Source organism: Balaenoptera ricei, chromosome 14 (genome assembly GCF_028023285.1).
Source record: "Balaenoptera ricei isolate mBalRic1 chromosome 14, mBalRic1.hap2, whole genome shotgun sequence".
Taxonomy (NCBI): domain Eukaryota; kingdom Metazoa; phylum Chordata; class Mammalia; order Artiodactyla; family Balaenopteridae; genus Balaenoptera; species Balaenoptera ricei.
The window spans coordinates 20,921,721-21,044,346 of NC_082652.1; the positions used below are offsets into that span (position 1 = coordinate 20,921,721).

General features: G+C 44.6%; 2 protein-coding genes, 1 long non-coding RNA gene and 1 pseudogene across 9 annotated transcripts; 1 reads left to right on the forward strand and 3 right to left on the reverse strand.

Moving 5' to 3' along the window:
* Positions 1-46,834: 46,834 nt before the first annotated feature.
* Positions 46,835-74,126, reverse strand: LOC132347306 (uncharacterized). 3 transcript variants are annotated; one of them, XR_009497166.1, is made up of 3 exons: positions 73,997-74,126; positions 72,123-72,836; positions 46,835-47,155 (listed from the first exon to the last, which is right to left on the reverse strand). It is a non-coding gene; the product is annotated as an uncharacterized LOC132347306 (long non-coding RNA). The 3 variants fall into 3 exon arrangements; XR_009497165.1 differs by lacking the exon at positions 46,835-47,155 and adding an exon at positions 66,703-70,450; XR_009497164.1 differs by lacking the exon at positions 46,835-47,155 and having other exon boundaries at positions 66,703-72,836.
* Positions 74,127-74,212: 86 nt separating this feature from the next.
* Positions 74,213-77,349, reverse strand: TUG1 (taurine up-regulated 1). Its single transcript, XM_059895233.1, has 4 exons — positions 77,328-77,349; positions 76,829-77,111; positions 76,601-76,728; positions 74,213-76,392 (listed from the first exon to the last, which is right to left on the reverse strand). Exons 1-4 carry the CDS (start codon positions 77,347-77,349, stop codon positions 75,932-75,934), a joined length of 894 nt encoding a protein of 297 aa, XP_059751216.1. The 3' UTR covers positions 74,213-75,931.
* MORC2 (MORC family CW-type zinc finger 2) lies at positions 76,694-119,951 on the forward strand. Of its 5 annotated transcripts, XR_009497333.1 has the most exons (28): positions 76,694-77,958; positions 86,356-86,409; positions 88,628-88,662; positions 94,343-94,411; positions 94,926-95,016; positions 98,197-98,305; positions 101,661-101,820; positions 101,925-102,036; positions 102,486-102,611; positions 103,153-103,232; positions 103,845-103,927; positions 104,474-104,559; positions 105,715-105,855; positions 105,950-106,104; positions 106,198-106,326; positions 106,828-106,933; positions 107,228-107,360; positions 108,512-108,586; positions 108,672-109,052; positions 109,605-109,736; positions 110,163-110,217; positions 110,615-110,756; positions 110,861-111,088; positions 111,180-111,273; positions 114,592-114,780; positions 114,874-114,966; positions 116,062-116,431; positions 119,364-119,951. XR_009497333.1 is itself a non-coding variant. In XM_059895134.1 (27 exons), exons 1-27 carry the CDS (start codon positions 77,891-77,893, stop codon positions 116,128-116,130), a joined length of 3,195 nt encoding a protein of 1,064 aa, XP_059751117.1. In that variant the 5' UTR covers positions 76,694-77,890; the 3' UTR covers positions 116,131-119,951. The 5 variants fall into 5 exon arrangements, 4 of the variants coding, with proteins under 4 accessions (XP_059751117.1, XP_059751119.1, XP_059751120.1 ...); XM_059895134.1 differs by having other exon boundaries at positions 116,062-119,951; XM_059895136.1 differs by having other exon boundaries at positions 114,904-114,966; positions 116,062-119,951.
* On the reverse strand, positions 78,969-79,215 carry LOC132347450 (small ribosomal subunit protein eS27-like; annotated as a pseudogene).
* Positions 119,952-122,626: the final 2,675 nt, after the last annotated feature.

Here is a 122,626-nt window from a genome sequence, read left to right on the forward strand (position 1 = left end):
GCTCTGTGAAGGCAAGGACCAAGTCTGTCTTGCTCATCACCAAGTCCCTAGGGCTGCGAATGTGACATGGCACCACAGAAGAGGTTCAGCCCATGTTTGTGGAAAAGTGAACCACTGGACTCACAAAAGACCTTTCCCTGGAGGATGCCCATGACTCCTTGATACAAGTGTGGGTGGGAGCTGGTTGGCAATTAGGAAGCAATTAGTCACCAGCTAATTAATGCACAAGACAGCTTAGGGGCTGGGAGGCAATCAAGGGACTGAAGCCCACAAAGGAACCTCAGGTCTCTGGGAAAATATTGAGAGAGGGCAATGAGGAATCCCCGGGGTAATGTTTGAAAACCTCTTCTGTGTTGTTGAAGGAGATTTAAATGATCAGAAGCCCCCCAAAAGTGGACTTGGTCCCTTTAAGAAGCAGGTGGGTCTAGCAGGGCTCTGGTGATGGGGCTGGAAGAACTGGCCTGTAAAATAAGCCATGGGATGAGGAAGAGTCACCCTTTCCTACTTGGGGGATTTACCTTTGGATATTAGGAAAGGTTCTTTTGTTTGCAAATACCAGAAACCTCCTAGACTAACCTGAGTTAAAAGGGGACTTTATTGGGAGCCCATCAGAAGGGGTATCAAGATTATAAAAATTTCAAGGTAGAAAGAGGGGGCCCAACAACTCATGTTGTTTCCGTTTAGTCAACATTGTTTTCTGGTTTCCAGAACCTTCTGATCAGCCTGTGGTCTGGAGCTTTGCATTCAAAGTGTGGTCTGTGGAGCAGCAGCTTTGGCATCTTCTAGGAGCTTGTTGGAAATGCAGAGTCTCAGACCTTGCCCCAGACCTACTGCATCAGGATCTGTATTTTAACAAGATTCTCAGGGGATTCATGTGCACATTATAGTTTGGGTGCATGGCCACAGGAATCAACTGGGTAATGGTGGGGACGGTGTCTCTTAAACCTGAAGGTTCCTAGGAGAGCTGCTGCCTTGGTGGTCTCCATGGGATGGTTGTTCCCCAGGGTCCACTGGAGAGAGGGCAGTAAAATCGGCAATCTTGAGCTGCTGTTAGCGATTCTTGCTCGGGTGCTAGCTGGGCGGGAGTCCAGCCCACAGCAGCCTGCTCCTCAGGTAGGAGATGGTCCTGGGGAACCCAGGCCTGTGACTTGCCAAGGAGGAAACTACTCGGGACCCTGGAGGGAATGCCCTGTATGCTGCTGGATTCCTACTTAGGGGACTCTATTTTGAAGGGCTCATCTGCTTGGCTGAAGGAAGGCAGAGGATGGCCTGGGCTGATGTTGGAGCTGGGACTTTTAATCTGCCTGCTCTGATCCTGGCAAGCAGTTCCTAAAAAGCTGCCCTCAGGGCATGGAATGGAAATAGCCTTATTGACTCTGCCCAGTAGGAGTTCCAAAGCACCTTCACCTCTTATCCTATTTGATCTTCCTAATGATCTTGTACAAAGGATGTAAACAAACAGAAAAACAAAACCACCAGTGAAGCATAAGAGTTTCCTGCCTTTAAAAAGGGTTAAGTGCAACCCAAGGAGTGTTGCTACTTAACTTGTACCTCCCTCTTGGTTTGTTAAAATCCTGTTCTCAAATTAAGGTGCTGTTGGGTTAGGAGGTTGGATCGTGGGTGAGCTCATCCTCTCACATTATGAAGTTGTTCATTTAAAGTGTGCCTATATTGGGATTCCCTGGTGGTCCAGTGGTTAAGACTCGGTGCTCCCAATGCAGGGGGCCTGGGTTCGATCCCTGGTCAGGGAATAAGATCCCGCATGTCCCAACTAAAGACCCCTTTGCGGCAACTGAGACCCAGTGCAGCCAAATAAATAAATTAATAATAATAAAAAAAATAAAGTGTGCCTATGTAGATCTCTCAGCAAGACACAAGTATCCATGCAGGCTTATTCAGTACTCTCTGGAGCTCAAGAGTTTCCCTTTTAGGGCCAAAGCGTTATTGAAAGAAGGCAATTCCTACTTCTCTCACTATTTCTCCCATTGGAGAAAGGATCTCCCGCCTGCCACCCACAGGTCCCAGGCATCACACGGCATCTCGAGGCAGCTCCCAAAATTGCATTCAGATGCTCCAGAAGGAAACTGTCAGCCTCTACAAGGCTCACCTTGTGTCTCCAAAACTTATTAAGTGACATCATAAGTAAGGCTTGGCAAACAGGATGAGGGAGTCTGGCCAGTGAGGACAGACAGAAGCCTGTGGGTATGGATGCAGGCAGAACAGAAATGGAGACTGGTAATAGGTGGAGGTGAGGACAGAGCTGAGTGCCTTGGACAGAGAATGAACAATCCCAGTTAGCTTTACAGAACACTTTCATAAACATGGTCCTCCACTATCCTCAGAAGCCCTGAGTGGTAAAATTTAATTATACCCAGTTCATAGATGAGGATCCTAAGGTCCTGAAAGGTCATCAAGCTACACAAAACTGAGCCATGCATCTTAGACCAGTGCTTGGTTCATAGTAGGTGAATAGTTGATGTTTGTTGAATAAAAGTAGAAAGTGTGCATTGCGTAGCACCTTTAAAAAGAACTGTAAATGATGAGAAGTTTACATTTTTTGCATAGTCTTAAGTATCTCCCCACAAGATACTTACTAATTACAAAGGAACCCTTTATAAGAGAAACTTGGCAGGCACCTCCTTAAACCAGGTGATCAATGTTAACTTCACTAGTAATAAATCACGTTGACAAGATGAAGCCCTTGTATGCTGTACTAAGAAGGGCACAACATTACTCTGTGCTATTCTTGCCAAAAATGCATAATCTCCATCTGATCAAGCGAAAACCACGAGACATCCAAATTGAGGGATATTCTGTAAAATGACTGACCAGTACTCTTCAGTGTCAAGGTCATAAGAGATAAGAGAGACTGAGGAACTGTCACAGATTGGAGGAGGCTAAGAAGACATAACAACTAAATACAAAGTGGGATGCTGGATTTGATTACAAGGAAAACTGGCAAAATTCAAATAGGTCTGTAGGTTAGTTAATAGCATTGTATTAGTGTTGATTTCCTGGCTTTGATAACTGTACCAAGATTAGGTAAGATGTTAATATTAGGGGAAGCTAGGTGAGGGATATAGGAGGTGAAGAGTTTAGGAGAGCTCTCTGAACTATTTTTCCAACTTTTCTGTAAGTCAAATTATTTCAAAATAAAAAAAAATTTAACTATAAGGTAAATTTTATATGTGAATTCTAAATTTAAAAAACTATATATGCACCCCAATGTTCATAGTAGCATTATTATTTTTTTTATAGCAGCATTATTTACAATTGCCAAAATATGGAAGCAACCTGTGTCCATCAACAGATGAATGGATAAACATGTGGTATATATATATATAATGGAATACTATTCAGTCATAAAAAAGAACAAAGGACTTGGAAGACAATACACTAAGTGAAATAAGTCGGGCAGAGAAAGATAAATACTGTATGATATCACTTATATGTGGAATCTAAAAATACAACAACTAGTGAATATTACAAAAAAGAAGCCGATTCACTCACTGACATAGAGAACAAACTAGTGGTTACCAGTTGTGGGGGGCATTATAAGGTTGGGGGAGTGGGAAGTACAAACTATTGGGTGTGAGATAGGCTCAAGGATATACTGTACAACAGGGAGAATATAGCCAATGTTTTGTAATAACTGTAAATATAACCTTTAAAATTGTATAAAAATTTTTAAAAAATTAGATAAACTCTAAAAATCTTGACAAAGTAAGGCATTAATATATAGCTCCTTTGGATGACACCTTTACCAGTGCTCACTTTTCTCTTCTAATTTGAGATAACATTTTGAATCTCTGTATATTCCAGATTATTCTTAGCTCAAATGCCACCTCTTCCAAGAAGCTCTACTTGATCTCTACAGCTAGAAGTTGTGCCTTCCTCCCCTGAACTCCCACAACACCTTATTTGCACCTCTGTTAGGGCATTTATCACCTCCATGGTGGACATCTATGGTATCATCCACCCAGCCTACCTGCCCAGCTCTTTTTCCTCCTGCTCCTGACTCCAACCATGATGTTCTCACAGGAGCTGCCATGTTGTTACAGACCCCACCCCAAGCCACAGTTGATTGGTCCAGGGGTACACATCTGACTCTGTTGGGCCAATCAGACACCTTCCAGGTTCCCCCCACTGGAACTGAGAAGTTAACTGGTCTGTCTCTGGTTGCTGGAGCCATGAGATATGAAGTTGGAGCCATGAGATATGAATGTGGAAGCTGTTAGCCATTGTGTTCTCTGACACATGGAGGAACCCTGTCTGCAGCTAGAGAGAAGATAGCAAACACAGCAAGGAGGAGAGAAAGAGAGAGAGAGCTGATTCCATCTGTTTTGTTCTTTTGTTTGTTTTTATTTTTGGGGTTTCTTTTGGTGTAAACAACAGATTTATTTCTCACAATTTTGGAGACTGGGAAATTTGAGATCAGGGTGCCAGCCTTGTCGAGTTTTGGTGAGGGCCTACTTCCTGGGTTGTAGACAGCTGCTTTCTCACTGTCCTCACTTGGTGAAGAGCAGAGAGAGGACTCTGATTCTATCTGTTCTTGAAGTTTTCTGTCCTTGCCAGGAGTGGTTGGTTGGTTGGCCCTGCTGTCTACTACGTAACCCCCAGAATCCAATCTTCCAATAAAATCCCCTTCCAATAAATCTTTCTTTATTAAGGTAGCCAGAATAGTTTTCTGCGGCTTTCAACCAAAAGATACTCAATGAATATAACTATTCTGAGTTATATGCATAAATGTTTTCTCTCTCCCATTCATCTGGAGATTGCCAAATGCCCATCTTAGATACAGTTCTCCCTGGCCTGCAACTAGTGAGAAAACTAGGACCATTACTTATAAAGATAATTTTCAAAAATTGCTAAATTCTGAGATTAGTCCTTATTAAATTTTATGGTGACAGAAAGTAATGCTTTATTTTTCCTTTTCTTAAATGCTCTTTGACAAATAACAAAATGTTGGCAACTGTGTGCCTCATTTGGGGAGAACACTATACTGGAATGTGAAATCGCAGAGTCTGGGGAGCGCTGTCCAGGTATTGATTCCTCTGGCAGGGCCCTTGTCTGGCTCCCAGTACAGCTCCTGGAATGGGGTAAGGCAGGAGATGCCTCCAAAAATGAGTGAGATGAGGTAACGGGTTTAGAGAGTCGTTCTGGTCTCCTGCCTGTCACGAGGAGATGATCTGATTTAAAACTATTGCAGCTTGTTCATTCATTCTTTTATGATTTTTCAAAGGAAACCTAATTTCTTTATATATCTGCATAATGTCCCACTAGCCCTGCCTGACTTTCCCTTTCATGCGGACCTCAGATTAATTTTCCCTTTTATCCTAATTGTCTAGGAATGGCTTGGCTGGGAGGAAAGGTGAGGGCACCTGTCTCAGAAAGTGGTCAGCTCACTGTGGTGGGGAGAGAGCACTGGAATGGGGGTCATACAGCACTGCAGTCCAACTCTGGCTTCCCCTTGGGCTGGTTGCAAGGTCTCAGGCAACTTGCTTCATTTCTCTGAGCCTTGGTGTCCCCATCTGTGAAATGGGAATGATATCTAGCCTACCTTCTGCACAGGACTATTATGAGGGGCTGAATAAGGCTTTGGCAGCAGTTTGGAAATTGGACGTGGAGGGAACAGGTGCCAGGTATTGTTTTACAGGAGCTGTTGGGGGGCCTTGGGTGGGGAAATGATTAAGAAATAGAAATGGGAACGTAAGAAAGTGCAGGGGAGTGGCAAGGTGCTTCTAGCTAGTCCTGGCTCTGTCTATTACTTGCATGTGACCTCACCTCTCTGTGCCTCAGTTTCTTTATCCGGAAACCCAGGTCCCACAGTCAGGAAGTAACTCTTCCTGTTACCTCACGCTGGGCGTCAAAGTATACCTAGAGCTGGGAGAGAGAGAGAGGCACTCCAGGTGGAGGGGTGTGCATGAGCAAAGGCTTGGAGTTAGGAATTACTGCAGCATGGATGAGAAACACTGGTCTCACGTGTTTTGTTTCATGGGGACAATAATAATATTTCTCTATCGTGATGAGAATTAAACAAGAAATGCAGGTAGAGCACTTAGCACAGACTGGCACATAGCAAACTCAGTAATGGTGCTTGTCCTTACTGCTCTTGTTTTATTTTACAGATAAAGAAAACAGAGCCTCCAAGAGGTGATGCAGCCGGCCCAGTCACACAGCCATCAGTAGTCGAGCAGGATTTGAACCCACATCTTCTGACTCTAGAGGCCAGGCTCTGAACCACTGTGTTACAGTCACCCCATTCTGGGGCCTCTGCTCTCGACCCCAGCTGCCATCCTGACTCAGCAACTGTGGGTGGCCTTGCTCCGGTGCATGGGCAGCAGAGCCAGTGAGAAGCCTCCCAGTTCCTTGAAAACCAAATATGGCCAGACCAGGCCCTCAAAGGCCCGACTCCAAGGCTGGTCTTGCTCTTGCCTGCTCCTCTGTGCTGTGGGGCCCTACTCCCTGTGCAACCCCCTGGCTCTGCCCCAGGGGACTCTGGGAGAGCCTCCATCCAGAGGCCCCTCCTCATAGGATCTTGTTGAGCAAGTTACTGAAGAAGAACACGTGAGACCAGTATCTCTTCCGTGCTGCAGTAATTCCCAACTCCAAGCCTTTGCTCATGCAGTCCCCTCCACCTGGACTTCCTCTCCCTCTCTAAGCCGCTCTTATGCATTCTTTGGGGCCCAATGTGAGCTATCAGGAAGGGTTACCTCCTGACTGTATGACCTGGGGTAAATCTCTCATCCTATCCGTCTGTCTGTCGGTCCGTCCATCTATCCATCCATCCATCCTTCCATCCAGTGGGCACCTACCTGTGCCAGGCATTTTACATATAGTCTCTCCTTTCAGACTAGAAGCTCCTTAAGGATCGCAGACCAAGTGTAGAAGATAATTGTTCAACTAATATCCATGGGCCAAGTCCTGTCCTTACTACAGTCCTGCCGAGGCTCTTATCATTATCACCCCCTTTTCACAGTTGGGAAGACTGTACTCAGACAGGGGAAGTACAAGGGACTCAGCAGAGATGAGTGGAGCTGAGACTTGAACCCTGATCTGTTGGACTCTGGAGGCCAACTTCCTAACCACTAGGCAGTACTGCCCAACTCCTAATGGAGGGAGTTGGTGGTGAGAGTCAGGTCCTGGGAGACCACTTCTCCTTCAGTTCTTGGCTCCCCGAGTAGTCCCCTTAACACAGCCTGAGGAAGCTGTACCTCGCCTACCTTCCTATTCCGCACCTCTGTGACCAGAGCTGGTCTGACACTTGCCAGGGTGGCTGGGAGAGCATTAATTTTTTCCCTTGCCTTCCCCTGACTGAGACTTTGAGAATGCCTGTCCCGTCTCAGGGCCTACAAAGTCCTTTTCAAGGTCACCAGCTTCCTCACCTCAGCCCTGCAGGGGAGGCAGCGCAGGGAGGCTCTTCCTCATAGTTCTGATGGGGGACCTACAGCCCCAGCACTGGTCATATGCCACATCAGGGGGTGGCCCAGCTGGGCCTGGAATCTCTTGTTTCAAGGAACGGAGCCATGGTATGAGGTACTTATGAGTCTGACAGATTCCAGCTCTGCTACCCACCAGCTGTGCAGCCTTGTGGGAGTCCCTTCACCTCTCTGAACCTCAGTCTCCTCCTCTGAAATATGGGGACAGTGCTAGTACCCATCTGAGTGATGTTGGGAGGATGAAATGAACTAATGCTTGTGAAGCACTTAGCCTGGAACATAGTGGGTGCTCAAACAATGAGGTTATTATTGTTCTAAGTGCCTAACACAGAACATCAGATCAGGAGGCTCATCCAGGCCAAGGGTAATAGCCCCTAACATTCCTTTATCACTGCTGTGTACCAGGCTCGTTCATCAGAACAACGTCTCTATAATTGTGCCATTTTACAGCTGGGGTAACTGAGGCTCAGAGAGGGAAAATGACTTGCCCTAACTCCCTGCCCAGCAAGGGGAAGAGCCCAGGCTTGGACTCAAGTCTATGTCTATAATTCAGCTCTGATCCACTGTGCTGGATTCTCCATCTCCATCATGCTAAGGCCCAGAGAGGGAAAAGGAGTTACTCGGGGCCTCACAGCAGTTGGGGGTGGGTCAGACCGCGCTGGGGAGGACATTTGCATCCTGGCAGCTCCACACGGGTCTGGATAATTCTCCAGCCCTAGGATTAAGAGTGATACATTCACAGTCTTCAGAAGGGTCTGGGGATCTAGTCCACAGTCTCAGGCTGACCCCAGATCCTGTCTTCCCCAGACACCCCACGACCACCCCTTCCCCACCCCCAGCTTTCTGCATGGGCCCCCCCTTTTTAAAAAAAATCAGCTGAAACCTTTGGCCAAAGAAAACTCGTTGATGCCCACAACCAGCCAGCCAGGGAGAAGGCTGCCCTGGAATGTTGGAGGGGGTCACCAAGCTGTTTATGAGCAGGCCAGCAGAGAAATAAGGGCAGCTACCTTTTTTGGGGAAAGCCATGACTCCCTCTGTGGGAAAGGATCCAGGGCAGGCCAGCTCAGAGGCTTCGGCCTCAGTTTCCCCATAATCACCACCACGGCATTTATGCGGTATAAATAACTTCAGCTATTGATTCAACAAATATTGGTTGGATGCCTGCTGTGTGCCAGGCACTGCCTGCTTAGGGCATAGCAGGGACAGAGCTAAGCCCTGTCCTCCGGGGTTGACTTTCCAGCAGAAAGCAGTGTCTCAGTAAGTCTCCCAAAGAGCCAGAGGCCGGTGGCCCAGGCCCACAACCCTAGATCAATACTCTTGGGGCTGGATGGTTTTCAGAATTCAGAATTTTGGGGGATCTTAAAAAGTTATTGGGTGGAGTCTGGGCCCACCCGTCTCCAATCAAACTTATAGATATTGATATAGTGAGAAGTGTGAGTGTTGACTCTAAGTGGGATGAATAAAAGTTTGGCACAGCTTCAGTCCATTTGGGTCAGATTTTGCCTCCAAATGAGTTTTCTTTGAGTATACAGAAAAGCCCTTGGTTGTCTAGGTGTTCTGGACTATGGTGTTGAAGGTGGGTATTGGGGACCTGATTCCTCTCCCCATTATACAGATGAGAAAACTGAGACTCTGGGTAGAGGAATCACATACCCAAGTCCCTGGAGCAAGCAAGTGGTGGGTGAGAATGCAGGTCTCAGTGACTCTAATTTAGGGCTTGCCACCACCAGGAACCCTGCCTGCGAGAGAAGCTGAGTAGAGAAGGCTCCTTGGTCAAGCCTCAGAGGCCCAGCAGCCAGTTCTGCCAGGAAGGAGTTAAGCACCACCTGGGCCTCCGCCAGGCCTCTGCACCGAGTCTCCTTGCAGGGCCTGCCTGTCTGGGGCCTGTTTACCAGGCCACGCTTGCATCACCGGCTTTGACGTGCTGTGCAAACACACTCACATTCTTGGGTCATGAGAAATGCACAGTTGTGGTGACATCATGCCCAGAGAGGAGGGTTTTGCCAGCCTCCTCCTGCCCACAGTCAAAGCTGTTTAATTAGCACTCTTAACTGGAACTCTTGTCTTCTTATAAAAACCAACTGGAGACACTCTCATGGGTGGAGGTGATGGGGGTTGGAGTGTGTGTGTGTGTTTTAAGGGATAAAAATAGCCCATCTGGGACTCCTTTTGGGGTATTTGTGAGTATTAATGCACCATTGTTTATATTAAATCTCTGTCACACTGGACATTTTCATCTGAATTTGGCTTGAAGACGGGACCAGAGAAACAACCCATGTCTTTTTGTTCCCTCTAGTTTTTCCTTTGGGAGGGAGACACGTAGGCCAAGTGAAAGGGCACTTGGAAACCATTTAGACTAATCTTTCATTATATAGCCAAGGAAAGGGAGGCCCAGAGAGGACAGGGCCTTCTCTGAGGTCACACAGCAAGGCTCCGTGTTCCCACACCCCTTACATACATTTTACAGCACTGCCCTCAGCCCCCACTTTGGTTTTGTGAGTTGGTTTTTCAGGGTATTGAAAAGAGAGATGCTTCTGGCTAGAGCTTCCTGGCTGTGTTTGAGATCAGAGTGGAGGTGATGGTGGGGTGGTGATGGTGGTGATGGGAACAGAGAAGAGTGATTGAGCCCACAGGAGACCTCAACCTCATCCACCTACCTCCCCAACAAAACCTCGCCTAGGCTTTGAAACATCTGTTCCTCCCCCAGACAACCCCAGCCTCCTTTTGCTGCCTCTTCTCAAGAAATACTACCCCCTCACTGGCCTCCTTCCATGACTATTGAAGACTTACTTCCCACCGAGGGGTGCTAGATTTTTAGCAAATGAAAATAGAAGGCACCCAGTTAAGTCTGACTTTCAGATAAAAACCAAATAGCGTTTTCATATAAATATGTCCCATGTAATTTTTTTTTTTTTTTTGGCCACACTGCATGGCTGGTGGGATCTTAGTTCCCCAACCAGGGATTGAACCTGTACCCTCAGCAGTGAAAGCGTGGAGTCCTAACCACTGGACCACCAGGGAATTCCCTGTCCCATGCAACGTTGAGACATAGAGTTATCTGGCAGCCCTATTCCCCTTCATCTGTGTCATCATTACTGTGGCAGACACTCTCGTCTGTCTTCCCATCAGCCTTCCTTCTCCTTCCTCAAGAAATGAACCCTGATTTTGTCTGGGGTGGCATTGTGTCCCAGGCAATGAATCATGATTAGTATAAGCTAGTCCTGACAACTCTGTTCTCCTTTGCTTTCCCAAACTCCCCTGCAGTCAGGGATGATCTGGTGGCTGCAAATTTTTTGACACCCTCCTTTTCAAAAAGTAGAAGCTCACCACCACCCCCCACCTTGAATGTAGGCTGGACTTACTGACTCATTTCAAAGAGTGACTTCCAAGGCTAGGTCATAAAAAACATTGTTGCTTCTGCCCTGCTCTCTTCAATTACTCATTCTGGGGGAAGTTAGCTGCCATGTTGTGAGAACACTCAACAGCCCTGTGGAGAGGCCCACGTGGGAGGAACTAACAGCCAGCACCAACATGCCAGGCTTGTAGGTGAGCCCCCTTGGAAGTGGCTCCACCCCCAGTCAAGCCTATGGATGACTACAGTGTGGTCCAACATTTTGACTGTAGCATGAGCCAGGGACATACTCGTATTAATCATATTTTTTATTTTCTATATTTTATGATGTTTCAACGTCTTTGGGACCCTTGGTGTCTGGGAAGACACTGCCCCTCCCAGGGCTAGCTAGTTCCTAGAGACAGTAAACAACTTGTCAGTGAGCCCGCCTTTCATGTACAAACCAACCAACCCTGTGTCTATACCCCCAACCACCTCCTTATCTAACTCTCACACAACAAGCCAACATTTCCTCTGCCATAAATCAACCCAGGGCCAGGCACTGGACAACTAGGGACAGCCCCTGTGCCCCAAAGCTCACTGGAATTATTCAAACTAGCCAGCTCTAAGCTGTTTACCCTGCCCTGCCTTGCCCCTTCTGCAGAAACCCCAATAAAGGCTATGCTCTTGGACTTCTGTCTTTCCTTTCTGCCTCCTGACTGACACTGGTGCTTTCCCCTGTGGCCCTGCATGGCACAGTATGCCTCCTGTTTCTAGGGGAACTGTAAGTAACATTAAACTTTTCTTTCAATGGCATTGACTTCCCCATGTTGTCACACAGTCACCTTTATAAGTTGAGTCAGGCACAGATCACTCCTGAGAGATCCTGATCTAGAACCACCTAACTAAGCCATTCCTGGATACTTGACTCACAGAAAATTCTAGAGATAGTAGATGTTTATTGCAGCAGCTAGGTTTTGGGTAATTTGTTTTACAGCAATGGATAACTGATACAGATGGTCATGTGACCTAGTTCTGGCTAATGAAGCTTTCTTGATAAAAGGATCAGAAAGGAGAGAAGAGCTCATGGGAATTGTTACAAGGATGATGTAAGTTACAGAAGTGATAGCCATCCTGGAACCATGAGGTGCTGAAATATAAGGATGAAGGAGTGAAAAAGTAGGAGGAAACTGGGTCTTTTATGACATCGTTAAGCTGGTGGAACAACTCTGTGGTCTCCTGCATCCAGGTTTGTAGACAAGCAAACAATAAATATCTTTGTGGTTTGAGCCACTGTGTCATGCAACTTGCAGCTTAATGCATCCCTAACTGATAGAATCAGCATACACAATAGCGTCTCACTTAACTGGAGTAACTCTATGCAATGACTTCACTTATCTAGAATCTGAAATGAAGCTAAAAGGACAACTGAGCTAAAAGGACAAAAGCAGCACCACAACATCCATACCAAGCACCTTATTCTTAGGTAAGCTTTCCTGGCCTTAACTCATAGCCTTTTTACTCTTACTTTACATACAATTCTAACAAGCTTTTCTTTTTTCTTTTTTTTCTTTTTTTGGCTGCACCATGTGGCATGTGGGATGTTATCTTAGTTCCCTGACCAGGGATCAAATCTGCACCCCCTGCAGTGGAAAAGCGCAGAGTCTTAACCACTGGACCACCAGGGAATTCCTCCTAACAAGCTTTTCTAGGGCATCTTCCCAGGCCATAGCTTGGAAATCAAATTCAATTCCATAATCAATCATCTGCTATGTGCAAAGCACCGTGGGAGGCCCTGCTAGGCACCAGGTATGCACAGATGAGTTTCAAGCGGAAGAGCAACATGATCCAATTGGCCAGGTAACTTGGGCTACAATGTAGAGATTGGAGCAAGCCTGGAAAAAGGAAAAGAGAAAATTTTCTAGTGGAGTGTCAATTTATTAAGAAAATATATATTTAAAATTATTTCCCATGGAAAATTCCATCTACAGGACAAGTCACTCTAACTCTTCTTCATTGTTGCTAATACTGGTTTCCAAAATACTTGTCTGCTTTGACCTCCTGAACCCCTTAAAAGTTTTCAGAAGTGAAATAATGTGCCAGGCCTGGATCTGAGTTCTGAGGAGATGCAGAATGCAGCAGCTCTAAGATATCCCGAAGCATGATTATTCTACCTCTAGACTTCATAGAATCTAAGGCCCAGGGGAGGGGAAGGAACAGCTCAGAGTGACCCAACTAGTGGCAGAGTGAGGACTAGAACCCAGGACTCTGTACTTTCCCTTTCTCCAGGCAGTGAGGAAGGCAACGCCGATTCCATCAAACCACTCAAACATTTCCTCCCATGGGGAGCAGAGCCTTGACCCAGTGCCGCGAGCTCCCCCAGGGTCAGGAAGCTCTGCCTGCTCAGGATTTCCTGTGTGTGGGAAAGAAACAGGATGAGCAGATAAATCCTCCAAGGCTTATTTTCAAGTGTGTGAAGGCTTCCCCTTCGTGAGTCTGCAGCAGCCCTGGCCAAGAAGACCAACACACTGACGTGTTTTGCATGTTTCTAAAAGTAATAAAAAAAAAAGGATGACCCTGCACCCATGAAGCACAAGGCTGGACATCGCAGGGAGAAGAGCATGGGTCATTGTCCCTGCCCTTGGGAGCAATCTTGGTTTGAGTCCTCCCAGAAGCAGACTCTAAGACAAGTATTTAAGTGCAAATAATCTAATTTGGAGGTGATCCCAGGGCATTCCTGTAAGGGAGGGAAGGGAAGGCCTCCAGTAAAGGAAGCATTATCAAGGCAGTTACCATGGTGGGAAACCAGAGCTCAACCCTGCTAAGGAACTCTGAGAGACAGGGTAGAGTAAGCCTCACTCATCCCAACCAAGGGGCAAGGGAGCTGGGATACTCATCCTCTGTTGGTTGAGGACTGGGGTGGGGCAGGGGGTGGGGCAGGGGGTGGCGCGGAGGTGGGGGGCGGGCGCCAACTCTCCGCACTTCCGGCTTCCTGCGTGCAGACCCAAGAGTGCTCCTGAGGCCAGAACAACGTAAGCAGCCTTTGGGGAGTCGTGGCAATTGTCAGGGGGATATGGGCAGTGTCTGCTCCAGGGGCTGACCACTAATTGGTTTTACATTTACAGGAAAAGGCAGTCACAGGCCCAGGAGACCTGCCTCCTCCTCCCTGTGTGAGGATGTGGAGGGTTTATACAAGGCAATAGTGGGGGCTTTTGCCTCTCCAGGCCCCCGTCACCACTATCTTCTCATGCTGGGGAACCACGTTGCCCACTGTGATACAGTTATCTGGCCTGCACGAACATCCACGTCTTCCTCTTGGACACTCAGCTAGACCACATCTCCCAGCCTCCCTTGCAGTTAGAAGGGGTCATGTGACTGATTCCAGCCAATGAAATGTGAGTAGAAGGGACGTGCATTTCTTATAGGCTTAGGCCGCAGAAACCTAGGTACTCTTTTCACTTTCCTTTTCATGGTGACCTTGGAGACCACGTGACAGAGGTGGTGGGCTGTCTTCAGTGGTCTTGGAAGGAAGATGACATCTCACAAATTACTACACAAATCACTATTGTTAGTTAGCTCTAAGAAGGAAACGGTTAAGGTGCCTTGAGCACTTTGCCTGATCCAGGCAGAGAACACAGCATGGGCAAAGGCCCTGAGGCGGGAAGAAGGAACCCAAAGTGAGCTAGGGTGACTGGAGGTAATGAGCAAGGGAGAGTGGCATGAGAGGAAGGTGCATGATCCTGATACAAGATTCATGGGTTTGTGGGAGGAATTTGGTGGGTATGGCCTGGACACAGCATTGGCAGCCTGCCCACTCTCCCTGGGGGTAGAGCATCAGTTTAAAAAAACAGATTGTCCAGGAGGGGCTGAATCTAGAACCTCAGAATCTGGGTGTATGTGTAGCTTGGATAGTCATGGGGTTCAGAGAGCCCCATGTCTGGAGTCCCCTGTCCCAGAGTCATGGCCCCCTGCTGGGTCTGCGGTGGTGGAAGGGCTTTTCTGTCACCTCAGAGGATCGTTTCTGGGTCACATGGCCTGCCTTTGGTGAGTCTTTTTTTTTTTAATATTTATTTATTTGGCTGCGCCAGGTCTTAGTTGTGGCATGCGGGATCTAGTTCCCTGACCAGGGATTGAACCCAGGCCCCCTGCATTAAGACCCCTGCGGAGTCTTAACCTCTGGACCACCAGGGAAGTCCCATGGTGAGTCTTGAAATCAGGTGGCCCAGGCCCTCTCCTGAGCTGGATTCCTCTTATCCTACCAAAATGACTCCAATATCAATGCTTCAGGCTCCTCTTATGGGCTAGCCTGGGAACCTCACCGCATTGTTTTGTTAAACCTTGAGTAACTGACTTAATAATGAACTGTGGGGCCAGAGCTGCTTGCTTGACCTCAGGGGCTGCCTTTTGCCTGCCCCACCCTCTCCCCTAGAGCAGTGTCCTCTCGGGAAATGCAGCCGACCCAGCTGCATCCGTGGGAAGGCCTGGCCCCCGCACCTTGCCCTCCCGGCCCTGCTGAGGCCGCAGGAAATGACCCTCTTAGCAGCCACAAGCTGTGATCCAGAGGACAATGACAGAGGGACGGAAGCCCGCTTGTCCCAGCTAACTTGTCCCTTTGGGGGCATGCCAGCTGCTGGAAACACAAAACTGAAGATTCAGTGGGAAAATATATTTTTAAGAAAACGAACAAACAATCCTGTGGGCTTTAGCCAACTTCTGAGGCTCTGAGGGGTTTTGTTTTCTTTATTTGCGTATGTGATGTGTGTGTGTGTTTAAAACATAAACAAGACTCAGAATCAGAGAATCTAAGGTTTGGAAGGTCAGCCATCCCACCCAAGCAGCAGGCCCCCTGTGGCATCTGTCTTCACCACCTAGAATCCAGAGAGCTCTTCTCAAACTCAAATCAGCTCAGCACTTCTGGTGCTCTGCAGGCTGGCCCTGTCTCATTCTTCAGGTGTCACCTCTAATGCCACCTCCTCCAAGGGCCTTCCTGGACACTGTCTGTGAAACAGCACCTCTCAATGGTAATCTCTCATAGCGCTGAACCCCATCTGGAATGCTCTGGTTTCTTTACATGTGCCAGGCGCATAGTAGGCACTCAACAAATGTTTATTGACCGACTGAATGTTTTTCAGTGGTTGTTGCATTCAGATCAGAGTTGGCTGAGAGAATCCAGATTTTATTGTATTTCAACCAACATTATTGGCTACAAATTGTGTGCCAGGACGGGAGGCAAATCAATCAGGAATTCTGCTCATTCATTCATTCGTTCATTTGGAGGGGACAGCCCTGAGTGAATAGTGATTCAGTCTGGGGTGTGCAGAGACCCAAGAAATCTTCACAGAAGAGGGGATTTGAGGTGGGCTTTCCATCAAAAGGGAAGCCAGGTGGGGTGGAGGAGGTTGTCCAACTGGAAGGAAGTGCGGAAGTTTGGAAGTTGAAAGTGAATGTGTTTGGAAAAGGAAGAGAACCGTGAACCGTGGAGTGTGGAGTTTAATTTATTCCCACTTCGGCTGCTCAGGGAAGGCAGGGACCTGATTTTTGTCTGGGGCAGCAGGGTGGGGGGACACTCCACCTTGTTTAAGCAATAAAGAGATGGATGTGCCTGGCTGAGGTGAGAGACGAAGCTGTTCTGTGGCCCTGGAGGCCTTGAATGCCATGTTGAGCGGTCTGGCTTTTCATCCATAGGCAACAGAGTCTAATAAAAATAATCATTTTGAAAAGGCTGTTTCGAGAGCCTGGATGTCCTTGGCTCCTGAACTCTAGTTTTCTAGCAATGCAGACCCCCTCCCCCCACAGGATGCTTCTAGAAAATACAGTTGCCAGGGCCCCATCCTGGAAGAGTCTGATTCTCTGTAAGTCAGAGTTGGGGCCTGGTCATTCGCATTTTCCCAAGCTTTTCACATGTTCTCATCATTCACGGGGTTTGGTGACTAGTGAGGCTCAGAGAGGTAAAGGCATTTGCCCAAGGTCACCCAGCCAGACAGTGGCAAAGGGGGCATTTTGAACCAGGTCCTTCTGGCCCTCCACATTTACTCACTTTATCTGCAGCCTCCTCTGGACAAGCTCCTTTCTCCAGTTTTACTTTCCCCTGAATGCGAGAATCTGGGCCGTGGCTGGGTCTACCCGCCCTGTGCTCCCTTCCCCTCCCCGCTCCAAGCCTCAAAGGTCAGGTACCTCCCAGCCTCCCGCGGGCATGTCCATTTATGGCTCTGTTGTTCCAAAATGTGGCCAAATTTATAAACTCCCCCTTCCCAGAGACACGAAACAGTTTGTGCAGAGTGCAGTGCGGGGGCAGAGCTGGGAGCTTCGTCCGAGGCCTGGACTTCAGCCCGGGCCCAGGCCCAGTGAGCTCTGGCGTTGGATGGGTCCCAGACCCTCCCTGGGCCTCAGTTTCTCCACCTACAGAGCAAAGGAACTGGACTAGATCATTCCTTAAACCCTTCCTAAGTCTAGAGACATCCAACTTACTGCTTACAACTGCCAATTCCCTAAATCCATGACCCCAATAATTGTAAAAGGAGGTGCTAGAGGATGGACTGCATGCAGCCTCTAGCCTCTCTACTTTGCATTGCTTTTCTTTCTTTCTTTTTTTTTTTGGCCATGCCACGTGTCATGCAGGATCTTAGTTCCCTGACCAGTGATTGAACCCACGCCCCCTGCAGTGGAAGTGCAGAGCCCTAACGACTGGACCACCAGAAAATTCCCTGCATTGCTTCTTTTCTTTCTTTTTTCTGCTTGATTTTTTTTAATTAAAAAAATTACCCAAGGAATATACTTTCATGGAAAAATAAAAGTAGCCCTCCCCAGCCCCCATTCCTACTCTCCTTCTCAGAAATAACGATTGTCAAAAGTGTGGAGTGGAGCTTTCAAGACATGATTCTCTGCATTTATTTATACATGCATTCATGTTCATATGGGAGGGTTTTTATTCCATTTATTTTTTACATAAATGGGAGTTGTATTTTTTGTTCAGCATCTTTCTTTTTTCACTTAATGTCTTATCCCTTTTTCCATATCAGCCGCTTTCTTAAAAAAGTTTGAATGAGATATGACTTACATACTATAAAATTCACCTGTTGTGAATGTAGAGCTCAAAGATTTTTAGTAAATTTATGGAGCTGTGCATCCATCATCACAATCCAGTTTTAGAGTATTTCCAGCCCCCCAACAAGTGCCCTTATGCTCATTTGTGAGTCAATCCCTGCTCTCACCCCTGGCCACAGGTGCCCACTGATCTTTCTGTAGGTTTGCCTTTTCTGGACATTTCATGTAAATGGAATCAAACAATACATTGTCTTTTGCCTCTGACTACTTTTATTAGCATAACTATTTGGAGGTTCATCCATGCTGTAGAGTGTATCATCTTTTTTTTTTTTTTTTTTTTTTTGCTACTCTTCCATTTTATAGGTACACTACATTTTGCTTATTGTTTACCAGTTGATGGACACTTGGAATGATTCCAGTTTGGAGCTATTAGGAATAATACTGCTCTAAATGTTTGCACCTGTCTTTGTGTGGGCGTGTGTTCTCATTTCTCTTGGATGGACACATTAATCCCAACCTTTTAAACTGCTATGGCATCCTCCATTGGCAGGACACACTCTGATGTCATAACCAGTCCCCCATCCGTGGACACTTAGGTTGTTTCCAAGGTTTCACTCTCACAAACCTTGCTGCTCTGAGCTGTTTCACACATCCATCTTTGGGCACATGTGCAGGGAGAGAGAGAGCTGGGTCACAGAGTATGTACAGTTTACATTTGTTGAACTGTTGTCTTCTCTTCAAATGAACAGGAAGTGATGAAAGAGAGAGAGAATCCACAGTGAAGATATCACCCCCACCCACACCCCACCCATTGAGCTTGAGGGACTGGACAAGGAGGAAAAAGATGGCTTCTGGAGAAAAGTCCCCAGGACAGGGCAGTCACAGGATGGCCAAGTCCAGACAGGAGGAAGCAGAGGCTCATATAGGGACTAGAACCCTTCCTCCCAAGACTCTCTTTTGCAGGGCTGTAGGTAAAGAGCTCTCAATCGCTGGAGTATGCAAATGGCGGCTGGCCAGCCGTGTGGCAGGGGCTATAAAGGAGCTCTCAAAATCTGATGGGAGACTGGGCTGTATGGCTTCTGAGACAGCAGTGTCTCAGGGGTTAAGAATGTGGCTTTTGCTGGTAGGGACCCTTGGTTCAAACCCCAGCTCTGCCATTTCCTAGCTCCATGATGCTGAGAGAGTAAATTCAGTGCCTCCAGCCTCAGTTCTCTTGGCTGTAAAATGGGGATGTAACTCCGTGTCCCATAGTCAGTGGGGTGTCAGTGACATCAAGTGGGTGGGGCTCAATTTTTGGGTTTATGATTATGACTCTCTTGATCCTGTGGTCATGGGCTATTCTGCCTGGGACCCCAGGAACTGGGCATTGGAGGACTGTGATGTGTGCCCAGTAGCCTCCAGAGAAGGAATGCCCTCAACAGCCCTAAAAGCTTGGCTGTCCCTCTTCCAGCCATGTGACCTTGGGCAAGGATGTAATCTGTAACTCAATGTCCTCATCTGCACAACAGTAACAGTACCAACCTCATAGGGCTGTTGGGCAGGGAGAATAGGTTAAACTTCATGTGACAGAAAACCCCAAAATGACAGTGGCTTACCCAAGAATTATTTCTCTCACCTCTAGAGGTTAGCAGGTGAGCAGTCTAGGACTGGTGTGACAGTTCCATGGAGTAGTTAGGGATCTAGTTCTCAGCTCTTCCAATCTTAGTATGTGGCTGTAATCCTCATAATACAACAGGACAGCCAGAGATCCAGCCATTACATCTGTATTCAGAAAGGAGCATGAAGGAAGAGGGGGCAAGAGGGCAAAGAGTATGAACCAGTCCTTAAAGATTTCCCCAGCTGTCACCTGAGAGTTCCACTTATGTCTCACTGGCCAGAACTTTATCAAGTAGCTATACTAGCTGCAAGGGAGAGGGGAACAGATATAGGGGAGACAGGGAACAGCTTTGTTTCCTCCAGCCCCCAGGGAGCCATTATTCCAGCTCCTGTCACCATAGATTTATCTTGCCTGTTCTAGAACTTTATACACATGTCATCATACAGAACATTCTCTTGTATCTGGCTTATTTCATTCAACATTATGTTATGACCTCCTGAGTTTTGTTTTGTTTTTTATCTCCCTCCATCCAGAAGGAGACATTCATCAACATTTGGTATTTCATTAATTTCTTCCATCAATGAGTCACTCATTCAACAAATATTTTTTGACCCCCTACTATATAGGGAGGGCTGGCTAAATACAATCATTCATGGCAAAGACTGATGAACTCTGAGTCTCCCACGATGTTCTCTCACCCAAAACTATTTTGGCACCAAATTACAATGGTGACAGCCCTACTCTGAACTCCTCCAGCATCGGGGAGAATCCCCGGTAGACAGAGGCCACATAGTCCAGTGGTGAGGAGCTCGGGCTCTGGCACCCACAGATGGGCACTTAATAGGTACTTAATAAACAGTAGCTGCAACTACTTCCTTGGCACTGGCATGAGAGCCTTGTAAGGAACAGAGCCCTCCTCTTTTCTCATCCTTTACTGGCCTTGTAAGGTAGGTACCATTCCATTTTACCAATGAGGAAAGGATGCTCGGAGAGGTGATGCAACTCTCCCGAGGTTTTACAGCTGGTGAGTGTCTGAGCTGGGGTTCAAACACAGGCCTGTTGAGTATCAGGTCTGAACTTTCACTTCTCTGTTATGGGCAATCACCTCATAGCTCCTCGCCCTTCCTTTTAGCTTTGACCCACTCAAGGGAGAGCCCACGGTCGTCATGGACAAAGGCGGGACACTTTGCTTTGCCATTTCTTGTTGTCTATCTCCCTCTTGGGGTTCAATCCAGGATGTTTTCCTGGCTCCAAAGCCAGGTTTGTCTGTTTCAGCTTAAAATAATATTGAAGGGGTAGGAAGAGGCATAACTTGCCTGCATCTCCCTCTGCCTGTGTCCAACACCCTGGCCCTGGGTTCTAGATGGTCTCACTGCCATTTGCCCCCTCCTTCTTGCTTCCTGGGGACCGTCCACCTTGGGGCCCTCCTGAGCTCTCACTATCAAGTGGCCCCAAATGGCAGCATTTTCCTAAGTGACATTTTTCTAAGTGATGGGCATGAGATTATACATTTGGGTCGGTTGTTACCAGTGTCCTGACTCACCCAGCCCATTCCTGTGAGTGAATGTGCCTTTCATTTTAACTGCTGCCTTTTAAAGGACCCATGCATCTGTTTTTCCAACCACAGAAAATCTATTAGAAAGGGGAAAAAATGTCAAAGAAATAGTTATCTCCATGGGAGCAAATTTTCCAGGGAAGAAAATATGTCAATCTTATGATATAATTGAGCGGCTTTCAAAAAATAATTTTTCAGCATGAACTCTTTTGCAGAGGGTACTTAAACTGAAGTTCAATGTCCAAATGGTTAAAGTGGAGCTGCTGGGATAGAAGGAGGGGTGGAGTTTGCACAGTGACATGGTTCCCTCTTACTCCCTAGCCTCCCACTTCTCTCTGAAACTTGCCTCTGGGTGTGGAACCCAGTTTGAGAACCTCTGAGAGTGCCCTGACCCAGGAGTTGGAATCTTGGGCCTGAGCCCCAGGGTCATCCTTTACTAGCATGTGATTTCATGGGAGGGAGTGGGCTTCTCTGAACTCAGTTTTCCCATCTGAGAGATGGCACAGTTGTACTAAAGAGTTCCTAAACTTTCCAGTTCAAAGATTCTGTGTGACTGGGGAATATTTAGTCTGAAGTGGTGAACTGTTGGAACATAGACTTTTTGAAAAAAGAAACAGTGTTCTCTTGTTTGAGGAGATCCAGTAACAAACCAACTGCTACAAAAGTGTTTTCGAAGTAGAGGTGCTGTGGGCCTCCTTTCACGAATTGATAGAAAATGACCAATAGCTTCATTTACTTCATTATTAGAAAGTAGGTAAAGTCGAATCATTATGCTGTACACCTTAAAATTATATAGTGCTGTATGTCAACATATCTCAATAAAACTGGGGGGAAAAGGGGAATAATATTAAAATGTAAAAAAAAATACTACTCAAGAAATATCACTCCCATAAATCAATGCCAAAAAGTCACTAATGTATTACTGTATCCAGTGAGAGGAACACTCTAGAAAAAAAAAAAGTAGACTAAAGATGTCCCGTGCTATCCCATCTGTGTAATCAATTCGTCAGTAACCCTTCCCTCATGCTTAGTATATGTAACATACTAAGTAAAAAAGTACTTAGTAATGAAAAGTCAAACTGAACATTAATAGAGACAGTTACTGAACAGTAATGCAGATGGTTTTAAAAAAATCAAACATACACATACAGTTGGGAAAACCAAGTGTTCTGCTTTGCTCAGACTGAGGGGTTTCTTTTTTCTTTTTTAATTTCTTTTTTATTTTTTTGGCCGCGCCACGCGACATGTGGGATCTTATTCCCCTGACCAGGGATCGAACCTGCCCCTGTTGCGGTGGAAGTGCGGAGTCTTAACCACTGGACCGCCAGGGGAGTCCCGAGGGGTTTCTTGAGACACAGGACTTTCAGTACTAAAACTAAGATTGTCTCAGGCAAACCGGGATGAGTTGTCACCTACCCTACAGCACAGTAACAGCAGTTACTCTGTGCCAGACACTATTCTAAACGTTTTTCACATTTTAACTCTTTTAATCTGCATCACAACCCTATAAAGTAGGTAATATTAATGTCTCCATTTTTACAGATCCTCAGGGGAAACTAAAGCTCAGAGAGGTTAAGTGGCTTTTCCAAGACTACACAGCTGACTGGAGGCAGAGGCAGGATGAAACCCCACCCAATACGGCTCTGGTGCTCCTAACTGTTACATCACATTGTCTTGCTCCTAACTTGTGTCTTTCGCAAATCACAGCACTGTGACCAGTTCTGTGACCAAGGCCAGCCGGGCACTCAGGAGACTCAGACCTGGCTCTCTGTGGAATAATATTGAGGGGCCCCCAGCTTCTCTGGGTCCTGGCTTGCAGCTCGGTGAAATGAAGGGGCTGGTTTGGAGCAGTGGTTTCCCCATTTTTTTAAGTGGTAGAACTTGTCAGACAATTGGGACCCCAATATATAAAACAGACCAGGAAATTTACATCTTCAGGGTTGAGCTGAAAACTCTTCATTGCATGCAGAATTCCCGAAACTCTGCCCCGTACCCTGAGGCTTCTAGAAGCAGTGTGAAAACCTGTGGTTTAATGGCTCTCTAGGGAAATTTTAGGCTTTAAAATTAAATCCAACATTTAATTTAAACATTTTATTCGTTCACACTGCAAAAATGCTTGAGCTGCGTAAGATCTGCCAGGCACTGGTCCAGGCACTGGGACATCAGAGATGAGTTAGAAAGGGTGTCTCCTCCGAGGATCTACTGACATTAGGGGCTGCATCATTCTTTGTTTTTTCCTGTGCATTGTCGAATGTTTAGCAGCATTCCTGGCACCTACTCACTAGATGCCAGGAGCACCTGCCCAGTTGTGACAGCCCAAGATGTTTCCAGACGTTGGCATGTGGGATCTTAGTTCCCCGACCAGGGATTGAACCCGAGCCCCCTGCATTGGAAGCGCGGAGTCTTAACCACTGGACCACTGGGGAAGTCCCCAAACGTATTTTTTTTTAAAAAGAAATTATCGGGAATTCCCAGGTGGTCCAGTGGTTAGGACTTGGTGCTTTCACTGTCGCGGCCTGGGTTCAATCCCTGTTTGGGGAACTAAAATTCCACAAGCTGTATGGCGCGGCCAAGAAAAAAAAAAGAAAAGAAAAGAAAAACTATCATAGCATGATCAATGTATGATAAAACTAAAATGAGGTGATGAGACAGGTGTTACTGGGGCACTTCTTCAGGTTGGGTGAGCAGAGACAGTGTGTCTGAGAAGGTGATATTTGATCTGGAACTTGACGTCCAGTGGGAAGGAGCCAGTCACGCAAAGATCTGAAGGAATAGTTAGGGTTGTTCGGTCAGAGGAACAGCAAGAGCAAAGGATGAGAGGTTGGATGGAACTTGGCTTATGGAACAGAACGAAGGCCAGTGTGGCAGGAGCATCGAGGATGAGGGGCAGAGGAGTGAGAGATGAGCTGAATGGGGTGCAGAAGGCAGGTAGAAATGGGGAAGATCAGAGCATTGAGGGCCTCTCAGGCCGAGGAGGGATGTTAGATTTTATTTTTAAATATGAGCATCTGCTATGTGCTCCTGGGCTGGTGCTGGGGACACAAATGTGAATAAGGTAGTTTACTTGTGAGCCCACAGAGGATGAGGAAATTAATTTTAACTGCGGTGAGTCTAGGAAGGCTTCTTGGTGCAGGTGACTTGGGAGCGCACTTGAAGGATGAATAAGAACCTATTATGCGTAGAAAAGGAATGGCGGAAATTGTTTTCTGCACCTTATGCAAGTGATTCTTTCTATGCAAGTTGTTAAATTGCTGACTCCTGGGTCCTATGCCCAGAGGTGCTGGGGCCCAGGAATCTGTATTCAACCAGCATTGTAATGATTCTGATGCAGGTGGGGAGAACCCCACTTTGAGAATGGTGCTACGTGGCTTTTGTGCCACTTTTCTAGTGCTCAGTGGAGTATGAATGTCTTGAGAAGTCTTATTCCAGGTGGAAAGCATTCACTGGTCTATTGTGTACCAGGACCAAGGGAAGAGAAGAGAAAGGCAGAAGGATCCAGTTTCTGCCTTTCTAATGCCCCCAGTTACCCCCTTCTCTCGTATCAGGAAACAGAAACTTAGAGGGGATAAGTGACTCCCCCAAGGTCACACAGCTCAGAAGAGGCCCATCTGGACGCTGAATTCAGGCCTATCCAGCACTCCTAGTCCAGTGCTCTTCCCCTTCCACCAGCCACACTCAGGCTCTTCTTCCCTGGAGGAGATACCTTACATGCCATCTGTGAAGCCAGCGTCCACTGATTTGAAAATCAGCTCTGACTCACACCAGACGGAGCTGCATGAAGCCGAGCAGGCCAGGAGCCAAAAGGCTGAGGAGGAGATTATACACAAGGCGCTACGTGTAAGGCTGGGAACGCGCAAGTGCCCCGAATGCTGCTTGTTTTCCTTCCAACTTGACACACGCAAAAATGTTCAGGCCGCAGGAAATATGCTGGCAGCTGTTGGAGGTGTGGACAGGAGCTCTTGCAAGAACAGGCTGGTGAGGCCGGCGCCGGGGACGAGAGCAGGCCTGACTGCTGCGAGCATGACTAAGAGCCTTTCTTCCTTGAAATCCAACTCCCTTTCCTTGTTAGCTGGGTGTCTTTGCAGCTGGGATCCCACCAGGTCTGGAGCTGGAGCTGTGTAAGTGGGTCATAAGCATGTAATTGTGTCAGAGTGTGTAAATGGTAAGTGTGTAATTGTGTAAAGGGGCTAAGCGGGTAAAAAGGAGCGTAAGCAGATGAGCAAGTAAGCGTGTCACTGTGTTAGCACCTGAGAGTGTAAGCATGTAAAATATACGTGTGCAAGGAGGTACGCATGCAGCATGTAAGGAGGTAAACACGTAAGCAGGTAAGTGTATAAGTGTGTAATTGAGTAACTAGGTCAGGGAGTAAGCATGTAGTTGTATGGGCAGGAAGTCTGTAAATAAGCAAACATGCAAGCAGGCAATCGTGCAGGCGTTCAGCATGTAAGCGGCTACATGTGTGAGCATAGCAGCATTTGCCTGTGCTCCACGTGAGGCGTGCAGCTTCCACATACTGCCCTGACATGTACCAAGGCTGTTTTCAAAATTTCAACCTGATCATGGTTTTGGCCTGTGATAGGGTGAGGTGACAACATCTAAGACCCATTCTAGAGTATTCTGAGCACAAAATAGCCTCCGGCTATTTGGGAGAGTAATTCTACTCACCGCATTTAGGCAGGGCATACAGAGCCTAAGTGTGTCAGTGTGCTGAAGGGATGATTCCCCAAAGTGGCCTCAGGTGTCCATGAAATGATTTCAGGTGGCACAAGGCTAAACATTATTTTCCTGTCAATCATTACATGTGTCCTAGAGGAAAATTGAAAACTGGCCCTCCAAACTCATGATTTCATCATGGCCATTGGTTCTTAGGATGAGTTGTTTATTATTATTATTATTATTTTATTTATTTATTTTTGGCCGCACCATGCGGCTTGCAGGATCTTAGCTCCTGACCAGGGATTGAACCCGAGCCCTTGGCAGTGAAAGTGCAGAGTCCTAACCACTGGACGGCCAGGGAGTTCCTAGGATGAACTTAAATTGATAATAGATGTGTTTGAGTTTTGAAAAAGTGAGTTAAATCCACTCCACAACTGGGGTCTATGGGCAGCCTGATTTGCCAGCAGCGGTAGCAGCAGCAAAGCCCCAGGCTACCATAGCTTTCATTCCACAACCAGGGCACTAATGGGTGGTCCCATCCATCATAGTGACAGCAGCAGCAGCAACAGCAGCAGAATCTTGTGTTTCCCTGCTCTCTACCCTGTGGCATAGGGATACCTAGGCCCAGCAGCTTCTGCCCACCCCACCTCTGCCAGAAGGTCCTCAGTGACAGCAGGTGACCCAGAATAGCACTTCGTCCCCCACATATGGCACCAAAAGGAATTGAGCGGGAGGCTCAGCATCACAAGAAGAACGAAGCAGATAATAATAACATTGCAAGGGCTCAGAAAAATTAAGCTGTCATTGGAACACAAGACTACAGGAATAGTCCAGAACCTACACCTAAAAAGAGTAATTTCCAAAACACAGAATTTGAATAGGCTCAAGAATCTCCTAACATAATAACCAAAATGTCTAGGATGTAATAAAAAAATTATCAATTATACCAAGAACTAGGGAAATTACAATTTGAATAAGGAAAGAAAATCAACAGATGCTAATATCAAGATGGAGTAGATGCTGGAACTATTTGACAAGAATTTTGAAGCAGCCATCATAAAAATGCTTCAACAATAATAACAAATTTTCTGGAGACAAATTTAAAAATAGAAAATCTCAACAAAGAAATAGAAATTATAAAAAGAACCAAATAGCATTTATAGAACTGAAAAATACAGTAATCAAAATAAAAACCTTGCTCGATGGACTCAATGGAGTGGAGATGACAGAGAATAGAATTAGTGAATTAAAGATGTGTCTATAGAATTTACTCAATCTGCACAAAAGAGAGAAAGAAGACTGAAACTGTATGCAAAAGACATATCTGATAAATGACTCTTATCCAATACATAGAAGGAACACTTAAAACTCAACAATAAGAAAACAACCTGATTGGGAATTCTCTGGTGGTCCAGTAGTTAGGACTCTGCTCTTCCACTGCAGGGGGCCCAGGTTCGATTCCTGGTCAGGGAACTAAGATGACACATGCTGCAGCCAAAAACAAAAAAAACAAAAAAAACCAACCAAAAAAAACCTGGTTAAAAAAATGGGCCAAAGATTTTTTTTTTTAAATTAATTTGTTTGTATTTCTTTTTGTTTGTTTGTTTTTAAATTTATTTATTTATGACTGTGTTGGGTCTTCGTTTCTGTGCGAGGGCTTTCTCTAGTTGCGGCAAGCGGGGGCCACTCTTCATCGCGGTGCACGGGCCTCTCACTATCGCGGCCTCTCTTGTTGCGGAGCACAGGCTCCAGATGTGCAGGCTCAGTAATTGTGGCTCACGGGCCTAGTTGCTCCGCGGCATGTGGGATCTTCCCAGACCAGGGCTCGAACCCATGTCCCCTGCATTGGCAGGCAGATTCTCAACCACTGCGCCACCAGGGAAGCCCTGGGCCAAAGATTTTAACAGACACCTCACCAAAGAAGATATAAAGATGGCAAATAAGCATATGAAAAGATGCTCTACAACATATGTCTACATATAATGCATATTAAAACAACAATTAGATATCACTACACACTTATTACAATGTCCAAAATCCAGAACATGGACAGCACCAAATGCTGGATGTGAAGCAACAGGAACCCTCATTCATTGCTGGTGGGAATGCAAAATGGTACAGCCACTTTGGAAGACAGCTTGGCAGTTTCTTACAAAACTAAACATACTCTTGCTATACAATCCAGCAATCACACTACTAGGTATTTACCTAAAGGAAATGAAAAGTTATGTACACACAAAAACCTATACAAAGATTTTTACAGCGATTTATTGATAATTGCCAAAACTTGGAAATGACCAGGATGTCCTTTTATAGAGAATGGATAAATAAATATGGTACATCCAGACAATGGAATATTATGCACTGCTAAAAAGAAATGAGCTATCAAGCCAGGAAAAGACATGGAGGGAACTTAAATGCATAACATTAAGCGAAAGAGGCCAATCTGAAAAGGCTATATACTGTATGATTCCAACTATATGACATTCCGGAAAAGGCAAAACTATGGAGACAGTAAAAATATCAGTGGTTATGAGGAGTTAGAGGATGGGAGGGATGAATAGGCAGAGCACAAAGGATTTTTATCGCAATGAAAATACTCCGTATGATACTATAGTTTGGATATATGTCATTATACACTTGTCCAAACCCACGGAATGTACAAAACAAAGAGTGACTATGTACTTTGGGTGATTGTGATATGTCAATGTAGATTCATTAGTTGTAACAAATGTACCATTCTGTGGGGAATGTTGATGATGGGGGAGGCTATGCACGTGTAGGGGCATGGAGTATATGGGAAATCTCTGTTCCTTCATCTCGGTTTGGCTTTGAAGCTAAAACTGCTCTTAAAAAAAAAAAAGATTGAAAAAAAATGAATAGAACCTGACAGATCTGTGGGACAATAACAAAGGATCTCACCTTCGTATCACTGGAGTTCCAGAAGTAGAGGAGAAAGAGTGTGGGACTAAAAAAGTGTTCAAAGAAATAATATTTGGAAATGTCCCAAATTTGGTAAAAGACATAAAAATATGGATACAAGAAGCCAAGTGAATCCCAACTAGGATAAATTCAAAAAGAGCCACAGCAAGATACATCATATTTAAATTTGTAAAAACCAAAGACAAAGAAAAAATATATTAAAAGCAGCAGAGGGATTTCACTGTTGGCGCAGTGGTTAAGAATCTGCCTGCCAATGCAGGGGACATGAGTTCAAGTCCTGGTCCGGAAAGATCCCACATGCCGCGGAGCAACTAAGCCCGTGCGCCACAACTACCAAGCCTGCGCTCTAGAGACCGCGCCCTGCAACTACTGAGCCCATGCGCCCTAGAGTCCGTGCTCTGCAACAAGAGAAGCCACCGCAATGAGAAGCCCATGCACCAAAACGAAGAGTAGCCCCTGCTCGCCGCAACTAGAGAAAGCCTGTGCGCAGCAACGAAGACCCAATGCAGCCAAAAATAAATTAATTCAAAAAAGAAAACTTGTAAAAAAATAAATAAATAAAAGCAGCAGAGAGAAATGACACATACTTATAAAGGAATACCACCTTGGATCACAGCAGATTTCTCACCTGAAACCATGGAGGCAGGCAGGAAGTGGCACAACATTTTTCCAGTGCTGCAAGAAAATGAACAGTGCCCGGTGAAACTATCTTTCAGGAGTGAAGGGAAAAATAAAGATATTCTCAGATGAATGGAAACTAAGAGAATTTTTTGCTAGTAGACTTGCTACTAAAGAATGTTCTCTCATCAGAAAGAAAATAATCACAGAAGAAGGCTGAAGCCATTAGAAATGAAAGAACAGTGGAATGGGTAAAAATAGAAGTAACCTATCCTTCACCTCATGATTTTAAATCATATTTTATGATTGAAAAAAATTTATAATACCATCTGATGCGGTGGTATTGGGAGGCAGAGATATTGAATAATATCCTCCAAACTGAGAAGGAACTTTGAGACCGAAAAATGAAGCGGGCAACTGCGTAAAGTGCAATTATGAAGTTTATTGTGGGTAACTTGCGTAGAGGCAGGAAGGATTGGGCAAATGGATGATCCAGAGGCATTTGCAGCTGTATTGCATGCCACTGAAGGGGTACAGGGGAATTTGAAGGGGCTAAAGCTAAAAATAGAATATGACTACTAGGGAGAAGCACATCCACACCAATGGGAACCAAGGGGTTTTTCCTACCCTCGGGGGGCTCATGACCATTAACCGTCTGTGTCAACGAAAGGCATTCTTCCAGGTTTCATGTCAGATGAAAGCAAGGGTAAAAGTTGATGGAGAACTCTTCTGGTTTGGGCACATTCCTTGGTGAGTTAGGCTAAAGCTCAGTCACACGGAAAGGTGAGCTGACAAAATGTGGGTCTATGATGGAGCTGACAAAATGGAGTCAGTGTGGTTCTGCCACACAGGTGGACAATGTATGTAGAAGAAATACTTAAGGCAATTATATTGAAAAAGTGGGAAGGTAAAGGGATCTAAATGGAAAGTATGGTTTCTACATTTCACTCAATGTGGTAAATGTTGACATCAGTGGGCTGTGATGAATTACATAATTACACAGTAATACCTAGAACAAGTACTAGAAAAAAACTATCTATTTATACATACATGTGTATATAAATGTAAATATATGTATTTACATGTACATTTACTATACAAAGCAATATACTCAAAAATATTACAAATAAATCAAATTGGAACTCTAAAAATATTACCTAAGTGCTTAGGTAATCCACATGAAGGCAGTAAAAAGCAACAGAGGATGAGAAATAGAAGGAAAAGATAGAAATACATAATAAAATGGCAGACTTAAGCCTTAACATATCAATAGTTACTTTAAATGTAAATGGTGTAAATATACCAAATAAAAGACAGAAGACTGGCAGAATGGTTAAGAAATTATGATCCAACTGTATACTATCTAGGGAATTCCCTGGTGGTCCAGTGGTTAGGACTCTGAGCTTTCACTGCCGAGGGGCGTGTTCGATCCCTGGTCGGGGAACTAAGATCAAAAACAAGCCAAGGCTGTCCACTTTTGCCACTTGTATTCAACATTGTACTATAGGCTCTGGACAGGCAACAAGATAAAAATGAAAATAAAGGCACCTATTTGGGAAGAAAAGAGGTAAAACTCTTTATTTACAGATAACATGATCATGTATGTAGAAAATCCTAAAGACCTCCCCTCCTACCATGAACAAAAGCTGCTAGAACTAATAAATAAGTTCAGTAAAGTCACAGGATGCAAGGTCAATATAATGAAAAACGTCAATTGTACTTCTCCACACTAGCAACAAACAACAACAGCAAAAAGAAATTAGGAAACTAACTCCATTCACTGTAGCATTAAAAAAAATACTCAGGAATAAATCTATCAAAAGGAGTGCAAGACTTGTACATGGAAAATTATAAAACATTGATGAGAGGAATTTAAGAGTATCTAAATATATGGAGAGAGATTCATGTTCATGGACTCAATTAAGATGACAGTTGTTCCCAAATTGGTCTCTAGATTCCATATAATCTCTACAAAATACTAACGGGATTTAGCATGCTAACAGGATCATTTAACATGATCCTAAAATTCATTTGGAAATGCAAGGACATAAAATAGTCAAAAGAATTTGTAAAATGAAGAACAGTTGGAGGACTTGTACTTCCTAAGTTCAAACTTAACTGGCAAAAGGCTGAACATAGATCAATGGAACAGAATCAAGAGTCCAGAAATAGACCCTTACATTTGTGGTCAATTGATTTTCAACAAAGTATCAAGGCAATTTGATAAGGAAAAGGTAGTTTTTTCAACAAATAGTTCTGGGACAATTGGATATCAATATACAAAAGGATGAATTTATATCCTTCCTCACACAATACAGAAAAATAAACTGAAAATGGATCACAGATATAAATTTAAGAACTACAGCTATAAGGGAATTCCCTGGCGGTCCAGTGGTTAGGACTCGGCGCTCTCACTGCCGTAGTCCTGGGTTCATTCCCTGGTCAGGGAACTAAGATCCTTCAAGTTGTGTGGCATGGCCAAAAAAATAAAAAATAAAAAATTCAAATAAAAACAAGTGTTGGTGAGGATGTGAAGAAATCAGAACCCTTATACACTGCTGATAGGAATGTAAAAGAATGTGCCCCTTTGGAAAACAGTAGACACTAAACACAGAATTACCACATACCCAGAAATTACACTCCTAGGTATCTACCCAACAGAAATGAAAACATATGTCCACATAAAAACTTGTACATGAATGTTCATAACAGCATTATACCTAATAGCCCCAAACTGTGAACAATTCAAATGTCCATCAATTGGTGAATGATAAGCAGAATATGGTAACAATAGAATATTATTCAGCAATTTAAAAAGTAATGAAGTACTGATACAACATGGATAAACCTCGAAAACATTATGCTAAGTGAAAGTAGTCAGACATAAATGGTCACATATTGTATGATTCCACTTATACAGAATGCCCTGAAAAGGCATATTTATAGAAACAGAAAGCAGGTCAATGTTTGCCCACGGCTGAGGTTGGGAGTTGAGATGACTGTGGATGATCACAGGTGAACTTGGTAGGGTAATGGCAATATTCTTTTTTTTTTTAAAATAAATTGATTTATTTATTTTTGGCTGTGTTGGGTCTGCATTGCTGCGTGTGGGCTTTCTCTAGTTGCGGCGAGTGGGGGCTACTCTTCGTTGTGGCGTGCGGGCTCAGTAGTTGTGGCACATGGGCCTGGTTGCTCCGCAGTATGTGGGATCTTCCCTGACCAGGGATCAGACCTGAGTCCCCTGCATTGGCAGGCGGATTCTTAACTACTGCGCCACCAGGGAAGTCCCAATGGCAATATTCTGAAATAATTGTGGTGATGGTTGCATAACTCTATAAAGTTACTAAGAATCATTGAATTACTATATGTTTATCATTGATGAATTTTATGGTATAAATACCTCAATAAAGCTGGGGAAAACACTGAGAGAATAAATTTCTGTTTTAAACCTTCCAATCTGTGGTAATTTGTTATGGCAGCCCTAAGAAATGAATACAGGGTTCGTTACACTATCACTTCTACTTTTCTGTATGGTTGAAATTTTTCATAATAAAATGTTAAAAAAAATATTGCAGGTCAACTCAGTGGCCTCCAGGTTAGGGGACACTGGGGAGTGGTGGAGATTGTGGCACATGCCTACAGAAGGCACACGCTCTGTCTAAAGCTCCTGTGATTGTGGCACTGTGGAATATGCACCTGGGGATGCCAGGGCTTCTGATTTGTCAAAAGAAACTGGGAATCCACATTTTTCTGTGCCATCTTATGAATTTGATATTTTTGTAACTAATTCAAAAACCTTAAATACTTGTGTGACTTTTTGAAGCAAGAACATGGCAACAGCGTCTGTGTGTGTGTGTGTGTGTGTGTGTGTGTTGTTTGGATCTGATCCTCAAATAACACTGAGAATACGGGTTTCTTAAGTGCCTAGTATATGTCAAACACTATGAAGGCATTTTATAGGTTGTATTTCACTTAGTCATCTTGAGGTAGCTATTGTTTACGAGGAATTTTTTTTTTTTACACATGAGGAAACTGAGGCAAAGAGTTTGCATGTGTTCTTTCTCTCTTCCTCCATAACCCACGAGTTGTTTTGAAAGGTCTGTATCAACTGCTCAAAAGAGTGGACCCTGGAATTAGACAGACCTGGATTCAAAACTCAGCTCTCAAGTTAAACAGTATTTAACTTTGGGCTAGATACTCAAACTCTCTGAGAGCCTTGGTTTCTTCATGGGTATCAGTTCTTAATTCATGGGGCCATTAAAGGATTAAATGGGACAGAGTATGTCAAATGCTAAGCCTGGTTACTGTAATCCAACTAGGAACTAGTAGATGCAAGCTATCATTATTTTTATTTTAAAATACTGTTGCTAGGTGCAAGAATTTCTTTCTTTCTTCCTTCCTTTCTTTCTCCTTCCTTCCTTCCTTCCTCCCTCCCTCCCTCCCTTCCTCCCTTCCTTCCTTTCTCTCTCTCTCTCGCTTTCTTTATTATTATTTTTTTGTTGCTCCATGCAGCTTGCGGGATTTTACTTCCCTGACCAGGGATTGAACCCAGGCCGTCGGCAGTGAGAACGTGGAGTCCTAACCACTGGATCGCCAGGGAATCCCCGACCTTGATAGTTTTGAGAAGAAGCGGTCAAATATTTTGTAGGCTGCTCCACTATTGGATTTGTCCAATGTTTTTCTCATAAGACCGGGTTATGGGGAAGGAGACCACAGAGCTCTTCATTTCCATTACATCATATCAAGCAGACATGCTATCAACGTGATTGATGACTGTTGATGTTGGCCTTGATCACCTGGCTGACGTAGTGTTTTTTAGGTTTTTCCACTGTCAAGTTACTCTTTGTTCTTCTTTCCATAATGTACGTTTTGGAAGGAAGTTGCTATGTACAGCCTATGCCTAATAAAGGGGAGAGTTATGCTCCCCCTCCTTAAGGGTAGAGTATCTATACATGAATTATTTGGAATTCTTTTGTGTATTAGTTTCCTAAAGCTGTCATAATAAATTACCACGGACTAGATGGCTTAAAACAACAGACATTTATTCTCTCAGAGTTCTGGAGGCTAGAAGCCTGAAGTCAAGGTGTCAGCAGGGCCGTATTCCCTCTGAGGGGTCTGGGGAAGAATTGTTCCTTGCCTCTTCCTGCTTCTGGTGGCCACAAGCATTACTTGGCTTGTGGCAGGATGACTCTAATCTCTGCCTCCACCTTCACCTGGCCTTCTTCTCTGTGTATCTGTATTTCCTTCTTATAAGGACACCAATCATTGGATTAAGGGCTCACTCTGAATCCAGCATGATATCTTTTTTTCTTTTAATTTAATTAATTAATTTATTTTATACAGCAGGTTCTTATTAGTTATCTATTTTATACATATTAGTGTACATATGTCAATCCCAATCTCCCAATTCATCCCACCACCACCACCCCAACCCCAGTATGATATCTTGAGGTCCTTAACTAGTTACATTTGCAAAGACCCTATTTTTGAATAAAGTCACATTCAGAGTTTCCAGTGGACCCGAGTTTTGGGGGCACGCTCTTCAGCCCACTCCATCCAGCGTGAGACATTTGTCTCTTCTCTGCCCTTCACTAATTTATTCAATCATTTTTATCATTATGAACTAATGGATATTTATTTTTTTACTTTGAGTCATAATCCAATGCTACTTTAACTTTTTGCTTAAATTGTTTCAGCTTTGGCTATTAGAAGCTCTTTCGGGCTTCCTTGGTGGCGCAGTGGTTGAGAATCTGCCTGCCAATGCAGGGGACACGGGTTCGAGCCCTGGTCTGGGAAGGTCCCACATGCTGCGGAGCAGCTGGGCCCGTGGGCCACAACTACTGAGCCTGCGCGTCTGGAGCCTGTGCTCCGCAACAAGAGAGGCCGCGATAGTGAGAGGCCCGCACACCGCGATGTAGAGCGGCCCCCGCTCGCCGCAACTAGAGAAAGCCCTCGCACAGAAACGAAGACCCAACACATCCAAATAAAGAAATAAATAAAATAAATTAAAAAAAAAAAAAAGAAGCTCTTTCAGTTGGTTCCTGTGACATAGTCTTATTATTATTGTTGTTGTTGCTATTATTTTTTGAGCACTTCCTTACTCTCTGGCCCTACAAGATGCTCCAGGCTCAGCTTGTATATTTCCTGCTGCAGTCCTAGAACCAGTCATTTCTCTAAGGAGCGCTGGTTCCTTTCCTTGGGGAATAGCATCAGAAACCAAAATCTGGGCATTAGGCATTCTTATGGCTTCTGCGGTGTCATTTCTTTTAGGCTCTCTCAGCAGACAGAGCAAAAAAAAAAGTGTTTTCCATATATACAACTATATGTATATATATATATATTAAACACACACATATATATTTTATATAACACATACATATTAAAATTTGTATATATATATAAATTTGTGTATATGTAACCATCTACATCTATATTAAGCTGAAAATGAGCTCATGCTGATGTATCCAATTCTAATCCATTACCTTGTGGATCATTCTAGCTTCTTTCCCTTGCTTATCTGTAAACTTCTGTTCCAACAGTGAGAAAACTGACTCTTGCTGACATCCATTTACTTAATTGTTCCCTTCCAGTATACATGTGATGACAAATTGAAATTGTAATGGTGTGATCACGGTTCAGGTGTACAAAAATGGAGTGGGGCAGTCACTGAGGATCTGGTCTCAGACACTTCTCTGTACCACTGAGAAAAACTTTCTTTGAATTGTACCAGACCCAAGGATACCACCAGGCTTATTCAGAACACCTGCCAGCTGAAACCTTATGGCCTCAAGTTCTCCCCTTGTAACTATGCAACCAGTTTGGACCCCAACCAATCCTTACTTAAGAAGCACCTTTACTTCTTGCCAGCTTCAATTATAATTCTTGATAAACAACTCATGCAACTAAATGTAACCTTGAGGTTTTTGCCTTTATAAGCCATTTTGTAGTTCAGTGCAACACAGTTCAAGTGCTTCTTGAACCTGTGTCTCTCAGGCTGCAGTCCTAGCAAACCTTTTAATTTCAATCAGGTCTCCATTTCTGAAGTTTTGGTTAATCCACGTATAGCAGTATCAGAGTTGTTAACTTGTAACCACATAGGAAACAACATTATCAACTAGAGTACAGTGTTTGTGTGCAGTTCCTTTTGCCTTTAATCTTATAGACCCCACTTAGTCCAAAGATTTGCTTAGATTAGCACCTCCATCCCCTTCAGTGAAGTTATTTCATATATTCATACATTCATATAGTTAAATTCTCTTATCACAGCCTTCATTCCTTCCTAGGATTTTCCAACCTCCTAAATTATTATTTTTCTCATTTGCGTATGTTAGGTTTCCATCTGTGCTGTACAGTACTTTTTTCCCACCCTCCCCTGTACAGTTCTATGAGTTTTGAGAAATGCAATAATGAATTGTGTCTAGCATTACAGTATCATACAGAATTTTATTGCCTTAAAATCCTCTCTGCTTCATTATTTATCCCTCTCCCTGAACCCCTGGTCTGATGTGTGTGTGCTTTTTCCAACACCGCCAAGCAATTAACTCAATTCTGACACTAACTACCTGGAGATAGCATCAGAGCCCATAGGTTAAGGGCTCAGTCCTACAAGACTGCCCTCCACACCCTTATACACCAATTTCAAATCTAGGTTTTCTCCTGTGCTTCTGATGAACTGGCTATAGATCAGAGGTTCCCATGACCCCATCCTTGATTTCAATTAATTTGCTAGAGCAGCTCACAGAACTCAGAGAAATGTTTTACTTACTAGACTACTGGTTTATTATAAAAGGATATAACTCAGGAACAGGCAGATGGGAGAGATTCATAGGGCAAAGTATGTGGGAAGAGGCCCAGAGCGTCCATGCCCTCTGGGTGTGCCGCTCTCTCCAAATTTCCGTGTGTTCATCAGTAAGGAAGCTCTCCTGTCCTTTTGGGGTTTTATGGAGGCTTCATTACACAGGTATGATAGATTAAATCAGTGGCCATTGGCGATTGAACACAATCTCCAGCTCCTCTTCCCTCAGCAGAGGAGGTGGGGGTGGGAGGGACTAAAAGTTCCAACCCTCTAATCACATGGCTGGCTCATTCCCTTGGCAACCAGCCCCCATCCTAAGGTTATCCAGCGGCTTCTCGAAAGTCACCTCATTAACATAACAAAACACACCTTTATTGCTCTTATCACAGGAAATTCCAAGGGTTTTAGGAGCTTTGTGCCAGAACAGAGATGAAGACCAAATATAAAATTCTTATTATAAATCATGATATCACACCTGGCATCCACTGATTATTTTACTATCTCTATAGTTATGTCTTTTCCATTTTGAACCATATAATACATAGCCTTTTCATACAGGCTTCTTTCACTTTGCATTATGCATTTAAGGTTCTTCCATGTCTTTTCATAGCTTGATAGTTCATTTCTTTATATTGCTGTATAATAGTCCATTGATTGGATGGGTGTTTCATGGTTTGCTTACCATTCATCTATTGAAAGACGTCTTGGTTGCTTTCAGTTTGGGGTAATTATGAATAAAGCTGCTATAAACATTTCCATACAGGTTTTTGTGTATGATGTTGATAATTTAAGGGGGCCTTGGGATCCTGTTTTTGCCTCTAATGATCAACATTCTCAAATGTAGATGAGAAACATCATTCACAGGTCTGCAGCTTTATAGTGGTGGTTCTGAGGTTTGAAGAGAGACTATCCTTCTGGCTTGGAGACTCCTTCTCCATTCCCAGAGCATGGTCTTGACTGCCCAACACGTTGACCACTTGCCCGTTCCTGCTCCAACCTTTCCCCAGAGGGCTCCACTAATGTTCCACTACTCCGTACTCCTCCACCTCCAACTCCTTGAACCTCAAACTGAACACATTACTTTCTCCCTCAAACCTACACTAGGATCTTTATTCACTCCTTTGGAGGGGGCACCCTTCCCCTTGCCGTGCATGTCCTCCTCTGCTTCCCCCCTTTTCTGGTCAGTTATCCAGCCTGTGGATTCACCCTGTGGATTCTCTTCCTCCTTGGTTCCATCACCATTGCTGCTCCTTAGGTGGGGGGATCTTCCTCATCTGCCTCCCACACTTTGAACTTGGTGCTTCAGACAGACCATGCTATTTCATGCCTCTGCACCTTTACATAAACTGTTCTCTCTGCCAGAGTATACCCTTCCTCTCATTAACTTCCTGGGAAATTCATAATTATCTTTCAAAACTCTGCTTGGGCATCTGGAAAGCTTTGCTTATCTTCTCTTTATGCTCTTGCTACTAAAAATGTGGTCTGTGAATGACCACTCTTTGGACATCACCTGGGAACCAGTAGGAATGCAGTATCAAGTTCTATTTCAGACCTTCTGAATCCAGATCTGCATTTTAAAAGACGCACAGGTGATTCATGTGCAAGTTGAAGTTTGAGAAATGTTACATACCACTTCTGACACTGCGCTTCTATTGTGAGTTGCATTTTTTTTTGTAATTATTTGTGTCTGTTTTCCCCTCAAGACTGTGAGTTCCCTGAGGTCAGGCTCAGGGTCAGGGTTCATGCCCCATTCAGGAGCCAGTCCAGGCTGTGGCAAATGATATGTCTTTTGAACCCTCAGGGTTTTTCAGACCTGGGTGTGAGCCCAGTGGCAAAAAGAAGAATTACAGAAGTGAGGTTCTTTTCGAATATTATTTTACTTTATCCTCACAAAAATATTATCAAACAGGGACTTCCCTGGTGGCTCAGTGGATAAGACTCCGTACTCCCAGTGCAGGGGGCTGGGGTTTGATCCCTGGTCTGGGAACAAGATCCCACATGCATGCCACAAATAAGAGTTCGCATGCCACAACTAAGGAGCCCATGAGCCACAACTAGGGAGCCTGCCTGCTGCAAAAAAAGACACAGTGCAACCAAATAAATAAGTAAATTAATTAATTAAAAAAACATATTATTAAACAATGCATACCTCTCCCCCCTCTTTTTTTCCCTTAGGATGAATTCATAGAAGAATCAAATGGAAAAATGAACAAGGGTTAACGTACAAGAATGTTTATAATTATAAAAAATTAGAAAAGACTTAATTGTCCAACTTTATGCAGCCATTAAAGATAGTGTTATGGAGCATCCCTGGACTTGGTATCCGTGGATTCTGGTATGGGCTGGGGCAGGAGTCCTGCAACCAATCCCCTGTGGATACAGAGGGGCGACTGTACTTTGGGCAATGCAGGTCTCTTTAGTTGAGGCAAGTCCTTTAAAGTGTTGAAAAATGAGGGCTTTCTGCCGAGGAGAAGATGCAGCAGTCAGCCACTTAACTATTTCTTATCTCCTACCCCTGTGAGTCTGGCAGCCATTTCCCACTGCTGAGTCATCCTGAGCTGGCACCATTTTATACAATCTATTGTGAATCTCTGCATGCAGCACTGTACAGCTTGTTTTGTTTGAATACATGGGGCGCCTTCAAGATGGTGGAGGAGTAAGACGTGGAGATCAATTTCCTCCCCACAAATACATCAAAACTACATCTACATGTGGAACAACTCCTACAGAACACTTACTGAACGCTGGCAGAAGACCTCAGACTTCCCAAAAGATGCCCTCAGGCGACCTACACACAGAGGCGGGGCCAAATCCAAATCTGAACCCTGGGAGCTGTGTGAACAAAGAAAAGAAAGGGAAATTTCTCCCAGCAGCCCCAGGAGCAGCGGATTAAATCTCCACAATCAACTTGATGTACCCTGCATCTGCGGAATACCTGAATAGACAACAAATCATCCCAAAATTGAGGCGGTGGACTTTGGGAGCAGCTTTAGACTTGGGGTTTGCTTTCTGCATCTAATTTGTTTCTGGTTTTATGTTTATCTTAGTTCAGTATTTAGAGCTTATTATCATTGGTAGACTTGTTTATTGATTTGGTTGCTCTCTTCCTTTTTTTAAAAATATGTATATTTTTTCCTTTTTCTCTTTTTGTGAATGTGTATGTGTATGCTTCTTTGTGTGATTTTGTCTGTATAGCTTTGCTTTTGCCATTTGTCCTAGGGTTCTGACTGTCCGTTTTTTGGGTTTTTTTTGGTATAGTTTTTAGTGCTTGTTGTCATTGGTGGATTTGTTTTTTGGTTTGGTTGCTCTCTTCTTTCTCTTTCTTTTTTTATTACTTTTTAATTTTTAATAATTTTTTTCTATTTTAATAACTTTATTTTATTTATGTATTTTTTTCTTTCTTTCTTTCTTTCTTTTTCTCCCTTTTCTTCTGAGCCGTGTGGCTGACAGGGTCTTGGTGCTCTAGCCAGGTGTCAGGCCTGAGCCTCTGAAGTGGGAGAGCTGAGTTCAGGACACTGGTCCACCAGAGACCTCCCGGCCCCACGTAGTATCAAATGGTGAAAGTGCTCCCAGAGCTCTCCATCTCAATGCTAAGACCCAGCTCCACTCAACGACAAGCAAGCTACAGTGCTGGACACCCTATGCCAAACAACTAGCAAGACAGGAACACAACCCCACCCATTAGCAGACAGGCTGCCTAAAATCACAATAAGTTCGCATACACCCCAAAACACACCACCGGATGTGGTCCTGCCTGCCAGAAAGACAAATTCCAGCCTCATCCACCAGAACACAGGCACCAGTCCCCTCCACCGGGAAGCCTACGCAACCCACTGAACCAACCTTACTCACTGGGAGCAGACACCAAAAACAACGGGAACTACAAACATGCAGCCTGCGAAAGGGAGACCCCAAACACAGTAAGTTAAGCAAAATGAGAAGACAGAGAAATATGCAGCAGATGAAGGAGCAAGGTAAAAACCCACCAGACCAAACAAATGAAGAGGAAATAGGCAGTCTACCTGAAAAAGAATTCAGAGTAATGATAGTAAAGATGATCCAAAATCTTGGAAATAGAATGGAGAAAATACAAGAAACATTTAACAAGGACCTAGAAGAACTAAAGAGTAAACAAACAATGATAACAACACAAGAAATGAAATTAAAAATTCTCTAGAAGGAATCAATAGCAGAATAACTGAGGCAGAAGAACGGATAAGTGACCTGGAAGATAAAATAGTGGAAATAACTACCACAGAGCAGAATAAAGAAAAAAGAATGAAAAGAATTGAGGACAATCTCAGAGACCTTTGGGACAACATTAACCGCAACAACATTCGAATTATAGAGGTCCCAGAAGAAGAAGAGGAAAAAAAAAAGGGACTGAGAAAATACTTGAAGAGATTATAGTTGAAAACTTCCATGGGTAAGGAAATAGTCAAGTCCGGGAAGCGCAGAGAGTCCCATACAGGATAAATCCAAGGAGAAACATGCCAAGACACATATTAATCAAACTATCAAAAATTAAATACAAAGAAAAAATATTAAAAGCAGCAAGGGAGAAGCACAGTTAACATACAAGGGAATCCCCATAAGGTTAACAGCTGATCTTTCAGCAGAAACTCTGCAAGCCAGAAGGGAGTGGCATGACATATTTAAAGTGATGAAAGGGAAAAACCTACAACCAAGATTACTCTACCCAGCAAGGATCTCATTCTGATTCGACAGAGAAATTAAAACCTTTACAGACAAGCAAAAGGTAAGAGAATTCAGCACCACCAAACCAGCTCTACAACAAATGCTGTAGGAACTTCTCTAGGCAAGAAACACAATAACAAACCCAAAACAATTAAGAAAATGGTAATAGGAACATACATATCGATAACTACCTTAAATGTAAATGGATTAAATGCTCCAACCAAAAGACATAGACTGGCTGAATGGATACAAAAACAAGACCTGTACATATACTATCTACAAGAGACCCACTTCAGACCTAGGGGCACATACAGACTGTAAGTGAGGGGATGGAAAAAGATATTCCATGCAAATGGAAATCAAAAGAAAGCTGGAGTAGCAATTCTCATATCAGACAAAATGGACTTTAAAATAAAGACTATTACAAGAGACAGAGAAGGACACTACATAATGATCAAGGGATCAATCCAAGAAGAAGATATAACAATTGTAAATATTTATGCACCCAACTGAGGAGCACCTCAATACATAAGGCAAATGCTAACAGCCATAAAAGGGGAAATCGACAGTAACACAATAATAGTAGGGGACTTTAACACCCCACTTTCACCAGTGGACTGATCATCCAAAATGAAAATAAATAAGGAAACACAAGCTTTAAATGATATGTTAAATAAGATGAACTTAATTGATATTTATAGGATATTCCATCCAAAAACAGCAGATTACACTTTCTTCTCAAGTGCTCATGGAACATTCTCCAGGATAGATCATATCTTGGGTCACAAATCAAGCCTTGGTAAATTTAAGAAAATTGAAATCATATCAAGTATCTTTTCCAACAGCAACACTATAAGAAAAGATATCGATTACAGGAAAAAAATCTGTAAAAAATACAAACACATGGAGGCTAAACAATACACTACTAAATAACCAAGAGATCACTGAAGAAATCAAAGAGGAAATCAAAAAATACCTAGAAACAAATGACAATGAAAACAGAATGACCCCAAACCTATGGGATGCAGCAAAAGCAGTTCTAAGAGGGAAGTTTATAGCAATAAAATCCTACCTCAAGAAACAAGAAACATCTCAAATAAACAACCTAAAGCAATTAGCGAAAGAAGAACAAAAAATCCCCAAAGTTAGCAGAAGGAAAGAAATCATAAAGATCAGATCAGAAATAAATGAAAAAGAAATGAAGGAAACAATAGCAAAGATAAATAAAACTAAAAGCCGGTTCTTTGAGAAGATAAACAAAACTGATAAACCATTAGCTAGACTCATCAAGAAAAAAGGGAGAAGACTCAAATCAATAGAATTAGAAATGAAAAAGGAGAAGTAACAACTGACACTGCAGAAATACAAAGGATCATAAGAGATTACTACAAGCAACTATATGCCAATAAAATGCACAACCTGGAAGAAATGGACAAATTCTTAGAAAAGCACAACATTCCGAGACTGAACCAGGAAGAAATAGAAAATATAAACAGACCAATCACAAGCACTGTAATTGAAACTGTCATTAAAAATCTTCCAACAAACAAAAGCCCAGGGCCAGATAGCTTCACAGGTGAATTCTATCAAACATTTAGAGAAGAGCTAACACCTATCCTCAAACTCTTCCAAAATATAGCAGAGGGAGGAACACTCCCCAACTCATTCTATGAGGCCACCATTGATACCAAAACCAGACAAAGATGCCACAAAAAAAGAAAACTATATTCTAATATCACTGATGAACATAGGTGCAAAAATCCTCAACAAAATACTAGCAAACAGAATCCAACAGCACATTAAAAGGATCATACAACATGATCAAGTGGGGTTTATCCCAGGAATGCAAGGATTCTTCAATATACGCAAATCAATCAATGTGATAAACCATAGTAACAAATTGAAGGAGAAAAACCATATGATCATCTCAATAGATGCAGAAGAACCTTTTGACAAAATTCAACACCCATTTATGATAAGACCCCTCCAGAAAGTAGGCATAGAGGGAACTTACCTCAACATAATAAAGGCCATATATGACAAACCCACAGCCAACATCATTCTCAATGGTGAAAAACTGAAACCATTTCCAGTAAGATCAGGAGCAAGACAGGGTTGCCCACTCTCACCACTACTGTTCAACAGAGTTTTGGAAGTTTTAGCCACAGCAATCAGAGAAGAAAGAGAAATAAAAGGAATCAAAATTGGAAAAGAAGAAGTAAAACTGTCACTGTTTGCAGGTGATATGATACTATATAGAGAGAATCCTAAGGATGCTACCAGAAAACTACTAGAGCTAATCAATGAATTTGGTAAAGCAGCAGGATACAAAATTAATGCACAGAAATCTCTTGCATTCCTATACACTAATGATGAAAAAATCTGAAAGAGAAATTAAGAAAACACTCCCATTTACCATTGCAACAAAAAGAATAAAAAACCAGGAATAAACCTACCTAAGGAGACAAAAGACCTGTATGCAGAAAACTATGAGACACTGATGAAAGAAATTAAAGATGATTCAAACAGATGGAGAGATATACCATGTTTTTGGATTGGAAGAATCAACATTGAAAATGACTATATTACCCAAAGCAATCTACAGATTCAATGCGATCCCTATCAAACTACCAGTGGCATTTTTCACAGAACTAGAACAAAAAATTTCACAATTTGTATGGAAACACAAAAGACCCCAAATAGCCAAAGCAATCTTGAGAAAGAAAAACAGAGCTGGAGGAATCAGGCTCCCTGACTTCAGACTATACTACAAAGCGACAGTAACAAGACAGTATGATACTGGCAGAAAAACAGAAATATAGATCAATGGAACAGGATAGAAAGCCCAGAGGTAAACCCACACACATATGGTCACCTTATCTTTGATAAAGGAGGCAAGAATATACAATGGAGAAAAGACAGCCTTTTCAATAAGTGGTGCTGGAAAACTGGACAGCTACATGTAAAAGAATGAAATTAGAACACTCCCTAACACCATACACAAAAATAAACTCAAAATAGATTAAAGCCCTAAATGTAAGGCCAGACACTATAAAACTCTTAGAGGAAAACATAGGCAGAGCACTCCATGACATAAATCACAGCAAGATCCTTTTTGACCCACCTCCTAGAGAAATGGAAATAAAAACAAAAATAAACAAATGGGACCTAATGAAACTTAAAAGCTTTTGCACAGCAAAGGAAACCATAAACAGACGAAAAGACAACCCTGAGAATGGGAGAAAATATTTGCAAACGAAACAAGTGACAGAGGATTAATCTCCAAAATATACAAGCAGCTTATGCAGCTCAATGTCAAAAAAACAAACAACCCAATGCAAAAATGTGCAGAAGACCTAAATAGACATTTCTCCGGAGGAGATACACGGATTGCCAACAAACACATGAAAGGATGCTCAACATCACTAATCATTAAAGAAATGCAAATCAAAGCTACAATGAGGTATCACCTGACACAGGCCAGAATGGCCATCATCAAAAAATCTACAAACAGGGCTTCCCTGGTGGTGCAGTGGTTAGGGGTCTGCCTGCCAATGCAGGGGACACGGGTTCGATCCCTGCTCCAGGAGGATCCCACATGCCGTGGAGCAACTAAGCCCGTGCAACACAACTACTGAGCCCATGTGCCACAACTGCTGAGGCCCGCACACCTGGAGCCCATGCTCCACAACAAGAGAAGCCACTGCAATGAGAAGCCCGCTGGTAGCAACGAGGACCCAATGCAGCCAAAAAAATTAAATAAATAAAATAAATAAATAAATAAATTTATTTTAAAAAAAATCTACAAACAATAAATGCTGGAGAGGGTGTGGAGAAAAGGGAACCCTCTTGCACTGTTGGTGGGAATGTAAATTGATACAGCCACTATGGAAAACAGTATGGAGGTTCCTTAAAAAACTAAAAATAGAACTACCATACGACCCAGCAATCCCACTAGTGGGCATATACCCTGAGAAAACCATAATTCAGAAAGAGTCATGTACCACAATGTTCATTGCAGCTCTATTTACAATAGCCAGGACATGGAAGCAACCTAAGTGTCCATCGACAGATGAATGGATAAAGAAGATGTGGCACATATATACAATAGAATATTACTCAGCCATAAAAAGAAACGAAATTGAGTTATTTGTAGTGAGGTGGATGGACCTAGAGGCTGTCATACAGAGTGAAGTAAGTCAGAAAGAGAAAAACAAATACTGTATTCGAGCACATATATATGGAATCTAAAAAAAAAACAAAAAATGGTTCTGATGAACCTAGGGGCAGGACAGGAATAAAGACGCAGACATAGAGAATACTTGACATGGGGAGGGGGAAGGGTAAGCTGGGACGAAGTGAGAGAGTAGCATCGATATACATACACTACCAAATGTAAAACAGATAGCTAGTGGGAAGCAGCCGCATAGCACAGGGAGATCAGCTCCGTGCTTTGTGTGCACCTAGAGGGTGGGATAGGGAGGGTGGGAGGGAGGCACAAGAGTGAGGAGATATGGGGATGTATGTATATGTATAGCTGATTCAGTTTGTTATACAGCAGAAACTAACACACCATTGTAAAGCAATTATACGCCAATAAAGATGTTAAAAAAATTACATTAAATGCAAATGGACTAAATAAACCAATTTAAAAAGTAAAAAAAAAAAAAAAATAGTGTTATGTGGGAGTTCCCTGGCGGTCCAGTGGTTAGGCCTCTGCGCTTTCACTGCAGTGGCCCCAGGTTCAATCCCTCGTCAGGGAAGTAAGATCTTACAAGCGGCGTGGCACAGCCAAACAAAAAAAAAGTGTTATGTGAATATATATAGAAAGATAATATGCATCATATAAAGACATAAATCTTTATAATTAAAAATATTATAAATTATTTATAAACTTAACAAATTCAAACAATATAGAACTATGTGGGCAAGCATTAAAAGTAACAGCCTGTCCCCCAGCATCTGTTAACTGATGGACTTTTATTACTGACCCTCCTGAGTCAGTCCCCAGCAAGGTCCTTCTGCCCTTGTGGTTGGAGCCAATAGAATGAGACCGAATTCTGTTCAGAAGCAAAGGAAAGCTTTATTCTTTAATCAGAGAATGGAGAGTTGTGAGCTAGGGCTCTAGAGTACACACTCCCCCTCCTTCTCAGGCTGTGGGTGGGGCTGCTTTATAGGGTTCCTGTGTGTGTGTGTGTGCGTGTGTGCGTGTGTGTGCGCGCGCGCGGGGTGGGGTGGGGGAAGGGCGGAGTTCTTATGGGTCGCGCACAGCTGTGCTGCTCAGGGCTCCAGACCGCAGGGCCGGGTTCAGCATCTCTGCCCGTGGCCCGCTGCCGCCATCTTGAATTGCATGGTGTTTGCAGCGCTTCTGCTGAGCTGAGGTGTTGACGCAGCCATTTCGCACCCGGCGGGAGCTCTGTCCGGAAGCACCGGATGTGGGTCCTCTGCACGCGGCCCTCTAGGAGCGAGTGAAACTAGACTAAGCACAAAGGAAAAAAAAAATAAAAGGTTAGACTTTATTTTATTACCCGGAACCTGTTTTTATTTCCCTGGGAATTTTTAATGGCCTTTGCTGGTGACAGCTTCCATCCTCTTAGAATCTCTGGTCCAAAAATAGTGAAGTAATGTCTTAAGGGGTGTGAGGTGATGGTTTCTAAAGTCAGCTCATAATGTAAAATTTTATTATCGTCAGTATACTTTCTTTAGTAAGTCCACCTAGTTTTCTCACATCAGGTAACAGATCCCTGTTTTTCAGTTGAGAATCAGTTTGCATTTAGGGGTCAAGTTGAAATAGATACACATTCGTATACACACATACACATGTATCTCTGTCTCTATGTCACTCTTTCTCTCTCTTTTTATCTCCAAGCCCTTCGAATTATATTTGGGTAATTTAAACACTTTCCCCCCACCCTCACCCCCACCCGCCCACACAAAAATGAGACCATATTTTTCTTTTCCTTTTTTAAAGATTTGTTATTTATTTAATTTATTTTTGGCTGCGTTGGGTCTTAGTTGTGGCATGCAGGACTTTCACTGAGGCATGCGGGATCTTTTGTTGCCACGCGCGGGCTTCTCTCTAGTTGCAGCATGTGGGTTTTCTCTCTCTAGTTGTGGTGCACAGGCTCCAGCGCACATGGGCTCTAGTTGAGGCAGGCGAGCTCCGTAGTTGTGGCACGTGGCATCTTAGTTCCCTGACCATGAACTGAACCCGCGTCCCCTGCATTGTAAGGTGGATTCTTTACCATTGGACCACCAGGGAAGTCCCCGAGAACATATTTTTCTGCCACTTGCTTTCCTTAATATTTGTCCAAGTCCCTTCACATAACTCTACTTTAATCTTTTCAATAGCTACATCATTGTTTATGGGGGTATTATCATTTACTCCATTCCCTTGTTGACAGACATTTTAGTTGTTTGTCATTGTTTCTTATAATGAACAATGTTGTCATAAATATCCTTTTACATATATATTTGGCTTTCTTTTCTAAAATAACTTTTTATGGTTTAAAAATAATGCAGGGGCTTCCCTGGTGGCACAGTGGTTAAGAATCCGCCTGTCAATGCAGGGGACACGGGTTTGAGCCCTGGTCCGGGAAGATCCCGCATGCCACGGAGCAACTAATCCCGTGCGCCACAACTACTGAGCCTGCGCTCTAGAGCCCATAAGCCACAACTACTGAGCCCGTGAGCCACAACTACTAAGCCTATGTGCCACAACTCCTGAAGTCCGTGTGCCTAGAGCCCGTGCTCCACAACAAGAGAAGCCACTGCAAGGAGAAGCCTGTGCACTGCAATGAACAGTAGCCCCGACTCGTCGCAACTAGAGAAAGCCCGCACGCAGCAAGAAAGACCCAATGCAGCCAAAGATAAATAAATTTATTTTATTTTTATTTTATTTATTTATTTATGGCTGTGTTGGGTCTTCGTTTCTGTGCGAGGGCTTTCTCTAATTGCGGCAAGCGGGGGCCACTCTTCATCGCGGTGTGCGGGCCTCCCACTGTCGCGGCCTCTCTTGTTGCGGAGCACAGGCTGCAGATACGCAGGCTCAGTAATTGTGGCTCACGGGCCTAGTTGCTCTGCGGCATGTGGGATCCTCCCAGACCAGGGCTCGAACCCGTGTCCCCTGCATTGGCAGGCAGACTCTCAACCACTGCGCCACCAGAGAAGCCCCCAATAGATTTATTTTAAAAATGCATATGCGTGGTTAAATTTTTAAAGAAATTTACAGAAAAGCATATGCATAAAGGTGAAAATTTAAAAATCATCCTTAATTCATCACCATGAGATACTGAGTCTCAGTTTCTCAAAATATTTTAATTTATTTTACTAGAATTTAATAGAATAAAAAGAATTGAAGTAAACCAAAGTCTTCCTTCACTCCCTGCCCCCAATTCCTCTATATTTAAAAAGAGATTGTGAAATAGTAAGAGAATGGGAACATTGTGTGTTGGGTTAAACTTTATCTTGGTATGTACAACTTTAAATTTTCATGTAATAAAACTTTGTCACTTGTGGAATAAAAATCAGAAAACAACTATGATGGCTAAATAGATAATAAACACACAATACAATTTAAAAATTTTATTGAAAGGAACAAAATTTAAAACCTGAACCCTCTAGAAGACAGTAATTGAGAAAGCCTGATTGCCAAGAAAATATTCAATAAAAGTGACAAATTGCTTGTTGGAAAAGAAAAAAAGACATCTTAGGAAAACAGTTACACCTGCTATCTATTCTAAGCCCAACAAAATTAATCATGAATTCAGAATATTAATCTTACTCTTCCCTCAATTTTTTTTTTCCAAACTGGGTTCCTAGTGTCAGTGATATAGAACTTAGAGGTGAGCACTTGCAAAAATGACTTTACAGTCTGCTCTGTGAGTCATCTAGAGACCATACTCAGAATCTTGCCTTATTTAGTGCACTTCCTCTCTTGCCCCGCCCCCCCCCCCACCTCATCTATTTACTTTAATTTTTGCTCAGAGAGACCTGTGGAACTTGCGTTTGAGTGACATGACTCTCTTGCCAGGAAGGCAATAAATTCAACTTTGTTTATGACTGTTATTTGGTCGTCTTTGTTTCCTACTGGTTACTGATAACTCACTATCAGTTGTCCCAAATCATGTTCATTTTAGCTTGATTGTGAATTTCTAGCAAGGCTTATACCGCACCCCCCACCCCCCACCCCCCGCCCCCGCCAAGTTTCTAACTGCACTCTTCCCTTTTGGTAGTCAAAGAGTCTCTTGTCTTCACTTCATCTTTAAGAATGTCTAGATTTTCACATGTTCAATTTGCACAATGACATCTATTTTTATTCTTGAAGTTTTTGTCCCAGAGACCTGTAACTTCCAATTCTAGTTTTGACACATTGTATTTTAGGTTGTCTTCATAGCTGTCAGATTGGGATTCTTTCAAAACTTCTCTTTTATTTCCACTCTTTTTTCTTCCCTTCCTCCCTTCCTTCCTCCCTTCCTTCCTCCCTCCCTCCCTCTCTTCCTCCCTCCCTCCCTCCCTCTCTTCCTCCCTCCCTCCCTCCCTCTCTTCCTCCCTCCCTCTCTTCCTCCCTTCCTCCCTCCCTCTCTTCCTCCCTTCCTTCCTCCCTCCCTCTCTTCCTCCCTTCCTCCCTTCCTTGACTTGGGTCTTCATTGCTGCACGTGAGCTTTCTCTAGTTCTGGCAAGCGGGGGCTACTCTTCGTTGCAGTGCGTGGGCTTCTCATTGCGATGGCTTCTCTTGTTGTGGAGCACAGGCTCTGGGTGCGTGGGCCTCAGTAGTTGTGGCCTGTGGGCTCCAGAGTGCAGGATCAGTAGTTGTGGCGCATGGCTTAGTTGCTCTGCGGCATGTGGGATCTTCCAGGACCAGGGCTCGAACCCATGTCCCCTGCATTGGCAGGCGGATTCTTAACCACTGCGCCACCAGGGAAGCCCTCCACTGTTTCTTGTTTCCCAGGTCTTTTTCCTGGACTCCCTTATCAGTTTGTTGGAGTACATCCTCAAGTAATTTTTTGCAGAGAGGGTGCACAAGAGAAAGTTTCAGAGTCCCTGCTTTTCTTCATATGGCTGGATATGGACTTTTCATTTGAAATAATTTTCTCCATACAAAGCTTCATGTAGGGACTTCCCTAGTGGCGCAGTGGTTAAGAATCCGCCTGCCAATGCAGGGGACACGGGTTCGAGCCCTGGTCCTGGAAGATCCCACATGCCACAGGGCAAATAAGCCCGTGAGCCACAACTACTGAGCCTATGCTCTAGAGCCCGGGAACCACAACTACTGAGGCCGCGTGCCACAACTACTGAAGCCCACACACCTAGAGCCTGTGTTCTGAAACAAGAGAAGTCACTGCAATGAGAAGCCCTCATACCACAGCAACCCCACTTGCCACAACTAGAGAAAGCCCGTGTGCAGCAACGAAGACCCAACACAACCATAAATAAATAAATAAATAAATAAATAAATAAATAAATAAATAAATAAAAGCTTCATGTAAAACCCAGAAATTTCATTATTTAACAACTGACACTAGAATTCATTTAAGGAAGGGGACTGTGAGGGGTGGGAAAAATATACTGATAAGCTCTCATGGGTAGAAAAAAGGGATAAGAGTGTGTGGGAGAGACCAGGAGAAAAAGGAAGTCAGCTACACTTCTCATTATGAGACAAGATGGGGAGCTTGTACTGGTTCCAAGAGAGCAGAGCACTGGAAAGGGGGTCTGATGCCCAATGTGAACTGGAATATGTTGCTGTGATGGTGCTTTTGAAAAAAAATGTGTCCACAAATTCTTTGATCCTCCTCTCTTCAAGAGATAGAGTTTAATTCCCCTTCCCCTGAGTGTGGGCTGGACTCAGTGACCTGCTTCTAATGAATAGAATAAAGCAGAAGTAATAGTGTATGACTTTGAAGACTAGGTCATAAAAGGCGCTGTGGCTTCCATCTTGTTTTTTTAATTGAAATATAGATGATTTACAATATTGTGTTAGTTTTAAGTTTAGAGCAAAGTGATTCTTTTATATATATATATATTTTTTTTTTTTTTCAGATTATTTTCCACTATAGGTTATTACAAAATATTGAAAATAGTCCCCTGTGCTATACAGCAAATCCTTGTTGCTTACCTATTTAATGTATAGTAGTTTGTATCTGTTAATGCTATACTCCTAATTTATCCCTCCCACCCACGCTTTCCCTTTTGGTAACCATAAGTTTGTTTTCTATGTCTGTGAGTCTGTTTCTGTTTTGGAAATAAGTTCATTTGCATTGGTTTTTTTTTAGATTCCACATATAAGTGATATCATATGATATTTGTCTTTCTCTGTCTGACTTATAATCTCTAGGTCCATCCATGTTGCTGCAAATGGCATTATTTCGTTCTTTTTTATGGCTGAGTAATATTCCATTGTATATATGTACCACATCTTCTTTATCCATTCCTCTGTGGATGGACATTTAGGTTGCTTCCATGTCTTGGCTATTGTAAATAGTGCTGCAGTGAACATTGGGGTGTATGTATCTTTTCGAATTATGGTTTTCTCGGGATATAAGCCCAGGAGTGAGATTGCTGGATCATATGGTAGCTCTATTTTTAGCTGTTTTTTAAAAAATTTTTATTTATTTATGGTTGTGTTGGGTCTTCGTTTCTGTGTGAGGGCTTTCTCCAGTTGCAGCAAGCAGGGGCCACTCTTCATCGCGGTGCGCGGGCCTCTCACTCTGGCGGCCTCTCTTGTTGTGGAGCAGAGGCTCCAGACGCGCAGGCTCAGCAATTTTGGCTCACGGGCCTAGTCGCTCCGCGGCATGTGGGATCTTCCCAGACCAGGGCTCGAACCTGTGTCCCCTGCATTGGCAGGCAGATTCTCAACCACTGTGCCACCAGGGAAGCCCCTATTTTTAGTTTTTTAAGGAACCTCCATACTGTTTTCCATAGTGGCTGTACCAGTTTACATTCCAACCAACAGTGTAGAAGGGTTCCCTTTTCTCCACATTTGTTGTTGACCAATGGAACAATCACACGGTTTATAAATGTTAAAATAACTCAGGCATTCTTTAAAAAAAATCTTCACTGAACATTATTTTTTTCATTGCAAAAGTAACACCTGTTCATTGTATCACATTCAAATACAGAAGTATTGTTTAGGGTTGAGACCCTGTTGTACTTATCTCCATAGCTCCAGTACCCTACAACGGGGCCTGGACTTCCAGAGGCTTGATAAAGTTTACTGAATGAGTGAATGAATGAATGATTCCTGCTTCCTTTTCCCATCTCCTCACTTACTACCTTCCCACTCACATTTAAAAGAAGGTCAAACCCTAAAAGTTCTAGAATGGTGCTCCAGGAATCGAGTTTCAGCTGCTATGGGGGCCCGGGGAGAATCAGGCTCCATGGGTGGTGGGCTGGCCAGGTTTCAGGCAGAGGGGTACTGGGTTCCCCCTATTCTAAGCCCCTCTCATTAGGGGTGAGGCTGTGGCTTACATGAACTGAACTCTGACAATAATCCCAAAGGTAACTGCTTTGGGGATACCGCAGCTCAACTACAGTGTTATGAGGAGTTTGGAGGGGCAGAAATTTCTGGGTGACAACAGGCTATCTGGCCTCGGGGGTGTCATTCCTTGCCTGGCCTCAGTTTCCTTTATGAGTGTCCTTTGCCAAAGCCCAGCCTGGGAAAAACCTGAGGTCATTAAAATTGGTATCTGGCAACATCCCAAAATGCCAGGAACAAATTCATCCCTCTGATTCTTCAAATTCTTTAGAAAATATGGTCTGACACTGTGGAAAGGGCAAGTTACAGAACAGTCTGTACAGAGCGTACAGAGCTTTCTCTGTTTGTAACTTTATTCAGTTTCTCTGCATAAAACCATGTTGGGGAAGGCTGTTTGCCAATGTGTTATCTGTGGTTATCTGAGGGGGTGGGAGGAAATTATTCCGGTAATTTTTATTTTCTTTTTGGTGTGCCTCCAAAATTTCTACAATGAACATCTATTACTTTCCTTTTTTTTTTTTTAAAGTTATTTATTTATTTTTGGCTGTGTTGGGTCTTCGTTGCTGCACGCGGACTTTCTCTAGTTGCAGGGAGCGGGGGTTACCCTTTGTTGCGGTGTGCAGGCTTCTCATTGTGGTGGCTTCTCTTGTTGCGGAGCATGGGCTCTAGGCGCGCAGACTTCAGTAGTTGTGGCACGCGGGCTCAGTAGTTGTGGCTCGCAGGCTCTAGAGCGCAGGCTCAGTAGTTGTGGTGCACAGGCTTAGTTGATCTGCGGCATGTGGGACCTTCCAGGACCAGGGCTTGAACCCATGTCCCCTGCACTGGCAGGCAGATTCTTAACCACTGCACCACCAGGGAAGCCCTATTACTTTTCATAATCAAGAAATCTTTAAAAAATTGTTGAAAAACCAGGCAGTTTGATACATGCCCTTTGTCCTGCTTGGTAAGTCCACAACTTGCTTCTAGATAGAATAAAAAGAGGAACCATCCATGCAGCCTTGTTAGTGGAGATTGTCAGATTGTCTAATGTATTTGTTTTCCATTGCTGTGTAACAAGTGACCACTGGGTTAGTGGTTTATAGCAGCACACGTTTATGATCTCACGGTTTCTGTGGGTTGGGAGGCCAGGAGTGCCTTAAATGACTCCTCTTCTCTGGGGCCCACAAGGCAACAATCAAGGTGTTAGCCAGGCCACATTCTCATCTGGAGGCACGAATGGGGAAAGCCTGTTTCCAAGGTCACTCAGGATGTTGGCAGACTTTTGTTCCTTGTGGCTATAGGACTGAGGGCCCCAGCTTCTTGCTCTTCCTTTGGTTGGAAGCTGCCCTCAGCTCCTAGAGGCTAACTGTAGTTTCTTTCCCCACGGGCTTTCCCAATATGGCCACTTCCTTCAACAGACCAGCAAGAAGGGCCTCTAGAGCAAGTTTGCTAGTAAGATGATGTCTTATACCATGTAATGTAGTTACAGAATGACATCCTATCACCTTTGCCACATGCCATTGGTTAGCAGCAAATTGCAAGTCCCACCTCAGGGGGATGTCTGACTTGAGGGGAAGGGATTACACAAAGGTGTTGTTATGGACTGAATATTTGCATCCCCCCAGAATTCATGTTGAAGACCTAACCTCCGGTGTGGTTGTATTTGGAGATGGGGCCTCTAAGGTAGTAATTAAAGTTAAACGAGGTTATAAAGGTGGGGGTCCTGATCTGATAGGATCAGTATCCTTGTAAGAAGAGGCACCAGAGACTTCTCTCGCCTCACACACACACTGAGAAAAGGCCACAGAAGGACAGAGGGAGAAGGTAGCCGCCTGTAAGCCAGGAAGAGAGCCTCCCTAGAAACCAAATTGGCTGGTCACCCTGATCTGGGGCTTGCAGCCTCCAGAACTTTTTGGGTTTTTTTTGGCTGCGTTGGGTCTTCATTGCTGTGCACAGGCTTTCTGTAGTTGCAGCGAGCGGGGGCTACTCTTCGTTGCAGTGCGTGGGTTTCTCACTGCGGTGGCTTCTCTTATTGCGAAGCATAGGCTCTAGGCGTGCAGGCTTCAGTAGCTGCAGCACGTGGGCTCAATAGTTGCGGCATGCGGGCCCTAGAGTGCGCGGGCTTCAGTAGTTGTGGCACGTGGGCTCAGTAGTTGCGGTGTGCGGGCTCTAGGGTGCACGGGCTTCAGTGGTTGTGGCGCATGGGCTCAGTAGTTGTGGCTCACGGGCTCTAGAGAGGAGGCTCAGTAGTTGTGGCGCATGGGCTTAGTTGCTCTGTGGCACGTGGGATCTTCCTGGACCAGGGATTGAACCTTTGTCCCCTGCATTGGCAGGCAGATTCTCAACCACTGCACCACCAGGGAAGTCCTAGCCTTCCAAATTTTGAGAGAATACATTTTTGTTGTTTGAGCCATCCAGTCTGTGGCATTCTGTTATGGCAGCCTGAGCTGACTTGGACAAGTGTGAATGCGGGGGGCACTGATCATGGTGGGGGCACCTTAGAGTCTGTCTGCCACACTTAACATTGTGAGGGTGGCTGGAATTCCAAACAGAAATTCCACACAGAAATTCCAGAAGCTTCTAGGTAACATGTGGGATATTTTTTTTAAATACGGATTTTCTCCAGAGATCATCAGTCTGTAGGCCAGTGTGGGGCCTGAGAAGTTCCAATAGTCCTCCCAAGGTGATTCCAGTGTTGGAGCAGGTCATCCGTGTTTGAGGAATAGAGTCCAACAGCTTCAAATTCCAGCCCTGCCACTTCCTAGCTATAGGACCTTAGATCAGGCACTTCTCCTTCCAGCTAACGTTTCTTCATCTGCTGAAACATGACAAGTTATTAAAAGAAAATAAAAAACACCCTCTGGGGAATTCCCTTGTGGTCCAGTGGTTAGGACCCGGCACTTTCACTGCTGTGGGCCTGGGTTCGATCCCTGGTTGGGGAACTAAGATCCTGTAAGCCACACAGCACAGCAAAAACAAAAACAAAGGTGGGATGAATTGGGAGGTTGGGATTGACATACATACACTAATATGTATAAAATAGATAACTAATAAGAACCTGCTGTATAAAAAATAAATAAATTTAATTTAATTTTAAAAAAATAAATTAAAAACAAAAATAAAACCCAAAAACCAAAAACCAAACCAACAAACAAAAACACCCTCTGGTATTAGCAGCTCCTCTTTCCAGTCCAGCCCCAGCAAAGGAGCCTGGAATTGCCTCATGTCCCTCTCCCCATTCCCCTAGGCCATGGAAAAGTTTGAAATCAGTAGGGGGACAGGGTTTGGGGGCTGTTCAACCATGGAGGTGACCTGGGTCTTGCTTCTCCTTATGGCTCCTTCTGGAGGATGCTGAAATATACCATGGGGGCCTGGAGAAGGTGAGGGTCCAGGTGTAGATCTGAGGTCAGCTGGGGGATGCAGATAAGGGCCAGTGTTACTGGACACCAGAAAGAAAAGCAGTCTTCGGCCATGCTGTGCACGAGCGGGTAGAGCAGCCTCTGTGTGCTGACTGCCAGGCAGGGGCCTCAGTTTTCTGGCATCACAAAGAGTGCTTGGCTAGGGGGTAGGGCTGTGTGTGGGCAAGTTGACTCAAGACAGTATTAAGTGACCTATAAAGTATGGGAAACTTCTTGAACTAGGTCTATGAAATAAAATTCACACCAGAAACATGTCAAATGAGAGGATGCATGTAAATTGCAGAGCCCCGTGCCTGGTACATACTAAGCGTTTACTAACCAAAAGTTATTTTTCTATTATGTCAAAATCTCCTAGTTTGAATGCCTATAATGCCTTTGTTCTTATTTATCCACCATCATGGGTCCTATTGTTTTCTAGGCTGAGAGATTTGTGGCTTGGAGGATGAGGCTTTGCTCTCTACAAACGGAGGGACCCTCGTTTTCCTCCTCTGTGGTGACTGGAGTACTCTGAGTATTAACTGATATAATAAAGGCAGAGGGCTTAGCTCCATTCCTAGACCTAGTAAATGTTAGTTATTTCCCTGTATTGTAATAATGATATCAAATGCTGGCAGACTAGGTGGCAGGGACATGTTTTAGTCTGTGAATCAAAGGATATTTGAGTGAAATATACTACCAGGGCCAGATTCCTGGGTATATGGCCTGTGCCGTCACAAGGGCCCCATACTTTGAAGAGCCCCATGCTCAGGAGGGCCTCGCATTTGGTTTAATGCTCTGGTGTCACCATTTTGAAATTCTTCATACTTTTTGAACAAGGCCCCTGTATTTTCATTTTGCACTGGGCCCCGCAATTATGTAGCTGGCCCCATCATACTACATCTTGACTTAAGTTCTTAGGAGCCATCTGCATGTGAAATTTCTAAAGTTCTTATAGCTCTTTATCTTGTACGAGTCTTGATATTATCTTGAGTGCCTTCCTCTATATGAAATTTCAGAAGGCAGGGGTAGGAGAAGGTGGACACTTGAGGATTAGAAAAAGGGGAAGGAGCCAGAGCTGGGGAGAGTGTTGAGGATCCCCTTTGTACAGACCTGGCACCTGCAGCTGTGTAATAGCATGTGGTTTTCTGTAAGGCCCATGTGTGAGGCACAGGGAGGCTTGACTCGAATTTTCTAAGTGGAAGACAGAGCATGGAATAAGAGAAGCAAGATACTGGGGGAGAAGCAAGGAAGGAGGGGAACGAGCAAGTTCTGCTTCTCCTTCTTAGGCTGTTAGGCCCAAGGACAAGTACAGAAAGTGAAGCCAAGGGTATCTAGTTATCATAAAACAGGTCCACACAGTCGAGGCCAGGCTCTGGGGGACAGAATGCTATTAGAGCAGGGCTCTTTGCCTAAAAAGAGGGAACTGGGAGAGGTATCCAGGCAAAGAGCCATAAACACAGCCTGAGCCCTTGTTCCCTTTTTGGGTGCCCCAGGCACAAGGAAAGTGCATTCTATTTGGCAAAGTGCTAAGAACAACTTGGTATCGATTTGCTTTTCGGCTAAAGCCAAGGAGGCCTGTTATTATAGACTTGAGGTTTCCTGAAACTTTTCCACAGTCACTTTTGATTATTGCAAGTTTTCCCATCGTTAGAGATAATGAAACAACCCAAAGTGGCTGAAGGGCTTGTTTTGGGCCAGGAAGTGATGGGAAGAAACTGTGTAACTACGCAGTTCCTCTGTAGGATCCTTGAGGAGGTCTGATCCTCTCCCACCTTCCTTGGAGACCCCAGCTAGACCCCCGCTCTGGGGCTGGCTCCCTGGGCTGTCTCAGCTCAGCGGTGGTGTGTGTGTGTGTGTGGCCCTGGACTACTCTGATTTCATGCTTGCTTTGTCATGTACTCTTCAAAACTTGTGGTATAACGCAAACGATCACGCTGTACATTTGCAGCGTAAATTGTAAAATACACAGAATATACTGCAGTATAATTGTGCTGGTCATGAGAGAAGCAGAGAATTTATCTTAAAATGTTAATTCATAGTGCACTACAAACGATGTGTTCTGAAGATGGGACGCAAGTTGAACGCCATTTTGAGGACTGTTGTCACTGTCTTTTGAGCATGTCAGCAAATCTTTGTGATTGGAGCAAAGTCTGGGCTCACTGGTCATCATGTTCCTCCTTCCCTCCCCCCCATCCTATCCCCACCTCAACTCTGAAGGCTTTGAAGCCCTGATCTGTGTATGTCTCCGAAGACCTAGACCACCTAAAACAGCATCTGGACTTGAATACTTTCTCTGGGCTGTCTTCTCCCCAACTCAAAACAGTCTCCCAGGCATCTTCCAAACTTGAGAAGTCAGAGCTCCTGTCCAAAGAGGCCAGGCATTGAGTCAAGCACACATGACTGGTGTGTTTCTGTTCCGCTGCTGTTGCCTCAGCAAATGACAAGGATGAGCCCAGGGCTCCCCAGGGCCCTCAGCGCTTGCCACTTGATGCAGTTGGCTTTGGCCCATTTCTCAGACCTAACAACTAGGTCTGATGTCAGTTACTTTCCCTAAGACTTGAAGGCAGTTCAGGATGGCAACCTGGGATAAAGCCATAAGGTCTTCTGGGATATTCAGAATTAGACTTGAGCAGAAAAATATCTTTTATTTTTGTTTATGTGAATGACCAGGGTTCTTAACTCTGTATATTAAACCTATTTATATATATATATATATATATATTTTTTTTTTTTTTTTAACACAAGGAACAGTGGGGAGTCCTAGGCCTTGATCTGATCAACCCTCTGGAACGTGCTCAGGCTCCAGACTGGCTGTCTTCTCTGATACAGATGAAGAAGGACATATTTCTATTAACGGGAATTGGACCTCTTTAATTCAGGCTTCCTACCGCATTTGCTAACAGGCCAACTGGCACAGGTGGCATCCAAGGACCTCAGCCCACGAGAGGAATGGAATGTGACATGTTTTGCTGCCACCAGCACTCCCAAGGGTGATGGGACAAATAAGGAATTGATTTTCCTTATAAAAGAGACTGAATAATAGCATGTGTGTGTTTCATGGACACTGACAAGTTGAGGTTAAAAGGATGGCAGGAGAATGGCTGTCTGGCTGAGCCGAGAGGCTTCCAGGGAATTGTTGCCTTAATAACATTAACATTTACTGAGAACTTACTAGGTACCAGGCACTGTGCTCAGCACTGTGTGTGCATCATCTCTCCTAATCCTCACAATCTTTGAGTTAGGGACTGTTGCTACTCCTCTTTTTATGAATAAAGAAGCAGGCTCAGAGAGGTTAAGTAACTTGCCAGAGTCCTCAGCTTTGCCAATGCAGAAACTTCTGTAGCTCAGTCTACTGGAGTTAACAGGTTCTAGCCTGCGTCTTACAAAATGATCTCATATTTCCTAAACACTTACTATGTGGCAGGTGGTGGTAATAAGTTGAATTGGAATGGTTTAGTCAGGACTCTGTCCACTTCGTGAAGAGATGACAACTCAAACTGAATAGGCAGAAAGTGGATTTATTGGCTTGCAAAAAATGTTCAGGGTTAGTTTTGCTTCAGGCACGGCTGGATCCAGCAGACAAAAATGTCTTTGAGATTCTCTTTCTTAGTTCCCTGTGTAGGTTCCATTCTCAGATGGGCAATCCTGTGGTGACAAGATGGTTGCCAACAGTGCCAGCCTTGCAACCTTACAGATCTAAATTCAGAGGATTAAAAACAGAAGGAAATGCCTTTCTCTGTTGTTTAAACACCCTTCGCCCACCAACCTCTCAAAATTAGCTGTTTGTATAAGATTGGTTTGGCTTGGATCATATACTCATTCCTTTCCAAATACCCCGGCCAAGGGGCTACAGGGCTCTGGTAGGTCAATCTGGGTTATGTGCTCACCCTGGAGCCACGGGTAGTTAGCGTATGGACAGGAAGTGGAAGAGGGCTGAAAACCCAGAGGGCAATTGATATGCAGTTATCAAAAAAAGTGGGGATGGATACTGGGGAGACAAAAGCAGCAGTGGGGGGTTCTGGGAACATAAAGAAGGGGCACTTAGCTAATAAAGCAAGTGGCTAACTTATTAATTTATGATGGGAAATATATGCCTGGTTCATGACCCAACTGGACACCCACTTAGGGCACTGCCCTCTTGTCAGTAAGTCCAGCTAGGGGCAGGTTGCTTCAGTAGTATAAAATTAGAACAAATGGAATTACATGTTTCCAAGAAATACTTCCATCAAACTATTTGTGGGCAAACAGGTTCAATTGCAAGGAAGAGAAAGCCTTAAATACCAATTATATAAAGAGGACAGAAGTTTATTTATCCTGTAAAGCAAGCCAAGCGGTAAACAGGTCAGGCTTGGTATGGTGGCTCCATGTTTATCACGCACCCAGGCTCCTTCTCACTTGTAGCTCCATCACCATTCACACATAGCTCCTTCTCCTTCACAGTCCAAGTGATGTGTTCAAGTTCCAGCCATTGAGCCCACATTCTAGCCAGCAGAATGGAAGGAGGAGGAGATGGGCACACACTCTTTCAAGGACAATCCCATAAGTTGCTCATGCCCCATTGGCAAAAATTTAGTCAGCAGGTTATACCTATCTGCAAGGGAGGCTGGGAAATGTGTTTATTCTGGGACGAACAGATACAAGGAGAGCACAGGTCTTTGTCAGAAGGGTACCCTAACAGACAGCCCCTTCTAGGCTACAGACTGGCCTAACCAATGGTTGAAGACCAGTCACCTGGAACCCAAGCATCTTCCAAAGGCAACCCTAAATATCTAAGACGTAAGCAACTGTTAATCTTTGTTGCCCTCTTTTTATTTATTTATTTATTTTTGGCTGTGTTGGGTCTTTGTTTCTGTGCGAGGGCTTCCTCTAGTTGTGGCAAGCGGGGGCCACTCTTCATCGCGGTGCGCAGGCCTCTCACTATCGTGGCCTCTCTTGTTGCGGAGCACAGGCCCCAGACGCGCAGGCTCAGTGGTTGTGGGTCACGGGCCCAGTTGCTCCGCGGCATGTGGGATCTTTCCCAGACCAGGGCTTGAACCCGTGTTCCCGGCACCGGCAGGCAGATTCTCAACCACTGCGCCACCAGGGAAGCCTTCAACCATTCCCTGTGATGGGCTTTCAAGTCATTTCCATTTTTCTGTGACCACAGGCCATGTTGCAGTAAACCTCTTGTACTGATGTCCTTATATCTCAGTGCTCTTAGTTCTTTGAGATGGGGTCTTTGAAGCAGGACTGTTGGGTTAAAAGGTACATTTAAAATTTGTAATCGATATGGCCAGATTACCTTCTATAAAAGATTGGAACAATCCACATTCCCACCCACAATGTATGAAAGTTTTCATTTACCCTAATTCTTGCCAGTACTAAAGGTCATTACTCTTCTGATTGATATGTCATTGCTGTCTGATTGATAGTTGACCAATGGTATCTTGTTGCTTTGATTTACATCTTACTGACCACATGTACACGTGATCTTCTTTCATATGCTTATTGAAAAGCAGAAAACCATAACGGTTTAAAGACTCTGGAGTCATTCCACCTGAGTTTGTGTCCTGGCTCAAGATGTGTGACGACCTATTGTATGACTTGGGCAAGTTACTTCATTCCTCTGAGCCCGTTTCCTTAGCTGAAAAACAGGATATTATCTATTTCATAAGGTAAGTAAGTTGTGAGGATTAAAAGACATAGTACTTGTAAAGTACCTGAAACTCTATCCAGCACATAGCAAGTACTAAATAAATGGTTAGTGACTATTACTGTTGACCTTTTAGATTTCTTACCTATTGGGTGTTCTCTACTGGTGTGATTGTTTTGTAGTGATCAGTTTGTGGGAACTCTTTGTATATTATCCATATTAATCTCAATCTGTCACTTACGTTGGAAATATTTCCCCAGTCTATCATGTGTCTTTTATAGATACAAGATTTGTTTTCCCAAAATTTCTGTTTATGTAGTCAAATATGTCTGTAATTTCCTTTAGAGTTTATAGGTTTCCCGTTTTGCTTATGATCTTCCATCATAAGATTATAAAAAGTCTCCTAAAAATTCTTCCAGTATTTCATTTTAGCATTTAAATTTGTAGTCCTTCTGGTATTTTGTGTGTGTGTGTGTGTGTGTGTGTGTGTGTATGATGTGAGGTAGGGATTTGATTGTTCTCTATGCACCTTACTGGAGCTCTATTTATGTAGTAGTTACACGTCAGATTTAATTTAGAAACTTCATGAAAAGAGAAATTTGGAAGAAAATATAGTATTTATAGCAGTAAGTAACTGGGTAGTTCTGAATATTAATGAGTTTTGATTTTTTTCTCTTAATGGACTCTTCCCCTTCATTTTTCACATGAAATATTACAGGAAACTCCAACATACAAAATTGGCTATTACTGTTTGACATGGTGAAAGATAACAAAGTTGAGGAGTAAGATAATGAAGAGCCTTGTAAACAAGGATAAAGTTTTATAATAAAAGTTTAGGTTTTATTCTGAAATAATGAGGGGAACGATTAAAAGATTTTAGACAGAGGAGTGACACAATCAGCTCTGCAAAGAATGGACTGAAGTATGACAACAGCGGAGGCAGAAACACCACTAGAAGGGCATCACACAAGTCCTAGCAACAGATACTGTTCCCTTGGACAAGGGTGACGGAAATGGAGATGGTTTTGGGGTATATTTACATGACACACTAAGAGAATTTAATGATTAATAGAGATGTCTGGGGTGAGAAAGAAGAGAGGGAAGTGTCAAGAATAACGCCCATGTTCTGGTTTGAGAAACAGGGTGGAGGATAGTGCCATTTATCAAGAAAAGGAAACAGTGGAAGAAGAGCAGATTTTGAGGGGAAAATGGTGGGGTTAGTGTTATCTGTGTGTTAATTAAGTGGGGGAATATCCAGATGACAAGTGGTCATTCAGATCTGGAGCTCAGGATATATGCCTGGGCTTAAGATAGGAATCTGGAAGTTATCAACATACAGTTGGAAACCACAAAGCCATGGAACTGGATGAGATTTTTTAGAGCGTCTATAGGGCAAGAAGGCCTAAGACATAGGAGGGACACTGATTCAGTTGGGGTACTCTGACTGTAAGCAAAAAAAAATCAACTCTGGCTACTGGGCCTCTGCATATGGTTGTACAGGGGATACCTTGTGCAGCCATAAGTAGTTTACTGGAAGGATATGAGGAAGCTCACAAAAATTAGAGAATCTTAACATTCAAGAAAATCAGGAACCTGGGCAACTGAGGAAATCTCAGTAACAGGAACTTACACGCCTCTTACGTATTACCTTCTGGTAGCATGGGAGAGGGCTAGCTTCCCGAAGGAAAGGTGGGGTGCTATTCTCAAAAAAGGGGGAAAACTACAGAGTAGGCAAATACAGCTGTCTGCTGTTCTATCCCTTGGCTGCCCAGTACATGCATTCTTTAGGAACAATTTTATAAATGACTCCATTCAACATACTGTAGAAAATGAATTCTTCTTCTCCCCAGGCGAGATAACCTAAAATAATTTCCAGTTATCACACCCAGTGTCAAGTCTAGATTTCTGGGTGATAGTCATTCTTCTCTAGATCTTAACCCTGTCTTGACAATCTACAACTTATGGATTTACTGTTGGATTTACCAACACACCCATATATATTAGTCTGGGGACACTGCCAGCAGAATAGCTCAGTTCCAATGGAGGGGAAGTCTGACTGGGCTAACTTGGATCATGCTCAAACTTCAGCCAGGAAATATGAGAGGCAAAGTACTGAAATGGAGAGAGAGGAGAGGGATAAAAAGGTAAGCTAGGAAATATGGGTAGAGGCTATATAGATCTTATTTCCACAAGTCATGGGGCTGGAGCTGGTAGTTGTCCCTTGGTATGCATGGGGGACTGGCTCTAGGACCCCAGTGGATACCAAAATCTGCGGATGCTGAAGTCCCTTATATAAAATGGCATACTACAGTTGGCCCCCTGTATCTGTGGGTTCCACATCCCCAGATTCAGCTGTGGATTTTGATCCACGTTGGTTGAATCCAGGTGCAGAACCTGTGGTTATGGAGAGCTGACTGTGCTTATCTCTTCCTCCTTCACTATACACTCTCTGTTTTCTTTAGCCAAAGGTTTCTGACTAATGGGAACACCCAAACTTTTATTCCTAAGGTATTTGGGGGTTGAAATTTTCCAAGTCTTTTGAATCTTCCCAGATACCAGTACTCCATAAGTCAGTCTCTTTTCTGATTGCCTTAATTTTCACAAAAGATCTTACCAACGCAGCAAATTCAATCAGCATCATAATTCTGCAACTTGTGGAATCAATCTCCAAGTTCTATTGCAATAATTTACAATTATACACTCCTAACTCAATGGTTTTGGCCTTCCTTATCCACTTCAAATTGTCCTATTGTCAACAGCTAACTGGTTATCCAAATGTTGCCTCAATAGGTACATGATTCCAAATGACAAGGGGGAGCATCTTCACTAGCTGTTTTGCCACTGCAAATTGCTCATTGTCCTCCTACCCCCACTGCAGCACACACAGAGGAAGTGTTCCTGCTGCCTTTCAGTCTCAGTGCAGTAATCAATTCCAGATCCCCCATGTTCCTGAGGGTTTGAAGCCTACTATTTAACTGTTAAAGCAACAGAAACCAGTCATTTGGTTGCAAGCAAGAGAAATCCACTTTGGCTGACAAATAAAAAGGGAACACAACGAAGATATATGGTGGTCTGAGAAACAAAGGAAAATCTGGATAGCTAGGCCTTGACAACAGAAACCAGGGCACCTTTGGGGATGTCATCGGATGAACTCTTATATGGTTTCCTTGGGACACTACCATCAGAAGGACTCAGCTCCTATAATTTTGTGTCACCTCTCTCAAGACTCAAAGTCCTGATGGGAGGGGAATTTAGACTGTACAAGCTTGGATCACACAATCCAACCTCAGTCAGCCAGGGAGCATGATGCAAGAATACTGTCATTTACGGTATTCCCACAGAATGGGAAGGAGTAGCATTCCAAAGGAAAAGTGAAGATCACTAAAAAATGGGGAAATGATTTTGGGAGGGGAGACAAAAATGAATGGATGTCTGCTACGCCAATATTTAAATGACGAGAAGAACTAAACCTACAATGGAGCAACAGCCAGGAAGGTAGGAAGAAAATGACACTTGAAGAGTATGCCAAGATGCTGGTGGCAGTTGTTTGTGCTGCTGAAAGTTCAGATACGATGTTTATGTAATGGACTTAACAATAAAAGGCCATTATTGACCTTGACTGCAGCGAGATCAGAATACTCAAAGATTTCGAAGAAAATGAGACTTTTTCCTTCTCTCTGCCTAGTGTGAACCTGCAGTAGAGGTCTTAAAGAGATTAATGTTGGTTGAGAACTGGAATAATCTTTCATGAACACTGAAACTATAAAGTTCATAAGCTAAATATGCTCAGACATTAAAAAGTAAGGAAAAATTACTGAGCTCTGAAAGATGCAACAGTCTATCAGTTTGAGTAATGGATGAATATATTTATCTAAATATTCACAAATATAAAGGCAGGTCTTTAAAATTATTTAACAAAACAGGCTCAGTGTTGAGTAACTTGCCAAGGTCAAACAGTAAGCACTAAATTTAATTTTAAAAACTCTTTATTTTAAAAAAAAGTTTAAAGTTTAAAATAAAGTTTAATGTGAGTAGTGTAAAATATTCAAATACAGAAATGTATAAAGTTGAAAGTCTCATGTAATCTACACTGTTCAAAGAAACCCATTAATAGATTTTTCTATGCATTATGAACATAAACACATAAATTTTTAAATGAGTTCATTGTACACATTTTTCTAGCAATGGTTTGTTTCATTTAATAATCATGGCCATTTTTCCATGCCCATACACAATAAATGTATTTTATTCATTTTAACAGACATGTAGATTTTCTTATATGGCTGAACCATGTATTATGTAACCAATTCTTTGCTGATAAATATTTAGGGTTTTTTTGGTATATTTTTCTACCATGTAATTAATTTTTATGCTTCTGTAATAACCTAAACATTGTCAGTTCCTGTTCCATTTTATATTCTGGATTGGAAAATAATTTCAGTGTGGCCTTGACCTCTAGTTTAGTATTTAGATCTGTCAAGTTTTGCTATTGGTAGATAGTAATATTAGGACTCAATTTCAAGTAATAGAAACCCAACTCAAAGTAACTTAAGCAAAGAAGGGTATTTATTGGTTCACATAACTGAAAAGTCCAGGGGATATACTAGCTTCAGGCACGGTTGGATCCAGGGGCACAAACATTGTCATCAGGACTCAAGTCTCTCCAACATTTGGCTCTGCTTTCCTCTGTACTGGCTTCATTCTTTGACTGGCTCATTCGATATGGTGGGCCCTGTTGGTCTGAGCTTTTCATCCTACAGAGCTAAGCAACCTCAGTAGAGCTTCTGAGCTTCTCCTCCACAGTTCACTAAACTCTTAGGGTTGGGTATCACTGGACCAGCTTGAATCACATGACCATTCCTGAACGAATCACTATGGTCAAGGAGATGGACTGTGCTGATTGATTAGGTCTGAATTAAATGTCCACCCATGAAACCTAAGATTAGGTCAGATTGAACCACATGGACTGAAAAGAAGGAGACGAGGTTCCAAGAAACATCAGGGAGTTGTTGCAAAGGGATGGAATTGATGCTGGTCAATCAAAAACAACTGATGTCAGTGGTAAGACCAGATATTGAAAAAGTTTAATCTCTGCTCATAAAGTTGAATGGTAACAGCTGGCACTGTTCCTTCCTTGACAATAAATGTATTCTGGAAAAAATCATGAGGAGTAAGTTTGTCTTCTACTCAGGAGGCTTGTAATCCATTTGAATGGAATAATCATGTCCAATAGCATACTCTGGATGATACAACAGAGTTTCAATGTAAGTAAACTCAGTGGTCGTGAGTTTGAGAGCCCAACTGTCTTGCTGACATGAAGCAGGACAACCAGCCTCCCACTGGCAAATAGTTCTGTGACGCTCATCAAGTCAGTGGTAAATTTTAAGCTCAGTGGAAAAGTTTTCTTATGTTCCTTTGAGTCTTTTGCCAGGTTGAACTGGTACATTTCTGTTGAGTACTGGCAAATCAGATTCATCTCTGTATTACTGTAGAACAGAGGAATGGACAGTGACTTCAATCTGCTCTGCTCCTTCAGATCTGGTAGAAAGGGTCCCAAGTGCTGAAAATGACCTAATATATATAGGCATAGAGGCTTACTCTGCAGTTAAAAAAAAAAAAAGCTGCTGGTCAAGGAGTATACAGCACGGTCCTTCCTGTTGTGAACATTAAGTCCTGGTGGGTGAGGTGCAGGCTGCTTCTGTTCAAAACCCCTTGGTGGAACTGGGTATAAGATAGACCAAGATCAGCTATAGTCTTCTCAAGGACAGCCAGTCTGATTGCAGCAATATGTCAAAAAAGCAGGCAAGGGCTGTGTCAGGTAAATAGGCAAGTAAGTAAGGTACTTTCAGCAGGGCCAGCCATATCAATAGCCAGGCTATGATCTAGAAGAACAGGCAGTTTAATATCGAAACTCTGTACATTAGTTTTAACCCTGAGTACTCCAGGGTTAATCCACAGCGTTTATTCTGGATAAAATTTTCTGATCTTAAAGGGCCAGTCAGGTACAGCAACTTTCATTTTCCTGCTCATCTGCCCAAGAACTTTCAGCTCAGGAGAAGGCTATCTCCTTAATCCAGACTTGAGGTTCTGTTTAGGAGTCTATGCTACATCTGGGAGTGATAGGGTTGGGAGAGCCAGGTTCATCAAGGTTGGCCCTACTTTCTTTGGTAATCAAGTCTCCATCTTCTGTAACTCAGCCCATCTCTGAGAATCATCTTATCAACAAGTCAAGGCCTCAGATTGGTTGAATGGTACTGCTGAAAGATGAGATCTGAGGCATGGAGATAGTAAGATACTAGGTTTGAGTTTTATGCTTTTTCCACCATCAATTCTTACACACAGTGTACATCAGACTCTTGAACAGATGATCATCTTTACCTTTAGTCCCTCATTTTGACAGGATTAAAGGGAATGACTGCCAGTGTAGATCAATGTCTTTTTCGGTCAAGTACAGGAGAAAAAGAAAATCGAGCTGACATTTTGAAGGCAATAGAAAAACTAAGCTTGTAGATAATTTCTTCTTTACAAATAACAGTTGTACATACAAGCAGGCCAGTCATCAGATTTTATTTGTTGAGGGTGAGCAGTATAAAGTAACCAGACTTAGGCCTTGTTTGATGATTTGTAGACTGACTCATATAATCACAATTAGTCTAGAGGATAAGAGACAAAAGATATAAAGAAACATTTCCAACATTTAACCAGTGCATTCGTTAAAGTAGCTGAGGACAGCGGGCCCTTAAGTTGACTCTGAAGAAATGAGACTTTTCTCATGGCACAAATCAAAGTCTACTTGTTCTACATGATCTGGTCTGGGAGGAGTTCATGAATCAAATCCCTCCTGAACAGGTAAGTTGTCTTAATGCCTGAGAGTATTTCAAGACAAGGAATGAAGTCAGCCACTCTGATTCAGTGTAAAACAATAGTACTGAGACAGATGAAATTCCATGAAAACATCCACAAGGACAAGGGACTGTGGTCTTGTGACATTAGGAAGCAACAGCAGGAAGCTCTTGAGTCTACTGATAAAATCTTTAGCTGCAGGCTTTGTAGATTTCCAGTCAGTCTACACTTCCAGCAAAAAGGTAGATGATATGCAATTTGAGATGCCCACCAAGTAAGCTATCATGGCCTGGTCAAAAGGCCTACCTCCAAACATCATTAACATCAACAGCTGATGGTACCAGACATCAAAACACCCATCTTAAAATCTCTCTTGGCTGGAAGAAAATTTTCGAAATGGTCACATTTTAAATCACACAGACGAGAAAGGATGTTCAGAGACTGTCTCTTGTGGATCAGGTATTACATGCAGTTAGAACTGAGTATTCATAATTTTGGAGACTAGGCAGATGTGCCAGTGACTGAGGAATTGTTTTAGCGATTTTTCAAAGGTTATTAGCTCATTTATCCTGGAAACAGCAGTTAAACTGAATAAAAACCAAGAAGTAGTGTAACTGCCACTGGTTGAGTGATAGTGACATAGTCTGAGAATATGAATAATAACCAGGTACCCTTTTAGATAATGTTGCCAGTCTTTGAATTCTGCTTTCAGTTTATAGTTATCCCTTGCACACAAAGTAGAGTACCATGGCTGAGAATGGGTGGTCCAATGTACAGTTGCTCTAATATGGCCTCAATGAGACATCAACTTCAGCATCAGCTTCAATACCTGGCGATTCATGTATCCAAGGAGGATCAAGACTTCAAGGTCATGTATTTCAAGTACCACTAGAGCATCTGGTGTTTGTGAAAGAAGCTGGGTAAGGGGGTTTGTCAGTGTAGAGTATGTATGAATTGCTCTCTGGCTATATCAAATCCAGGAATCACTGGAAGTCCATCTGTAGGTAGAGGGCTATTACTCTAGGTCCATTTGATACCACTTTCGGCCCATATGACTACTCTGGGGGGCAAAGATATGCCCATCTTCTTGTACTTTTCTGAGTTTGCCCACAGTAAGTATTCCTAAGAACATTCGGCATCAACTGAACATGGATGGTGTTGGGTAGAGGTACAGAACAGAATGCCATTCAGGTCGAACATACTGTTGTCTAGGGCAGTGGTTTTCAAACTGTGTTCTGAAGAGTTCTAGTTGTTGTAAAGAAGTCTCCTTAGGTGTCACCATGGTGGTAAAGTAAGATGCTTGTGGCAGGTTTCAGGCCCCCCACTTCTGCTTCCTCCAGAGCAGCTTCACTTTTACTCTGGGCTTCCATAAAGTTTTCATTCAAAGGGCTTCATGGCCACAAAGACTTTGGAAAACCAATGATCTAAGAATAAGTTGTTCACAAAATGCTGAAATACAAAAAATAGGTCACAGAAACCAGAAACTGTGTGAGCAAAGCCTGTGGTAAGCCAAGGTGTTTTCCTATTTATTCTTTCCCTAATGTGGGCCACATTACAAAATGATGAAGTTAACATTCAAGTCTGCTACAAATTCAGATTGCCTGAAATTGGGCTTGTAAGTGACTATCAGAGAACAAGGCTATTGGTTTTAAGTGACAATAGTGCTGGGGTTTTTGCAGTCAGCATACAGCTGCAAAATGCATTCATTTCTTTGTTAATATTATTTCAAAAATTCCCTGGCTGGATGACTTCTCTTCAAGTATTAATAAGATCTCAGTGGGCCACAACTCAAATCCTAAGAAAATATCTCCTTCTCACCCCTCCTCCCCCTCTTCTCTATTCTCCTCCTCCCTTCCCTTCCCAGTCTCCTCACCCACCTGAGATGCAATTCCCTTAAACTAGATTTACAGCACAATTCTACGGACAGAAAAGTATATTGCTAAATGTCATGGAATTCATCTAATTTTGTGGCAGAATTAACTCCCCCCATCCCCATCCCATGTATCCCCACAAATCTTCTAGAGGTTTCTTTGACAGAAAACAAAGGTAACTGTCAAGATGTGGGGCTCTCAGATGAGGAAGACATACTAATTCAAGTAGTTATTGACAAGGTAAACAAAGGGGGGGTTTCAAAGATGCTGTTTATTCCTGGGTCTCCAGGGTAATCTGTTGGCAACCAGGAAGCACTGGCTATACTGCTTTAGAGCAGTTTTCCCATTCCATTAAAAGGAATGCTGCAAAAATAACTTTCTGTGCTTGATTAAACTTAGGACACACTGGACCAAACAGCTAAATGAGGCTCTTTACCACAAGCCTTCTGAGATCCTTTAATACACTACACTGCATTATGAATCAGGGAAGGGGACACATTTACAGTATTTTACCACCTTACTGGACTACAGAAGCTCTATGATATATATTACATGTGTATATCAAATATATACACACACACACACATATATATGAACAGTACTGTTCTAAAAAAATTGATGGCTCATTCTATGTAAATATTAGTTTGGGGATAGAGGACCACAGGTAGATCTTGGTGTCCAGGAATATTAGTAAGAATTAAAAGAAAAAAAAAAAAAAAGACATGATATGAACAGGGATCTCCAATCAACTAGGCCATCTTTGGGAAGACCATGAAGATACATGAAAGATCTAAAAGCAGCTTTGTGTTTCGTAATGGGTAATCTTGCTGTCAAATGAACATTTGTTTTGTTGACTGGACAGTCTACTCCTAAATGTCAGAGATGCTGTAATGGAATTCTGGTCTAGGTACAGCTATCACAAGATTACATGTATGACATCCTGACTGATCGAGGGCACCAGATCAGGAAGTTGGAAACTTTTCTGGGGTTCCCACTCTCCAGTTATTTTAACACTGGGTAAAATAGAGGCTAAGTTAATTCCAAGGAGAGAACTGGACTAGGAGTCAGAAGGCCTGGCCTCTACCACTTTGTAGCTGTGTCACCTCGGATAACCTTTTAAATTTCCATTTCCTCATTTGCAAAAAGGGATTATAATTTGTGTTATTTGATAATTGACATTAATGCATGTAAAAGTGCTTTGAAACTGTAAAGTGCTATATAAACATAAGGGATTACCATATAGGTTCTACCTGGATGTATCAAGAGGCCTTTTCTGGAATCTGATTGGAGCTTTGTGAGATGCTGTTAGGTAAAGGGATTCCTTGGTAGAATTTCTTACATTTGTGTGAAAAGTTCTGGTTCCTGAGTAATCCCAAAGAAGATGCTGAGAGTTCACTGTGCCTTTGTTTTAATCCCAATGGGTCAGAATATCTGCTTGCTCATTCAGTAGGTTACTACAGATTTGACATGGAAAAAGAATGGGGTCCAGATTAGATACTTCCTGAATTTCAATCATTTAAGATAGTGGGGCATGGTCCAATGTGGTTCTCAAAAAGATGTTGCCATTCTTCAGACAGTGCTGATAACTAAAAATCCCCTGGTCCAAATTTATTACGTGTCTCTGAAGGCTTTAACTGAAGAAACGAAATGCACACTCATGGAACAAACAGCCTTTGTTGTGATAAAATAGCTTCAGCTATTTGGCTTGAGGAGTTTGACTTCACTACAAAAGGCTGTGTTGAATCTCGGTAGAACAGTACAGGAGTGGAGGTGAAGGCCACATCATGATGATTCGCTGGATGCCTCCTGGGTCACAGTGGTCCACTGGAATGATGTCTTCTTCAGTAGTAAGGTGGTAGAATCACCATGGGCAAAAATCCAGGTACCAGATCTGTAGGCTGATGGAATAGCACAAAGGTGGTCAGACGGTCCAGGTGAACACTTGGCAACCAGGAGGCACAGGACTGGAGGGGAGAGGGACAAAACATATAAGATAACAAATGCTTGGAATTACAAACAAAGGACTCTAACACTGGGGTGGGGCTGCTGCCAGCACATGAGCTGCTTGACGGATACTAATTCTTGACAAGCATAGTTTAGAAGCTGACAGATAATAAATGGGGGGAAAAAGCCTTATGATTAATGATCAGTGATGATAAGAACAGAAAGAGTTCTCTGGTAAAGACTGTTTCCAGTCTTTCCAGTCTTGAGGACAAACTGTCTTAGGGAAGCAGCAAATAGGAACTGCCCCAAGTCTCATACTTTGGGGGAGTAATTTGATTATATTCAGGTTGCTGGGCAGTGGTTGGTGGAGAAAGAAGTGGCTCCAAAGGTGGTATGAGAACTGGATTTAATTTTATATACCAACACCAAAGCAAAGCAAAGGAGATACTGTTGTTCTTCCTTTTCCAATGCCTTTCACAAATTGTCTTATGGTCTTGTACTTGTAAAAGCTATCCTTAATTACATTTTCATAAGATTCCATCTTGAGTGCGAGAGAATAAGGTACGCAGGGAATAAGACCCTGGCCCTTGCAACCCTCTGTAATACCCTATGCAGCAGAGCAGTTTCTCTTTATACTTGAGGGCTCCCTAAATCTTTTTAAAGTTAGAATTAAAAAATAATAAAGCATGAAATAAAGGAAGAGACATGGCCCAAAACTAGTGACTTTTTCCCTAATCAGGAGTAATTAGGTTATCACACAGCAACTAAGCAAACATTTCTTGAGTGCTTATCCTGAGATCGCCTGTTCTCTAAATTCCTTCTTTCTACTAATGCTTCATATGTGGTAATATGTCTGGGCAAAGATTCCCAAGACAAAGCCCTTGCTTTCATGGGGCTTGCTATCTGGAAAGAGCTAATGCATGCAAAGAAGGACTTTACAAGCTATTTGTATACAAAGATAGATAAAAGATATGTAACAACACATTATAAAACTTAAAAAAGATAATTTCTGGCTAAAGTTAGGAAATTCATGAAGGAAAGAGCATCTGAGTTGGGTATTGAGTAAATGGCAGTTTTGATAGGTGAAGAAGCAGAGGAAGGCATTCCAGGGTAGAGAAGAGAGCACAAACAAAAGTGCAGAGATGGTAAAGAATAAGGCATTTTGGAAAATGGCAAGTACCGTAGTTCACTGTGGGTGGAGCATCGCCAGAGTTTGCACTGAGAGTGTGGCGAAAATTCAGGTCTCCGAATTCCCAGTAATAGCGCTGGTGGCAGTGTTTGCTCAGTCATTGTCTCTTTTCTCAAAGCGAGGAAAACAGTCCCCAAATTCAAAAACAAAAAAAAATGCAGCTCCCAAGTTCCTGTCACATCTTGATAATCTCTTCCAGGTCCCAGATCCAGTTCTTGAAAATCTGGAAATCTGGAGTCCACGCCGTGACTACACTGAAGGACATCTGGAGAGCAGAACGCTGTAGTGAAACACTTTCAACCTCCTATCCCGGACAGCTCATGTTTTGTCACAGAATTTCAAGCTTTGAGTTCCAGTTGTTTTTTTCCTCCTTTCTCCTGAGGAAAGCATCTTATCACCACAGTCTTAACATTCTTTTGAGGTACATCCAGATTTAATTACAAAAGAGCTAAAAGACCAACACATCTTTCTCCAAAACAGTCACTTCTCTGGAATTGAGATCCTTTGTCTCTGCCCTCTAGGTAAAGGGAATAGTCAATTGATTTTTCCCAGATGTTTGTATGAAATAGCAGAACCGGCTAACCCCTAACAAACAAAACACTTAAGTGGGTTTGTGTTTGCTTGCTTAGAACTGTACCACTGGTAAGCACCACTCCACAAATTGAAAATGTTTGAAATCCAAGTGTTCAAACATTTCTATAGTGTTTGCTGGATAATGGCCTGGAATTTGATAAAAGCAGCTGACAATTAACAAAGAAGCAAAAACTGGCATTTTGGCCATTTTAGTAACACACTTGCAAGCAAAGAGAATACAAAGCAGGCCGGTGGTGGGGGGTGGGGGTGGAAAATTAAGGTTTGAAACACTTGCAGTCTACTGATTTTGAGGTTCAGTAGACGTTCTAACAAAACTTTTCAGAGAATGTTAACCTTCAATTAATAAAGACAAACCCCCAAACATCTTCAGGAATTCCATGCCTGGTTCAGTTTGTTCCAGTCAGCCAGCTTGCTAAAAATTCACCTGCACCATTCATTAGCTGGACTTGGCAGCACCATTTAAAAATAAGCCTGCTCACTACCAATCACACAAACTAAGAATATAAAATAGAAGCAAGTAACGGATGGCAGCCATGGTCATGGAAAATGGTCAATGAAACAGAAAAGTAGTCAGGCACCAGAAAATAAAAAGTTGTTGGGCCAAAGATTAAACAGGCTTCTTGATACTAGAGAACACATCCACTCCTACTTTTAGCTGCTTTATATTGGGTGCCACTGTACCATATGCATCAGCCACCTTTCAGGCAACCCATGGTGAAAAGACTCAGAATAGAAGCCAAGCAGTGGAGTGTTGTTACCCCGAATACCCACTATGCATAGAACAGCTCACATATCCCAGGGATTCAAAAGGGGCTTCAAATTGGTTGTGACGGGTCCCAAATGACATCTAGGCCTCAGTTTCCTCCTTGTGGCAAAGGAATTGTGGTTCTTAACTCTTCTGGGTCACAGCCCCCCTCTGAAAACTTGCTGGCGATGGATCCTCATTCCCCTAAAATGCATATTCCCACTAATTTTTGCACACAATTTCAGGGAATTTGGGAATATCCAACTCCAATCCAAGGTTCCCAGGTTCAAAATCCAAGGATTGGACAATTGATAAGTTTTCTTACAACTCAAAAAAAAAAAAAAAATAAAGCCAAGCATTACGAACAATAATCATCCCTTACATTCACCGACGCTTTATAGTTTACAAAGCGCTTTCAATCCCACAAACGTTGATAGAGGAGGAAACTGAGGCGCAGACAAATTACCAAGTGACTTGCCTAAGGTCACTCGGCCAACTGGTGGCTAGGCCCGGAAGCAAACCCAGCTCTTCCGACTCCGGAGCTTGTCTCTCCACCCCGGAGCTGCCGCCAGAGATCCCGCCCCTCACTAGGGCGGCATAAGAAGAAAAAGACAAAGTAGGAAGCCCACCACCAACCATCCCCCAGCCCCCTCCTGCCCGCCCAACTGGGTCCTTGCAGGCCCCGAAGGGTGGCGCCAGGCCTCCAGGCCGGCCCCGGCCACCCCAGCTTCCCCGGCCGCGCCAAATCCCGCCGCCTCCCCGGGAGCGGGGCGGAGCAGCTGCCCGCCGCCGCCGACCACCCGGACGACTCCTCGTCGAATCGCAAACGCATAGGCCGCCGCCCGAGTTCTGCGTACGAGAAGAAAGACGCGGCGCGAGCGCCAACGGCCACCGGGCGCGCGCCGCGGCGGCCGGGCCTGCGCCCCAAGAGCTGGATGCCAGAGCAGGAGAAAGAGCCGCCAACCGATCGCTCGATCGACCGCGCGCCCGCTCCTTCGCCCTACCAGACCGGGGAGGGGGGGAGGGCGCGCCAGGGCTTCTTCGAGTTAGGGGCCTGACTCCCCGGCGACGAGACAAGATGGCTCCTCCGGTCCGTGCAGCTGCTGCCGTCCCGGCTGCGTCGCTCGGCCCGCCCCCGGTACTGTTTCTTTAAATGGCGGAGAGGGTCAAGAAAGCAGGAAGAGAGGCGCGCGCACTCACGTGACAGGGGAGTGCCCGGCTAACAAAATCCGGTCACGTGGAGACACGCTACCCACCTATCAGGAGGCTTCGCATCAGGGCGGGGGCGGGAGGAGGGGCGGCTCTGTGATTGGCCGAGTGCGCCGCGGAGGCCTCGGGGGCTTGGGGCGTCGGGGAGTGTGCGAGGCGGCCTGGCTTGTGTGCACTGGCGGAGACAAAGCGGTGGCTGAGGTGGCAGTGGCGGCAGCGGCAGTGGCGGCGGAGGAGCCCTAAACGCCAAAGTTTGTGGTGCTGAGTCCGGTCACCATCTCATCCAGCGCGGCGCGCGGGCGGCTGGTCTCGCGGCGGCGGCAGCGGCGGAGGCGGAGGCGGCGGCAGCACATGGTTCCAAGAGCGCGCTGCGGTCGTTGGGTTCCAATTCCGTGGGGAGGGACAAAGGCAGCTGTGAGCGCCGGGCAACGCCCGGTCGGGTGGTTCGCTCGCCACTGTCCTCGATCCGGGCCTTGAAAGCTGGGACTAACTCCTCTTCGTGAGGAGGAGACCACGGGACCGAGGCCCAGTCAGGGCCTGAGAGCCTGAGGCCGGTGTCTGAGGGAAGTGGGGGAGGGGCGCGGCCCGCCTGAGTTAATTTGGGCGGGTCATTTCTGTGGCTACTTAGTGGGTCATTGTGAGGTAATTTGACCCACTACCCTGACGAAATTGGGGCACACAGCAAGCTAGGTTTGGTCCGGGCTTTGAAAACAGAAATCGGTCTTCAGCGCTTAGGAGATCTTTCAGTTGGGAGGTGGTGAAGCCGGAACTAACGCCATATGCACTTCATCAACATCGTGGTCACCAGTCTGGGGCTAATTTAAGGATCTTGGGATCATTGATGGCGAAGAGATGGGTGGTTGTCCAGTTTTATGACTGAAGTTGCTAAATTTCCGGATTGGTAAGTTTCCGGATTGGTAAATTTCCTCACAGGAAATTTAGAGGAATAACAACAAAAAAGGCTCGAAGATCATGAAGATGGAGCAGTAATTAAATCGCCAACTCCAGTATCATCTACTCTAGGACCAACCACATTCCACTCCGTGAACTGTCGCAAATTAACGCTGAAGCTCCTTAAGACTACACGTTTATGACGTAGTTCCTTCCAAAATATTACATCATAGTCATTGAGAAGATTAAAAAAAAATGAAAGGAGAAATTGAGTTTTGTTTTAGACATCTTTTTGAATATATCTTGGTTAGATACTAGATAACCTTGTTTAACTAAGGAGCACAGATTTACGAAACCTTTACTGGAAGGAATCCTGAAAAATCTGTTCCATTGTAAGCTTATAGTTCCCAGTTAGTGGGTAAAGAACTGGAGACCTCACTGCACTCATGGCTTTCACAAATTACAGCAGTCTGAACCGAGCTCAGCTAACCTTTGACTATCTACACACAAATTCGTAAGTATCCTATAGGTGCTACTGAGGTCACTGATAACTCGTTGCTTGATACTAATATGGAAATCCTTTTCCCAGAAAATTTTGCATTTTTACTTTTTGGGATGTGTCACTGGATGAGTCTTGAGCTCTGTATGGAAGAACTGAGATCAGTGAAATTTTTGTTGCTAATCCAGAAGAATATGATCTTCCTTTATTGGATCAAAATTTATTTGGTCAAATGCAAACTAGTTCTTTGCAGTCAGTATATTGAGTTGTTTCATTCAAGTGTTTAATAGGAATCCAACAAGTACTGTTCTTTGGATCGCCAAAAGTTGGACTATTCTAGTATCAACTCCTTCTTCTCTTTGGTGACAACAGCCAAAACAGTTGGGTTATAACAAGTCTTTTCCTTCTAAGAAGGAAAAAAGAAAAAAAAAAAACAAATGAAGACGTTTAAATGGCAACTTGTGAGAAGAAATTTTTTCCCCAGAAAACAGTTGGTTTTATTTTTCTGGGAAATTCATCCTCATCCAATATAGTTTTTATATGCTAAGCAGAAAGTGATAATTTGGTTAAACCCGTGATTTAAATAGCCTTTCCCCAAAATGTATGCAAATCATTGAACACATACTGTGTTCATAGTTCTTGAGTTTGTGAGGAGATTACCATCACTCCACATTGGTCTGGAATGTTTTAGGGTTAAACCTTATGCCCACTCTTTTGGAAGTGATGCAGTGGGGGTATAACTATTTAGTTCTTTAGTACATTCATTTGGCACTTTTCAGATGAAGGTAAGTATTTTCTCATTTTGGTACCTGGAGAGGTGGCGAGCAGTTAAATGAATGGCCCAGAGTTCAGAAGAACCACCTTCAGGGTTGAGAACATAGACTTCAGTTATCTAGTAATAGTGCAATAACTTAGCCTTTTACAGGAAAGAACCATATATTTTTGATAACGTCTGTAATTTTTTTTTTTTAATCCAAAATATGTTTATTGGGATGGTTTCCCATTCATCTTGATCCTGGGGGCTTTTAGTGCCGCTTCCGTCTGAAGGAGCATTCTTCCGTAAGCCTTGCTTTTCCTCCTGTAGGCTGGCAGAGGACAGTAGAGCAGCCAACACACAAAACTACTGTTTGTGCATGGCTAAAGATGGTGGTGATTTTATAGCATCCTGGGCATTTCACATCCATGAAATAGGAATTGGGGCTCTGCACCAGGTGCTGCTGCTTGTCTTTCCTCTTCTGGAGAGGGATGAAGGAGATCCTTTGTGAGAGGCATGATCTTGTGGGGAGGCCATCACTGTTGGAAAGGACGTCTGTAATTTTTTTGTTTGCTGTTTTTCCTATCAAGGAAATAAAAATTTTTTGAGTAGTGAAGTGAATTGCCAAATGAGAACCTGGTTTTGTTTTGTTTAGGAAGATTCTTACTGAACTAGAGTGTTTAAGTAGGTATTGCAGAGTCACCTAGGTGAATTCTCAAGCTGTGGATAATGAATCTGAAATCCAGCTAGATAAGGTGTCTGATCAAAGGTTATACCCATCTAGCTCATAGCATAGCCAAGGGCAGTAGTATCCTTTAGTATCCTTTTGTATATTTGAACTGCCACGTTAAGAAGAAGAAGTCGAAGGCCGCTTAGATGTTCACAGATGATTGTGTTTGTTAAATTCAGTTCTGAATTTTGGAATGAGGGACCAAAACAGACTGATATTCTTGGAAGACCATAACGAGAGTTCAGAAACTGGGTTCTTGTTCCAGCTTCCCCAAAGAATTTATTTGATAATGAAATGATAGTAACAACAGTTAATTGCTTCATGCCAGTCACTTTTAAACATGGTCTAAAGTAATCTTTATAGCAGCCCTACTGGAATAAGGGTTATTCCTATCTTGCATTTGAGGAGACTGAGGCTCAAAGAGATTAAGTTACATGCGAAAGGTTACACAGCTGCTAAGTGGCAGATGTAAGGCACCAAGACTGAAGGCAGTAAGATTTATCTGGCCACATGGTTAGTGCTTTTAACCATTAGGCAAGACCTCCTACTGTAGTCAGTTTTACCTTGTTTCCTTGTCTATACAGCAGAGGGTTTACTTACCACTTTAAAAGTTTTCAATTTTAGTTTATCTCGATGAACCTTTTATTTGAGGATTCTGGGATATTTCTATTTCTTTTGCTATTTTATGGTTTTTTAATAGGAGAACAGAGCAAAGGCAAAGAATTGAACCTCAGTTGAGCCACTTGTTTGAAATTGGAGAATTTTCTGGGAATTTGACTTACCGTGTTGAATTGGAACCACTTGCTTGCATAAGCATTTTGAGGGTTGAATGTATCATTTTGGAAGCTCTGGAATTTATTACCTGGATCACACCTTAGAAGTTGTTTACGTCTGAATGTGTCCAGTCCTGCCAGAAGAAAATATGAACCCCAGAACACCTAGATAAGTTTTTGGTTTGTAGCCAGTTTCAGGACCTTTCTTTATTGTGACTCGACTGGAAGTTCATTTCTAGAGGAAACAAATTTTTAATTTTCATAAAATGTGACTTGTTAATCGTAATGGTGGTAGATACATCTCCTCTGGGTTAAATGGTGCAGTGTTACCTTTGGAGAAGGGAGGATTTGCCTTCTGCTTTGTTCTAATTAAAAAAAAAAAAAGACCATTTTAAGGTGTCTGACATCTACAATATTGCCATATTGAATTGTGAAAGAAGTGACCCTTTATCTCCCATTTAGCAGAGTCCAGGATAGAAGAGTAGAAATCAGTGTGGTGCAGTAAAGAGCATGGGCTTGGGAGCCAGCCAAGCTTATGTTTGACTGCTTCCTGGCTGTGGCCTTGGGTAGGTCAACTTACCTGAGCCTCAGTTTTTTCATCTACAAAATGGGGCTAATCTGACAATGTTTATGAGAATTATGTAAAATAATGTTTATAAGGTAATTAAATTACACATGGTTCACAGTAAATATTGAATAGATGGTGACAATTATTTGTTTTATTTATAATATTACCTCATATAAACCAAAAGTTGGTCAGTGTGGTAGCAACTTGCTGTTTGGTGGTAGTCATTAGGCAGATGAATTTTTAATAAATTCTGGAGCATCTGTTGGACATGATAAACCCCTGCCTTAAATTTTTTTTTGTGTGTGTGTGTGTTAGGTCTACAGTAACTGCTGATGGTTTTTCTCTTGATTATATCAGCATTAAGGTTTGAAGCAGGCCTGGGAAATTCTAACATGAAGGTCTTAGGCTAATTTGTTTTAATATTGCATGTTGCTCATATGAAATGATTGAAGTTAGGATTTTTAAATAAAAGTAGTTTTATGCTCTTACTGCTCTTTGGTGGTAGATTTTGTGACTGGTACTAAAATGTTCACAAGTAGTCAAGGGCCAGATACCAGATGTAGCGATGGTAGTGATGTTCCTTTGGCATAAGGGGCATATCTTAAATCACTCTGTATGCAGTATTGCTAAGTGCTCTGATAGAGCAGGGTGCTTAAGTATAAGATGCCTGCTTTCTATGTCTCTTCCTGTCTGCACATTTAATAACTTATTATCTTGAGCATATGATATTTTTGGGTTGTTTTATTGGTATGTGAAGTGAATGTAAAGGAACCTTTCAACTCTATAGAGACCATATATCTTATGATTTATAATCCTGTTGAAATGTGGGTTCACACTCTAACTATATTAAAGCCATTAGAACGTAGAATTGTTGCCCTAGAATTTTTAGCTTTATTTTCTAGCAGTTAAGGCAATTAACTCTTGACATCATATCCAAGAACTAAGCAGAAGCTATCACTGTGTGATGGGGTTATGGATAATCTATGGCTTTAAATTCAGGCTGAATATAAATAGACCATTTTCCTTACATAATGAGTAGATTTACACTTGAATTTGTCACTGGAAATGCTGAGCTGCAAAGCTATTTTGATCGTAGCACAAATGGTATAAAAGCCACAATCAGTTGAAAGTGAAAGAAGTTGTTAAAAATCTTTGTCTTTTTCCAGATGGTTGATCTTTCTTGGATCCCATGCAAAGAATCTTTAGGTCTGTGAAGAAAATAATTTCTTTTGATATTTATACAGATATCTCTATCTCAACTGCCAGCTAGCAATGAGTGCACCTCTTTGAATGTTATTTGAAAAAAAGCGGAGAGCTTACACAGTTGGTACGTTTTAGGTCTTATGAATTTAAGAGATACTTAGAAATTTGGCTTTAGCATTTGTTAGTAGGATCAGTTATTCACTTGGAGGTTTGGAGAAGAATCCGAGTGTTGTCTCTGACCTTAACAACAGTTGTCGCAAAAGGCTCCTTTTATGATGTGTCAGCACACATCACAAAAGCACCCCTTAGCTACATTTTAAAGTATCTGTTAACTTATCTGAAATATGTATTGTGGAACAGCATTGATACTGTGTGGAACAACGAAGACATTTGGAATGTTTTCTTTAGATTCTAAATGTACAAGACACTTTTCTAAACATTGTGTAGAAAGCAGTAAAAACTTAGCCAGAAGTGCTCTTTATGCTTGCCCTTTCGAGATCTTACTGAATTCTAAATGTCTTTAATTTTCATGTGAAACAATCAGAAATATGTATTGGTGAGAAGCAATTGCTGTTTCTGTTTGTGATTTCTTTGCCCTGATGGCAAAGGTATCAGAATTAGTTTTCCAGATTATTGATATGCACCATTGTCACTACCAAAGGCCAGATAATCCCAAAGATTTCTGCATACAAATTGTAGTCTCATTCTTACTAAGATTGTACTCTTGTTTTTTTTTCCAGGAGCTGTATTTCTGATATTCCTTGACTTCAAGTACAAATTCTTTTTGAAATGAGAAATATTGCAGTAGAATTTGTTACTTTACATTTTAGCCTTCAAAATTAAAAAGAAAATTTAGAGTATAGAAAACTAATTCACTTTATAAGTTTCTTAGACAGGAAAACGATTGCTTGAAACCTTGAGAACAAAGATTTACTTTTAACTTATATTACCATCATCAAATCACTTTAATTTTCCAGCTTATTTTTCCCTATGTAATTAGTTGAAGTAATAAGCAGAATATATTTTTGTTTCTTCAATTGATAATTTGAAGAATTTAAGGTGATGATTTTGGAGACAAATTTTTTTTTAATGAGTTTGGTCTTTTATTTATTTATTTAAATTAATTTATTTATTTTTGGCTGCGTTGGGTCTTCGTTGCTGCGCACAGGCTTTCTCTAGTTGTGGCGAGCGGTGGTTACTCCTGGTTGTGGTGCGCGGGTTTCTCATTGTAGTGGCTTCTCTTGTTGTGGAGCATGGATTCTAGGCACGTGGGTTTCAGTAGTTGTGGCTTGCGGGCTCTAGAGTGCAGGCTCAGTAGTTGTGGCCAATGGGCTTATTTGCGACGTGGGATCTTCCTGGACCAGGGCTCGAACCTGTGTCCCCTGCATTGGCAGGTGGATTCTTTTTTTTTTTAATATTTTAAAAATTATTTTTAATTTTATTTATTTATTTTTTAACATCTTTATTGGAGTATAATTGCTTTATAATGGTGTGTTAGTTTCTGCTGTATAACAAAGTGAATCAGCTATACATATATATATATCCCCATATCTCTTCCCTCTTGTGTCTCCCTCCCTCTCACCCTCCCTATCCCATCCCTCTAGGTGGTCACAAAGCACCGAGCTGATCTCCCTGTGCTATGCGGCTGCTTCCTGCCAGCTATTGGTTTTACATTTGGTAGTGTATATATGTCCATGCCACTCTCTCGGTTTGTCCCAGCTTACCCTTCCCCCTCCCCGTGTTCAAGTCCATTCTCTGTAGGTCTGTGTCTTTAGTCCCGTCCTGCCCCTAGGTTCTTCATGACCATTTTTTTTTTTTTTTTTAGATTCTGTATATATGTGTTAGCATGCGGTATTTGTTTTTCTCTTTCTGACTGACTTCACTCTGTATGACAGACTTCAGGTCCATCCACCTCACTACAAATAACTCAGTTTCATTTCTTTTTATGGCTGAGTAATATTCCATTGTATATATGTGCCACATCTTCTTTATCCATTCATCTGTCAGTGGACACTTAGGTTGCTTCCGTGTCCTGGCTGTTGTAAATAGAGCTGCAGTGAACATTGTGGTACATGACTCTTTTTGAATTATGGTTTTCTCAGGGTATATGCCCAGTAGTGGGATTGCTGGGTCGTGTGGTAGTTCTATTTTTAGTTTTTTAAGGAACCTCCATACTGTTCTCCGTAGTGGCTGTATCAATTTACATTCCCACCAACAGTACAAGAGGGTTCCCTTTTCTCCACACCCTCTCCAGCATTTATTGTTTGTAGATTTTTGGATGACGGCCATTCTCGCTGGTGTGAGGTGATACCTCATTGTAATTTTGATTTGCATTTCTCTAATGATTAATGATGTTGAGCATCCTTTCATGTGTTTGTTGGTAATCTGTATATCTTCTTTGGAGAAATGTCTATTTAGGTCTTCTGCCCATTTTTGGATTGGGTTGTTTGTTTTTTTGATATTGAGCTGCATGAGCTGCTTGTAAATTTTGGAGATTAATCCTTTGTCAGTTGCTTCATTTGCAAATATTTTCTCCCATTCTGAGGGTTGTCTTTTCATCTTGTTTATGGTTTCCTTTGCTGTGCAAAAGCTTTTGAGTTTCATTAGGTCCCATTTGTTTATTTTTGTTTTTATTTCCATTTCTGTAGGAGGTGGGTCAAAAAGGATCTTGCTGTGATTTATGTCATAGAGTGTTCTGGCAGGTGGATTCTTAACCACTGCGCCACCAGAGAAGCCCTTGGAGACAAATTTTTAAAATAAATAAAGATATGGATGTTTCTTGCAGGTGTACACTTTTCCTTGCAAAATTGTGGGGTTTTTTTTTTCATGTAAAATAATTAAGAATTGGATTTTAGTCAGAAGAATTTGAGGTCTGTTAGGGGACTTGGAGATAAAATTTCTACATTTTGTTAATACATCATGGTACTGCCTTTGGATCAGCAACAGATATATTCACTGATCTCATGGGAAAAAGTTCTTCCTAAAATTCCAAGAACTGGTAGTTTTAATTAAAAATTTGCATTTGTAAAAATTTGAAGATTTACTTGAGAAAAAAACCAGTGTTCCTGGACACTTGAAATTTGGGTATTTATTTTATAAACAAGCGTTTTACAATTTGTTTTGAACAATGTAGTAAGTGCTCATAGATCCTAGACACTGCTTATTTAGTATTGGTATATTTCATTCTCAATTTTTAGAAATTTTCACTTTATTGGCTGAAACTTTACATACAAAAAAATCAACTGGAATAACATGGTTATTTTTGAAAAATTGATGATGGTAATATGTGGGTTAATGCTTTTATATTTTCTTTAATCAAAAGTCAGAGTTTCAGGACTCCCCTGGCGGTCCAGTGGTTAAGTCTCTGCACTTCCACTGCAGGGGGCACAGGTTCCATCCCTGGTCAAGGAACTAGGGTCCCACATGCCACAAGGTGCGGCCAAAGAAAAAAAATGTCAGAGTTTCTAGGTGGTTCTAGGTAGACACATCTATTTTTATATCTAACGAGGACTATTATGGGAAATAGCACAAATTAAAGACGGTGTAAATGGAGGAAGAAATGTAAGGAGACATCTTACACATAAATATCATCTTTATTGAGTTCTGAATAACATGGTAATTGTGAATTTATCCCACTCACATTTTGAGCAGCCTCCTAGAGGAGGAGATGACTATTGGCTACCCTCCTTGAAAGGGCTAACTTGAACAAGGGCCCTAGGAGACCACACCAAGCCCTTATCCTCTTAGGATAAGGAGGAATTGTTTAAGAGGGTCTTGGATTCCTTTCTTTAATGTGGAGAAAGTTTTGTTTTTGGCCAAAATCAGGGAATGTCAAGAAATGGATTATTTTCTTTCTCCCCACTTTCAAATGGAGTATTTTTGCTTATAAATTGCACAAAACTGAATGGGTTTTCACCAGTAAATCACACAAAGGTATTGGTAAAGCTGAATGCTAGCAATTTGTCCATTGAGAATTCTTAAAAGATATGCAGAAACTGACAGCTGGTTAAGGCAATGAAAAATGAAATACAGGCATTTTTCAGGGTAGAATACGAATAGTGAAAAACACTGTTTTAGCAGTAGTACACATAGGAATCTTTGAATGTTTTAGAGTGGGTTCCCCTACTCAAAATAGTAAGAATAAACATTTTTGAGTAGATAGCAGGACTTGACAGGTTAACACTTGAGGACTACTAGTGAGCTCTGGAAAGACTTGAATTGAGGGGAAATTTAAACTTCAATAATGTAAATTGATGATGCAAATGACAATTTTAGGTGTTTTATTTCCAAAAACTTTTAAATATTTTATAACCTTGACTTTTTATTAGGAATCATAGTTTAATTCCATAATTCTTTTCCTGACTCTCAATATTTATCATTTCAGAACCACTCATGAATTCTTGTTTGGTGCTCTTGCTGAACTAGTTGATAATGCAAGGTATGTAGTCTTCAGGCATACAGTCTCTGCTTGAAAACTTTTTGGGTCGTGTGACCTTTGCTCTCTGAAGACTTGGGAGAAAGGCAAATTCTGTTGCAAGCGCGACTCATTCCTAAGAAGCCTCTTACCCAAAAAGTATTTTTAATAGCACATTTGTTGATACCTTAATTCATTCATTGCTGTGCTCCAGCCTAAAAATAGTGAATTTATGACCTCCAAAGCTACCTTCCCTTGTGTATTAGAGCAAGATAATTGTAGTGAAACACAGGGAATTAAGATAAAAAATTAGTTATCTAATTACTAGGACAGACAAGCTCTGTTTTAATTTGTGCTACCAGGACAGTACACTGTCTAATGTCTTTAAAATTATGTCAGAGTTCTGTGTCTTCCCAAAATGTATAATCAGCTCTCTGTATCTGCAAGTTCTGCATCTGTGATTCAATGAACCATGATCGAAAGTATTTGAAAGTTCCAGAAAGTTCCAAAAAAGCAAAACTTGAATTTGTTGCATGCTGGCAACTATTTACATAGCATTTACATTGTATTAGTTATCATAAGTAGCCTAGAGATGATTTTAAGTAGACGTGAGGATGTGCATAGGTTATATGCAAGTACTATACTATTTTATATAAGGGAGTTGAGCATCTGCAGATTTTGGTATTCCTGGGTGGTCCTGGAACCAATCCCCTGCAGATACTGTGGAGTGACTGTATTTTATTGTCAGATGACTCAGGTTGATCAAAGCATCTTCCATTGTTAGCAACTGTGCTTAGAAGAAATCATTCTTTAGCACTGTGTTATACTGAACTCTTAGTGATAGAAGCCTATAAATGTTACTGAGCAAGACTGAAAAGTTTGGGTTGGTTCAGAGATAAATAGCAAAGTCCAAATCAAAAGTCTGTTTATAATTATATCACTAAAATATTATCTCAGTGTTGTTTCTGAGTGCAAACATAAAATTCAGACACGGCGTTTATTGACCAAGTGTTGATGACTAATGAAGGAAGAAGAGGATAAGAGTGGACAGAAGTACTTTCTAAACAGACCTCCAGTTAATGACATAATGATAATTATGTCTGCCTATGTCCATGCTATAAACCTATACTATTATTACTTTTATTGTTATTATTCACTGGACTGCTCATGGAAGTGTGCTGGTTAACAAGTTGTTTAACTAGAAAGCTCCCATTTTCAGTGTTTTCAATTATTTTAATCCTGGTTGACTTATAATTTTTATATTCAATTAAAAAATGTTGTAGCTTAATGGAACTGTGTTTGAATTTCTCACTTGTTAGTTTAGTGAGACTGTAGTGTGTTTTGTCAGACTGCTTTTTTGTATATCATACGGTGAACTGGAGATTGTCTGGGAGTGTATGTTCCTGCTCATGCACACATTTTGCCAATCTCTTTTATTTTTGAAAACGTTTTTATGTCTTTGAGAATAGGCACATGTAGAGTTATATGGATTTGAGTGGATTTTTCACATTTAAAACCAATGAAACTCTGTGCCTCATTTTCCTTGTCTACAGTTGGCAGAATTGGACTAGATTACTTTCAAGCCTTTATGGAAGACTTCATTGATGACTGAACTTTTATTTCAGCTGATGGCTGGAGTCTAGTGGGCTGTCCCAACTTCCTTTCAAGTTTAGGGAGGATAAGATTATGGGCTCATGAATCAGTCTGCTGACTATAGTGTGTATACCATGAGACCTGATTTTTCTTAGGCTTTGTGGCAGGTTATTGTTTTCTTTTTTCCTCAAATCTTGGTGAGAAGAAAAAATGGACAAGTTATTGGAACATTGTTTATGATTGCAATCAAATGAGTGATTGGAGTCATTTCCTAGTGTGTAAAAGAAATGTTCTTTTTTATCCTCTAAAAAAGGATAAAACATTTTTTAGATGTTTTTAAACATCTAAAAAATGTTCTTTTTAGATGTTTTCACTGTGAAATTTTTATTAAAAAAGTGTGTCTAGGTCCTGTGTATCCTGTGATTATTTTAAATAATTTGGAGCTCCAGAAGTGTTTCATAGACATGTAAGGAAAATTGTGTTACCAAATGTAAAAGTATATCTTTAATGTATATAGAATTTCTTTATGACTTCCTGAAGATAGATTCAAAATAGTATGTATCCCCCTCAAAATATTGTGCAGCTTGACGGTTGATATTTTCATATTCTCATTTGAATCTTGATTTTTTTTTTTCTTTTAACTTTGCAGAGATGCTGATGCCACCAGAATCGATATTTATGCAGGTAAGACAGACATCAGTCCTTTCTTCTAATGCCCAGTTCCCGAAAGCATTTATCGCTGTGCCTAAGAAGAAATGAGTGGGAAAAAACTGGTTTTTGGAGCGTGGGTAGACAGCCTGATTACTCCAGGTCTTAGGGAGAAACAGGGCAGCCCTGGTCAGGCATGTAATAGAAATCAAGAATATTGGTGTAAAGGAACTAACACGGGGTGCCCAGATCTATAGATCTATTTAAATAAATCCACTAGGAGATTTATGGGGGTGATGGGGAGTGAAATGACCAAGTACCACTCATTGTCCTGATTGGAGTTAGCAGGTGACCAGGTTTGTGGTTCCTGCAGCCAAAGAGAGATCTTGTTGAAGGCCATTTTCTCCCTCTGCAGCCTTGGTGAGGACAAGTCCCAACTTGGAGAGTTGCTGGTGTTAGTTGTATAAAACAGTTGTGTAACCAGGTTGACACTGAGGTCTGCAGAGATGTTCTCAGGCAGAGAAGTCATGTAGGAAGAAGGGCTGCTTTGCTTCGAATTTAAAGATATTGACAGCGTCTACTATTTTTGCCTAATTGGCTCTGCTCTTCGGCAGTAAGATCCTTTTTTTTTTAATGGAGTGGGTACAACAGTGGAAGAAATCTTAGTCATTATTATTTATGTATTTATTATTTGATAAGTAGCTTGCTTTTTGCCTGTTCAGTGTTTGTACCAGCACATTTTTTGGTCATTTGAGTGCTAAAAATTTGGAAGTGGAACAGAGGAAGACGGCTTTTAAATCCAATTTGGGTAGCATTGTCTAGCCTTTGAGAAAACTTGAGTGTTTTTATGGGAATATATGGTTATCAAATAATCCCTCTTTTTCTTCACAGACCTGTTTGATAAATGGGGATAATCACACAATAGGAAGTAATTCTTAGAATTTCCAATGCCATATAATTATAAAGAATCTCCCCAGATATGAATTTCTTATGCCTTTCTTTGGAGCAAAGAAAATATTCAGAACAGCTAAAAAGTCAGCTATACTGCTTAAATTCTAAAAGCCTTCTGTTCAGAAGGCTCTGCCAAAGTGGTGAAAATAAGACTACTTTTATTTTTAGAAGAAAATAACAGGAAAAGGGGGCATAGCAGCAGAATGTTAGAAGATGGTTACTAAACCCTCAGGCCAGATGGAGGCATCATTCCCAAGCCACAGTATGTCTTACATCCCAATGTGCTTTAGTGAGGAGTAGTAACCACTACCTCTGAAAGAAATGGTGGCTGTTTTAATCATTGCACAGATGGCAAAGCAGAGAATGGGCCTCCACTCCAAGTGATGTTGAAGGGACAAATCATCATAGCCAAATCTATTTGGAAGAAGCTTTTTTTTATTTTGGCCGAGCCACGCAGCCTGTGGGAGTTTAGTTCCCAGACCAGGGATCGAATCGGAGGCCCCAGCAGTGAGAGCGCCTAACCACTGGACCACCAGGGAATTACTGGAAGAAGCTTTTTAAAAGAGATCATCCCTGCTCCTTCTTACCACCTTTGGTGGGTGAATTTCAGCAAGGAAATTTAGTGCTTTACACTTAGAATGCAGCAGAACAAACAGTTGGATTTCAATTTAAATGAAAAGGGCCCAGTGTGCATTTATTCTGTGCTCATGTTACTGCTGTTGTGTTTTGGGAGGAGTCCAGAGAGCATGAGATGGGGCCTTAGCTAAATTCTCATTAGAGAACTTAGTCGCTAATTGGAGAGACAGTTAGCACTCTACAGATGATTAGAGAACAATAACTTGATCTTGAGGGAACTGTCAAGGTAGTTAAGGATTAAATGGTGTGATAGAAGCACTAAGCACTATAGCATTTTGGAAAAAGACTTGATTTACTCTCAAGTACCTTGAGATTGGTAATCTTGACTGAGGTGCCCCTAACTTCACACTTTTCTACCTCAGTGCCATATTAACACATTCAACAGGAGGAATAAAAGCAACCTCATTTTACAAGTAGAATAATAGAATTAGTAGTATAAAGTTTTTGTTCTTACTATATCGGGGAAAGTATCTTCCTGTCTCCCATTCTGAAACTAGATTGATAACTGAACTCGGAAATCTCCCCAGACATCAGATGTAGTTTGAATTCGCCACACATTCACATTGTAATTTAAAGAAGGGTGAGAAAGGAACCAGACTCCCGTACCCAAAGCATTCCTGTTAGATGGGGCCAGACCATAACGTGCCTGTCAGAAGTAGACTGTGTTTTTATTGATTTTCTAGACTTCTTGGATAGGGACTGCCATGCCTCAAAGAAAGATCCCTTTTATGATGCCAGGTCAATGGTTAGTAAATAGAAAATTAGAGCAAATGGAGCTGAAACGAATACTGCTCAAACACATTACAAAGTACGAGGAACTTGAGTGTCGTTCTGTTACAGCCTCTGCTGAGGACAGCATCATTTTATCACCTCTGACTTTTGACTTATAGCTCCATCTCACATCTCCTTTCCAGCTTCTTTCTTTTTCCTGTTCTCCCCAATGGGAGTTGGATGGTGGAACGTTGGGCTAACTTGGAGAAGCCAGACTTGGTCATGTTGGGGGAAACTTAGATATGCAGCCTTCCACACTGGGTCTGTGATTGTACATAGCTGCTACCAGGGCTTGAAGCACAACTGCAAAGAAGGTAGTTTGGCTTTGCCCTCCTTGTCTTGCTTCTGAGATGCATGCTGGGACGGGGAGGCAGACAACCTCCAGCTGCCTAGACTCCCCTCTGTCCAGAACTCCCCCATCTTCATAAAAATCCTTTGCTTAGAGGCTTTAGATAGCACTCAATTGACTGACTAAAGTGAATAGAATGTGTTAGGAATGCATCTCTAACTGCTGGAATGTCTGGGGAGATAGGTTCGAGCAGAGAGGCCTTCTAGTTCTTGCTAGCTCTAGCTCTCTGCTTCTAAAAGAGTGGTCCAGTGGTGGACAGTATTGGCATCACCTGGGAGCTTGTTAGAAATGCAAATTCTCAGGTACCACCTCCAACCCACACTACTAGACTCTGCAGGGTGGAGCCCCGAATCTGTATTTTAACAGGCTCTTCAGGTGATCCTTATGCACACTGCCTTTGCTCTAGCTGACACTCAGTCTCCTGCTTAAACCCTCCTGCTTACTGATCTGCTACAGGGAGTAGCATCCTATGGACTGTACGCTCCCTGAAGGCAGTGATCACATCCGCATTGTTCTTGGCTATTATCTTCATCACAGAGCCAGGCACATCCGAATAACTGAGTGATTGGGATAAGCATTTTAGTCAAGTGAAGATGCCATACTGCCTCCTTACAGAGTTGAAGGAGTTACTGCTGTGTCAGCTAGTCTGTTTTGGCCCTGAGGCAGCTGCTTACAGGCTGTTGGTCACTGTGTGGCCAGGAGGACCCTCCATAGGTGGGTCTCTTACTCTCCTAAACATATGAAAAAGCTTTAAAATGAAGTCCTTGGGCATGAAAGGGTTCTCAGACCCACTGTTAAGTGATGATTGTGTGTTAAAACAGCCTGTGTGGACTTCCCTGGTGGCACAGTGGTTAAGAATCCGCCTGCCAATGCAGGGCACACGGGTTCAAGCTCTGGTCTGGGAAGATCCCACATGCCGTGGAGCAACTGAGCCCGTGCACCACAACTACTGAGCCTGTGCTCTAGAGCCTGCGAGCCACAACTACCGAGCCCGTGTGCCACAACTACTGAAGCCCGTGCGCCTTGAGCCTATGCTCCACAACAAGAGAAGCCACTGCAATGAGAAGCCTGCACACCGCAGCGAAGAGTAGCCCCCGCTTGCTGCAACTAGAGAAGGCCCGCGCGCAGCAACGAAGACCCAACACAGCCAGACATGAATAAATTAAAAAAAAAAAAAAGCATCAAAATTAAAAAAAAAGAAAAACAGCCCGTGAGTCCTGTTCTACCAAACATAAGGACCTAGAAGTAATTCCTAGGTAGTGTTCAAGAAATGCCAGTAATCAATCCTTGGAGATTTTTCAGATACACTTGGCTTGAACCAATTTCTAGATTCCAAAGCAGAGTCTTCATGTACGTTTTATGGCTAAAGCATACAGCAAATGGCTCTTGGCTAGATTTAGAACACTTCCTTTACCACGCTCTGTTCCTGACCCAGTTTGAGTCTCCATATGACACTTTGCTTCCTCCAGAAGAAAACTTTGAGGAATTTTTGCACCTTTTTTGCTCTTGCTTTTGCTTACTAGATCTTATTTGGGTTCTCCAGACTGATAAAAGGCACTGCCATGGGAAAAATTCTCTTATCTACCCGTAGTACTTCCAAGAAGGTCCTTATTCTCGAACTTTCAGGAAGCACCTGTGATTAATGTTTCAGCAAAGTTCAGCTTCCTGAACATTGAATGATACTTGAAAATCTCTGTGGCTTATAGTACTTCTGAAATAGCATTTTAAATTACATTAACTAATTTAAATTACATTAACTAATTTGGCACGGATTGGTCCATTTAACAGAGGTGGTTATGACTTACTTGAATATTTAGCTTGAGGGGAGGACAAAGAGCATTTTAAACTGAGGTTCCACTGCTTAGGTAGTTGGGTGAAGTTGGTGAACTGCAGCTTGGGGGAGACAAAAATGTCCTCAATTAGGGAATAGACTCCAAGGCAGCCTTGGGCTTATCCCTATAGTACCTTAAACTGACCTTCTTCCTTTTTAGTACAAACGCTCTCCTGATTCCAAGGCCTGTGCTCTTCCTCCTTTGCCTGCCTAGTCCTCATCACTGGGGTCAAAAGTCACCTTGGAAACTCTAGTTTGGTCCCCTTCCCTATTTGGGAATCTCTTCTCCAGTGTTTCTGACGTGCTTGGACCCAGACTGCTCTGAGTGACCACTTGCTGCTGTAGAGACAGCTGCTGAAGGAAGGGGTTCTTCTAGCCACTGGAATGGCACCCTTAGTCTCATGCATTTCCTTCCTGTCGGCCAGGACACCCTGCCACACACAGCTGCTCTGTCGCTTACTGTCGAAGGACTGTTCCTCCCTCCAGTCGAGCAGGTCCAGTTGGAAACCAGGCAGCTCTCACTACACTCTGTGCCATCTCACTTCTGGGATGGGGAGCTATTTGAAGGACCCATAGCAAGGAGGGGATGTGACGATGAATACTGATGGCTCAGAAACTATGGTTGGCCTGGGGATAGTCACATACTGACTCAGTAATTCACCTTCTAGATAGCAGCTGCCACCACTGTGTCCGTAGCCTGTCTGGCTCGATCACTTTATCTGAAGGCTACCCCAAACTTAACCCACAAACGAGGTGCCCTGTTGAATTTGAGCACTGTTGATGAGGTACAGCATGTAATAGTTGGAGTACTTTAGTGTCCACAGCAGGAGGCAGAGGTGGAAAAAATCCAGGTGCAGAGAGGCAGAAGGATGGTTAAGGTGTGTATGAAATCCGTGCATGTTCAGTGGCCCTGGCTGTGGCTAGGTGCTGGACTAGGTATTCTCTGTCCCCTCCTTATAGATTCTCTCATGCTTTGTCGTGAACTAGAATGCATTGGAGAGCCTTTGATGGAAATTCCTACCATCAAGGGCCCTGACATTTAACTCACACTAGCTAGGACTGTTAGAAGGAGAAGGCCTTTTTGGACTAAGCTTCACATTGATCCACCTTCCGATCACACACAAGTTGCCGCCCTCTGGTGGGTAACTGCCCAGTAATGGCAGCTCCTTCTTTTACAGAAAGGCGAGAGGACCTTCGCGGAGGATTTATGCTTTGTTTTTTGGATGATGGAGCAGGAATGGATCCAAGTAAGTGTTGGGCTGATTGCTTCTTTTGGGGAGGATGTAACCATTTTTACAAAATGCTTATTGTGTTAACTTGTTTTTCTGTTTGCTCACTCTTGTGACTAGAAGGGAGAGGGAGGTCTCTTGCAACATCTCAGGCTTAGTTCCACTCACGGATTTGCTGGGTCTTGTTCTAGCATGGGAGATAGGATCTGAATGGCAGCCTGAAGTCCGTCAGATTACCTGACTCTTGACATTGTATTTATCAGCTTGTGTAGCATCCTGGAGCTGGAACTGTGGTGGCCTCCCCCAGCCTTATTACCACGTTCTGGTAACAGAACAAGGGCCTAGTGATGGCAGTACTGACAGGCCAGTCAGAGGTTTCCTCCATTTGCCTCATGGTTGTGAATTTCCTTGGACAGAGGCTTTCAGTAGACAGACAGCCCTGCTTGGATTTAACAAGGCTCAGACCTTTGATTTTTGAGAGTCCGGGAAAGAAGAGCAAACTTTTCATTTTCTCTTGTGTCCGCCACTTCAGGTGATGCTGCCAGTGTGATCCAGTTTGGGAAGTCAGCCAAGCGAACGCCTGAGTCCACCCAGATTGGGCAGTACGGGAATGGGTTAAAATCGTAAGTATACTAGAAGCCTGTCCCAGGACTTGAAACAAAATCGAGCAATTCCCTCCGGCTTCTGTCCAATGAAAATGTTCCTCGTCCTTGTCCCTCCATCACTGTAATTCTGGAACAGGAGGAGAGTCGGGAAAGAGTTGTGGTTTGGGGACTTAGCAGCTGATGTCCAGCCTACATCACAGATCAATGAGTATGGACATCCAAAATCATTGAGGTGGGAGAAGTTGTAGGTTTCTCTTGGCACTGTGCTCTGGAACAGCACCTCTCCTCCTACTGAAAATTCTTATTTTTACCCTGTGGTTGAAGATGCAAGTGGCTGTCTTGTGGGCTTGGGTTGGTTATGAGATGGTGAGGGGGTCACTCCGTGGTGCAGCGTGTCCCCTGAGCACCTGTCACGCTTTGTGCCAGGCACTGGGGATCCAGGGTGAGTGAGTGAGAGACCCGAAACCCCCCCCCCCCCCACCACCAAAGGACCTGGTTGCTACTCACATGTCCTGCCAGACCCTGTAGCAAGGACCTACCTAATGTCTCCCTATCCCTTGGGACTTCTTTCTCAGCCCTTGGTTCCCACTTGTTTGGCATTTGGAATGTGGTGTTCTGGTTTTGAGTGAAGCCCCAAGAGAAAGATTTCTATTTCTGAAATGCTCACTTCCAGCTGTACATACCTTTGGATGGAATAAGATTTAGTGGGATTGGAGTTTGTACAAATGGAATTCTGAGTCACGTTTCTAGTCTTGCTGTGGAAATGTGTTGTTTTATTTGAGGGTAGTGTTTGGTTGGGCAGCAGCATCAGTTGTCCCTCCACGCAGCCAGCTTGGGTGTATGGGGAAGAGAGAGGGTGCTTCCCATGATGGCAAGGACCTGGTACCTGGATCTCCCACTTGTCTCTCAATAACAAGCACTTACCATGTGCTGGCCACTGTGCTAAAAACTTTACTTGGATGATTTCGTTTAATCCTCACCATAGCCCTGTGAGGTATAGGTACTATGATTCTCATCTTCAGATGAGAAAATTGAGGTTTATAGGGGTGAAGTGACTTGCCCAAAGGTGTGAAAATGCCCAGGTGTAGAGCTGAGATATGCACCACGTCTTTCTGACTGCAAGGCCGGAGCTGCTGTCCATCTCACTTCAGTCAAACCAAAGTTCAAATCTGACATCAGCCGCTTAATTGCTTCTGTGAGCCTCAGCCTCCTCCTTTGTAAATTGAGATTGTAACACATATGAGTAGGTTAAGAATTAAATGCTATCATTACTATGAGAGCCCTAGCCTAGTTTCTCCCTTCTTACTGTATCTCTCCTTTGATCTTTCCATGGTAGATTTTTGGCCTGATTTGGTGGGTCTGGGGTAGGGCCCAGGTGATTCTGGTGTGGTGATCTAAGTTTCCAACAACTGAGGTCTCCTAGAGTCAGATGTAAGAAACCCTGACTTCCCTTCTGGATTATAGATAAAACCCCCTTCTGGTTTTATCAGCTCTGTGACTTAAGACAAGCCATTTCACCTTCTCTGAGTATCTGTTTCCTACTGTAGAAAATGGGCTTCTAAACTCTGACATTCTTCCTTACTGAGGAAGTTTCAGGAGCAAATGAAATGTGATTCTGGAAGTGCTTAGAAGACCAGGAAGGAAAGCATACCGAAGTTGAGAGTGTTGTCATCAGCGTATTTTGGTAGAACGACTTTTGAGAAGGCGCCATTGAGATGGAGCCATCTAGTGTTCAGAGTGAATTCATTTTGAAACCAGTGTAGAAGTTGAAAGAGTTTCAGGAGGAAGTGATTTGTGGTGAGAATAGGGCTGTGAAGCAGAGAAGCCAACAGAGAAGTGGCATTTCTGGGTTGTTGCTATTTACCCTCCAAGGTCAGGATCAAAGACACGGAAGAGGCACAAAGTGAGAGGTTTTGCCAAATTGGGGTAAGAGCAAGCTTTGGCAGAAGGCAAGCTAATGTGCCTCGTTTTGCCACCAGTAAGTTTCAGAGAGGCAGGAGGAGGACTGTGAGATTGTCTGGGGAGGGAGCATTGCCAGCACCTCGGGAACTGGAGGAGGAGAGAAACAACTTGGCAGCCACCAGGGCGTCTCTGGATAGTGTCCTGGAGTTTTCCTGAACATTTGGGGAAATGGGGCATGGCGTTCATTTGCGTACTTGGCACACTGGCCCAGTTTGTATTTGTATTTACATAGAAGGGAGTAATAAGGCTTCCCGCCGCCGTCACCTCCCTGGGGTATTAGGAGGACTAATGAGGTAATAGCCATAAAGCCAGAAGCTGCTCAGAAGACAGGTCAGTGGGTCCTGCTCCCATTGGTGCTTCACGCTTTTGCCCTGTTCAGTGTTTCCCGGAAAGGCCTGTCCTTGCCTGCTCCTCAGAAGGATTAACTCAGCCAAATAGAGGAAGGAGCAGTTGATTCCGTTCAGACTTTTGCCCTGTGGAAGTCAGCCTGGAGGCACATTTTTCAGAAACCAGTTGCTTCCTAAAGCAGGGACCTGTGGCTTAATGAGTTGAAGTGGCAAAACAATTCAAGACACAAGATGGTTGTGGTTACAGGACATGAGCCAATTGTAGGCCTCCTTGGAACTGTGTTCAACAGCAATACTTTGGTTAGCCCTGTGTTTGGCTGAGCCTTGGGGTCATCCTGGTTTTTTGAGGACTTGTGAGCATAGGCAGTAGGCTGTTCCCTTGATGGTGCTGCTGTTTGATGAGTGGATGGGAGGGGAGTTTGTGTCATTGAAGGAAGGACAGGGTGAGACCTGGATGTGTTCAGTGTGGAAGATGATGTGTGTGTTGGAGGTGTTACTGGAGTGAAACCTGGTGGCTCACAGTCAGGCCACAGCAGCCCTGTGTGGCTGGGAAGAAACCAGAGCACAGGCAGTGACAGGCTGGGGTGAGACTCCCCCGGGGCTGATGCTTGGTGGTGAGAGAATCCTGCGTGCTGGGTAGATGTGGTCGAGAAGGTGATGAGGAGAAACTGAGGCCCACAGAAGAGCAGGAGGAGGAGTGTCGGGAGTGGGGGTCGGGGAGGAGAGGGAGCGAGGGCTGTGGAGCTCAGCTCAGGGGCCTGGGTCCCAGGGAGGCCTTTAGGGGAGCCCTCCGAAGGCAGTTTCATCACGTCCAGAGGGGGGATTTGCTCTTTCCTCAGATGAGCTTTTGAATCCCTAGGAAAATAACCCATTTCTGCTTCCGTTTCAGGGGCTCGATGCGCATTGGGAAGGATTTTATCCTCTTCACCAAGAAGGAAGAGACCATGACCTGCCTCTTCCTGTCGCGTACCTTTCACGAGGAGGAAGGCATTGATGAAGTAGGTCCTATCCTCGTGCTCCCAGTCACTATTCCACTTCCTAGTTCTGCCCAGGCTGTTTTCATAGGTCATTTGCATGCTGGGCTTATTGGGGTTGCAGGATTGCAGCCACATCCCCTGTTATGGGATTAGCTGGTTGGTTGGATGAATTGGTTGAGGGATTAAGGCAGGTGTCTTAATGTGAGAGGAAGTAAAATCTCACAGCTTCAGAGAAGAGTTGTCCCGGTTCTGAGAATGAGGCCATCAAGTGTCAGGAACCAAGAGTTGGATTTGTAGGTCTCCTAGATCTGCAGCTTGAATTCAGTCCTGGGGTGGGGGGTGTCACTGGGAGAGCTGTTTTATCAGGGGGAGTATTTGGGGCTTCCCTGACTATGGGTGGAGACCACAGCTGGTGATAATAATAGGAACAGCACTGTCTTTCCCATACGATGGTGATTTTGTGGAATGTGCTGTGAGAGCATTTTCCTTTCGAGGAAATGTGTTGCTCTAACCCTTTATATCAGAAGCTACAAGTCTGATACCTGCAGGGCCTGGGCAGGTAGTGAAGCAGGTGAACACATGGAAAATCATTTAAGTTTTTCAGTAAGTGGCAGCTGACACTCAGCCTCAGCTGATTATTGTTATGCTGGAAGGAAGGCCTAATGACTCTAGAATATTCTGATTTTGAAACCTTTTGGTAATTAACTGTGTAAGTTAAACACATGCACAGCTGATTCTCTTTGGGCCTGGTGGCTCATATCTGCAGAGCTGGTTTGGTGAGGTCTGCGCCCGCTCATGGGAGGATCAGGGAAGGCCTTGGTGTGCCTAGCCTCAGACTGGACTCTTAACTCCTTTCCTGTGTGAGAAATGGAGGCCAGAGCTTGAGAGGGGGCCAAGAGGGTCTGCAGAGAGAAATCCATTCCTGTCACTTAAACAGGTGAAATGCGGTCAAAGTGTCAATCTAACTCATCTGTGTTGGTTGGCTGTGAGGAAATTGGTACTGGCCTTGTTTAGATGTGAGCCTAAATCATAGCAAATCAGTTCATGCTGGGAACGAAAGGCTCTTTTTCTGCCGTCTTTACTTCATGAACCACTGGGTTTGTTTGCCTTTTTGGTGAGTGAGAGAAGTGCTGCAGCTGGCAAGCACTCCCGGGAAAGGTGGGGCAGGAGGATTTGGCCCCAGCTGGGCTTTTCAGGACTGCTTCCTGCTGGACTGAGGGTGGTGCGAGCAGGGGCTGCGCGTCAATAGAAACGGTCTGTTCCTGGCCTGAGAGCTGGTGGGGGCTGTGGGAAGGGCAGAGGGGCCACCTGATGAGAGGTGGTGGCCTCTGGAGAGCAGAGAGGGCAGGTCGGGCCTGACCTCTGGGCCTTGGGGAGTGTGTGGGACTTTATTAAAAGCAGCCACGAAAGGGAATCTAAGCAACGTATTAGATCCTCTTTGAAAAGATCAGTTTGGTTATTGTGTGGTGGCTGGATTGGAAAGATTGGGGTGTTGGTGTCAGAGGCCCTGGCTGTCTATAGGACTCCAGCAGGGAGGTGAGAGAAATAGGAGTGGCCGCAGATTTGGTGTTTAATCAGTTGGAAAGGGGAAATGGGAAGCAGGGGTTGTAGTTGGCTGAGGTCCTGGTGTCGCACTTGGGGGTGGGATGGCTGGAGCTGGGGAAGGATGGAAGAGGGGCAGTTTGGAGGGAAAACGTGTACCTTTTGTCCTGGACACACAAAGTTAAGTCTGGATCTGGAGCTCGGGGGAGGCTTAGACTCCCGGGAATCTTCGTAGTGAATGGGCTCACCTAAAAGAGCGTATGGAGAAGAGGGCCTGGGGTCTTAGGCGTGCCCGCCCACATGTAAAGGCCAGGGAGAAGGGGAAAGCAGCAAAGGAGGCAGGAGCGGCCAGAGGGGTAGGAGGAAAGCCAGGGGAGTGGTGACCCTGAAAGTAAGGGAGGAATATTCCGATGGTGGGTGGGTGTCAAATGAGGTGATTGCCCAGAGGTTAAAGTAATGCCGTTGTCACCTGGGACTGCTGTGAAGATTGGGAGGTGTTAAGGAGGCACCAATTCACAGAACACAAATGGAACTCAATTCCCCTGGTGAAAAAGCTAGGTTGAAATTTTTTCCTTACTTGGTGCTAGAAGGTCATCACTGTTTTGGATTGTACCCTAGTGTGAACTCAGCCAAGATTTCAAAATAAGATCACTTTTAGCTGGGTGGGAATGTGTCCAGACCAGCCCCAGGGCTGAATACTATAGCTTCTTAGAAACCAGTAAAGTGCCTCAGAACTCTTAACAGTTAATCACCACAGAGCTAGTTAAAATTCAGAATCCCCTCTTCCGCAGGGTGGGCCATCTGTTTTGAACCTCTGAGGTGCCTGGAGTGGTTTGCTCTGCAGAGGGAATCCCAGGCTACAGGGCTCCCCGGCACCTGGGAGAGGGGTCGGGGGAGGGAGAGGTGCACGTTGATGCCTCTGGGGAAGTGGCGTTTGAGGTAGGGTTTTTGAAGAATGAGTAGGATTTTTCTCCCAGCTTTATTCAGGTATAATTGACAAGGGTCGGATTTTCTAGAAGATTATGTAGATGTAAGATTAAATTTTATACCTGTGGAAGAGTGTATTAAAATCTATGTATATATTTGTATAACTGAATCACTTTGCTGTACAGCAGAAATTAACACAACATTGTAAATCAACTAGACTTCAATAAAATTTAAAAAAATAACCTACCTACAGTTGAGAGTAATTATAAAGCAAATACCCACGTAGCCACCACCATAGACTGATGCTGGAAGTCCCCACGTGCCCCTCACCAATCATATTCCTTATCGCACCTCTTAAGGAACTGCCTTGGTGATGATCAGTCATTTCCTTGTTTTTCTTTATAATTTTGTCACCTGTGTATGCATTCTTGAATAATAGTTTATTTTTTGCCTATTTATGAATTTTATATAAATGGACTCATACTGTAGGGTTTTGTTTTTATATTTTATTTCTCCTAGGATATATACCTGGGAGTAGAATTGCTGAGTTATAAGTTATGTTTGTGTGTATCTTTAGATTCACTAGATCATTGCAAATATGTTTTGCTTAGTGGAAATAATAGACTTATTACCAAATAGGGAAAATGACCAGGGACATCCCAAGCAGGGAACTGCTCATGCAGAGGCCCCCAGGCCATAAGCCAGCATACCCCAGAGGACCTAGCAGTGTGAGGCAGAGTCTTGGGAAGGGGCAGAAGCTAGAGCCACTGGTGCCAGGCTGGGGGGCTTGGGCCTCACCTTGGGGCAGTGTGGAGCTACTGTGGGGAGGGACAAGATGGACGCACATTTGCGGGGGGAAGGCTGTTCCGGGGCTTCCTTCAAGCGTCTGCTTGTGCTTCCTCCAAAGGTGATAGTCCCATTGCCCACCTGGAATGCTCGGACCCGGGAACCTGTCACAGACAACGTGGAGAAGTTTGCCATCGAGACGGAACTCATCTATAAGTATTCTCCCTTCCGCAATGAAGAGGAAGTGATGACTCAGTTCATGAAGATTCCTGGGGACAGTGGTAAGTAGGCCTGTGGCATCTAGCATCAGGGAGCTCCAGAGCCAGGAGCAGTATGGGGATTGGCTGGCGGTGCCTGGTAGAACCACAGGATTTCTATTCCCTAGGAACGCTGGTGATCATCTTCAATCTCAAACTTATGGATAACGGAGAGCCGGAGCTGGACATAATCTCAAATCCAAGAGATATCCAGATGGCAGAGACTTCCCCGGAGGGCACGTGAGTGTGGCTGGGTAGGGAGGAAAAGGGAGGTGACTTGAGGGAGAGAGGGATGAGCTTGTTCCTTGAATTCCCCAGTTTTAGAGTTGGTAAAGCTGAGAACTCAATGTCTTCCTGCCACAAGGCAGAAGGGATGAATAGAAGGACAGCAGGTCCTCAGCTAATCCAGATCCTTGCCCCAGCTCCTTAACTTTAATGAGGAAGAGACCGAGGCCTAGAGAGGGGAGAGGAATTGCCAGGTCCGTGGTGGGGTGGTGGGACCAGTTTAGGTGTCTGTGCCAGGGACGTGAGAGGAGGTGGGATGTGGTGCCCACAAGAGGAAGCACCCCTCAGGGCAGCAAGAGAAGCTGAGATGGGAGGTGGAGAGCCTGCAGAGAGGCTGTCCGCCCAGGCCTTCGGTTGGGCTGGTGGTGGGAAGGTGACAGCACCCTCCACTCTGCCACCTCCAGGAAGCCAGAGCGCCGCTCCTTCCGCGCCTATGCTGCCGTGCTCTACATTGATCCCCGGATGCGGATCTTCATCCACGGGCACAAGGTGCAGACCAAGAGGCTCTCCTGCTGCCTCTACAAGCCCAGGTAGGGGCCTGCCCACCCTGGCCTGCTGTTTCCTTTGGGCCAAGGATGGGGCCTGGCCACGTGTCTCTGGGGCATCTTTGGAGTGATGATGGATGAGCGGCTCTGACAGTGTTGACTGTGTTTGGGTCTTTAAGCTGCTTGTGATTAACTGCAGACAAACTACTGGGTCCTGAGGGAGGGGCAGAGGTGGCTGGTGAGGCTTGTTGAGTGTGCCTTCTGTGAGGTGGAGGGTGTTCAGCCTGACACGGTGAGCTGTCTGAGCCTCTTGCTTGCAGGGCCGATGGCCCTTTAGACAGTACACAGGGAAGCAGAGGCCCTGTTGGTTGCTGAGGTTGGTTTCTGCTGTGGGATTAATGACACACTCGGAGAGTACTGAGGTTGCTTTTCGAAGATGGAGCAGGATGGCAAGGGGCAAGTGGAGTAGGGAATTGAGTCTTTTTGCTAAAATAAGCTTGGCTTTGACTCATCAGGGGGCCAAGATAGTTGCTGCCCTGCACCTCTGGTGCTCAGGCCCTCTGGTTACTCCCCCCCACCCCCCCAGGATGTACAAGTACACATCAAGCCGGTTCAAGACCCGCGCGGAGCAGGAGGTGAAGAAAGCTGAGCACGTGGCACGGATTGGTAATGACCCCCTGGGCAGGAGGGTCATCTGGGGGACGTTGCTTGTGGCAAAAGCAGGATCCAGGCAAAAGCTCCATGCAACACCCAGGGGTGGGCTTTCATGAACCACTGGTCCAGTTTCTCTCCCATCTCTCCCTCAGCAGTTTTTCTTTCCAGGCTACTCCTTCAGCCATTTACAGGCTGTTACCTAATGCTTACCTGCCCAGAGTGAAGAGTCCCACACTGTCCTCTGGCACAAATACTTGTGAAATTGGTTTTCTTGATTCCAGGGCAAAAATCTCAAGGTCTCTCTTGCTGACAAAGCTTCTTGGCTGCTCAAGGAGAGTGATTGGCTGAGGACTATTGGTAACTTCCAGCTCCTGCTGAGGGTTTAACTCTGGTTGCCTTGGGCAGTGCTTGACCTGTTCTGATTCATTTGTAAAGTTGGAAAAGGTGTCTGTTTTCCTTGGGGCCTCCTTGACTTTCCAAGCAAGGAGGCTGCTCTCCCAGCTCACCTGTTCCCTGACAGTGTATGAACGTCTCATACGGCGGGGACTGCACTATGGGGTCTAGGAGGGATAGCTAAGAGTTTTGACCTTTTGAATTCTTATCATGGTTTCTTCTGGGTTTCAGCTGAAGAGAAGGCAAGGGAGGCGGAGAGCAAAGCTCGGACATTAGAAGTGCGCCTGGGCGGAGACCTCACTCGGGACTCCAGGGTGAGGCCCCAGACCCAGCAGCTCTTCTCCAGTGTTGCTGCCCTTAGGATCCCAGAGCTGGCCTGGCTCTGTCTCCCGCCAGTCATGAATCCCTTGCCCTAGAGCTGCAAAATGGGATGTGATGATGTTTCCGTAGTCACTATTGAACACACTGTATGGTAGGATCTTGGCAACCATGTGAGGTGGACACTGTTACTATCCTCAGTTTATAGAAAGAAATGGAAGAGGGTCACTTGCTGCAGATCACACACAGCAATAAGGGTCAGAGCAGTTCTCCACCCCTCCCCTGCGACACATACCTCTGCAGACTGTTGTTTCGGATGGGGGTATTTCCTCCTCCATGTCAGCAAGTCTGGTCAAGTGAAGCACAGCTTTTATGTTTGTCCCTAGTGAGGGCCCTTTTCTGTGGAAAGGAAGTAAATTTCCAGGTCTGGTTTTGTGTCCATGTGATTTAAAATGAGAAGTTTCAGATGTGTTGTTAATGATATTACCAGCTGTGGCCCAGAGCACTTCCTCTCCTTACTTGGTGCTGGCGTGTGTTTCCAGGTGATGTTGCGACAGGTCCAGAACATGGCCATTACCCTTCGCAGAGAAGCTGATGTCAAGAAGCGCATCAAGGAGGCCAAGCAGCGGTGAGTGCCCAGCTGGCCTTGGGTCTTTTAAAATTATGTAGCTTTTGTATGGATTATTGACAAAGAGCTTGAGGAATCCCTCTCCACCCCACAAGGTTGCCATTCTGTCACATGCAGATTGCTTTGAGAAAGCCATTAATGTGATTCCCAGATGTTTGTCACATGGCCACCGCAGGAGAGGTTCCCCAGCTCAGTTCTCCCCTGAGCCAGGACAAGGTGGGCAGAGCCAGCACCTTGAGTTGAATACCAGCCTATCCTCACTGGCAGCTCTCTCACCTTCCCTCCCCCCTCCCTCCCTTCCTTTGTCCCCTTTTCTCTTTCCTCCATTCTCTCCCCACCTTGCCCATCCTTTCCCTCTTCCTCTCCCTTTTCCTTTTTTTTTTTCATTTAAAGGATGTATAAAATGCTCGTTGTATACAACTTGTAAAATACAGAATGTTTAAGAAATAAGTTGTGAACTCCCTTATACTTCTCCCACCTGGTGATATGTACTCTTAATTTTGTATCCCTGGTTACAAGTGTGAAATAATGCTGTAGATTGAGTTTGTTCCTTTTTATCTAGACTGGGCATTTGTCCTGGCTCATTACATGATCTCCGTGTCCCCCTCCACGTCTGGAGCCTCTGCAGGCTCTGGACCTGAGTCCCTGCTTACTTCTTGGCCTCCTCACCACAGGCCTAGGTTTCGGGTATCTGCGCCGTGAGTCTGTCCACTGATCATCCATATGCTTTTCAGTTTCCACGATTTTGTTGACGTTTATCCCATGATCGTTTCTTCTCTCACATGTTTATTGTTCTTGTGAATTTTTGTCTTTTTAAAATTAATTACTGTCACATTAGTGGAATGGTTATGCAGATGACCTTGTGTTTATTCCACTAAATAAGCATCTTTGCAGAGATTTGCAACAGCTTCACAGAATCCCATTCATACTTAAATACATCCCTGTTTGATGCCAAAAGCTAAAGTCATGCTTTTAATTAGGGAGCTTAGAGTGACTGCACAGTGAGTGTCCCTGTCAAGTCTACAGGTTGCATATTGAATGCAAAGGCAAAACTTAAGTGTCTCAAGTTTCAGCTTAAGCTTAATGCATCTTAAACACCATGGTGTTTGTGTGTTAATGGGTTGATCTGCTTGAATTTATCTTTTGTCTTCTCAGAGCGCTTAAAGAACCCAAGGAACTGAACTTTGTTTTTGGGGTCAACATCGAACACCGGGACCTGGACGGCATGTTCATCTACAACTGTAGCCGCCTGATCAAGATGTATGAGAAAGTGGGCCCACAGCTGGAAGGGGGCATGTGAGTGCTGCCTGAGGAGAGCTTCAGCCCAGGATGGTTGGCGGGAGAGATTTGGTCAGTGGGGTGACAGAGCCGTGTCTACCTCCTCCTGCAGGGCATGTGGCGGGGTCGTTGGGGTTGTAGATGTGCCCTACCTGGTCCTGGAGCCTACACACAACAAGCAGGACTTTGCTGATGCCAAGGAGTACCGGCACCTGCTGCGGGCGATGGGGGAGCACCTGGCGCAGTACTGGAAGGACATCGCCATTGGTAATGCCCTTTCACTTCACCTCCAGCCTTGAGATCCTCTCGCTGCCTCAGGGGGCTGACTCCTCACGCGATGTGTGGGTGCTTGTCTTCCAGCCCAGCGGGGAATCATCAAGTTCTGGGATGAGTTCGGCTACCTCTCTGCCAACTGGAACCAGCCTCCATCCAGTGAGCTGCGTTACAAACGGCGGAGAGCTATGGAAATCCCAACCACCATCCAGTGTGGTGAGTTGGGGGTCGGCACCTCCTCCTGACTCCTTTCCATCATAGTCGCCGTGCTGGCCTCCTGACTTCAGTGACATTCAGGGATGTATGTCCCACTAGGGATACGAGTCTGTTTGGTGATGGCCCTGGGAGCTCAGTCTTGGGGCTGTGCTGTGCCCACCTGTCCCTTCTAAATGAGGCAGGAGGTCGTCTACCCTGCCGGGTCTCAAAAGGTTTGGTACCACATCGGTAGAAGTGTGAGTGATGACTGAGGCAGGATTCTGCTGGAGGAGGGAGAGGGGTTGGGGCTGCTGAGGGTCTGTGGTATAATGTTTCCATCCTTGCTGGAATCACTGTCCTTGCGAAGAGTGACTGTTCTGTAACGAAGGCAGAGTTGGAGCCAGACTGAGGATCTTTGCATGGAAAGTCGGGGGCATCTCTGCCTTGGGCCTGGCTGGGAGGAGTCTGGTTATTGTTGGCGGGCATGGCTGATGTTTTGTGGGGGTATGTTCTGTGTCACAGATTTGTGTCTGAAGTGGCGGACCCTCCCCTTCCAGCTGAGTTCTGTGGAAAAAGATTACCCTGACACCTGGGTTTGCTCCATGAACCCTGATCCTGAGCAGGACCGGTGAGCACTTTTTCTAACAAGGAGTTTGTGGGCATCCCCACCTCCCCCCATGCTTTTTCCACTCTTCCACTATGCTTCTTCAGGTCAGTGCTCATATCCTTACATCTCTGTCTTGCTGTGTATAATAAGTGCCTGGAAATAATAGAAGTGTGTCCTGCAATGAGTATTAATTCTGTGTATTTGGGAAGTCTGAGGTTGCTCTGGTGAGAGAGAGCATGGGTTGGCTGAGGAGGAAGGACCCTGCCCTACCTGGAGCTATCTTGCCACACCCTTCCTAGCAGTTTCTCTCTACAGGTGTGAGGCTTCTGAACAGAAGCAGAAGGTTCCCCTGGGGACGTTCAGAAAGGATCTGAAGACACAGGAAGAGAAGCAGAAGCAACTGACAGAGAAAATTCGCCAGCAGCAGGAGAAGCTGGAGGCCCTGCAGGTGTGTGGGCACATGGGCAGGACCCCTCAGTGGCTCCTCTGTTCCCTCAGGCTCAGTTTCACCCTTCTGTCACCCATGAGTGCTGCCCAAGCTTCCCAACCCCAACCTCCAGGCACACTGGTTCTCCAGTATGCCTTGATCATTCTTTAAAAAAAAAACAATTTTGTTTATATATTACAAAGAGGTCCGATTCATTTAGAATGTTGTGAAACTCCAGAAAGTACATATCCTGTCTTAGAGGTAACCACCATTAACTGCATATCCTTCCAACTTTTTATGACCTCTACACACACATAAATACATATATTTTTTATTAGAAATAGAGATCACAACTTACTTGTGTCATATCACACACACATACTTTTTTTTATTAGTGCGTAATTATTTTCTTGGGATAGTTTTCCAAGTGAATTTGAAAGAGTAAAAGGATTTACAGAAGTGAATTTGAAAGAGTAAAAGGATTTTAAAAATTCTATGTTTGCTTTAAATAACTATTTCCAAATTATTCTCCAGAAGATGTATTATGTTTTGTTTTTTACCAGCAGTGCATTTATTTTTAAATGTTTTTGCAAATTTTATAAGCGAAGATACACATCTTAAATTTGAATTTCATATTTCTAAAATTGAACAATTTTTTCGTGTGTTTCTTTTAGAACTGCTTATTGTTCTCTTATATTACTGTTGTTTTAAATTTTTTCCTTAATTGACTAGTCATGTTTTTTTAGATATATGTGTGGTATCAACCGTTTATCGTATTTATTGCAAAAGCCTTTCCCTATCTGACTTCTGCACAGGCAGATGCTCTCATTGTGTGCATACCTCCCTGTTTGCCAAATCCCACCTGTCCTTTCCAGCTTTGGCCTTTAGGGATCTCCACCTTTTTGGCTTGTTTTAATAGGAATTTAGTCCACTGACACTTTTCCCCAGTCTCTCAATTGCTGGATTAATCATATGGAATCCTGTAATTTGCTGGTAGTTGAGTGTCTGTGAATTTTTGTCTTCTCAGTGAGAATGGGAGGCTTGTAATAGTAGGACTGTGGCCCAGGTGTTCTTTTTTATTTGCCCAATGTCCCAGACAGTGGGGCTCCAAAAAGAGTTTGCTTGAATGTACCAGATACGCAAACGACCTCCTCATCATGTATACCCTGCAGAAAACCACACCCATCCGCTCCCAAGCTGACCTGAAGAAATTGCCCTTGGAAGTGACCACCAGACCTTCCACTGAGGTAAAGCCCAGGGATAGGGGCGGGGCTTTTCCTCAGGTGTCTCGTGCTGAGATCCATGTTGTCACTCTCTCTGGGCCTCTTTCAGGAACCTGCACGTAGACCTCAGCGTCCTCGGTCACCTCCTTTACCTGCTGTGATCAAGAATGCCCCGAGCAGACCCCCTTCCCTGCAGGCTCCCAGACCAGCCAGCCAGCCCCGGAAGGCTCCTGTCATCGGCAGTGTCCCAAAGCCTCCTGCCCCAACAGCGCGGGAGGAGGCCAGTACTTCCAGGCTGCTCCAGCCTCCTGAGGTGCCCCGAAAACCTGCCAACACTCCAGTCAAGACTGCGTCCCGGCCCGCCCCTCCCGTGCAGCCACCGTCACCATCTCTGCTGCCCAACTCCAAGAGCCCTCGGGAGGTCCCCACCCCCCGAGCCATCAAGACTCCAGTGGTCAAGAAGCCGGAGCCGCCCAGTAAACTCTCCCTGGTGAGATGCTCCTCCTTCTCCAGCCCTGCCTACAGTGGTGTAGGAATGGAGGGGGCAGTGTTGACTGCATGGGGGGCGGTGGGGGGTGGAGAAGCCTCCGTGGAGATCAGCCTTCCATGCTGCCCCTGCAGAGGAGGAGTCTGATAGCTGAAGGCACTCGGGGGGGGCACAGAGCTTGCTGGTTCCCTGTCCAGGGAGCTCTTTGGTGCCACCTCCAAGGTTTGGTCCTGCACAGACTTGAGTCGCCTTCACTGGCTTCTCACGTGGTGGGCAGAGGTTGCAGCCTGGTGACAGCCTTGGTGGGCTACAGCAGTGGTTGGCGTGGCTCAGTGGGGAGTGAACTGAGAGGCTCCCCTGTGACAGCTTTGAGCAAAGGTCCTCGTGGGTGTAGAGGCCAGGGGTTGCTGTGTCCCTAGTACTGTTGGGAGTCCAGCCCTGGCGGGGACTGAGACCCACAGACCCCTCTCTGAATGGCTCCTTTAGGCCAGATGGGATCTTCCAGCACCTGAGGGGCTGCCAGGGTCCCTCATGTTCCCACTCCTCTTGCTGTAGGCTGTTCCTGGTCGGAAGCGGAGTCTTGGGGTCTCTGATGAGGAAGAAGCCGAGGAAGAGGCTGAGAGGAGGAAAGAGAGGTCCAAGCGGGGCAAGTTTGCCGTGAAGGAGGAAAAAAAGGACTTGAATGAGGTAGGTTCTCAGCATTCTCCCTCCCCAGGGTCTCCATCCGCCACCTGCAGTCTGTGACACGAGCCTTTCAGAAGCCTAGTCCATCTCTGAAGGACACTCGGTCACACAGATGACTAGAAACACGGTGCCTGGTAGGATCTTGAGTGAGACTGGCTTGTGGCTCTACTCACAGGCTTGAGGTGACACTGATGCAGATCTGCTTCCGTGTCTGTGACATTCTACCCCTATGCCTACTCTCTTGTTTACTGAAGTTTTTGGAGGCAGGTGTGTAGATACTGAGATAATGGTTGCGAGAGTGGCTCTCAGTGAGGCCTGGGGATTTAAACGGCCACACGAGACGACATGAGGTGATGGCTTATGACCCTGGGCGGACAGTCTGTTCTTCAGGGGCACTGGCGGTGCCTCTCACAGACTCTGTTCTTGCAGCTCTCAGACAGTGCTGGGGAAGAGGACCCAGCTGACCTCAAGAGCGCTCAGAAAGGTGAGTTCAGGGAGGTGCCCAGAGCCTGTGGGGAAGTGGGAAGGGGGCCCCTTGCCAACAGCACCGTATTCCGAAGGCTTACGGAGGCTTTCCTGGTTCCAGGCTCTCAAGCAACAATGGTCTAATTCCGAGAAGAATGCTGAGGCTGGCACGCCCTCGTGTTTATTTTTAGCATCAGTTCCTTGGTGTTCACCTCTGGCAGTTATCATGCTGCTCTGTGGCACCCTCATGACAGATGGGGAGGGAGACCAGGGTGGCTGGGCTCCATGTCCCTGGCATAGTGGTGTCAAGCTCCTAGGGGTTCTTGTCCCTGTGAACCTGGGATGACCTTTCTCGCGGTGGCCCTGGCTGGGTGGGGGGCTCTAGTCTAGTTTTCTAACTCCATCCCCACTCTCAGATAAAGGGCTGCACGTGGAGGTGCGTGTGAACAGGGAGTGGTACACAGGCCGTGTCACAGCCGTGGAGTTGGGCAAGAACGTGGTGCGGTGGAAGGTGAAATTTGACTATGTGCCCACGGACACGACACCAAGAGACCGCTGGTAATGCCCCTTCTAGGAGGCTGGGTTGACAGAGTTGGGCAGGGGCAGGCAGCCCATCCTGGGAGCCTGGGACACATGTGACACAAACACTGGGTCCTCCCTAGGGTGGAGAAAGGCAGTGAGGATGTGCGGTTGATGAAGCCCCCTTCCCCGGAGTATCAGAGCCCGGACACGCAGCAGGAGGGCGGGGAGGAGGAGGAGGAGGCGGCGGTGGCTCAGCAGGCTGTAGCCATGGCCGAACCCTCCACCTCGGACTGCGTTCGCATTGAGCCCGACACCACCGCCCCGAGCACCAACCATGAGACCATTGACCTCCTCGTCCAGATCCTTCGGTGCGTTGTCGTCCTGCTCTGGGGTCAGCGCTGGTTCTCCACTAGCTCTGTGCCATTCTGATTTCCAGTCTCCACCTTCTTTCTTGTTTAGGAATTGTTTACGGTACTTCCTGCCTCCGAGTTTCCCCATCTCTAAGAAGGAGCTGAGTGCTATGAATTCAGATGAGCTAATATCGTTTCCTCTGGTGAGTCTGCCCAGCCTTTGATTTTTGACTGTGCACGCCCCCCTTGGTGCTTGTTGTGATTGTCAGCTCTCAGCTGTGTGCCCCCTTCCCCGCTTGGCCAGCTTCCCTTTCATCTGTTGAGGGAAGGGAAGAGGGGACTTTACATTGTGGAAAAAGAAGCTGCTCAGCTGGATAACTGGTGTGCAGCTGGTGAGGTGCTGGGGTGGAGTGGAATCCTCGCTTAGGGACAGGCCCGGTGTGACTTGTGTGGAGTACGTCCCTTTTCCTCTGCCAAGGCAGGAAACAGTAAAGAGCTTAGGTTCAAAGTGCCGAAAACGTGACTCTGGGAGGTATAGGGAAGCTCGTGGTGTGTGGAGATAAGCATGGGATCTTATTTAGCAAATGCAGATGCGGTGCCTCAGTGCTGGAGCCTCCAAGTGGCTTAAGGGTCAGTAGAGACTGAATTTTTAGCAGGTACCTAGACATGAGGCTGAGAGCAGTAAGTGCTCTGCAAGGTGGGTGGGAGGGCTGGGGCAGCCTCTGGGAGGGGGAGAGAGCGACCAGGGCTAAAGAAAACGTGGCTTTGGGCGACTGTTTGTAGAAGTGATGGGAAGTGTTTGAGGCAGAGGGACTGTTGTGAACAAAGGCTCAGGGATGCAAGGGCAGGTGGGGGCCAGGGCAGCAGTCTCTGGTGAGCACTCAGGGAGAAGGGCCCTCAGAGCCAGGATAGGAGGCATCGGGGGCACCCCTCTGAGGTGCAGTGGCTTAAACTTTGTATGAAATGGAGGCCCAGCTAAAGGTTTGAGTGGATGGAATTGTCGACTTGAACCATGTCCGGGGTAGGGGTCAAGAGGCTTTTTCTGTAGAGGCCAGTTAGCAAATATTTTCAGCTTTATGGGCTGTAAGGTCTCTGTGGCAACTATTCAGCTCTGCCGTTACAGTGTGGAAGCTGCCATAAGACCATATGCAAAGGAATGGATGTGGCTGAGGTCTAGTAATGCTTTGTTTACAAAAACAGGTGGCAGGCTGATTTGGTCACAGGCAGTGAGTAGTCTGCTGACCCTGCCCCTAAGAGGGTCTAATGGTGATAGGTTAGGGAGTGGGGATGGGAGCTCTGACAGGTGAAGGGGCCGTGTCAGGGGTCCTTCTTTGACTGAAGGCAGATGATGGAGAGGAGGCAGAGGTCACGTGCTTCCCTGTCTCTCAGGCCTGTGGGAATTGGAGGTTGATGACAAAGCTGTTAACTGGGAGAGAAACAGGGTGAGGGTGAGGAAGATGAGTTGTGATTTGACTTGGGCTGGAAGTACCAGCACTTCATTTCTGGTGATGTCCAGTGGACAGGACACTGGAGATTGGGGCTGGCACTTGGGAGGGGCGGGAAGGCCAGGGCTGGAGATGGGGATTGGGAGTCACCCACATCAAGAGGATGTTTCTGCTGTAGGAATAACTTAAGTTTTCTAGGGAGGAGTTTCTGGAGAGGACAACTGGAATTGAAACTGCAGGGTTAATATGTTTAAGATGGCAGGCCCTCGTGGGGCAGCTGTGTGCTTGATAAAGTTTGCCAGAGAGGAAAACATGGAGTTTTGTCTTCATTCTACTTTTAAAAAGGGAAATGAGGCTAGGAGCTGAAGAAACTCAGGGGCAGAGAGGTGAACAGTTTGTCTTAATAGAGCCCAGATTTGAACCCAGAACAACTTGTTAGGACAAGGGTCTTGCTCCCCTGCGAGATGAGGGGGCACTGCACGCTGGGGAAGCTAGAAGGTGCAGAACTCATGGTGGCTTCACAGAAAGCTGCTACACCTCAACGCTTACCCTTGTTCAGGCTGCAGGCATCCTCTGCAGATCCCAGGAACAAACAGCTGATAGGCCAGCTAGGTCGGCCTGGCATGTTCGTTGCTTTTGGCTTAAAGTTGTTGCCAAATTCAGAGCAAAGCCTGGGTGCAGTGGGATCTCTGCAGTGGGCCTGACCGCTCAGACCAAAGCATAGCCCATAGGAGCATCTGAGCCTAAAATTGTCTGTTGGCTTATGCTTGTAAAGGGAGGTGTACCACTAATGCATCAATTTAATAGCCACCTGAGTGAAATGCGTAAAATAACTCAAACTTTAATTTTTTTAACGTTAGGGACACAACAAGAGTCTAATGTTCATTGTATCCTTGTCAGTTTGTAAATGACCGTCCTTTTGCTCATCATGCTGGACTAGGAGTTCCAGACCGTCAGGGGTCCTGCAAATACTAGATTCAAATATATATATATATATATATATATATATATATATACTTTAAAAGTAACATAACTGCATGTGAATCTTTAATGGAAAAAAATTAAAATGAATACAAATCATAGTTAGGCTTAAGACATTGTGTATTACATTTTAATACTTTTGGCACCTGCTTGAACATTTATTTTTGCGCTGCCAAGTGATAATTATTTTTTGTGCAGAATTTGAAGTTTCTGTTGCCATCTTGATTTACTGGGATAGTATTCTAGATTGTAAACAATTAAATAGTTCTAACACGTTTTAAAAACAGCAGTTTTTAGCTGTTCAGTGCTAGGTAGTTCATACATCTTCACAGAAGTAAATAAATGCTAGAGTTGGTGAGACTGCAGTTGTCAGCCAGGACCTGCTGGTCATGGGTTTGTGTTCATCAGAATGGCCTCATCATTCACATTGGTGATTTATGAGTAAATCATAATGTTATAACTTTGAAATTAAACATAAAGAGTTATTACCCAAATTGTTTTTTATACTGAGATTCCATGTAACTTTCATTTGAAACAAGTGTTCTGCTACTTTCTAAAAGTTTGATAAAGCCCCATGTCTAGAGAAAGTGCTAGTTAACATTACTGCCCCACCCCCCGGGAAGTTTCAGGTACTCAGGGAAGATGGTGAAAAGCTCTGATGCTGTATAAACATACTACACAAACCTGGAGGAGTCTATTGTTGATAGGTGCTTGATAAATACTTGTGGAAGAGAACTTTTGATCTTGACATTGTTGGTTGTGACTTGGAAGTGGTTTGCTCAAAGTGCTGTTGTGCACTTAGAAAGGTGAATGGTGAGAATCATCCCTCACATTTACTCACGGCTGGCAGTCTGCCAGAGCACTTTGGTACGTGCTTCATGTGTGATCCCGTCTTCATCCTCGTGGCAGCCCTGTGAGGTGGATGTCGAGGTCTTTCTTCTCTGGAGCTAGAGAGATCACTTGCTTCTGGGTCCGGCATCCCTTCAGACTGAGCTTCCTCGTGCTGAGCCAGTTGGGGACACCAGTGCCCATCTAGAAGGGCACTGGGGACCCTCGTGAGCTCATGCACTCACCCTCCAGCTCCTCTCCCAACAGAAAGAGTACTTCAAGCAGTATGAAGTGGGGCTCCAGAACCTGTGCCATTCCTACCAGAGCCGCGCCGACTTGCGGGCCAAGGCTTCCGAAGAGAGCCTGCGTACCTCCGAGAGAAAGCTCCGCGAGACAGAGGAGAAGCTGCAGAAGCTGAGGACCAACATCGTGGCGCTCCTGCAAAAGGTGCAGGAGGTGAGCCAGGCAGCCCTCTCATTGTAGCGGACCACCTGGTGTCTCAGGGAGGGGGGGCTTGGGCACCTCCTGCTCCCTTCTCCCCACTCACAGGAATCTGTGGTTCCACCCCTGGCTGCACAGCATCCTGACCAGGAGGGCTGGAGGTGGTGCGGCTGCCTGGGCCTCATCCCAGCCAGACCCACGGTATCAGACTTTTGCCCTTGTTTAGACATTCTGATATACAACCTGGTTTGAGAACCCTCCAAGTCATAAAACAGAAAGACATTCTCACTTTTCCAGATGACGCCCAGATGGGATTAGGTAGCCCAGAAGCAGGGAGCGCCCTGTAGGGTCTCAGCCCTTTATCCAGGCAGTAAACATTGAGGACAACTGCTCTGTGCCTGTCCTGTGGACCCTTGGTGAAGCAGATAGGCAAGATAGGGGTCCTGCTCTCATAGCCCAACAAGTGGAGGAGACAGAACTACTGTTGGCGGGAAGTGCTGTGAAGTAAATACGAGAGAGACAGAAAACAGGGATGCCACTTTACTAGGGTGTTCAGGCGAAGCCTCTCTGAGGAGGTACTTGAGCTGAGGGCAGAACCCAGTCACGCAGGAGTGGGATGTGAGAGCTCTGGGGAGAGGGAAGAGCAGGGCCCGAGGCCTAAGGCAGGGAGATGTGGGCGATAGAAGAAGCAGGGCCCTGTACCAGGTGGGAAGTCCCTGGAGGGTGTGGCACTAAGACGTTTGCAATCTAAGACATTTACTCTGGTTGGTTGTAGGAGGGCCTGGAGGGGGCGGAGGTTAGAATCCGGGACTCCAGTGAGGAGGTTCCCACAGTTGTCTGGGTGAGAGATTCTGGCAGCCTGAACCTTGGATGGTGACAGTGAGGAAGGAGAGAAGTGGGCAGATTTGTTTTAATGTCTTTGAGGGAAGGGGAGGAAACAAGGGTGATGGTTCTGGTTTGTCTGAGCCCCTGGGTGGAGGGCAGGCGGTGGTGGCCTGTACCAAGATGGAGCAACTCGGGGTGGGTGGTGCCGTTGAGCTGTTGAATGTTTTGAGTCTGAGAAGCCTGCAGCATGGCTAAGGCAAGCTGGGAACTTGGGGTAGAGGCAGGGCAGGAGCAAGAAATCTGGGCGTCATCTGTGCACCGAGGAGGGAGGGGGTGGATGATCAAGAAGGGACAGGCCTGACAGCCAGGGTGGAGGGGCGAGAGGAAGGGGCACGGGCTGCATGAAGGGGGGAGAGGCGGGCCCCCCACCACCTTGTGGACCCCGGCTGACCCTGCCCTGCTCTGTTCCAGGACATAGACATTAACACAGATGACGAGCTGGATGCCTACATCGAGGACCTGATCACCAAGGGGGACTAAGAGGCCTGGAGCCAGAGATCAGCTCCCCTGCCCCTCAAGGCAGAGCTCCTGGGGGTGGAGTTTCATTTATGGGTTGATGGACTTACCTTGGTTTGACTCACATGGGATATTTGTGCTTTTGGAGGGAAAGAGACTCTGATTCTTTGAATCGTCCTCTCTAAGTTTATAAATATTTATTTTTTAAAAGAAACAAGATGCTCTGCCTGCTGTGAGACCATACATTCTTTTGGTGACTCTTGCGCAGAGAACAGAAGCAGGACGCCAAGTCTGAGCTGCTTCTCTTGGCTCCTGGCTCCTCAAGGTGTGGTGAATCCAGTGCCGTTTGGAAGTTGGGGAGGCTCCAGGGGCAGGGCTGGGGGAGGGACAGGGCCCCCCAGGCTAGTGCTCCCCCAGGAGCTCCAATCCAGGGGATCCCCACAGGGCCACGGTCAGGAGGAAGCTCAGCGCTGAGCAGCTCCCTGTCTCGTGGCTCCTGCCTCAGGTCGGGGATGTGAGTGGTGGCCCAAGTGGTCGGTCTTGGCTGTGGCACCGTCCAGACAGCTTGGGGAAGAAAGATCCTCCTGTTCAACTTCCCCATTCACCACCTAAGTTCTCCCTGCTGGAGAACTCACAGTGGACAGTGAGGTTTCCTGCCTCAAACACTTGAGTCCAGGTTGTGGCGTGGACAGATCCGACTCTGGTCAGACTGCTGACCTGGGTAACACACTGAATGTTTGAATTCCAAAGGATTCCCTTTAGGAAAGGACCATGTGTGTGAAGGAGCCCCTGTGCTGGTTGGTGGCAGCCTCGTCTGTGGGTGTGGCAGGGTCCTAGGGAGCGCATCTTCCTCAATGGTCCCGGCCATCTGGAGAGCCTGGCACTGCTTTTTCTCTTACTGCGTCCCCCCTGTCTGGCCCCACCAGGCCCAGTCAAGGTCCCTGCTTTGGGGCAGATGGGAGGAGGGGGTCACTGAGCCACAGGGACTCCAGAGGTGGCTCTGTAGGAAGCACACCATGCCTTCCTTCCCACCTGGTCACAGCCTCATAACAGCTGTGTCTCTCAACTTCTCAGGGTCAAAGACAAAGGCAAGAGTTGCTGAATTTTCTCTTTAAGGGCCATTGGAAAAATTCTGGTTTGATTTCTCCCGACTCTCTTCTTCCCCCTTTATTTGGGGACTTTGGGTTTTCTGAAGGCACAAGAACTATGGTCTTGTGCCACTGGTCTGCGATTCAGACCTCTCGGTGTGTTTCCAGCATCTACCCACCTCTGGTCAGCAGTGGCCACGTGCTGCCCCGTGAAGACTCCAGTAGGCTGGGAAGCGCTGGCGAGGGAGGCAGGCCCCATGGGAATCGGAGGTCTTTACCCACTTGTGCACGTGGCCAGAAGCACCTGTGACTTGTGGGTTTGGGACTTCTCCAAACCACATCCCTGGGCAAGGGCTCTTTGGGGGAAATACCAGTCAGAGAGGCCCTGACCTCTTCCTCTGGAAGATTCGCTAAGAGTCTTAGGGCTTCTTGAGCTGGTGGTTCCTCTCCTGTCCAGCTCGCTCTCTTCATCACAGGCAGCATACGGTCCATTTTTGTCCCCAAACCTGCTGTTTTAATCTAAGTGCAAGCTGGTTCTGCATTTTTACCAGAGGGTAATACTGAAGTTTTTTATTTACATACCTGTAATCAAAATGCAATACTATAAACTTTCACTGGTGAGACTCCTGAACTCAGTCTGTTTTCTTCTCTTAGTAAAATCCAGCACCTTCCTCCTCTTCATTCTTTCCACCACTGTGGCTTTAAACTGTCTTCAGATTCTTCCTCATCTCCACCATCTTGTCTTATGTCTTCACCCTCCTGGACACCCATAGAAACTGAAATACTGAATTTCTTAAACATTTTAGTTTCAACTTCTGGGCGTTCCCACTTTGCTGTTTAAATCCAACCACAGCGGTGCTGAATGCAGCCTGCTTCTAGGCAGAGCTCCTTCCATTCTGGGTGGGAAGATAAGATGCAGGGGTTCCTCCCCCTTCCTTGTCCTGGATAACTAACCTGCTTGGAATTGTCTAAAACTTGGGAGAAGAAGATGGTCTGGCGGGTCTGTGGCAGGAAGGTCCTGAGTTCAAGGCGGCAAGAAGGTGAATGAGTGCAGCGACCCTTGTTTTTAAGGAGTGGGAGGGATGGGGACTTTGGTGCTTTTTGTTTTTTTTCAAGTGACACATGCACATGGTAAAAATTCAAACAGTATGAAAGATTGGACCATGAAAAGCAAGGCTCCCTCCTCCCCACCCCCCCGCCCCCCAATGCTCATTCTCCCTGGAAAGAGTATCCGTCCTGAGCACACAACTACACATCTACTGTTCTGTTTCTGCCTGTTTCTCACTTAGTAGATCTTGGGACTTGTTTCTGAAGAGCTCACGTGGATCTACTTTATTCTTCTGAACAACCACATAGCATCTCATCGTCTTGGATGTAGTCATTTAGTGGTCCCATTTATAGAGATGTTGGTTTTTAAGGTTTACGAAAAGTGCTGTGATGAGTGTGTGTGTGTGTGTATACATGTGTACTTAATCGTTAACTCAGATCTGGGTTTATACAGGGTTAAGTTCCAAAGAGAGAAATGGCTGTCGGACGGTGGATGCATTAAAAATTCTAAGATACATTCCAGAAAAGACTTCCCAATTTCAACTCCCACCAACAGTATTTACCTTGCCCCTCACCCCCACTTGCCTGTCTGTAGTCTGTTCCATCTGAACTGTTTACTAATCTGAAAGGTGAAAAGTGACGGATTTTTAAGTTGGTTTGAATTAATTTACGTGAGATAGAACATCTTTGTTGGCCGGTTGTGTTTCTCTCTGGGACACAGCTGTAGTTCTGAGTCTTGGGGTAGGGACTTTGTAAATCAGATGAAAAACAAGGGGCAAGTCCTCAGGGAAATGTTCACCTTATATCACCCCTCAGCCCCTAAGTGTCCCATGGATTTAGCATTACAAACCCCACATCAGTACTGTATTACTACGTCAGGACAAGGGTTTGACATTGTTTACCAAAGGAAGGCATAGGTTAATAGGCTGAGAGAAACTTCTCTGGTTCCTCCTGTGTGAGTGGCACTGCTTTTTGGCTCCTCTTGTTAGGTCCAGTTCCCCTTGAAAGACATGACTGTCTTTTAGACCCGTGGTTCAAGCAGCCCTGGGCAAGCATCCACAGCTCTACAGACCAATCCGTGTTAAGACTGATAGAGCTCAAACTTCTTTCCCTTTTACACAGAACACAAGATTTGGGCTGAGCGGGCCGTGCCTCCACTGGCTACTCGTCCCCGATGTAAGGCTATCCTGCATCTGGGCCAGGCTGTAAGGGACCTGTTGGCAGTTGCCTAGATGCCTGAAACATCCTCAAAATTCCACTGGAGGATTCTGCCCTTTGCTGGAGATGGAACCTCTGAGGCTTCCTTTGGAACGGCCACATTGCTCTTCGTTCCTGAGCAGGTGGACAGCCAGCTTGGCCACAGGAGGCAGAGCTACAAAAGAACATGCGTTCTCTGCTGCCATGTTTGAGGCCTCCAACTGTCCTCAGCACTGCTGGGGGCACCCTCTCCATAGTGAGCAAGACACAGACTGGACAGAGGAAGGGCCTGGCGAGGGACAATCCCACTCAGCAATGAGCCGAAATGTTGCCAAGCCTGTTTTTTAGTCTGGCAGTTTTCATGGCAGTAACTTGGAATGTGCCAGGCCCAACTAGGACCCCTGGTGGATCCTGCAGAAATTTCCTTCTTTCAGCTCACAAGGCCTCAGACAAATCACTGCCCATCCTGGGTCCCCTTTTCCTCCTCTAAAATAAAGGCATTGGATGACAGTAGAGGTTTTCTGGCTTAGTAAGTCGTAGTTCTCCACCAGAAATTTATCCAGAGGCCCATACCAACGGTTGGAATGGGGCCCCAAAGCCCTTGCTGCCCTGACCCCTTATCTTTGCTTCCAAGATTCACTGGCCCCACCTGCTACCTGTAGGCCTTCCACGGCCTACTCATTGGCCCTCGTGGGGTGTTACCCTATGGCCTTCTGGCCTTCTAACCGTCGGCCCACTTCAGTATTCCGAGGTGAGGAGGGCGGGTCTTCCATCCAGCTGCCTTCGGTTCGCAAAGCAGGTTGCCCCTGCTACTTCCCGGGGCTTGGGCTTTCTCAGCAGCTTCCAGTCAGGGCCTGGAGATAGGGGAGCCCATGCCACTGAGGCCAACCTGGACCAGGGACAGGGGGAGGGTCTGACGGACACATCCCTCCTTTCTTGTCCCCTCTGGACTCTGCTGAGATGCTTCCATGGGACTCTCTGGGGCCACTTCCTGCCCGAGCAACTGCAGTTCTCGGGAAGCTGTGGGCGGCTCTAACCCACAACTTTGAATTTACGGTCCTTTCTTCCCCACTTCTTACTCTGTTGAAGCTCTGGGTTCTCACTCCCCTCCCCATTTCCCCACCATTTAAGCCAGTCTGGCACTAGCTGGGTTTGGGGGTGCTGCGATGCGAGGAGAACCCCTAGTTGTCAGAAGGAAGAGTTTTGAGTTCCTCACGCTAAATCATCAGCTACCATAACACAGCACAAGCCCGGGGACTGGCTGCAAACTCTCACTTGGCCCAGAGGACACGTCCAGGACCCGGCCCTCGGCCATCTCTCTCCAGAGGCTTTGGGGGTGTCCAATGCTCAGTCCCATCCGGGCGCCTGCCTTCTCCCAGGTCGCCCATCCCAACCTCCTCCAGACCCTCAAGGCAGACGCGCAACGGCGCCTGCGCGGTGCAGCGGCCTGGCACGTGGTCTGTGCCCAGCGCATGCGCCCTGGGAACGTCGCGAGCCCGCCTACGTGCCCGAGCCCGTGTGGGCGGGCGTCCGAGCCTCAGACGGGGTGAGAGTAGGGCGTCGTGAGCAAATCCGGGTGTACAAGGTCCGCCCAGGGCCCAGCTTTGGGGCGGAGGCCTCGAGGGTCCCACATACTAGGGCCAGCGGAAGGAAGGCCTTGGGGATCCAGTGTCTGGCTCAGACCCCAAGCAGAGAAATGGGTAATTTTTTCCGCTGGAGTCTGCGTATTAAGCCCGGGCACAGGTGAAACGTTTTACCCGGTTGTTTTCCAACTTTTTGTGGTCACTACAGAAAACTTTTTGGTATAAATGTCCTTGATGGTGTGGTGCTTTTACGTCTGCAAGACAGAGGACCTGGGAAGGAAGCTGCATGTTTTACATTTTGAAATACCCTTTCCAGGTAATTTCCCCTGAAGGTCCAGCTCGCTGACTCTCGGGACCTGAGGCCTCTTGGGTTTCACGACCTCGGCTCACAACTTTCTTTTCTGCTGGTTTGTCTGTCCTTGGCCTGGTTTATGGTGTTTCTTGAAAGGTTTTGGGGTTTCCTATCATGTTTAAGAAAGTCCTTCCCCCTCTACCCACCCGCAAACATTCTCCTGCATTTTGTTGCACTGTATTAAAGTTTTTTGTGTCAACCTCCACTCCCTGTGGGAAATATTTTAGTATCTGCGGTTAGGCAGGAGTCAGACTTTGGTTTTGGTTTTTCCAGATGGAAATTCACTTATGCCACCCCCATTTATTAAACGAACCACCTAGGTCATTATTTATATTCATTCTATTTGGTTTTGGACCTGTTGGGCTTGAGGTGACCCTTACATATGTCAATGGAGACAGCCTGTTACCAGCTGGACAGGCGATTCCGACGAGAGGGGTGAGGTCCTAGCTGAAACTAGCTTTGGGGGCGTCATTAGCATCTAGATGGATCACTCTCCCTCGCTGTTTTTCTTATTAAAATAGTTTTCCAGGCTATTCTTAGAATTTCTTCTCTCATGAAATTTAAAATCACGTAATCCAGTTCTCTCCCGTCCCTGCCCGCCCCCGCAACAAGTTCCATTGGGATTTAAATTATAATTGCATTAAATTTAGATGTAAGTTATGGGAGAGTTGACATTTTTATGATTTTAAATCTCCCTAGACGATACGAAATGGTTTTCCATTTGTTTGACTCCTTTTAGATCTTCCAATAAGATTTTATTTCTTCATATGGGTTGTGTAACGTTCTCATTTTATTCCTGTTTTATGGTATTTGTCACTATTGTGAATGGAATTTTCCCATCTCTATTCCTGATTATTAATATATAGAAAAGCAAATTGTTTAATATAATTTATTTTCTATCTTATAAACTCTGGTAGTTTTCAAAATAAACTTGTATTTTTAGATAAAATGTGCAAATTTGCCAGTATGCCAGTTTTAATTGCCGAACCTCTGAAACAGTGTTGAATAATTAATTATCCAGTCTTTTTTCTGATGAGGATGGAAATCCACATGTTAGGGTTGAGCAGAATATTGTCTTGGTTTTGGTGACTGGTTTTTAAAGTGTGGAAAGAGTTTTTTCTGTTTTTGTTGATGCTGTTGTCTTGTTTTTTAAACTTGGGGCTTCTGGGACGAAGCCGTGGCTGCTAATCTTGTGTGAGTTGAGCACCAGGGGGCACCAGTTACACAGAATGAAATGTGGGTTGTGAGGCCCC

Excerpts from the sequence above, each read along its gene's own strand:
- TUG1 (XM_059895233.1), bottom strand. The coding sequence starts at position 77,349 with ATGTTGATGAAGTGCATATGGC. Across the intron at positions 77,112-77,327 it reads GTTGATGAAGTGCATATGGC|ACACCGGCCTCAGGCTCTCA; the intron begins GTTAGTTCCGGC and ends CACTTCCCTCAG. Across the intron at positions 76,729-76,828 it reads GCGCCGCGCTGGATGAGATG|TGCACACAAGCCAGGCCGCC; the intron begins GTGACCGGACTC and ends TGTCTCCGCCAG.
- MORC2 (XM_059895134.1), top strand. The coding sequence starts at position 77,891 with ATGGCTTTCACAAATTACAGCAGTCTGAACCGAGCTCAGCTAACCTTT. Across the intron at positions 86,410-88,627 it reads GAACTAGTTGATAATGCAAG|AGATGCTGATGCCACCAGAA; the intron begins GTATGTAGTCTT and ends TTAACTTTGCAG. Across the intron at positions 94,412-94,925 it reads TGGAGCAGGAATGGATCCAA|GTGATGCTGCCAGTGTGATC; the intron begins GTAAGTGTTGGG and ends CCGCCACTTCAG.